The following is a 144,179-nucleotide window of genomic DNA, read 5'->3' on the forward strand; positions in this document are numbered from 1 at the left end:
CTTTATTTTTCATTTATTTTCTGTTTTGTCTTGTCTATATTTTTCTTACAACAGAGATGAAATTATTGAAATTAATTCTGTTCTTTGTTGTTATTTTATTTTTTTGTACAAGATTCTAGTAATTATATTTTGAATATATATATATATATATATATATATATATATATAATTTTATAGGCGTATACCCGCCGTGTCCGTGTCCTATTTTTTTGAAATTTGCCGTGTCGCCGTATCCGTGTCGTGTCGTGTCGTACCCGTATCCCGTATCTGTGTCCGTGCTTCATAGCTATTATGTGATTAAGTGCTTATTCAATTAAGTGTATTTTAATAACAGAATTTAAATATTACTTAAAATTGTTAAGTGTCATTTAAAATGAAATAAAATGTTAAGCAATGAAAATAATATTTATCACTAAATGTTAACAATTTTAAAAATAAAATAAAATAAAAATTAGCATTAAAAATTCAGATCTTGATTTTCAATTTTATCGTTCAGCATATGAAAAACAGAAAAGAAAAAGAGAGGAGGTGATTCAGGCGAATGAAAAGATTTACATAATCAAACTCTCCTTATGTTTGAAAAACTAATAAGAAAAAAGAAATGAAAGGATTTACCGACAAAAAAAGGGAAAAAAGAAATGAAAGATAGCATCAACCCTTTCTTCTTTTTTTTTTTCACGGGAATTTGTCACGCCTTCTTTCATTAAACAAAATTGTCTTATTTTGATAAAATTAAAATTGTGACATTTTCTTTTCTGAATATATAAAATTGTCACATGATATAAACTATTCAATGATGCATCATAGAGTACATGAGAACAAAACATGAATTTCACTTATTTTAAAAACTAGTAACGAAGGATACATAATCACTCTGTTTTTTCAAATCCTTCCAAACACTTTTAAGAATGAAAACAAAAACGCTATTGAAAGTATTACACCAGCCTATGCTTAATTCCTTCTTTCCCCTCTTTTTTTTTTTCTCTCTCACAATCCAAACTAGGGCTCTTTTTATTTGGACGTAAAATATTATTTAGAAAATACTTTTTTATTTTCTGGTATTTGGTTACTATAAAATATTTACGAAAAAAAAAAAAATTTAAAATTTAACAAAAATAACTTATTCAGTAATTTTTGGCAAATTATTTTATATGACTCGTCCGATGGACTCGATCTCAATCTCGACCTAAACCTTTGCCAAACACCGATAAAGTAAAAATGAATATTTTATTTTAAAGAAAAATGTTTTAAAAATAATATTTTACGTCGAAACAAATAGAGCCTAGATGTAAATATTTTGACTATGAGACCTAGAAAGGTAATTTCAAAAATAATTAATAATGCTCCATTAATGTTTTCAAACTTGTCAATTTATTCATGGTTTCATTTAATTTAACTGAGCAGATGTTAAAAGTGGATCGAAAAATAAAATTCATGATTACAAGCAATACTAGTTAGGGGAACGGGGATACGAAGGTCCAAACATTTGATTGCCATGGGAAATCAAATTGAGGAAGTAAGGCCAAAAACATCACCTAAGATAGTTTAATAAAATAAAAAATTTAGTACTAAATATTTTTATTGATGCTTCCATAAAGATTCGAACCCTTGACATAAGAGGCTGGTACCGCTAAGTCATTGGTCTGTAGATAATACTCAATATTTTAAAAGTTGAATTTTAAATATTGAAAATTTTAAGTTGAATTTTTTTTTTTTTTTTTTTTTTTTTTTTTTTTTTTTTTTTTTAAATTTTAGCATTCTGCATTTAGTGGCACTAACCACAACATGGTTTGTTCCTCATAAAACAGTTTTCTAATTTTCTATTTTCCTGAAAATAAATGGTGATATTCTTCCTCCATTGATCAAGAACTTTGATTTTTCATTTTTTCAAATGAACAGTAAGAAGACCTGTTGATTCTAGTAACTGATTGCAGAGTTGATTGTACCTTTCAATTCATAGGTGTAGATAACGAACATATGAATGGGGATATTTCAAAACTGACAAAGAAGAAAGGAAGTGAATTACAAAAAAAAAAAAAATTGGCTTAATGAAAGATAGCATCAACCTTTTTTTTTTAACAGGAATTTGTCACGCCTTCTTTCTTTAAACAAAAATGGCTTATTTTGATAAAATTAAAATTGTGACATTATCTTTTCTGAATATATAAAATTGTCACATGATATAAACTACTGAATGATGCATCATAGAGAGCAAAACATGAATTTCACTTATTTTAAAAACTAGTAATGAACGATACATAATTACTTTTTTTTTTCAAATCCTTCCAAACACTTCTAAGAATGAAAACAAAAACGCTATTCAAAGGTTTATAGCCTATGCTTAATTGCTTCTTTCTCCTCTTTCTTTTTTCTCTCCCTCAATTCAAACTAGATGTAAATATTTTTACTATGAGACCTAGAAAGGTAATTTCAAAAATAATTAATACCATTCCATTAATGTTTTCAAGCTTGTCAATTTATTCATGGTTTAATTTAACTGAGCAGATTTTTTTTTATTATTTTTTTTTACAAGGCAGGAAGGGTTAGAAGTTAGATTAGTAGGTGTAAAGAGTCGAAACCTGGCACTCCCAAAATCCACCGGAGGCAAAAATGAATAGAAAAATAAAATTCATAATTATGAGGAATAATAGTTAGGGGAACGGGGGTACGATGGTCCAAACATTTGATTAGAATAGAAAATCAAATTGAGGAAGGCCCGACAAAAACATCACCTGAGATAGTTTAATAAAATAAAAAATTCAGTACTAAATATTTTAAGAGTTTGAATTTTAAATATTGAAAATTTTAAGTTGTAATTTAAAAAAAAAATATTATTATTATTATTTTTTGAATTTTCAGCATTCTGCATTTAGTGGCACTTACCGAAACATGCTTGGTTTGTTCCTCATAAAACAGTTTTCTAATTTTCTGTTTTCCTGAAAATAAATGGTGATATTCCTCCTCCATTGTTCAAGAATTTTGATTTTTCATTTTTTCAAATGAACAATTTGAAGACCTATTGATTCTAATAACTGATTGCAGGGTTGATCGAACCTTTCAATTCATAGGCGTAGATCACGGACTTATGAATGAGGATATTCCCGAAACTCACAAAGAAGAAAGGAAGTGAATTAGACAAAAAAAAAAAAATGTTTGGACAAAAAAAGAAGTGACTTGGACAAAAAGAAACCAGGTGCATTACCAATTAATTTTAATTAGTAATTTATTTTATTATTTAATAAATTATTTTATTAAATAATTACTTATTTTATTTTAAAAAGTAACTTTGTTTTAGTTGTTTTAATAGTTTTATTGAAATTCTTTTATTTTAATTCATTTTATATCAATTAATAAATATTTTTCTATATTAACAAAAAATACAAAAAATGTTTATAAAAAAATATACTAAAATACTTAAACTCTTTACACTTTTAATAATAAGTATAAATATAGATATAGATTATTTTTTAATAAAATATTAGTATGATATTTTTTTATAATTTATTTTAATAAAAAAATAAAATAAATGTAATTTAATAATAAATTATTATTATCAGTTAACCAAAAATAACCTTGACATGATCATATTAAAAATAACAATAATAAAAAAGAAGTTGGAAAACTTGGTATGTTGAGTAGCAAGAAAAGAAGAGGGTGGAAGGAAAATATAAATTTTGTTAGTTTGGTAGAAAAGATATAAGGAAAGAAAGGATAATAGGAAAGATGAGTCATCCTTCCTCATTCACAATTTTTCAGAAAATACGAGAGAAATAAGTAAGCCTGTTATAAAAGTTTTAAATTACTACATCATCCTTCATAAATATTTAATAAAATTTATAATTATATAAAGTAAATAATAGGTTTAATGGTAAAAATAATTTAAAAAATTATCTTTGTTTTATTCTCTTCAATCTATCCAACCAAATAAAAAGAGGAAACACTTAATAAAGAGAGGCATCTGTATTCGTGGGTTTAGGGATAGAGAAAAGGGTTTAGGTCTTTCCAAAGATAGGGGGTTTTGAAAAACCCTAAAAAGAATTATCATTCTCTTATATATCTATGGATGATTACTAAGGATTCTAAAGGTTTTCAGAAGTCCTCAAAAGAATTCTCATTAGCTCTTTCACTTTCGAATCTCAACAATGGCGGACCTTTTACCCGAAGAATTGATTACTGAAATCCTCACAAGACTACCGGTAAAAATCCTTGTACAGATGAGGTGCGTTTGTAAATCATGGTGTTCTCTAATCACTAGCTGTTATTTCATCAATTCAAAACTCAATCAAACTATCCATTTTAACAAATTCAACAATGCTCGTACACTTGTCATCGCTCATTACATTAATGGGGAAGAAAAAGGAGAAGGTCGAGTTTCAATAAATCTGTACGATGAAAGAGTGGGTACATGTCCTATAGAAATTGATAGCCCAATCCCAAACTGTGGTTCTGATTTCCGCATATATGGTTCTTGTAATGGTTTGGTGTGTCTCACTGATAATGCCTTTGATCACGTGAATAGTTTAATTCTGTGGAATCCCAGTATTAGAAAATCTGTGAGGCTTCCAAAGCCCAGCATTGGCATTGATTCGCACACTGATACCTATAGTAAGGTTGCTAGCGCTGATTCAAGTGCCCCAAATCAGGTTGTCATTGGATACGGCTTCGATTCCAAAAGTAATGATTATAAAGTTGTTAGAATTGCTCGCTTACACAATTTTCCAGATCCTGAGGTTGGTCTTTACTCTCTTAACAAAGGATGCTGGAGAAGAATTTGTGTTGTTGGTCCCCATCACCGTATCGGTTGTAATCCACTTGCATCTCAGGCTTTTGTCAATGGGGTTGTCCATTGGGTTGGGCGCAATGTAGATTCTGCTTCTGATATTTCAATCTTGTCATTTGATATGAGCAGTGAGGTATTCTGTGAGATGAAGCTGCCGGGAAGTCCAGCAGATGATGGATGGCTGGTGACAAATATAGTTGTTTCTGTGCTTGGGGAGTCACTTTGTGTGGTCCATTTTGATTCTTTGGTTAGCGAAGTTAAAATATGGGTGATGAAAGAATACGGTGTTGTGGAATCTTGGAATAAACTAATCAGTTTTGAAGTGGATAGTTTTTTCGGGATGACACTTGCTTTCAGGTGGTATGGTGACCTTCTTTTCTTTCGAATAAATGATTACATGTTTTCAATTAACCTAGATTCTCAAGATCCTAGGAATGATGGGCTTCTTTTCTTTAATAGAAATCATCACTTGTTTTCATTTAACAAAGAGTCTGAACAAGCTAAGGATCTTGGAATACGGTTATCTGGTGATATGAACTCATTTTACATTGTTAATTACATGGAGAGCTTAGTCTTACTTTAGGAAGTGAATCAAGTCTCAAGCAAGCCTAGTTTTTGAGTGCAGCAGTGAGCTAATAATTTTCTTATCGGAAAGCTTGGAGTTGGGAGGAATCAAGAAAATTTCAAGAGCAAGCATACGAAGAATGAAACCACAATAATTGTTCTCACTTATCCTTGACCTTTTTCTTCGTCGCATAGTTTCAGTATTTTTGTCTTTAGTTCCAGACGTGTTGAGTCGCTATCATGAATCATCCCCGATGTTGTTGGCAAAAGCAATGAGAAATATTGAGATTTGCAGTTCTTTTTAGTTCAAGATCAAACTGAAGATACTCTCCGTCACAAAGACACCTCAGAATTAGGATTGCAGTATGCAACTTTTAGATGGTTTCAAAATACTTTAGATTACACCATATTAGATGAGAGTATTAAGGGCTTCTGTATTAAAATGCCAACATTTATTTATTTGTGATGTGTCTGTGTGCGTTTTGAAATGCATTCTATTACATTTGTGATTATTGGTTATTTATTACTTTTAATTTTTTTTACTAACTATGGTAATGCTCCTACACAATAATTCACAGGGGCCTCTGGTATTTTGTTTTCTTTTGTAATTTTCTGACTGCCCCACAGAAACATGAACATAAGCACCTAACACTGTTATGTATAACATGGGAACAGAAAAAAAAAAAAAAAAATGCTACTTGACAGTGCCAGTTGAGGTAGCTAATAAAGTTTATTGTGATTGTATTAAAACTCTACACAAGCCTACTACTATGTTTCAGGCAAACGAAGGAGATGATGAACTAGCCGTTGAAACAGCTATTTTTGAAACCTCACTTTGGGTTTGTGAAATTAGCTGAAGAACTTCAGCACTCGAATGTGGAGATGGGCTCATATCTAATATGGGCTTATTCTTTAGAAACCAACTTCATACTCGATGGGTCAATAAACGCCCACCAGATTTTGGGCCCAATCCCAAAGAATTTGGAAGCTCTTCTTGCTTGAGACTTTGTTTAGATAAATAGGGAAGATAAAGAAAAGAAATGATAATATTATTTGAATAAATTATGAAAGAAAAGAAAGGATAACATTTTTGTTTAGAAAAGTTAAAAGGAGAAAAATTGAAAAGAAATTATTTTAACCAATTTCTTACTCCGTATTATACTCTAATGTTGAAGTGGGACTCAAATGTTTTTTAAATTTATTTTATTAAAATATTAAGTTTATTTTCGGCATTGTGAAAGTGTAACTTAATTTGCTATACTTTCTTCCTAAATCTTTTCATTTTTAGAAGGTAAAAAAATACTTTACTTACTCTTTTTTTTTCTTTTTTCTTTTTCAAATCTAATTTTTGGCTTTTAGGCTTTGTTTGAAGAATATCAATTTTTTTTTCCCCTCTAGGTCACACACCTCTCCTCCAAGGAATTATTTACACATAATAGGAATCGATTCTGAGACCTGATACTTCATGAGGCTTCAGCGCCTTAATCTTTTCTAACTAGACCAACCCTTGAGGTTAAAGATACCAAATCTTTCCAAACCCTTTCTTTTCTCTTCTCAACAATCTAAAATCACTACCAAACTTTTCGAATTTATGTCAATAATTTAGAGGAATTGTGAAGTAAATTTTTCATATTACAATTTGATTTTAGAGTGAAATTTGGAATGTCAAATAAAAAAGAGGAGAAAAGTTACATCCCTTGTAATATTCTCTTCTTTTTTCTCTTTATATGGTTGTGGGAACATTTGTCCTATATGTACAAATAGAAATCGGGCGGATCTTTACCCAAAGTAAATTATAAACCTAAAAAGATTGAAGAGGCCCATTTAGGAACAAGAAAACGACATTGTGATTTGGATTGGATTTCGATGAAATAATGCATCAATGAGAAGTTAATTCGATAAGTTTAGTGAATTCTTTTTTATATTATAAAGAAGAGAACAAAAACCCATCTTTATCGAAAAATAAAAGAAAAAGAAGCCCTTTCGGGAGAAGTGAAAAAGAACCCGCTATGAAAAAAGAAGAAGGACCGGAATCTACACATTGATTCATTTTTTTTCGCAAATTTTTTTGAACCATATGCGTCAAAAGGTGTTGGGATTTATATGCCCTGGCATAGCAAATTCCTGTTTGGATTAAAGTGACATATGTTCCTGACGTTTCTGAAATATTTATGTTTTATACAATTGGTGAATTCAATGTATTATATTTCGATTCATTATAGAATTGATAGTGTCCATTTGATTACAAGAGATATTTATATATATGTATGTGATGGCAATCAATGCATGATATATAAATAGTAATCATAAATGGTTCATAGTCAGTAATTATGGATGGACTCATAATTAATTAAGACTTGAACTGGATCCGCGTTTGGTTGAGATATATTGCGAGAGCCGTCGTATGCAATTGTTCCCTATCATCGTCATGGCATTTGACTCTTAAGCATGAGAAAATTATAGACTCTTTTATTAATTAATAATTACTTTGATTTGTTCGGTGGATTCTTCGGGATCCTTAGACCGACACTTTGGGTAGTTATGTAATTAATAATTAGAGAGTTATATTTTCAATATTTGCATCATTGTTACTTGTATTTATTTTGTATTGATTATGGTTGATCACAAAGTAAATTCGAAGGCCTTCGTGTGTTTTTAGACAAAATGATTTATTATATATTTATTTATTTAAATTATTATATTTGTTAAACAAATGTTTTATTGTGATCGAGCCAGAAATAATCAAAGGTACCAAAATAAATATATTAATTAAGCAGTCGGATTGATGGCTTTATTTATCCGATAACTAATTATGCATAGAGGGGTCAAAGTGCAATATTGACTTAGAGGTTATTTATTATTTAATTGGAGTTCAATTAATTTCTTTTAGTGGAGTAGGAATTAATTTATGAATTAATTGAATTGGGTCCATGGACCGGGCCAGTTATTAATTCATTGTAGCCAATAAAATAATAGGCCTAATGGATTCTCACTCATAACCCAACTTGATATTGGAATCATATTAGATTTGAGACATATGAATTAGAGATTGAGAAGGATTAGTTGTTTCCTTTTCTTTACCTTTATGTTGCCTATAAATATACATGGTTTATGTATATTTTAGGGGTGATTTTTTTGGAAAGAAGGAAAAAGGAATAAATTTTCTCTCTCTAGAAAATTAGGGTTAGTATTCTCATCTAATGGAGGCTCCCACAAGCTTAGTTTTCCAAGGTCATTCATGGAGGCTTATGAGTGATTCCTAAAGGCAAGACCATTACCAAGAAGATGGAGATCCATGGAAAAGGTGTCTAGCAAAAGGGATCTACAATAAGTGAGAACATTCACTTTAGAGGAGAGATCTAAGTTTTACTCAAACCTTGATGTAAGTATTCAATCTTTTAATTGAATGGTACATCATGTTTTATTTTTACATCAAACTTGTCTCTATGTGATGAATCAAGATCTATGAATTAAAATCCCTCAAAAAGTTTTTAAAACTAGTAAGTTTCCTGACAGTAGTATCAGAGCATGGTTTGATTCATTACTAGAGATCATGTTTTTATCAAAATCATCATCATGGATCCAAATTATATATATATATTGATGTATGATTTAATATATTGATACATGATGATGTATGTATAATTGTGAATGGATGATGATGTGTGTTTGGACCATGGATGAAGCTTATAGGTTTATTGAATGTAATTTTATCTTTGGATGACTGTAATTAAGGCTTTGATTTAGCCGTTTGAAAGTTCAATGATGTAATTTAATTTTTTCCATTGTATTTCAAATTATAAATATTTTTAAAGTTATGTAATATTCATCAAAGGATGCTATGAAGCTTCAAGATGGTCCAAGAGGGTTAAATTAGGCTTTGGGAATTTTCTGGAATTTTTTAAAATTTTTCTGGGATTTTTCTGATTTTTTTTTAAGGGCCTAATTTAATTTATGGAAATTTTTATTTAATTTCTGGAATTTTATCGGCGGTTTTCCTACGGCTGGAGTCTTGCCACCGGCAAGGAATTCGCCGGATTGATGGGGTAATGATTAGGTGCGTACCAGCCTTATGTGGGTGTTTGCAAGCCGATGGATGATCTTCCCGCAATACTTAGAGTAGTTAAATGTCAAAAGCTGATTCCATTGGCCATTTTATTTGCTTTATCTGTCATTTATTTATTTATGCGATGTATGAAATGTATGGAATATATAATTGTTAATTAATTATTATTCATGCATTAGATCCATGATATTTATTTAAATGGCTTGATTTATATTAATTAAGTTATGAAAATTAATTGAATTTGATTACTAATTAATTTGAGGGCACCTATTGGGAAACGCAAAATTATTTTTGTAAATTATTTTTAAAGTGTGCTTCAAATTAAATATTAGTGAATCGTTTAAAGTTCAAATATTTTCTAAATTTAATTGGATTAAAATCAAGACGTTTTGCATGCATTATATCATGTAAATGAATAAAATGAAAACCCTAATTATGAATGATTAAAAATTGAGTGGGAGCGGGGATTTTTATACATTGCCCCATGGCCTTCGTTATTAAAACCATTGTAATTAGATCTTCAAAAATAAGGCCTCACGCATGGTTTGAAGAGTCTTAATATTACAAGAATGGTTGTCTCATGAAAATTAAAATATTTAATGTTCATTATAATTAGATCTTTAAAAATAAGGCCCTACGCATGATTTAAAGAGTCTAGATTATAATGGTAAGATATTTAATGTTTTATTTTTCATTAGAGCTTTAATAACGTTATACACTCAATCTAAAATCAATAGTGTTAGCTCTCCAACGGAGTGGTTTACACTAGGTGATTTTAGAAAGGTTAAACATAATCGGAAATCATTTCATATAGATAGACAAGGCATTGTCTTAATAGATATGGAGATGATGGGATTTGCCCACCAATAGCAATAACGAACTTCGCCAACCGAATAAGTATTTGGCGTATTGGTTATCCGATTTTTCATGCAGTGGTTAAGGGACCCACATACTGTTTTAATGGAAGTGCTCGCCTAATAGTAAATGAATCTCAACAATAGTAATAATGAACTCCTCCAACATGATAAGTTATTGACATATTGATTGATTGATTTATTATGCTAAAGAGTTGAGGGACCCGTATTAATTAAAAGCGATTGATCACCAATAATGATAATGATCTCTTATTCAATTAAGATTTATTATATTATGTGGTTAACAAACTCATTTTAATTTTAAATATGCATAATAGTATTAATAATTCACTTTGCATATCGTATGAATGCATTTATATTCAGATTAATTATGTCTAATCTAGTTTATCTGCTTGCTTACATATTCAATGTAACTAGACCTCATTTATAATGACTAGAAAAGGAATTTAGATATTTTATTCACAACATGGTGGTACAAATGTATTTACTACTCCTAAAACCTAATCCTTTTACTTTAAGATACCCAAGAGAACATCAATGCTTTGAATAAGTGAAATAAGGCAAATGAGATGAATTGGTGCAATATTCTAGAGTTTACCTCGAATACGCTCCAAAGCTAACATTTACATTATTTTATTTTCTTCAAGCATCATGTTAGATGTCAATAAGATGTTTTGGTGAGATTAGATAGAGAGTATGCCAAAGTACTATATCAGACTTGAATAGTATCAAGATAGCCTAAGGAACTCCAGTATGAAATCGAATTTTGGAAAATGATTGTTTATTATTTAAAAATTAGCTGGAGATCAAAAGGGCTGACTTGAGTGGTAAGTTTCAAGTTGACATGATTATTGCCTTGTTACCAAACTCATTCGATTCTGTTAGAGTGAACTAAATAAGGAATCAGTTTGAGTTCACACTCGCTGATATTCTTATAAGAATTGGTAACAGATGAAGGGATAATCAAGAGTATGGGCGTTCCTATCAATCTAACCTAGTCTATACCATCTTCTTCTAGGCCCAAGTGGACGGGCAAAGCAAAGAAGAAGGATGATAATAAGACTAGGCTAGAACAAAACATAGGTATTCAAAAGGTTAAAGGGAATAAGGCAGTGTATGTTGAAGGCGAAGAAAACTGTTTCTTTTGTCGCTAACTAAAACACTAAAGGACGAACTGTTTAAGCAATGACATGGCATAGGAAAATATATATTTAATCATTGAGCCATGTTATGTGGTTGCGTCTATTAATTCCTGATGGATAGATTTTGGAGCCACTAAACATGTTTGCAATTCATTGTAAGGATTTCAGGAATCCAGAAACCTTGATGATATGGATATATATTTATCTTTTGACCTGATGTCAAGGTTGTAGCTAAGTCAGTGGGAGTTTTACATCTGAAATTAGAGAGTATGAGGATATTAGTATTAGAGAACTATCTTTATGCACAGAAGTGAGACGCAATCTCATTCTTATTTCACTTTTGGTTTATAAAAACTGTGTTGTTATTTTGTAAAACTGGTTTTATAAAATTGAATAGATATGTGATTGCTTCTGGTGCATTGAAAGATGGTTAATATACTATAATCACAAACTCCTAAGATTTGCAGGATGTAGAAACTAATGTTGCATATTCTAGATTGAATGTTAAGAGAAAAATTGTTATTCCTAACTCATTATATTTTTAGTGTCTATTTTTGGGTTATAATCAGTCAAAATGAGATTCAAAGATTGGTCAAAGAAGGTTAATTACCTAGTGAGGCAGAGGAGCCTAAACCAAACTTGTGAATCCTGTTTTGAAGGATAGATAACTCTAAGAGCTTAATCAGCCAAATGAAATAGACATAAAGAACAATTGGAGTCGGTACACACTGACACGTGTGGTCTTGTGAACATCCAAGCAAGATTACTCACGTTTTGGATAAATTTACCTGTTGCGACACAAGTCTTATACTTTTGGTATATTCCGAGAGGGTCAAGACTGATGTGGAGCACAGATTAGGTAAATTTATCAAGACATTTCGATCTGATCGAGGATATGAGTATTTCTTGGGATAGTGCAAAGACTATATGGTCAATGAGGGTGTTGTGTACCAGTTTTCCGCAATTGACGCTAAATGCATTTAGGTGTCAAATAGGAATAACAGAATTCCACTTAACATGATTAGATCTATGATCAGTTATGCCACATTATTTCTTTCATTTAAGAGTTTAGCGTTAATGACATCGATGCGCATTATGAACTGCATTCCATCTTAGTCTATCTCAAGGATACCGTTGAGCTGTGTTTTTGACTAAATCTTAGTTTGAATCACATGCGTATATGGGGTAGTCTTGCACATGTGCGCTTGATATGGACAAGTAAGTTGGAAACAGATCATACGCATGATAGATTTGATAGCTACTCTAAAAGTCACTAGGACGGATTATTTTATGGTCTCAATGATAAAAGTTGATTGTTTACACTCACTGTTTATCTATAGGAGAATCATATTATGAATCACATACCTAGTAACATAGTGTTAGAGAATATGGTATGAGTACCAGATGTACCACATATGAACACACTTAGTATAGAGATTTAGAATTATAGATGAATTCCTTATTGATGCGTCAGCATCGTCTAGTACACAGATTCCTTTATCGGTACATTGATGTAGTGGGAGGATAATTATCTAATCTGACAGAATCATGTTTTTAGATGAGACCGTTATGGACATCCCTGTTAAACATCAGTTGGACCCAGTAAGCTACACGGAAGCATGAACCGATATGGATACAGATCGTTTTGACGAGTTATTATGAAATCAGAGTTGGAATCTATGTATTCTAATAAATTCTGGGATCTTGTAGAACTTTCTAGTAGGGTGATTCCTATGGAAGGCAAGTTAATCTACAAAAAGATACCAGAAGATTTCTTAGTGAATAAATTATGAGTGTACAAGGGAATGTCATTATTTTTCTGATTCTATAAATATATTGATGACATCCTACTCATATAGAATGATGTGGAATGTTTGTCATCAATAAAGAGGTAATTGTTCAATTACTTTTAAATGAAGGATTTTTGAAGATGTAAGCTATATTCCTAGGATCAAGCTTTTGCAAGATCAGGTTAAAAGGAAAATAGGCTTGTCTTAATAATCCTACATTGATAAAGTTTTGACCAGGTTTGATATGCATAACTCAAAGAATGAGTTCTTGCTTTATTGATATGGATTGCTCTCTCCAGTAAGTAGTTTTCCAAGACTAGTAGAGGAGATTGAGTAAATGAGACTGGAACTATATGCTTTGGCATATGGAAGTCTCATATATGCCATGGTCTATACCAAATAGGACATCCGCTAAATAGCAGGGATAGTCAAAAGATATCAATCCAATCCTGGACTTGATAACTGGTCTGTTGTGAAAAATATCATTAAGTATCTAAGGAGGACCAAGGATATCATACTCATTTATGGATGTGATGATGGTCCTAGTCAGGTATGCTAGTTCTGATTTTCAATCAGAAGTAGATACTATGAGGTTCATGACTTAGTGTATGTTCACTTAATGGAAGGGAAATCAGTTGGTAGATTGTTAAGCAGATTTCAACTGCTAACTCAAACCTGCAGGTGGAATATATTGCAGCCTTAAAGGCGGCAAAGGAAGCCTATTGGTTTGATCTCACTGATTTGGAGGTTGTGGAGTATACTAGCTTGCCTATTGAGCTATGTTGTGACAATAGTGCAAAAGTAATCCAAACCAATGACCCAAGGTTCTATAGAGGAACAAGATACACTGAGAGGAAGTATCATGTTCTACATGATATTGTCCAGCAAGAAAATGTACTTGTAGCTAGAACATTGCATTGGAACACAACTTTGTTGATCCATTATCAAAGGTGTCATTGATCAATAATTTTGATCATCATCTGGATAACATTGGAGTTAGGTGAAATTTGAATTGGCTATGAGGGCAAATGAGAGCTGTTGGGATTTATATGCCCTTGCATAGCAAATTCCTGTTTGGATTAAAGTGACATATGTTCCTAACGTTTCTGAAATATTTATGTTTTATACAATTGGTGAATTCAATGTATTATATTTCGATTCATTATAGAATTGATAGTGTCCATTTGATTACAAGAGATATTTATATATATGTATGTGATGGCAATCAATGCATGATATATAAATAGTAATCATAAATGGTTCATAGTCAGTAATTATGGATGGACTCATAATTAATTAAGACTTGAACTGGATCCGCGTTTGGTTGAGATATATTGCGAGAGCCGTCGTATGCAATTGTTCCCTATCATCGTCATGGCATTTGACTCTTAAGCATGAGAAAATTATAGACTCTTTTATTAATTAATAATTACTTTGATTTGTTCGACGGATTCTTCGGGATCCTTAGACCGATACTTTGGGTAGTTATGTAATTAATAATTAGAGGGTTATATTTTCAATATTTGCATCATTGTTACTTGTATTTATTTTGTATTGATTATGGTTGATCACAAAGTAAATTCGAAGGCCTTCGTGTGTTTTTAGACAAAATGATTTATTATATATTTATTTATTTAAATTATTATTTTTGTCAAACAAATGTTTTATTGTGATCGAGCCAGAAATAATCAAATGTACCAAAATAAATATATTAATTAAGTAGTCGGATTGATGACTTTATTTATTCGATAACTAATTATGCATAGAGGGGTCAAAGTGCAATATTGACTTAGAGGTTATTTATTATTTAATTGGAGTTCAATTAATTTCTTTTAGTGGAGTAGGAATTAATTTATGAATTAATTGAATTGGGTTCATGGACCGGGCCAATTATTAATTCATTGTAGCCAATAAAATAATAGGCCCAATGGATTCTCACTCATAACCCAACTTGATATTGAAATCATATTAGATTTGAGACATGTGAATTAGAGATTGAGAATGATTAGTTGTTTCCTTTTCTTTACCTTTATGTTGCCTATAAATATACATGGTCTATGTATATTTTAGGGGTGAGTTTTTTGGAAAGAAGGAAAAAGGAATAAATTTTCTCTCTCTAGAAAATTAGGGTTAGTGTTCTTATCTAATGGAGGCTCCCACAAGCCTAGTTTTCCAAGGTCATTCATGGAGGCTTATAAGTGATTCCTAAAGGCAAGACCATTACCAAAAAGATGGAGATCCATGAAAAAGGTATCTAGCAAAAGGGATCTACAATAAGTGAGAACATTCACTTTAGAGGAGAGATCTAAGGTTTACTCAAACCTTGATGTAAGTATTCAATCTTTTAATTGAATGATACATCATGTTTTATTTTTACATAAAACTTGTCTCTATGTAATGAATCAAGATCTATAAATTAAAATCCCTCGAAAAGTTTTTAAAACTAGTAAGTTTACCGAGAAAAGGTGCATGTACGGTTCCTAAGGGATACAATTTTGCCCTACTCAACCGACTTTATCGAGAAAGATTGTTTTTTTAGTCCAAAAAGTTGATAACGAGATCTCGAATCAACTTATTGGTCTTATGTCAAACTAGTTTTTAAAGAATTTTAATAGAAAAATATTGATATGCCTGCTTGATTTGTAAACTGCACAAAAAATTCTGCTTGATTCAATTTTATAAAAACTCAATTATAAAAATGTATGTTTTCAAATAACTGTTTTTTATAATTTTCTGAAAAAAGTTTTATATTTGACTTTTTTTGAAAACTGTTTTCAGTATTACAAACTAACTTAAACTCATTTATCCAACTTAAGAATTCTACCTTTTGATATAGTGGATATGACTGGCATTTGAATTTATCCATCACATCAAAAGAATAAAACTCACTTAAAATAGACAAATGTATTATTACTCATTTTAATATAACCCTAATTAATAACCCAAAAATACCTTCTAGTAAAATCTGAATAATCTATTTAGATTGGAAGATTCAAATCAAAGAGGTCAATAATGCTTGGTTTGTCACTAGTATAGCTTTATGTATTTAGAGAAGTGTAAATCAGAAACTTATATAAAAATTCAAATTGGTTGAGAAAACTGTCTAGTTATTAAAAAAAAAGTCTGTTTTTATAAATCTAACTATCATATAATTCTCAAAAAATAGTTTTCAATTTGGAGAGTTCATTGATCCAACTCCGTGTCCAGCCACTGCAATATTTTTGAAAATAGTAAAAGGTCCCAGACTTTAAAGTTATCAAAAGTGCATAACATAGAGGCAAATGTTTTTGAAAACAATGAAAGGCTCAAGTCGAGAGTTTGGGAAGGAGAACGAAAGAAAAAAAGAAAACTTTTCCACTCGACCAAGTTTTGTTTTTAGAGACAAAAATTGATCATAAATAGATGTATATTATCTGTAAACAAAATTATATATAATTTTAATATATCGTATTATTTAAATTTCCTTTTTTTTTTTTATTCTCTAATGAAATTTTGTATGAATTTTTATTTATTTCATATTTAAGACTACTATTATTCAGTAATTTAGTGAAAAATATATTTACTGAGAGCCTTTTTAATAACTTGAAGTCTAAAACCGCTTAAAATTTGTCACTACATGTATTAAATGGTTTTTAATAAATTATTAAAAATTCACGCCTCATCGATGCAAATTACAAAAATTTGCGCATTAATATATTTTGGATTATAGGTTTAAAATAAAATTAAGACTCGATAATGGACTCCATTCATCTGATTCTGTTAAAAATAAAATAAAATAAAATTTGTGAAATACAACTCTGGTTTGTGTGGGTGTGGAGAGTGAGAGGGTGTTAGAGTTGCATTAATCTTGTACTCTTGTAGGGTATTTGGGGAAAGAGGAGAGTCCTTAGGGTTGTATAGTCTGTGTGATTGGTTCGAGGGTTTTCAAGATGCCAGGGCTTGTATCTATCATTGATATCTCATAATTCTAGGGTTTACAAAAGCCCTAAAAAAAGAAATCTCAGTCTCTCTCTCACCTTCAAATCTCAACAATGGCGGTACTTTTGCCCGACGAATTGGTTAGGGAGATCCTCACAAGACTACCGGCAAAAGCCCTGCTAAAGTTCAGGTGCGTTTGTAAATCATGGTGTTCTCTAATCAGTAGCCCTGATTTCATCACTTCAAACCTCAATCAAACAATCCGTTTGAACAAAATCAACAACACTCGTACACATCTCATCGCCCATTACATCGATGAGAAAGAAACAGGAGGACGTCGTTTTTCTGTAAAGATGTATAACGAAAGACTGCATATTAGATCTCCTATAGAACTTCACGACCTAATCCCAAACTGTGGTTCTAATTTCCGCATATTTGGTTCTTGTAATGGTTTGGTTTGTCTCACCGATAATGATAATGCCTCTGGTAATGCCAATAGTTTGATTCTGTGGAATCCAAGTATTGAAAAATCTGTGAGGCTTCCAATGCCCAGCATTGGCATTGATTCGCGTGGCCTGTATAGCCCGGTTATTGGTTACGGCTTCGATGCCAAAACTAATGATTATAAGGTGGTTAGAATTACTTGCATTGAAAATATTTTTGGTCCGGATCCAGATCCTGAAGTTGAGCTTTACTCTCTTAATAGAGGATGTTGGAGAAGAATTAGTGTTGATGGTTCCCTTAATCGTATCCGTTGTACTGCACTTCGATCTCAGGCATTTGTCAATGGGGTTGTCCATTGGATTGGACGCGGTAGGGATGAGACTTATGATCATACATTCTTGACATTTGATATGAGCAGTGAGGTATTCGGTGAGATGGGTTTGCCACTAGGTCCAGTATATGGATGGGTGGTAGCACAGTGGTTTGTTTCAGTGCTTGGGGAGTCTCTATGTGTGGGCCATTTTGATGTGTTGAATAGAAATTTTTCAATGTGGGTGATGAAAGAATATGGTGTTGTAGATTCTTGGACCAAACTATGCAATTCCGATGTGGATAGAGGTTTTGGGGGAAGACTACCTAGTTTGGGGGCGAATGGACTTCTTTTATTTGGGAAAAATGATTCCATCTTTTCAATTAACCTAGAGTCTAGACAAGCTAAGAATCTTGGAATACAGGTATCTTGCCTTCCGGACTCGTGCCCTTTTCTGGCCAAATTTTACTCTGATACTTACATGGAGAGCTTAGTCTTACTTAAAGAAGTGAATCAAGTCTCAAAGGGGCAAGCCAGGTCTTCTAGTGCCGCGGTTACACTAAAGAAGGCTTATAATTTTCTTAAAGGAAAGCTTGGAGTTGGAGGAACAAGGAAATTGCAAGAGACAGTAGGAAGAAGATAGACGTTCTCACTTATCCTTGCCTCTTTTTCTGTTTTGTTTTGTTTTTTTGTTTTTTTGTTTCCCCTTCTTAGCATAGTTTCTCAGTATTTCTTTCTTTAGTTCCAATTTATTGCAAATGTTTTCTGATTTTAGCTTTTCATGAATATTGATTCCGGCATTGCATCAATAAACCTCTATTTTAAAGTTATGATGCATTTTACTCGAATGATATTGATTATATTTTACGGGTTTTGTTCATTCATGTCTGATGTTTAACTTGTTTGATGACTTGCCTTATTCTCTCTTTATCATTATTTGCTAAGGGACAGGATTTTATATGATGGAAGTAAAAATTGCCATTGCAAGAAAAGAATAACCAGCTTGTTTGTTAAATGACTTTTAGATTGTTCGAGATTTATGTTTCCTGCACTTATAGATGTGAGAAAATGATGGACATTGCTTGAGAACCTTCACTTAGTGAATTTTTCATGTACTTCTTCTATTCATTAATTTCAAGCTGTTTGGATTACTAGGAAGGAAAAGAAATGAGCGAGTGTGAGAGGATTGTCATGTTTGAGAACTCCTATCTGTGACGATTAGGAAGAGAGTCTCACATGTCCTTTCTCTGCCCCTCTATATGGCACTACATGTCTACATATAGCAAAAGTGTCTCCATCTCGTGTTCACCTTAGTTCACCATATGCAAAATGGCCTTGGCTTCCTCTGTGTATCATATTTGGAGAGGGATATTCACAAATGTACTCCAATTCGCCTTCATTATAGAATATCATTCTCAATCGAATTTTTGAGTCGATTTCATCGAAGCTCTTGACTTATTCCTGAGGAATGGAATGCATCACCAAATTGTGTTCGCCCTCCTCCTCGTCCTCCTGGTGCTCCATCAAGGAGCTAACTCTTAGCTTACCGGAGAGTTGGATAACCTGGTCAAAACAGTTGCAAACAATTTGTTTGTGTGGGCATCTTCCGAAAAATAAAATTTGTTTGTACAGGCTACCTTTGGGGAAAAAAGAAAATTTGTTTTGTATAAGGCTATTTGCTTTGAATGGTAAACCTTTGGCGCCTTTTTTTGTTTATATTTGGGCCCATTGTTTGTTTGGGTTTTTAGTCTTCTTGTCTGATCTGGCCGGGTGTTTGGGCTGGCTTTTCTCTGTTCATTACTCCCACATATGTGTATTTACTTGAATTTTCTGGGAAAAAATAAAGTAATATCTGCCTTTTAAAATAATGAATTGTATTCGAAAAGTAATGAAAAGAAAAGTCATTCCTAAAAAAGGAAAGAAAAAGTAATGGAAATGAAGAGACTATTTATTTATTCTCTAATGAAAAGTATTTTAATTTACCCAAAAAAAAATAATGAAAAGTATTTTTGTTGCTCCCAAAAATGGTTTCTAGTAAAATTTAAATCTTATCTGTTTAAATTCCGCAGGTGTGATTTGGATAGTAACACCAAAATCTGCCGGTTTCAGTCCAGTTCGTCATTTTTTTTTTTCAAATGGTAAAAGGTCCAATTAATTTGAGTTGTCAAGGGCATTTTATTAGTGAGACTCAAAATTTACACTAGTTCGGTGTAGTTTGATAAATCGAACGAGCCAAACTGTCCTACTCTCAACAAAGGCAATATTTTAAAAATGCTAAATTTCCAATTCCAATCCACCAAGTTATGTCTAATGCAATAATTAAAAGCAGTCTTTGATTTAATCAATACGAAGCCTTTCATTTGGTAGTCAATATAATAATGGGTTAAATTCATTTTGTCTTTCTGAAGTTTTGCTTAGTTGTCCAACATTTTGCAACAAACTGAATAGGTCAGGGTTATCTTTCTGATAGTTCAGATAGATTTTTTGAGAAACAAAAAATTGTTCAGGGGATTAATGGGCTTAACATTATAATAATTTATAAAGCATAATAAAATTGATCAAAGACATTAAAATATATCTAATTTAATTTATATGTAGACAAAACTATATGTTTTTTGTTATTTATTTAAATTTATTTTTTTAAAATTTTCTATTTTTAATTCCCAAATATTATAGTCTGGTATGAATTTTTATCTATTTCATGCTTAAATATATTATTTTTCATATATTTAATAAAAAAATATAATTACTAACCCTTTGTAATTTAGGTTACGAAATGTGTTGAATGTTCTTAATAGAATTTATTTTTTGCGTCTGCCATAATACTTAAAAATTTATGATTAACATACATAAAGAGTAATAATTATTTTTTATTAGAAAATCTTCGAGGCTTCCAAAGCCCAGCATTGGCATTGATTCCCACACTGATACCTAATCATAAGGTTGTTAGAGCTGATTCATTTTCTTATTACTAATTTGCTAAGGAGAATTTATACCACTTTTAATGGGTTCTTCACTCGGTCACTCAGTTAATAACTCTGGTTTAGAAAAATGGGTGCTTGAACTTGCAGATGCAAGGCCTCACTCATACGTCAAAACAAACAAAAAGCAGGATCAACATTAATTTTTATGAATTGGGTAAATATTGATTTTTGAGAGAGATGATGAGTACCAAATTTATAATGGCCGCTGAAAAATAACTATTCATGATTTGATTCGAATGATAAATCAAAACCCTCAATTTCCTGACTGTTCTCCTGATTTTTATTGATCCTTGTTGGCAATTGAATTCAATATGCTTCATAAAAAATTTCATTAATTGTGTCCTTGATCTTTATTTATTTTTTTATTTTTTTCATTTTCTTTGTGTGTTTTTAAATTTCTATTACACTTTGTTTTGGAGATAAAAAAAAGAAAAGAAAAAAAAGAACAAAACAATTTTGTTACTAGGAGATGTCCCAAAAAGATATGTTCCCTTAAAAATTGAATTTTTTATTTTTTATAATATTTTTTAAAATATTATTTTAATTAACCAAGTACACTAATTATATAACACTTTTTTATCTTTTAATAAAAGTATATTTAAAAATTCAATCTTTTCAATATAACAAAAACAAACAATTAATACATTGGATTCTCAAGCATTACATGTATTTTGGGATTAAGAGTATAAATTGAGAAATTATTAGAGGTTTTGGCATATTTGACACTTGGTGGACTAATTAAATGAGAACCCTCCGATTATGAAACTTTGTAATATATTAATACACTTTTGTGAGGCCATATTCTCAATCCTAGAATCTGTATTTAAGTGATTTACCAAGTGTTAATGGTTCATGACCATCTAATAATTTCTCGTATAAATTTGATTCTCATTTGTTAATTTACTTGGGGCCAAAGCATTTACCACCCAAACGTTACAGACAAAAAGTAACTACATTTGTCAACACTAATAATTGCAAAATAGGTTTTCCAATTTCAATTTGATTTAGAGTGATATTTGAAATCCGGTACTATGTGTGGGGAAAATTATATTTTGGTGACCAAAATTAAACATAATTGCCCTATAATAACTTTAAAGTCAAGAAAAGGTGAATAGTGACCAATGCTGAAACTTAATTGATATTAAATGACCATTTGATGATTTATTACCTAAATAATCTTTTTATAATATATTATTATGTAAGTGGACAAATTTACCCTCTACAGTAACCTAAATAAATATTTAATTAAATTGATTAACAAAAGACGACATATTATTAGCGAGAGTCTTCGAAGAGAAACCAAGATGGGAGAGAACTGAAAACAAATGTTCGACATCATTTTTTTCAAGGTTCTAAGAGGCAGGATGAGAAAATTGTAAATTTTCTTCTTATTCATTATTTTCAAGGTATAGTGATTATACTTTATAAGTTGATTTGTTTGAAAGATCTTCCTTAAGATATACGATTGTAATTTTTAGGAATTTTTAATACTACTGAGTTATAGTTTAAGAAATAATGATCATTGTTGATTAATTTCAGATTTTTACCAACTGTTTATGGGTGTTTTAAAAGTATGTGCATCAATGGTTTGCAAATATAAAGTTGTCATATGAGTTGTTATTGAGATTGTCTATAACCCTAACCACATCCCTGTACATAGGCATGAGCTTATAATCATCTAGAAAAAATAATATATTAAAACAATAAAGTGAGAAGGGACCCACCTCTATAAGTATTCTATGAAGAGCATTTTGGGATGAAACTTGTTTTCTTGATTTGCCACTGTAAATGTTTTTGCTTTCATGGTGGAGAGCCTTGAAAAGTAGATAAAGGGTGGAAAAAGATAATGTTGATAACGATGAAAACTTTAATTAATTTGTATTAGACTTTAATCACAAATAATCATAAATCCCTAGATCTTAGAACTTCAATTAATTTCACATCCTTATAATGCATAAATATATATAGTTAGATATACATACCTCTATTCATGATATCAAGCCTTGTTGAGATTAAATCTAACGTCTACATCATTTAATTACGAACTAATCTGCAACTTTGATCAACAGGCAAAGGTGGAAATTGGTTTCCCTCTCTTGGCATTTTGCACATATAAAAATTTTACGTGTTGTATCATTAATTGTACATAATTGATGGAGCATAACTTTTATAAAGGTAGAAAGAGGACCAGTTTTCCTTTTTAGTAATATAATTCCACTTTCCATCAAAGTAAGGAACAAGAAAGGAAAATACTTCTCCACTAAGTAATTACCAAAAAAGTAATTATAAGTTGACCAAAAATAAATAATATTAATTGATATCTATTTACTTAGCCACCAAGTAATATGTCACATGTCCAAATCATGTGAGCCACAATTAAATAAATAATTTTACACTCTCCCACCTGACACATATGATAACTTCTGTAGTGGTTTAGTAAAATAGTAATTAGTGTGCATCATAAATCAGATTAAGGTATTAAGTTGGTCATCATAAATATCATGGTAAACAAACTAACAATGTGAGTCATGGCAGCTATATGTCAGTAAATGGCACAGTCCCTTCCATGTACCACAACACTAGTAACCCATTTAACATAATCTATAAGTGAGAAGCATTAATAAAGGTCTAGCAATAATGTCTATTCGAAGACTATTCATGTTTTCATCATTTAAAGTAATACATGCATGTACATACATAAATTAACAGGAAATATCAGAAACACATTTTTAATGAGCTCAAAATGTCAAATATATATAAGTATTGTTAAGCAATTCACAACAAAAATAATAATTAACTTTGATTACATTCAAGACCCATTCTTCCAACATGCCCTATGAATGTCTTGGGTGGTAATCATTTTGTTAATGGATCTGCAACCAGAAGTTGTGTGCCTGTATTTTCAAAAGACACCTGTTGTCTCTGAACTTCTTCTTTAACGGTAAGATATTTCAACTCCATATGATTAACGCCATTGGAATACTTATCGTTTTTAGTAAAGAAGACAACTGCGACGTTATCACAATAAATTTTCAGCATTCTGGAAATTGAATCCATAACACAAAATCTCGAAATAAAGTTCCACAACCACAAACCATGATTTGTAGCCTCAAAGTATGTTACAAATTCAGCCTTCATAGTAGATGAAGCAATAATAGACTATTTTACGCTTTTACAATGATATTGCCCCTCCAGCTAAAAGGAACAAATAAGTAAAAGTGGATCTTCTACTATCTACACATCCAGCAAAATTTGAGTCTGAGTAACTAATAATCTCTAAATCATCGGTCCTTTTAAATATGAGCATATAATTCTTTGTCCCTTGTAAGTATTCCATGACTTTCTTTGCAGTTTTCCAGTGATACATTCTTGGATTGCTATCTGCCTAGCATTCCAACTGCAAAACTAATATCTGGACGAGTGCAAACATGTGCATACATCAAACTTCCCACAATATATGCATAAGGAATATTTTGCATTTCTTTATGTTCTAATTCATTCTTTAGGCATTGCATCAAACTAAATTTATCTCCTTTCTGTATTGGAACAATACTAGCTGAATAATGTTCCATACCAAATCTCTCTAGAATTCTCTCAATATATATTTTCTGAGACAATCCTAACAATCTACGTGACCTGTCACGGTTTATTTCTATTCCTATCATGTAGGATGTCTCACCCATATCTTTCAACTCAAAATTCTTAGATAGATAATTTTTATTTTCATGTAATAAACCAAGATCACTACTAGCAAGCAAAATATCATCAACATATAGAATCAGAAATATAAACTTACTTTCACTAACCTTCTGGTATATACATTGATCAACAGTATTTTCATTAAAACCAAAAGAAGTAATAGTATCATTAAACTTAGTATACCATTATCAGGAAGCTTGTTTAAGTCCATATATTGACTTATTAAGTTTACGAACCATGCGTTCTTGACCCTCTAATGTGAAGCCTTCAGGTTGATCCATATAGACTTCTTCTTCTAAATTCCCATTCAGGAAAGTTGTTTTCATATCCATTTGATGCAACTCTAAATCATAATGAGTTACAAACGCCATGATAATTCTAAAGGAATCTTTCTTAGATATAGGAGAGAATGTTTCTTTATAATCAATACCTCTTATCTGAGTGAAGCCCTTATGTGATACCCTTTGGATCCGAGACACGGGTTGATCTAGCCCAGGCCCAAATCCGAGGGATATTAGACAATTAATACTTCAAACGAACACAGAATACAAAACAAATTTAAGAAACAAAAGTTTAAAGTTGAATGAAAACTAAAATATAATCCTATAAATTAAATACTTAAAATCCCACATAATAAAGATTTAAATAATCCAACTCCAAAACCTCCAAGGGTACAACTCCAAAACCTCCAAGGGTACAATTCGGGAAACCATCCAGTGAACCCCTAAAAGAAAAACCAAATTGAAATAAAACTAGAAGAAATCCATAATTAAATCATGGAGAGAGATCTTACGTTGTCGGAAGAATGAGTGACCGTCTCTGCTCAGCACGAACAAGCTCAAGTCTGGAACTGGTGTACACCTGAAAAATAGGAGTGGGTCAGGCCCACGAACAAGTTTTATCCTACTACAATCCAAGCAGAGACTCGATACGCATATACATTCTAATCAACTCAACAATAACTAAATAGTTCGTATATATATATATATATATATATATATATATATATATATATATATATTCACACTACAGGATTTTCACTGGACTACAGGCCCGTCTCAACCTGACTAGTAGGCACCATGCAAAGAGCACCTGAGGTGGGCATGACTACCTAGACCTAGCAGGGTACACATCAAACTATCATAGCCAGTTATGCATCCTCATGCATATACGTTCCCTAACCAGTGACTCTGAGACTCAGGCTCATATTGTGGTACCATAAAAATATATTTAAAATCTGTTCCCATCCATCTGTAAGAAATTCAGTTTAGTCGTTCAGCGTAATCAGCCGCACAGACTAACATATAAGGAGGACTCTATTTACTAAAATCCGTACCCTTATTCCAAAATAGGTATGACTTAGCAATTTGAGCTAAACTAACCCTAGTATGTCACCGTCCCATACCGGTGCATACCATCCATCCATCCAGTAGTTGACATTACAGATAAGGACTGTAAATATCAAACTAATCCATAACTACAACAATTGATAATATAACAATGTAAATATAAATATCAATTGTTCCAAAAATACCTAGTCAATGCGTATAGCAAACTGAACCAAAAGAAGCATACATAGAAATTTAAACTAACATGCTTACTCCAGTAACTGATAAATCTAAATAATGAGATACATCAATCAATTTCATGACAAGTATAATAAAAATAGACAATCTATCATGCTCATACTATACCAACCCATTAATTGATGCTATAAATGATAAAAAGCTACACATCAATTAATCCTCACTAAACATGACAAAAATATAGAATTTGACATGCATATTTTATATCATTGATACATAATTAGAGATGTATAATCCTTGACAGAAAATTGCTAAATTAAGTCCCAGCAATTTAAACATCCATAGCCAAATTCAGTATAGGTAAGTTGTTAAGAAATTCCTGTTATTCAAATTTCTAACAATTTAGAACTGGGTACACCTTTGTGTTTTAAACCACACTTCTAAACCATCCAAAACTTACCATCACAATCTCTAACTTAAGTCTGAAAACCCAAAAATCCATTCACAGTAGCCCAACCTCGTTGGAAATAGCAGAAAAAAAAATAATAAATAAAGAAAACAAGGAAGCAGGCTAAGTTGCCAACTTAACAGACTAAATTCCCAACTTAGCAGGCTAAGTTCCCAACTTGGTAATGTCGTCTTCTTCACTTTCCTTGAGTCCGGCGTCTTCCCGATGAACTGTCCTCCTTACCTAGGGTTCCTAAGATCTAAACTAGACTCCAAGATGTTCCAGAAATAATTAAACCCTTTGTTTAATAATCGATAACAATTGCAACCCGAACTATGCAATAAGGATTTAAAACAAACAACTTACAGTTCATCAACGTTTATTGTTTAAACAAATCAACCATGAAACCCAGACTTATTTTAATGTTTACCCAATGTGTTCCAGACTTAATTCAGTTCCTTATTCAATAATTCGTTGTCAATTTAAATCATGAATTAAGCAAGAAAATTCAAAACAACCAAGTTTACACTACATGGAACACATATTGATTTAATTACCTCAAACATGCAAACCAGATTAATGTTTATATTTCTTTACCTATGAAGTTGTGTTTAGAATGTAAAGAACACGAGCAAAGGGAAAGAGTTAGGATTAGAACTTGCCTGTAAGACTTTGGTTCAAAATCTTAGCACCGTCTTCCTAAGGTTTCCGACAATCCTCACTGTAATTCTCCTCTGTTCCTTCTCTGCCTCCACAGTCGTGAGTAGGGTTCTAAAAACCCTTGGCAGAACCTTAAACGTATATTTATAGGTCAAACTAATCCTAGGTTCAATTAAATCCTAAACTGACTTACTCGGCCCATAGACCAACCCATGTTAGATATACATCGGCTACATACGTGAATTCTAAAAATACAAAAAAACCTAATTTAATAAATAACACCCTTAACCATTAAAATAAAATAAAATCTAATTTAATAAACAACTAAAATAAATAAAATCTAATTAAAAAACATGAGATTCAAATAATTAATCAAATAACATAAAAACAAAACCATTTAATTAAATACACAATTAAATAAAACAACCACATAACACAAGTAATTTAAATAATGCACAATTAATAAATTAAAATGCAATTCAACAATTAAATAAATTCCAGAACTATCCTTTTAAAATTAGGGGTATTATACCTTGGCTACAAGTCTGGCTTTATATCGTTCAATATTGTCATTAGAGTCGCGTTTGGTCTTAAAGACCCATTTACACCCGACTTGTTTAAATCCTTCAGGCAATTCAACGAGTTCCCAAACTTTATTTTTTTTCCATTGACTTCAACTTCTCATTCATGTCATTAATCAAATTAGTAGAATTATTACTATTAATGGCTTGTGAATATGTAACCGGATCCTTACATATCCCTATATCAAAATCAGATTCATGTAGATATACCACATAATCATTCGGAATAGCAGGTCTCTTTTCTCTTTAAGACCGTCTTAATGTTATTCCTTATGGTTCTTCTATAACTTCATTAGTGATAGTTTCATTATGGAGTTGTTGATCATTTAATTGTTCTTCGTTGTTATACAGTTCAACAACTGGAGAAACAATTATTTCTTTAGAAGTTGTGGGTAAAGGGATTTGTACTCTAACTTCTTAAATGATCTTTTATTTCTATCATTCCCACTGATTTCACCATCCTCAATGAATCTGGCATTACCGGTTTCAACAATTTTTGCACTATGTGTAGGATAGTAAAACCTGTACCTTTTGGATTTTTCTGGGTAATCAATAAAGTACCCACTAATTGTTCTAAAATTTAATTTATTTTCATGTGGATTATAAATCCTAGTTTCAGCTGGGCAACCCCAAACATGCAGGTGCCTTAAACTGGTTTCCTTCCTGTCCACAGTTCAAATGGAGTTTTTGAAACTGCCTTACTAGGAACCTTGTTTAATACATACATAGTAGTTCTAAGAGTATACATCCACAATGATATGGGTAACGAGGAATTATTTAACATACTCCTAACCATTTTTATAAGAGTACAATTACGCCTTTCAGCTACACCATTCTGCTGTGGCGTGTTTGGCATAGTGTATTGAGCACAAATGTCACGCTTTTCAAGGAGTTTAACAAACGGTCCAGGGCATTGACCCGTTTAATCATACTTTCCATAATATTCACTACCTGTATCTGACCTTACTATTTTCACTTTTTTATTTAGTTACCTTTCAACCTCATTTATGTATATTTCAAGAGTATTCACTGCTTAAGATTTTTCATGCAACAAATAGATATATCCATAACGTGAAAAATCATCTATAAAGGTGATAAAATATTTTTTCCACCAAAATATAGAACATCAAAGGTCCACAAATGTCTGTATGCATAATTTCAAGAAGCTCTATACTTCTTGTGGCTCATTTCTTTGTGTGTTTAGTTTGTTTACCATTAATACAATCCACATATACAATAAAATCTAGATTCCAAAGATTTCCATCTTTTACTAATCTTTTTAACCTTTCACTGGATATATGACCCAATCTTTTATGCCACAAAAAAGATGAATTTTCATTAATTGAGTTACATTTGGTTTCAACATTATGATGCAAGGTCAAAAATATTTCAGAAAATAAATCATCAAGCTTTGTCTTATATAAACTATTAACAAGAATACTAGAACCAACAAATTGTGATTTTTTGAACCAACTGAAACATCCATTACCAAATTTAAATGAAAACCCATCAACATCAAGTTTGGAAATAGAAATCAAATTACGAAAAATTGAAGGAACATAAAGAGTTTTAAACAAATCTAAATGAAATCCACTATCTAAAACTAAACGAAATATCCCAATGGCTTCAACTGGAATTTTCTCCCTATTCCATGTGAATAAGAAATTATCATTTGGATTTATGGTTTGGTTTGAAAGGAATACCTACATCGTATTGGAAATATGAACATTAGAGCCTGAATCAACCCACCAAGTATTAGAAGGAACTTCAATTAAGTTTGATTTAAAACATACAAAAGCCAAAGGCTTACCTTTCTTTTCGTACCATTCTTTACGTTTCATGCAATCTTTCTGAAAGTGTCTAGATTTATTACAAAAATGACACTTATCATTCTTGAGTTCCTTTTTTTGAGTAGCTTCATCAGAATCCTTTATTTGGGGTGTTGCTTGCTTAATGTCTTTTCCGGGCCTTTTCTCAAATTTCTTTTAGCTTCTTGAGTCATGAGATTAATATTATGATTACCTTATTGTTTAAGCCTTCCTTCTTCTTGAACTAACATACTGGTCAATTCATTCGCATTCCACTTGTCCGTAACAATGTTATAGTAAATTTGAAATATATTGAGTATGTAAGGAATTGAGAATAAATTGAATGAGAAAAGTCTCATCCACATTCATCCCTAAAGTTTTCAATTTTGCAACAAAATTAATCATGTCAAGAACATGTTCATGCCTACTACGAGTATCATCAAAACGCATAGTAGTGAGGTCAGCCATTAATTTCCCTGTAAGAGACTTATCTGTAGTACGGAAACGTTCTTCAATATTTTTTAAATATTCCTTAGCACTATTAGTTTGGGGAAGAGTTGTTTTGATATTGTTTATAATAGTCATTCGCATAAACATAATACTAAATCTGTTCAATTTCTCACAAGCTTTATGAAAAGTCTTTTCTTCTTCACTGCTTTCACCAGTAATAGCAGTAGGTTTCTCAATTTAAAATGTTAAATCAAGATCTAGCACACCTAAGTTGAACTGAACTTGCTCATTCCATTCTGAGAAGTTAGTTCAATTGAGAATTGAAACAGATGAAGCATGCGAATTCAGTGAAATACGAAGAGATACTGCAATAAAATAATCATAAAAAGGTAAATGCTCATAACATTAATACTTTTAGATAAAAACACATATAAAAATAAATAAGTACATTGTACAACTATGGTACCCCTTTGGGTGGTAACCACAAATACAAAAAAAATGATGCTTAGATGTATTTAATTATATATAGCTTTATTGGTGATGCACTAATTAATTAAATAGACAAGTTACCTTTGGATATCCTATATTTGCCCAATTAAAAATTACATACAACCCCTTAATGTTTATTTAATCACTTGAAAATTAATTCCTTTGAGGAATTATTTCTAATAATTGAATAAACCAAATATTCATGAATTTTACAAAAAAATTATAAGTATCATTATTCAAGAAATATTGCAATTATGTCTACCACTAAAATTAATATCCATTAATCATTATGGTTAGGCCACTTTGATAGCTATCAACCTTTCTATAATATGAATATTTAATTATCTAGTGATAAAATCAACATTAAGTTACTCACCACATTATGCACACAAAATATACAAAATCAATTAATTAAATTGCTAGTGAGTATCCAAAAATTTCATAGATGTACTGTAATGTATATTAAAAATCATATATTTAATCGTGTACAAAACAAAAAAAAAAAAATTACAATTTGAGAACCTCGTTTTGTGCAGCGAAATCATAAATCAAAATTTTCATTCAATAAACTGATGCACGAAAATAATAATTTATTTTGACTTGTCTCTTCATTATATGCTGATACACCAAAATAAACAATCTCTTTTTAGCTTGTTTTGTCTCATTATGATACACACACACACACAATCACCCAGATTCATTTTTCCAAAATTTAAGTTCATCGTGGTCAATATTGTAAATATCAACAGACTTAACTAATGTTATACACATATAAGTTCGGAATTCGAGGCATAGTATAACATAAAACAAAACTGATCAAGGCAAACAGATCCGCAAATCCTATACATGAATTAGAAAAATTTGATCGGATCTGTTATTAAAACAGTGTCTGAATATTTTAATTTAAACTTACATTTATTATTTATGCAAGGATAATCGGAAAAAAAAAAAAAAAGAGTTTCATAACTACAGGCTCTGATACCACATGAAAACTCTAATTAATTTGTATTAGACTTTAATCACAAATAATCATAAATCCCTAGATCTTAGAACTTCAATTAATTTCACATCCTTATAATGCATAAATATATATAGTTAGATATACATACCTCTATTCATGATATCAAACTTTGTTGAGATTAAATTCAACGTCTAGATACTTTAACCACGAACTAATCTGCAATTCTGATTAACAGGTAAAGGTGGAAACTGGTTTCTTTCTCTTGACATTTTGTATACATAAAACTTTTACGTGTTGTATCATTAATTGTACATAATTGATGGAGCATATGCACTTTTATAAAGGTAGAGAGAGGACTAGTTTTCCATTTTAGTAACATAATTTCACTTTTGATCAAAATAAAAAACAAGAAAGGAAAACACTTCTCCAATAAGTAATTACCAAAAAGGTAATTAGAAGTTGATCGAAAATAAATAATATTAATTGATATCTATTTACTTAGCCACCAAGTATTATGTCACATGTCCAAATCATGTGGGCCACAATTAAATAAATAATCTTATGAAAGAAAGCTTAATTTTTTAAATTGGTAAATTGCAAATTAAAAAGGAAAAAAAAAAACGTTGGATTAGAGAGAGAGAGAGAGAGAGTACAAGGATAAATTCAATGAGTTATTATTTATATTAGATGGCAATTTGTCATCTAAAATTTATTTTTAAAATGTTTATCAAATCTTTAAGTGTTTTTGACCAAATTATCCTCAAATGGTTACTTCAAATCAATTAAGTTTCAACATTGGTCACTATTCATCTTTTTTTAACTTTAAGGTCACTATAGAGCAATTATATTTAATTTTGGTCACAAAAATATAATTTTCACAATGATGATTCAGTTTGGTTTGGTCTTATAGTCCTCAAATGGCAACTAATTTTTTTATAAATGGTTAAAATTTTGTAAAACCGTAATCAATTCCAATCATAAAAAAATTGAACTAAACCTACTGGTTCTGTTTATCGTTTAACTAGTTTTTTGCACGCCCCTAAAATGTAACGTCAATTTAACTAAACTATTTGTCAATGTGTTTAGGTGAGGTATTGAATCTTTATTGTAATTTCACTCCAAGGATTGACTAAGTATGTAAGAATTTAGTCGTGGTGCTTTGGGATGCATTAGGTCAGGCCTAAGGCTTGACTCATTTTGGGTGGCGAACAATTTCTTGAGAGGATGATGCTTGAGACTTGAGCATCCACACAAAAAAAAAAAAGAAAATAAAAACGTTGACTGTATTTGGTTTTAATTTCCAAATGTTACATATGATATGGATTTTTATTTATTTCATTCTTAAATATATTATTATATATTAATTAAATAAATAAATACATATAATTAGTAAGGTTCTATTTGATTGGCTTTTTGTTTTTGACATTTTATTTTAGTTGGAAATAAAATAAGTGCTTTGTTATAGAGTGATTTGAATAATAATAAAAAACATGTTTGGTAGAAAAATTTTGAAACAAAAATATGAAATCGGTAAAAAAGTATTATAAATTTGAAATATATAATGATTAGTTTAAAAAATGTTACATATGATATAGTATTTTATTTATTTCATTCTTAATTCTATTATTATACATTAATTCAAGTGCTCATTTTTTCTTTTTTAATAGGGAAAGGCTGGCGAAGGTAGTTTCCCTCCGCGTAATCACTAATTATTTAATTTAGGTCACTAGAAGACTACAAGTGTTGCCATATATAAAAGGGTAAAGAAAAGGGTGAGGGTTTTCGAACTTCTTGCACTCTTATCGATCGTTGATGTCTCAGCATTGCTAGGGTTCTCGAAACCCCTAAAGAGAAAGCTCGCTCTCTCTCTCTCTCTCTCACTCGCCTACGAATCTCAACAATGGCGGACCGTTTGCCCAAAGAATTGATAGCTGAAATCCTCACAAGACTACCGGTGAAAGCCCTTCTCAAGTTCAGGTGCGTTTGTAAATCATGGGGTTCTCTAATTAGTAGCCCTAAATTCATCACTTCAAAGCTCAACCAAACAATCCATTTGAACAAAATCAACAACACTGATACACATATCATTGGGCGTTACATTAATGCCAACGAAGAAGGAGGTGGAGAAGAAGGTCGTTATTCAGTAATTATTTACGACGGCAGTTGTTTTATAGAACTTGAAAACCCAATTCTGTACTGTGCTTCTCAATTGCACATATTTGGTTCTTGTAATGGTTTGGTATGTCTCAGTGATAATATCTTTGATTATGTGTTTAAAAAGGTGAATAATTTAATTTTGTGGAATCCAAGTATTAGAAAATCTATGAGGCTTCCAATGTCCAGCATTGGCATTGATTCACATGGCCTGCGTGAGGTTGTTGATGGGTATGGCTTTGATTCCAAAACTAATGATTATAAGGTGGTTAGAATTGCTTACATTAACGATTTTCCAGATGCTGAGGTTGAGCTTTACTCGCTTAACAGAGGATGTTGGAGAAGAATTTATGTTGTTGGTCCCCATCATCGTTTCACTTTTGCTCCACTTCCATCTCAGGTTTTTGTCAATGGGATTGTCCATTGGGTCGGAGGCGATTTGGATGCTGATTATGATATTTCAATCTTGACCTTTGATATGAGCAGTGAGGTATTCTGTAAGATGATGCCACCAGCAGCTCCACCACATGGCTGGATGCCAACACGTTTGGCTGTTTCGGTGCTTGGGGAGTCACTTTGTCTTGGCCATTTTGATTCCTTGGTTAGCAAAGTTTCAATATGGGTGATGAAAGAATACGGTGTTGTACAATCTTGGTCCAAACTATTCGCTTTTGATGTGGATGAAGGTTTCGGGCGATTTCTTGGTTTCAGGAGGACCGGTGATCTTCGTTTCTTTAAAAGAAATGATCGCATGTTTTCAATTAACCTAGAGTCTCAACAAGCCAAGGATCTTGGAATATGGTTATCTGGTAATCCGGAAGCATTTTACGCTGTTCCCCATGTGGCGGAGAGCTTAGTATTACTTTAGGAAGTGAATCAAGTCTTAAGAAGCCTAGTCTTCCAGTGCAGCAGTTGCTCGACAAAGACTTTATAATTTTTTTAAAGGAAAGCTTGGAACTGGAGGAATCAAGAAAATTGCAGGAGAGAGATACCATGATAAACATTCTCAGTATTTCTGTCTTTAGTTCCGGTATATTGCAACTTTGTTCAGATTTTAGCTTTTCATGAATGTTGTACCTCTTATTTTAAAGTAATGATTCATTTACTTGAATGATATTGATTATATTTTACGGATTTGGTTCATTCATGGCTGCTGTTTCACATTTGATGACTTGCCTTATTCTTTCTTTATTCTTTGCCTGGGGACATGATTTTATATAATGGAAGTTAAAATAATGGTAGCCAATTTATATCCATCTATACGAAGAAGAAATCATGTAACGAAGGGGATTCTTATTTGTACATGGAATTGTTGAGAATGATTATGATTTAGTTCATGGCCTATATTAGAAGTAGAATGCACTCTGGTGGGATCCTCACGGACATAAAAAGATTGCAGTCAACTTCAAGAGGTTCTTTCCCTCTGTAGATTGGTCAGAGATAATGCCTTTGGACACTATCCTGTGCACTCACGAATTATTCGAACATAATGAATCTGGTAGAGGCTGTAGAGCAGTAAGAGATAACGCCTTTGGACAGTATCTGTGCACTCTCACGAATTATTCGAACATAATGAATCTGGTAGAGGCTGTAGAGCAGTGAGAGATAATGCCTTGCGACACTAGCCTGGGCACTCTCACGAATCATTCGAAGATAAACGAATTTGGTAGAGGTGATAATCCTTATTTGGATGACTCACCACCATATACTCTCCCCATAGAATCCATTTCAGTAAGTGGAGACTCCAGATACTAGTGGTATGAAACTAGTGTAATTGGCAATAGACATTCTTGGACTTTCTTTGTTTATTGGTATGCAGTATGATTTCGGATTACTTGCTCCTAAATAATGACATTTATAACAGATCCTAAAATTGATTTTGTTACAGTTCATTTGAAAAATTATCAACATGCACATCTCATGAATATGAATTAACCCTGTTGTGTAAAATACTCTGAAACTTGAATTAGTATTTGTTTTACTTGTATTTAATTTCCAATTGTTTTTTTTGAATATATTGATAGGGATCTTTATTTATTTCATTTCTAAATCTATTATTAAACATTACTTTAGTAAAAAAATATAATTACTACTGCAAGTTTTTAATTTAGGTCACTACACAAGTGTTACGTATCAGGGAAAGAGAAAAGGGTTTAGGGTTTTCAAAAGCCCTAAAGAAAAGCAGATTCACTCTCTCACCTTCGAATCTCAACAATGGCGGACAGTTTGCCCAACGAATTGATAACTGAAATCGTCACAAAACTACCAGTAAAAGCCCTTCTAAAGTTCAGGTGCGTTTGTAAATCATGTTGTTATTTGATTAGTAGCCCTAATTTCATCACTTCGATTCTCAATCAAACAATCCATTTGAACAAAATAGACAACACTGATACACTTGTCATTGCGAATTACAGAGAAAGGAGGAGGAACAGGTCGTTTTATAGTAATGATGCCATTTACTGGAATGATATCGATTATATTTTACAGATTTGGTTCGTTCATGGCTGATGTTTAACTTGTTTGATTGATGACTTGCCTTATTCTTTGCAACAGACACATTATTATTTTATATGATGGAAGTAAAAGTTTCCATGGAAAGAAAATGATGGCCTGTTTGTTTGTCAAATGTCTTCTAGGTGTAATGTTAGAAATTTCTGTTAGTTGCTATTATGAATCATCCCCAATATTTATTGGCAGAAACAATCACAACATTGAGATCTTTTTTGTTCAAGATCAAATTTAGAAGGGGTCTGCCTGGCTCACCCAATATATTCTACTTGAATAGAGAGGAGTAAAAAAAACAAGCAGTTTCAATTGAGATTTTAAGTTGTGGAAGAGATTGCCTTTTGAGACTTTCCTTCCTGCTTATGAGCTATGAGAAGGAAGCATGAAATCGATCTTCAATGAACAATTGTATGCAAGTAACTGTACTTACAATTAAACATGCTTGGCCTTTGATTTCAGTTGAGAACCCATCATTTGATCCAACTTAAAACAATCTTTACGTTTTGTTTGATGGAAATAAAATCATAGCACAGATATTTGCGCAGTATTTGAAGCAACTTTAATTGTTAAAGAAGCAGAAAAAAGATTACTTTGGGGCCTGTTTAGTAAAGCCGTGATTTTCAATTATTTTTTATTTTTAATTTTTTTACTTTCATTTGAAAATGGCTAGTTTTGTAAAGTTGTGCGGTTATTTCTGTCAAACCAAAATATGTTTGGTAACATATATATTATTGAAGTTTTAAAAAGGGGGGAAGAGAAAATATGTTTGGTATTTTTTTTTTTTTAATTAAAAAATGGACTCTTTCATTTACTATTAGTATAATTGAAAATTAATAAAATAATATTTTATTTACTATTTGAGTATAATTGGAAAACAATAAAATAATATTTTAAATTTTACTATTCTAGTATAATAAAATAATTTTTTAATTTTATATACTATCCGAGTATAATTAAAAAATATTTCTCTAAGTATAAAAATATTAAATAACATCCCTCTAATTCTTAGTTTAAAAAATAATAAAATAACAGAATTTGTAAACCAAAAGAAAAAATCAAAACTTCATTTTGAAGTAGTAGAAATTGTGAAGGAAATGACAATTAGTTTTCAAAACTTTTGAAAAGTGAAAAGTGAAAAGTGAAAAATAGAATTATGAAAAAGATTTTGCTGCAATTTTAAAAATAAAAATAAAAATAAAAAGCACAACAGCAAATCAAAACTCAACAAGTTAGCAAATAGGGCGTTAGTTGGTGATGAGGATTTTGGTTTGGAAAAAGAAGGGGGGGTGGGGGGTGGTATTGAACTCTGGGCCTCTTCCACTGGTTGGCCTTTTCCCAATTCACTTTTTAAAATTCAATGGATCATACCACAAGACCAATCCTCGAAACCCAAACTAGGACCAATGAGTAAATAACCAATTGGGCCGTTTGATACTCAGTTTTCTTCCATTTCAACTATGTTTACAAAATGGGTTCTTAATCTTGCAGACTCAATTAGGAAAAAGAAAAAAAAAAAAAAAACTTGCAGATTCAAGCCCTCAATGAATCTGATGATACCTCAAAACAAACAAAAGCAGGATCAACATTAATTTTTCTGAATTGGGTAGTGATGTCAAGTGTGAAATGTTCTTAAAAAATTAATTTTATGAGAGAGATGATGAATGGGCACTCAAAAAATGTACCAATTTTTTAATGGCCACGGAAAAATAACTATTCATGGTTTGATTCGAATGATAAATCAAAACCCTTATAATTTCCTTGACTCTTCTCCTGATTTTTATTGATCCTTATAGGTAATTGAATTCACTATGCTTCATAAAAAGTTTCATAAATTGTATCCCTTATCTTGATTTTTTTTTCATTTTCTTTGTGTGTTTTATAATTTCTATTACACTTTGCTTTGGAGATGTGGGGAAAAAAAAAAAAAAACAAAAAACAAACAAACAAACTTACTTGTTATAATATGACAGAATCGACTCGGTTGTGACAATTTTGTTATAAATTTGATTATCAGTTAATGTACCCAACACCCACGGCCCAAAGCATTTACCACCCAAAAGCATACAGACAAAAAGTAACCACATTTGTCAACAACAATAATTGCAATTTCAATTTGATTTAGTCATCTTTGAAATCCGGTACTATGTTTTGTCTATAAATTTATATTCTCTAAAAACTCATGTGTGTTTGAATCGTTTTCTGTATTCCCTCTCTACTCTGCTGGTAAGTAGATTTTCGAATTTCAATTTGATTTCATCTCTTTATACTGCAATTCTTTATATATATATATATATATAAAATGCTAAAACGTTTCGTTGACATGCAAGGATTATAGGGGTTTTCAAAAGCCCTAAAAGAAAAGCTCCTCCTCTGCCTCTCACAATGGCGGACCGTTTACCCAGCGAATTGATGACTGAAATCCTGACAAGACTACCGGTAAAAACCCTTGTACAGATCAGGTGCGTTTGTAAGGCATGGTGTTCTCTAATCAGTAGCCCTAATTTCATCAGTTCAAAAGTCAATCAAACAATTCATTTCAACAAAATCAACAACAGTGATACACTTCTCATCTCGCATTACATTAATAAGAGAAGAAAAGGGGGAGGTCGTTTTTCGGCTAATTTCTATGATGAAAGACTTGGCGGACGTCTTATACAACTTGAAAGCCCAATCCCAAACTCTGCTTCTCATTTCCACATATTTGATTCTTGTAATGGTTTGGTATGTCTCACTGATAATGCCTTTGATAAAGCCAATAATCTAATTCTGTGGAATCCGAGTATTAGAAAATCTGTGAGGCTTCCGATTCCCAGCATTGGCATTGATTCACACACTAATACTGTGGTTAGAGCTGCTGGTTCAGATGGCCCATATGGGGTTGTTATTGGATACGGCTTCGATTTCAAAACTAACGATTATAAGGTGGTTAGAATTACTTGCATCAACAATTTTCCATTTCCTGAGGTTGAGCTTTACTCTCTTAATAGAGGACATTGGAGAAGAATTTGTGTTGCTGGTCCCATTCATCATTTCTGTTTTGCTCCGCGACCTTCTCAGGCTTTTGTAAATGGGATTGTGCATTGGGTTGGATGCAATATGGTTGCTGCTTCTGATATTTCAATCTTGACATTTGATATGAGCAGTGAGGTATTCTCTCAGATGAAGCTCCCAACAAGCCCTGAAAATGGATGGGTGGTGTCTCATTTGGCTGTTTCAGTGCTTAGGGAGTCACTTTGTGTGGGACATTTTGATTCCTTGGTTCGCAAAGTTTCAATATGGGTGATGAAAGAATATGGTGTTGTAGAATCTTGGACCAAACTATTCACTTTTGATTTGGGTAGGGATTTTGGGGGAATACTTGGTTTCAGGAGGAATGGTGACCTTCTTTTCTTTAAAAGATATGATCACCTGTTTTCAATGGACCTAGAATCTCAACAAGTTAAGGATCTTAGAATACGGTTATCTCGTGATGATCTGAAATCATTGTACGTTGTTACTTATATGGAGAGCTTAGTCTTACTTTAGGAAGTGAAGCAAGACGTTAAGGGGGCAAGCATAGTCTTTACTAATAAAAAAAAGGGGCAAGCCTAGTCTTTGAGTGCAGCAGTTACTCAAGAAAGCACGGAGCCGGACGAACAAAGATAATTGCAAGAGAGTGCAAAGAAGGAAACCACGATAAACGTTCTCTCTTATCCTTGCCCCATTTTTTTTCGTTTTTGTTTTTTCTTCATAGAATAGTTTCAGTATTTATGTCTATAGTTCCTGTATATTGCAAATGTGTTCAAATTTTAACTTTCCATGAATGCTGATTCTAGCATTGCATCAATATACCTTTTATTTTAAAGTGATGATGTATTTATGAAAGGATACTTGGTACATCTCACGGATTTGGTTTATTCAATGGTTGATGTTTAACTTGTTTGATGACTTGCTTTATTCATTCTTTATTCTTTTCGAAGGGACATGATTTTATATGATAGAAGTAAAAATTGCCATAGAAAGAAAAGGATAGCCGGTTTGTTTGCCAAATGACTTCTAGATGTAATGTTTAAGTTGCTATTTATGAATCATCCCAGTACCTATTTGACCCCGGGATCCCTTGCTTTTGACTTGCTTAGGACTGTATAACTTGTCCTCGAAGCCCCCGATACCGCTTCTTGTGACCTGTAAGATTGTTGGTAGAAACAATGAGAACGTTAAGATTTGCAGTTCATTTTGGTTGAACATCAAATTGAAGATTCTCTCTGGCACAAAGAAACTTCATAATTAGGATTGCAATATGCAACTTTTAGAATATTTCAATATACTAATTTCAATTTCACAAATTAGATGAATACATAGCTGTTAATTAGAATAAATAATGTTCTAATGTTGCATTTCAGCTGAAAGCTTCAATCCTGGAAAAAGTGTTAATTATTATTAAGGGCTTTTGTATTTAAATGCCAACATTTATTTTGATGTGTGTGTGTGTTTGTGCGTATTGAAATGCATGACTCAGTTATTCTATAACATTTGGAAATTTTTTGTTCTAATATTTAACTATGGTAATGCTCCTACACAATCTGTAGAGATTAATCCATTGGACACCTTAAAACTAGGCATATGGAAGATATGTGATATACCAAACTGATATTACAGGTCTTCTGGTATTTTGCTTTTCATGTGTAATTTTCTAACTACCCCACAAAAATACGGCCATAAACATCTAACGCCAGAACATTGTCCGACAACATAAATGCCTCTAAGGCGAAAAAGAACTATAACCTAATCTGAATGTAGTTTCTGTTTTAGGGTATTTTCTGTTTACACCCTATTTTTTCACTTTCCAGTGGAAGATTGCTCTGGTCAATTCCAATGGAAAGGTACTACAATGTTCCAGTGGAAAGTCTTGGGACACATGGCAGCTAAGAAAGTAAGCAATTACAAGCGGTTATATGTAAATTCATAGGACACATGACAGTCTAGGAAGCTGGTCGATTCCAATAAAAAGGTACTACGACGTTCCAATAGAAAGTCTTGGGACACTTGACAGCCAAGGAAGTGAGCGGTTATATGCAAAGTCATGGGACACATGGCAACCTAGGAAACGAGCGGTTACATGCAAAGTCATGGGACACATGGCAGCCTAGGAAGGGAGTCAATTCCAATGGAAATGTACTACGACATTCCTGGAAAGTCTTGGGACACATGACAGCTAAAGAAGTAAGCGGTTACAAGCGGTTACATGCAAAGTCATGTGACATATGGCAGCTTAGGAAGTAAGCGGTTACATGCAAGCTACCATTACTAAATATAAATAGGGCATGATATTGTAACTTAGAAGGCCTGCTCAACGTCAAACCAAACACGCATTTACTTTTCATTGCAATGCACTTTCAATATGATTAGTCTTAGTCCTGCACTTTACTTTTCAGTAGATAGTTTTACAGTCAATTCAATTACTTTCTCAAGTAGTTCTTTCCTTCCTAACCAGTCAACTATCCCGAAGTCCTTTCTCAAAGACCAAAAGAATCCTGAGGTGTTCATTCTAGACCTCATCACAATTGTTTGGTCTCGTAATCTTCCATCTGGAATATTGTTTGGATCTCTCTTCGGAATTACTGCAGTTCCTGGCATGCCCATCCGGTTCCATCTGAACCGACCACTTTTACAGGCCAAACATAGTGGCACGCCCGGCAGGACATTCTGAACGGAGTGTTTTCATGGCGGGAGGAAAAAGACACGGCAAATCTGTTCAAGATCCTACTGAAATTGAAGGGGAACAGACTATTGAACTTCCTGAAGAAATTTCACGTGCTGTTCATGAAGAAGGAGAAAATATGGTTACAAAGTTCGTTGAAGCAATGACGAACAGACCTATCATGGTTGTTATAGAGAAGAGTGCTCGTAGTCATGAAAAAACCGTCTTTGCACAAAATGTAAAGACGGATCTCATGTTGAACCAGTTAACTTTGTTTAACCGGTCTTCTGCAAGTCTTTCCCAAAGCATGGCCAACATTCCTCAAAGCTTGGCCAGACTTTCCCAAAGCTTGGCCAATCTTTCCTAAAGCTTGGCCAACATTTCTCAAAGCTCGGTCAATAGGCCAAACAATTCAGAAGGTTCTCAGCAATCGGTCGTTTTAGTGAACAGGCCAAGTACGTTTATTGAAGGGAGTCCTTCTCATCAACCTGTGAGTACTATACCACAGGCATAGATAGTGCAGATGCCATATGCACAATTGATGTCTATTCCAGTGGAATAGCATGTGCAGAATCTTGTGGCAATTCCTCAACAGGTTTGTCATGATGTTTTTACTAACAATTGGCATCATTTTGGGTTTTGTCAGGGTACGGCTCAGGCTGGTCAATCAGGTAATCAGCCGTACTTTCCACCCAATACTACTCAACAATCAGCCGTTTCGATGAACAGGCCAAGTACGTTTGTTGAGGGGAGTCCTTCTCATCAGCCTGTGCATTCCATGCCACAGACGCAGATGCTATATGCACAATCGATGTTTATTCCAGTGGAATAGCATGTGCAGAATCCTGTGGTAATTCCCCAACAGGTTTGTCATGATGTTTTTACTAACAATTTGCATTAATTTGGGTCTTGTCAGGGTACAGCTCAAGCTAGTCAATCAGGAAGTTAGCCGTACTTTTCACCTAATACTACTCAACAATCAGCCGTTTCGGTGAACAAGCCAAGAGCGTTTGTTGAGGGTAGTCATTTCCATCAATATGTGTATCCCAAACCACAGGTGCAGATAGTGCAGATGCCACCTGCACAATCAATGCCCATTCCAATGACACAGCATGTGCAGAATCCAGCCTCGGTGGTTATACCCCAATAGGTTTGCCATGATGTTTTTACTAATAATGTGCATCAGTTTGGGTCTTATCAGGGTACTGCAGCGTCAATCAAGAAGTCAACTGTACTTTCCACCTAATATTACTCAACAGAATGTGCAGCCACCTATTGCCATTCCTCAAAGGCCGCCTTAGGTTTTTCTTATGGCAAGCGAGGGATAACTTCTTCCAAAAAAAAAATCTCCTGATCAAGGAGTAAATCCAATCCGCCAGAGTAGTATTCCTTTGGCAGACCCAAACCCAATTTGAGTGGTGTTTGGGGGGCATCCAATGGCCAACTTACCCAAAGGTTGGCCAAAAAATACGAACTCATTACCTAACATATGGTGTCGATTCCACCAGTAGTGAAGTCGATTCCGCCAGTAGTGAAGTCAATTCCACCACCACTTCCATCGCAGATGCAGGTTCTACTTAAGGTGCTTCAGTAATAGTGAAGTCGATTCCAGCAGCAGTGAAGTTGATTTCACCACCAACAGTTCAGGTTCCATTTCAGGTAGAATCTTCAGTGTTGAATCTTCAGTCATAAGTAGTTTATTCCATGAGGAAGGTCGACAAACCTTTCCATAGGAAGCCGTTATCACTTCTTCCATTGGAAGAAGATTTTCCACAGTCAAAATTTCCTTCAAAAACAGCACAAGTTTCTGAATCGTTGTATATTCATCCACATAAAGAATATAAAGGTCATAGTATTTTTCTTCCAATCTTGTAAAAAAATACTAGTACTTTATTTGTCCCAAATTCATATATTGTGATTTTTGGGGGGCAAAACTTGGCCAATCAATTATTTATTTGGCCAGAAGATGTACAAATTCTTCCTCCTCGTAAACCTCCATACTTCGGGGGGCAACGAAATTGGACGTGAGGCTTCAAATCTTTGTCTTAGTTAAATAAGCTGTTTAAAGTTTTCCCCCAGTGGTAAATTCCGACTGAAAAGTTTTAGTTGTTCAATTCTTTAACAATAGGAATATCACATGGCAAATTCTCACTCACATCTAAAATTTGATATGCCTTACAATTCTTCAAAGAATACCAGGCACATCAAATTTGGGAGGCAATGTTTACACCCTAGTTTTCCACTTTCCAGTGGAAGATTGCTCTGGTCAATTCCAATGGAAAGATACTACGATATTCCAGTAGAAAGTCTTGGGACACATGGCAGCCAAGGAAGCAAGTGGTTACAAGCGGTTATATGCAAATTCATGGGACATGTGGTAGCCTAGGAAGTTGGTCGATTCCGATGGAGAGGTACTACGACGTTCCAGTGGAAAATTTTGGGACACTTGGCAATTAAGGAAGTGAGCGGTTACAAGCGGTCACATGCAAAGTCATGGGACAGATGGCAACTTAGGAAGCGAGCGGTTACATGCAAAGTCATGGGACACATGGCAGCCTAGGAAGCGAGTTGATTCCAATGGAAAAGTATTATGACGTTCCAGTGGAAAGTTTTGGGACACATGGCAGTCAAGGAAGTAAGCGGTTATATACAAAGTCATGGGACATATGGCAGTATAGGAAACAAGCAGTTATATGCAAGTTACCATTACTAAATTGTATAAATAGGACATGATATTGTAACTTAGAAGACCTGTTCAACACCAAACCAAACACACATTTCAATACAATCTTACTTTTCATTGCAATGCACTTTTAATATGATTAGTCTTAGTCCTGTACTTTACTTTTCAGTAAATAATTTTACAGTCAATTCAATTACTTTCTCAAGTAGTTCTTTCCTTCCCAGCCAATTAACTATCCCGAAGTCCTTTTTCAAAGGCAAAAAGAATCATGAGGTGTTCATTCCAGACCTCATCAAAATTGCCTGGTTTCGCAATCTTTCATCTGGAATATTGTTTGGATCTCTCTTCAGAACTACTGCAGTTCTTGGCACGCTCATCCGGTTCCATCGGAACCGACCACTTTTATAGGCCAAACATATTCAATATCTGAAAAAGGATACTAGGGAAAAACACCATCTAGGGATCATACGTAGGTTTTGAAGAATCTATCTGTCTCAAGAATGAACTACATATTCCAGTTTTTCAGGTAAAACTTTCGGTTGCTGAATTTTATTCATTTTTATCCTACGTAATTCCTTTTAAAATATGGATGTGGCCAGGTTTATCGAACCACGTCAAGTATTGTATTCTTATTTGATTACTTCCTATTTATCTTCGCTTGCACCGCACTTTGCAATACTTCAATCAAATCATGATTGCTACCATCGTATGTGACATTTTTCTTAAGCATTTCAATGTGAGGTATGTTTTTTTTTTTCTCCTGGAGATAAGGTATCCATTTTTTGGCCAAACTAAGAGTTTAAAGTGATTAATTCAAACTGAAGATACTTCAAACCAAAACCGACGAGACAGGATAATAGGAAGAAAAAAATTTGTAATTTTGGTTTTAGGTGTCTTTTCAATATTTGTGGAAAAAACTGAAGATGAGGTATAGCTTTCAAATATTCCAAATTAAATAAAAAAAAATTGAATCACATATTCTCGCATTTCAGTGAATTTGATCCATGTGAAGCTATTTCATATTTTTTTTTTCGAAAATTAAAGCTATTTCATATTGACAGAGCTTGTGCTTTTGAGGATTCAAAGGTTTTGTTTTAATGAAAAGGGTTTAGAGTGGAGGCAAGGCATGGACGTAGGCAAGTGACATAAACAGAAAAGAGAGGAGGAAGACTTCAATGGACATAGAATAAAATCTTTGAAAAGAGAAGGTGAAAGAAAAATAAAGTAATCAATCGCAGACTGTTTTAGGGAAAGGGAAGACGAATTTAGGGTTTTTAAGACTATTGTCTGGAGAAGCCACCGTTGGTTTTTCATCGCGAACTTGTGTCGTAATATACATACATACATACATACATACATATATATATATATATATATATTCAGCTCAGGATTTTGTGAATGGTGTTTTCCAGTGGGTTCGAGCCACTGTTTGTTTTTCATCGCGATCTTGTCATCCGATATGAGCAGCGAATTTTTCTGCATGGTGAAGTGAAGCTGGAGGGGAGTGTAGAATGTGTGAAGGTGCCAAAATTGTCTTTGCAGTGCTTGGGGAGTCAGTTTCTGTGGCACATGGTGATGCTATGACTGGTGTTGGTGTTGGACCAGACTGTTAGCCTTTGATTTATTCTTTCTTATTGAAGATCATGACGTTGGAGGAATCAAGAAATGTGCAATAGAAAATAGAGGAAAGAGCTAAAGCATTTGTAAGTTCTCTCACTTGTTGTTTCAGTATTTCTATTTTTGATTTCAGCTGTATATGATGTTTTTTTTTTAAAATTTCAGTGTACTTAAAAGAAAGAACACTGGTGAGTAGGAAAATAAGAGATGCTTCGAAGGCATTGGACACTAGCAATGGACACCAGTATTACACATGATTTGGATTTTTTTTTGGTTCTTTGTAATTAATTTATGGAATGAAATAAATTATTTATGTCGTCCAAAATTTGCTGAATCATGTTAAATATTGTATTCTTTTTTGATGTTTACAGTTTTGATGGTTCATATCCATACTCCTGAGGTATGGTTAGAATTGCATTAAAAAATTCATGGTCATTTGGAAAACTAATAGCAAAAAAAGAAAAAAGAAAAATTAATATAATAATACTACGTAATAAAAATGAATATATCACGTCATTACTTTTTCAGTCCCTCAATCAAGACTTGATGTAAAGATTCTACTGTGAGACAGAAAAATATTGAAAATAATTAGAGCATGTTTGTTTTGTAATTCTGAAAATCTTAAGAATTCACTTAACAAAAAACAATTTTTACAGAACAATAAAAGACATTTATCTAAAAATAGACCTTTTTATAATTGAGTTTTCATAAAACAGTTTTATAAAATTGAATTAAGCAGAATTTTTTGCACAATTTTCTGTTTTCAATTTTTTGAAATAGAAAACTGTTTTCAGAGTTACAAACTAAACGGATCCTTAATATCTTCTATTAATGTTTTCAAAACTAAGTGCAATTCGGTGAACCAGACAAAATTGGCCTGCGCCTAGTAAAGGCAATTTTTTGAAATGGTAAAAAGGTCCACATTAAGTTTCATCCGAATCAAACATAAGATTATTATTATTATTATTATTATTTTTTTTTTTCTTTCAAGAAAGCAAGAAACTAATTCCACTCATTAGTTCCTAAACACTAGTTGGTTGATTATTTATATAATATAAAATATATAAATATATATACAATTTATTAAACGGTTTCTGTTCGGTCTGATCTTGTAAAACCTCAAATCATAACCAAACTGTTTATAAATGATTTTATATTTTAGAACCGTAACTAAAACTAACTGTAAAAAAATCGACCAAAACATATCAGTTTTGTTTATCGTTTAACCAGTTTTTATACACTCTTAAAATATAATGCCAATTTCACAAAACTATTTGCCAAGGTGAGTGAAATGCCAATTTCACTAAAGTAATTGTCAAGGCGAGGTTTTGAATCTAGATTGTAATTTCCCTCTAATAGTTGACGTTCGTAAGAATTTGGTATGGCTTTGGGATCCATTAAACGAGGTCTAAGGTTTTGACTATTTTGGGTGGAAACAATTTAATGTGTGAGTAACAAAGGAAAAATAAAAATAAAAATCTTTATATTATTTGTTTTTATTTTTGGTTTAATTTCCAAATCATATGATATGAATTTTTAGTTATTTCATATACTACCAATACTCCATTTAACGGAAAAGGGTAAGGCTTTGTTTGGTACGGTGGGTTTGGAAGGGAAGAATAACATTAGTTACGAGAGAAAGGAAAGGGAAGGGAAGGGAAAGATAATTTTAAACCTCCGTCGTATTTGGTTGATTAATGAAAAAAAAGAAAAGGAAGGATAATAATTATGTTTGGGAAAAGAAAAGAAATTATTTTAACATATTGACTATTATACCTTTTATATTTTAATATATATATATATATATATATATATAGTTTCATGTACTTGCCAAAAAACAAAATAATTAAATAAATAAAAATAAAAATTAGGGCAAATCATTTCAGCCTCCCAATCCTCCATCTCTATTATATATATATATATATATATATATATATATATATATAAAGTCTTTAACTTGAGGCCATAAGAAAAGAAAAATAAAAAAATAGGGCAAATCAATTTAGCCTCCCCAATCTCGCCCCATCTCTGCAACTCCTTCTCAACACTGAGCTTGGCCTTTCTCTCTCTCTCTCTCTCTCTCTCTGCAAGAATCAGAAATTCAAAACCCATATATTTCCAGTTTATCTATCTGTTTGCAAGAATCAAAAGTTCAAACCCGTATCGGTGTATCATTTCAGATTGTTCAGAAAATCCAAAACCCATGTCTTTCAGTTTCCATGGCCGCTGTTCCAGTTCGGGTTCGCCGTTCCAAGCTTCAATCACTGGCGGTCTCTCTCTCTGCAATCTTGAGGGTAAAATTGGCATTTGAAATCACCCACCAAGCCTCTCTTTCCCTTTCCCTTCATTTCCTTCCATTGTTGAGAAGTTAAGAAATCTACTGTTGAAGACACAAGTTAACCTTCCAAACCCTTCCCTTTCCTTCCAACAATTTTTGCCAAACACACATTTTTAATCCCCCTCCATCACCTTCCCTTCCCTTTCCTCCCATTTCTACTATACCAAACTGACCCTAAGGCTCAGTTTGGTAGAGTGGGTTTGAAGGGAAAGGGAAGGGAAGGTGATAGAGGGTTATAAAAAAATTGTGTTTGGGTAAGGTGAGTGGAGGGAAAGGGAAGGAGAGGGAAGGGTTTGGATGGGTTCTTCATAACAATGTACAGTAATTTCTTTAACCTTCCAAAAATGGGAGGATAAGGAAGGAAAGGGAAGGCAATGGCTCATATAATATTTGTCATGCCACTTTTACCCTCAAAATTGCACTTGATATTGAACATGTATTTAGCGCGGAAAGCTTGCGAACAGCGGACGGCGAACTCGAACTGGAACAGCGATGGAAACTGAAAGATGTGGGTTTTGATTTTTTGAGGCGGACGGCGAACCCGAACTAGAACAGCGATGGAAACTGAAAGATGTGGGTTTTGATTTTTGAGGTAGACGGCAAACCCGAACTGGAATAGCGATGGAAACTAAAAGATGTGGATTTTGATTTTTTGAGGCGGATGGCGACGGCGAACCCGAACTGGAACAGCGATGAAAACCAAAAGGAAAAAAAAACACACACTTGATCTTCATTCTAGTAGCTAAAATTGGTTCCCAGAACAATTTTTCTTGAAAAGAGCCGCCTCCCATTTTTGGGAGCCTGCTCTACTCATATTGGAGCCTCCTCTACTTAAAGTAAAGCCTCCTCCACTTTTACTTGAGCCGGCTCCTCTTGGAACAAAAATGTTGTTGCATATTTAAATCTCAAAATTCATCTTTTAAAATATAAAAGGGCATAATAGTAAATTTATTATTATCCTTCCCTTTCTTTTCTTTTCCCAAACATGATTGTTATTCTTCTCTTTTTTTTCTTTCATTAATCAACCAAACACGATTGAGGATTAAACTTATCATTTCCTTCTCTTTCCGTCCCTTCCCTTTTCGTCGTAACTAATATTATCCTCCCCTTTCAAACCCACCCTACCAAACATAGCCTAAAAGAATAGGGTGGGGGTTTTCGAACTTCTTGCACTCTCATATATCGTTGATGTCTCAACATTCCTAGGGTTTTCGAAACCCCTAAAGATAAAGCTCTCTCACTCTCACTCACTCACCTACGAATCTCAACAATGGCGGACCGTTTGCCCAAAGAATTGATAGCTGAAATCCTCACAAGACTACCGGTGAAAGCCCTTCTAAAGTTCAGGTGCGTTTGTAAATCATGGCGTTCTCTAATTAGTAGCCCTAAATTCATCACTTCAAAGCTCAAACAAACAGTCCATTTGAACAAAATCAACAATACTGATACACATATCATTGGGCGTTACATTAATGACTACGAAGAAGAATCTGAAGGAGAAGGTCGTTTTTCATTAATTCTCTACGACGGTAGTTGTTTTATGGAACTTGAAAACCCAATCCCGTACTGTGAATCTAATTTACACATATTTGGTTCTTGTAATGGTGTGGTATGTCTCAGTGATAACATCTTTGATTGTGTCTTTAACAAGGTGAATAATATAATTTTGTGGAATCAAGTATTAGAAAATATATGAGTCTTCCAATGTCCAGCATTGGCATTGATTCACGTGGCCTGAGTAGGGTTGTTGATGGGTACGGCTTCGATTCCAAAACTAATGATTATAAGGTGGTTAGAATTGCTTACATCTATGGTTTTCCAGATGCTGAGGTTGAGCTTTACTCCCTTAATACAGGATGTTGGAGAAGAATTTGTGTTGTTGGTCCCCATCATCGTTTCACTTTTGCTCCACTTCCATCTCAGGCTTTTGTCAATGGGATTGTCCATTGGGTTGGAGGCGATTTGGATGCTGATTCTGATATTTCAATCCTGACTTTTGATATGAGCAGTGAGGTATTCTGCAAGATGAAGCCACCAGCAGCACCACCACATGGCTGGTTGGTAACACGTTTGGCTGTTTCGGTGCATAGGGAGTCACTTTGTCTTGGTCATTTTGATTCCTTGGTTAGCAAAGTTTCAATATGGGTGATGAAAGAATATGGTGTTGTACAATCTTGGTCCAAACTATTCGTCTTTGATGTGAATGAAGCTTACGGGCAATTACTTGGTTTCAGGAGGAATGGTGATCTTCTTTTCTTTAAAAGAAATGATTACATGTTTTCAATCAACCTAGAGTCTCAACAAACTAAGTATCTTGGAATATGGTTATCTGGTGATCCGCAATCATTTTACGCTGTTCCCCATGTGGCGGAGAACTTAGTATTACTTTAGGAAGTGAATCAAGTCTTAAGAAGCCTAATCTTCCAGTGCAGCAGTTACTCTAGAAAGACCTTATAATTTTCTTAAAGGAAAGCTTGTAGTTGGTGGAATCAAGAAAATTGCAAGAGAGAAAAACCATGATAAATATTCTCATATGTCCTTGCCCTTTTTTTCTTGTTCTTCGTAGCATAGTATCAGTATTTCTGTCTTTAGTTCCAGTATATTGCAACTTTGTTCAGATTTTAGCTTTTCATGAATGTTGTACCTTGTATTTTAAAGTAATGATTCATTTACTTGAATGATATTGATTATATTTAATGGATTTGTTTTATTCATGGCTATTGTTTCATGTTTGATGACTTGCCTTGTTCTTTCTTTATTCTTTGCCTTGGGACATGATTTTATATAATGGAAGTAAAATTTACCATGGAAAGAAAATGATAGCCAATTTATATCCATCTATATGAAGAAGAAATCATGTAACAAAGGGGATTCTTATTTTGTACTTCGAACATGGAACGAACAAGAAGAAATTAACGACACTTTTTTTTTATGATTTCAATTCTCCAGATCCTGAGGTTGGGATTTACTCGATTAACAAAGGATGCTGGACAAGAATTTATGTTGTTGGTCCCCATCATTGTTTCAGTTTTGCTCCACTTCCATCTCAGTATTTGTCAATGGGATTGTCCATTGGGTTGGATTCGATAAGAATGCTGCTTTTGATATTTTCAATCCTGCTATTTGATATGAGCAGTGAGGTATTCTGTAGGATGAAGGCACCAGCAGCTCCATGACGCGGCTGGGTGGTAACATATTTGGCTGTTTCAGTGCTTAGGGAGTCAATTTGTCTGTGCCATTATGATTTGATGCTTACCAAATTTTCAATATGGGTGATGAAAGTATATGGTGTTGTAGAATCTTGGACCAAACTTTTCGCTTTTGATGTGGATGAAGCTTTCGTGCTAAGACTTGATTTCAGGAGAAATGGTGATCTTCTTTTCTTTAAAAGAAATGATTGCATGTTTTCAATTAACGTAGAGTCTCAACAAGCTAAGGATCTTGGAATACGGTTATCTGGTGATCTGGAATCATTTTATGTTGTACCTTACGTGGAGAGCTTAGTCTTACTTTAGGGAGTGAATCAAGTCTTAAGAAGCCTAGTCTTCCAGTGCAGCAGTTACTCCAGAAAGACCTTATAATTTTCTTAAAGGAAAGCTTGGAGTTGGAGGAATCAAGAAAATTGCAAGATAGAGTAGGAAGAATGAAACCACGATAAACATTCTCATTTATCCTTGCCCTTTTTTTTTTTTTTCTTTTTTTCTTTTTTTTTTTTTTCGTAGCATAGTATCAGTATTTCTGCCTTTAGTTCCCGTATATAGCAAATTTGTTCAGATTTTAGCTTTTCATGAATGCTGTACCTCTTATTTTAAAGTAATGATTCATCTACTTGGATGATTTTGACTATATTAAACGTATCCATAATATTAAAAGTATGGATACATGTCCATACTCCTCGGATACATGAATAATATCTGAAATCATTGTACATTGTTACTTACACTGAGAGCTTAGTCTTTAGGAAGTTAATCAAGTCTTAAGGTGGCAAGCCTAGTCTTTGAGTGCAGCAGTTACTCAAGAAAGAGCTTACAATTTTAATTAAAGAAAAGCTTGGAGTTGGACGAAGTGACGAACCAAGAAATTTGCAAAGGAGAGTTCGAAGAAGGAAACCACGATAAAGGTTCTCACTTTTCCTTGCCCCATTTTTTTCTTCTTCTTTTTTCTTCATAGAATAGTTTCAGTATTTCTGTCTTTAGTTACTGTATATTGCAAATGTGTTCAGATTTTACCTTTCCACGAATGCTGATTCTAGCATTGCATCAATATACCTCTTATTTAAATTGATGATGCATTTATCAAATGATACTGATAATATTTCATGGTTTGGTTTATTCATGGCTGATGTTTAAGTTGTTTGATGACTTGCTTTATTTTTTTCAAAGGGACATGATTTTATATGATGGAAGTAAAAATTGCCATTGAAAGACAAGGATAGCCAGTTTGTTTGTCACGTGACTTCTAGATGTAGTGTATGAGTTGCTATTATTAATCATCCCCAGTATTTGTTGGTAGAAACAATGAGAACTTTAAGATTTGCAGTTCATTTTTGTTCAAGATCAAATTGAAGATACTCATCATAATTAGGATTTCAATTTGCAACTTTTAGATTATTTCAAAATAGTTAATTTGATTTCACCAAATTAGATGAATACTTAGCTGGTAATTAGAATAAGTAATGTTCTAATGCTGCATTTCAGCCGAAAGCTTTAATCCTGGAAAAGTTATTAATTATTATTTAGGGCTTCTGTATTAGAATGCCAACATTTATTTTGATGTGTGTGTGTGTGTGTGTATTGAAATGCATAACCCAGTTATTCTATAACATTTGGAATTATTGGTTTTTTTGTTTTTTTAAATATTTAACTATGGTAATATTTACATTCAGTGTTTAGGGAGTCACTTTGTGCCTTTATGATTTCATGCTTACCAAAGTTTCAATATGGATGATGAAAGAATGTGGTGTTGTAGAATCTTGGACCAAACTATTCGCTTTTGATGTGGATTGAGGTTTTAGGCGCACACTTGGTTTCAGGAGGAATGGTGATCTCTCTTCTTTAAAAGAAATTATCACAGGCTTTCAATTAACCTAGAGTCTCAACAAGTTAAGGATCTTGGAATACGATTATCTCGTGATGATCTGAAATCGTTATATGTTGTTACTTACATGGAGAGCTTAGTCTTACTTTAGGAAGTGAATAGTCTTACTTTAGGAAGTGAATTAAGTCTTGAGGGGGCAAGCCTAGTCTTTGAGTGCAGCCGTTACTCAATAAACAGCTTATAATTTTAATCAAGGAAAAGCTTGGAGTTGGACGAACCAAGAAAATGGCAAAGGAGTGCGAAGTAGGAAACCACGACAAATGATCCCACTTATAATTGCCCCATTTTTTTTTCTTTCTTTTTTCTTCATGGAATAGTTTCAGTATTTCTTTCTTTAGTTCCTGTATATTGCAAATGTGTTCAGATTTTACCTTTCCATGAATGCTGATTCGGGCATTGCGTCAATATACCTCTTGTTTAAAGCGAAAATGCATTTATCGAATGATACTGAGTATACTTCACAGATTTGGTTTATTCATGGCTGATTTTTAACTTGTTTGATGACTTGCTTTATTCTTTCTTTATCCTTTTTGAAGGGGCATGATTTTATATGATGGAAATAAAAATTGCCATCGAAAGAAAAGGACAGCCAGTTTGTTTGCCAAATGACTTCTAGATGTAATGTTTGAGTTGCTATTATGAATCATCCCCAGGATTTGTTGATAGAAAGAATGAGAACATTAAGATTTGCAGTTCATTTTAGTTCGAGATCAAATTGAAGATACTCTCGGCACAAAGACACCTTATAATTAGGATTGCGATCTGCAACTTTTAGATTATTTCAAAATACTTGATTTCACCAACTTAGAAGAATACTTAGCTGGTAATTAGAATAAATAATTTTCTAGTGTTGTAGTTCAGCTGAAAGAAGGGTGTTAATTATTATTAGGGGCTTCTGTATTAAAATGACAACATTTGTTTTGATGTCTGTGTGTGCTGAAATGCATAACTCAGTTTGGAATTATTGTTATTATTATTTTTAGATATTTAACTGTGGCCATAAGCACCTAAGTTCCTAACACTGGTGTGTTGTCTGGCAACATAACTGCCTCTGTGTCTGAGGTGAAAGAGAAGTATAACCTAATCTGAGTTTATTTTCTAACTGAAAAAGGATACGAGGGCAAAACACTTACCTGGGATCATATGTAGGTTCTGAAGAATCTGAACTGTCTCAAGAATGAACATCATATTCTAGTTTTTCAGGTATTACTTTCAGTTGTGGATTTTATGCATTTTTATCATTTGTAATTCCTTTAAAAATATGGATGTAAGCAGGTTTATCAAACTATATTAAGTATCGGATTCTTATTTGACTGTTCAATATTTATGATTGGGTCTTGATGTAAGGTGCTTTCGCTTTGCAATACTTCAATCGAATCATGATTTCTATCACGATTTGTGACATTTTTCTTAAGAATTTCAATACAAGGCACCTTTTTTCCCCTGGGAGACGAGAGTTTAAAGTGATTAATTGTTCAAACTGAAGATACTTCAAACCAAAACCGATGAGACAGGATTATATAGGGGGAAAAGTGTAATTTTGGTTTTAGGTGTCTTTTCAATATTTTTGGGAAAAACTGAGGATCAGATTTAGGTTTTAAATATTCCAAATTAATTCACAAAATTGAATAACATATTCTACGTTGGAGTGATTTTGATCCATGTGACGCTATTACATGTTGAGAGTGCTTGTGCTTTTGAGATTTTAAAGGTTTTAATTAGGTAAAGTAGAATGAAAAGGGTTTAGAGTGGAGGCAAGTGACATAAGCAACATGAGATGGAAAAAAGAGGAAGATTTCAATGGAGAGAGAATAAAATACTTGTTGAACCATGTTAAATATTGTATTGCTTACAATTTTGATGGTCTAGATTGCATCGAATTGGTTAGAATTGCATCTAAAATTTTGATGGTCATTTGGAAAACTAATAACCAAAAGAAAAAAAGAAAAATAGCACTTATTAGTCTTTTTTTTCTCACTCAATCAAAACTAGATGTAAAGATTATACTATGAGACATAGAAAAATATTGAAAATAATTAATGTCCTTCCATTGATGTTTTCAAAACTAGCTGCAATTTGGTGAACCGGACAAAACTGGCCTGTGCCAAGCAAAGGCAATTTTTTGAAATGGTTAAAAGGTCCAAATTAAGATTGAATCAAACATCAGATTTTATTTATTTATTTATTTATATCAAGAAAGCTAGAAACTACTCCGACTCAACCAACTATTGTCTAATGCAATAATTAAAACTAGTCTTATACTCCATATTTAATATAGTGGTCATAAGAGATTGAATGAAGGTGTTTGTTAGAAATAGAGGTGTCATTATTGAAGATATCAAATTTTTAACTTTTGAGTGCCACGATTGATATTTCAGCAATCCAATTTATTCCTAAAGTCGGCACCCGATTGATTCATTATCTTGGCAGTTCGCTCTTAGAACAAAATGTAATCGGATTGCACGTGATTTGGATTGGATTGGAATTGCATCAAATCAAATCGTAAAAAAAATAATAATTCGATTCGGTTTAATTTCACAATTCTAAATTTTTCATTTTTTATAATTCAATCGAATATATATACATATAATTAATTAAAAATATATATTTTATAAATGCGACTTTCTATTATAATATAATTTATTATTATATGTTATGATATATGGTTGAGTGGTTATTATTTTGGTTTTTATATAATACAAAGTATATAAATATATATATATATATATATATATATATATATATATATATATAATTTATAAAATCGTACATTTTGATTTGTTCTTGTAAAATTTCAAATCGCAACCGAACAATTTATAAATGGTTCCATATTTTTAGAATCGTAATTGAACCAAACCATAAAAAAATCGAATCAAACATATCCGTTTTGTTTATCATTTAACTAGTTTTTTGCAGGGGCGGAGCCAATTAAGGACTAGAGGGGCATGTGCCTTCCCTCACTTTGCTTCAACCTACTATACATATGTACATATTTTTGGTATATACATATACTTACATGGTAATTTTAAATAGTGCCCCCTCAAATTTTCAAATTCTTTTCATTTCCTTTTGAAATAAAAAAGAGTTACATATATCCCTTCTTCAAGTATACAATATATTTTTCCTTTTTTAATTTTTGTTTCCTTTTTCAAAAAAATTTTGTTCTCACTTATGTATAATTATGTATTTTTCTATTTTTTTAAACTTATTTCTTTTTATCGATGACATTTGTGAATGTATTTAATTAAAATATTTTTAATTAATATTTTGATTTTTATATTTGTAACTATAAATATTTTTTTTACAGTATTTATTTAGCATAATATTTTACAACTATTTTTTTCTTATTTGTCTTTTTTATTTAAAAATAATTATATTAATAAAAAAAAAAAATTTAACCCCTACCCTCCCCCTGCGGGCAGGCGGGAAATAAAATTCTGGCTCCGTCCTAGTTTTTTGTGCACCCTAAAATGTAATGCTAATTTCACTAAGCCATTTGCCAATGTGGTTAGATTAGGTGTTGAATCTTGATTGTAATTTCATTCGAAGGGTTAACTCTAGGTCTTTACTAATTTGGTCGTGGTGCTGATGCATCAGGTTAGATCTAAAGTTTGACTCATTTTGGGTGCAAATAGTAGTAATTTCGGGAGGTGATGAAGTGTGAGTATCTACAAAGGAAATAAATAAATTCTTGATTGTATTTATTTTTATTTCTGTTTTTAATTTCCAAATGTTACGTATGATATGATTTTTTTATTTATTTCATTCTTAAATCTATTATTATACATTAATTCAGTGCTCATTTTTTTATTTTTTAAGGTAAAGTACAGTCACACTCCTTGAGATTTGACAAAAGGATATTCAGAGGAAACTTACTTATTTTTTGAACAAAAACACTCCCTTAAGGTTCAAAAATGGACAAAGACATCCCTTTATATGAAAAATTAACCAAATTACCTTTTGACCGTTTAGAAGACTTTTTTAACTTTATAATTTAATAAATTAGACCAATATACCCTCATGAACAATTTATGTATTAAAAAAAAAAACTATATATTGGTCACATTTTTTTTTTTTTTTTTTTTGTACTTTATAAATGTTCCAACTTCTTAAAAATGTAGACATCTAAAATGATTTTTTGATCCAATACATATATTTCAAGTAAATTATATTTTATTATTACTTCTTTTCTTTTTCTATTTCTTTTTCTTTTTTATTTTTAAATTAAGATACTTAATTCTTTCATCTAAAAAAATTAAACCAATCTTTTTTATTTAAAAATAAAAACAATGGTACCAGTATAACTTTATGCATCTTAAATTATATATCAAATATTATGCATTTTGCAACATAAAAAGAAAAAAAATTAATAATAAAACAAATGGAAAAAAAGAATAAAACAAATAGAAAAAATAATAATAAAACAAAGGGGAAAAAAAAAGGCATGCATAAAGTTAAGATGCAGAAAGTTATACTGGTACCTATTTTCTTTTATGTTGAGAAATGCATAATATTTTATATATAATTTAAGATGCATAAAGTTATATTGGTACTATATTTTTTATTTTTAAAGAAAAGAAATTGATTTAAATTTTTAGATGAAAGAATTAAGCATCTTAATTAAAAAAAAAAAAAAAAGAAGTAATAACAAAATATAATTTATTTAAAATATATGTATTAAATCAAAAAAATCATTTTAGACGTCTATATTTTTTAGAAAGAAATTGGGACATTTATAAAGTAAACAACCAAAAAAATAAAATAAAATAAGTAAACAATATAAAGTTTTTTTTTTTTTTCTTCCTAAACTATCGTAGGGTAATTTGATCAAATTTTTATGTAAAAGAAACTTTACCCACCCAATTTTTTTAATAAGGGAAAGGCTGGCGAAGGTTGGTCACGAGAAGACTACAAGTGTTGCACTCTTATCCATCGTTGATTATCTCAGCATTTCTAGGGTTTTCGAAACCCCTAAAGGGACAGCACACACTCTCTCGCTCACCTACGAATCTCAACAATGGCGGACCGTTTACCCAAAGAATTGATTGCTGAAATCCTCACAAGACTACCGGTGAGAGCACTTCTCAAGTTCAGGTGCGTTTGTAAATCGTGGTGTTCTCTAATTAGTAGCCCTAAATTCATCACTTCAAAGCTCAACCAAACAATCCATTTGAACAAAATCAACAACACTGATACACATATCATTGGGCGTTACATTAATGACTACGAAGAAGGAGCAGGAGGAGAAGGTCGTTTTTCAGTAATTCTCTATGACGGTAGTTGTTTTATAGAACTTGAAAACCCAATACCGTACTGTCATTCTGAATTCCACATATTTGGTTCTTGTAATGGTTTGGTATGTCTCTCTGATAACGTCTTTGATAGTGTCTTTAATAAGTTGAATAATTTAATTTTGTGGAATCCAAGTATTAGAAAATCTATGAGGCTTCCAATGTCCAGCATTGGCATTGATTCACATGGCCTGCGTAGGGTTGTTGATGGGTATGGCTTCGATTACAAAACTAATGATTATAAGGTGGTTAGAATTAGTTACATCAATGATCTTCCAGATGCTGAGGTTGAGCTCTTCTCTCTTAATAGAGGATGTTGGAGAAGAATTTGTGGTGTTGGTCCCCATCATCGTTTCACTTTTTATCCACTTCCATGTCAGGCTTTTGTCAACGGGATTGTCCATTGGGCCGGAGCCAATTTGGACGCTGCTTCTGATATTTCAATCTTGACATTTGATATGAGCAGTGAGGTATTCTGTAAGATGAAGCCACCACCAGCTCCACCAAATGGCTGGGTCGGAGCACGTATGGCTGTTTCGGTGCTTAGGGAGTCACTTTGTCTTGGGCATTTTGATTTCTTGGTTAGCAAAGTTTCTATATGGGTGATGAAAGAATATGGTGTTGTAGAATCTTGGACCAAATCATTCTCTTTTGACGTGGATGAAGGTTTTGGGCTATTACTTGGTTTCAGGAGGAATGGTGATCTTCTTTTCTTTAAAAGAAATGATCACATGTTTTCAATTAACCGAGATTCTCAACAAGCTGAGGATGTTGGAATACGGTTATATGGTGATCCGGAAACATTTTACGCTGTTCCTCATGTAGCGGAGAGCTTAGTCTTACTTTAGGAAGTGAATCAGGTCTTAAGAAGCCTAGTTTTCTAGTGCAGCTGTCACTAATAATTTTCTTAAAAGGAAAGCTTGGAGTTGGAGGAATCAAGAAAATTGCAAGAGAGAGAATGAAGAATGAACCACCAGAAACATTCTCATTTATCCTTGCCCTTTTTTCTTTTTTCTTCGTAGCATAGTATCAGTATTTCTGTCTTTAGTTCCAGTATATTGCAAATTTGTTCAGATTTTAGCTTTTCATGAATGTTGCATGTCTTATTTTAAAGTGATGATTCTTTACTCGAACGATATTGACTATATTTTATGGATTTCGTTCATTCATCATTCACGTGTTTGATAACTTGCCTTATTCTTTATTTATTCTTTGCCATGGGACATGATTTTATATGATGGAAGTAAAAATTACTATCGAAAGAAATGATAGCCAATTTGTTTGTGAAATGACTTCTAGATGTAATGTTAGAGATTAATGTTTGATTTGCTATTATGGTTTATCCTCAATATTTGTTGGTAGAAACAATGGGAACTAATCTGAGTGGGAGGTTATATCTCTGTTGTTTTGTACTGTATTTCCTTTGCTTTTGTGGGTTTCTTCTTGCTTTGTTTCCTGGTAGCCAACTTTTGAATTGTGCTGTTTCTGGGAGATCTTACTTTGTTTGTGTTTTGTTTAGTTGTTTGTTAATAAAAGTTTACTTGGGGAAAAAAAAAAGTGTTCTCAAATTTTAGCTTTTCATGAATTTTAATTACAGCATTGCATCAATATACCTGTTATTTAAAAGTAGTCATTCATTTACCAAATGATATTGATTATATTTCATGGATTTGGTTCATTCATGGCTGATGTTTAACTTGTTTGATGACTTGCCTTATTCTATCTTTATTCTTTGCAAAGAGACATGATTTTATGTGATGGAAGTAAAAGTTTCCAAAAGAAAATGATAGCCAGTTTGTTTGTTGAAATGACTTCTAGGTGTAACGTTAATGTTAGAGATTTCTGTTGAGGATAGACAAACTTGGGATTTGCAATACCAGCTAAGATCGGTTCAGGATTATGGATCCTTTCCTATCATATAGGAATGGCTGTTGCACAAAATGTACTTGTAAGTTATTGTCTCATAGATCCTATATCTATCTATATGAAGAAGAAATCATGTAACGAAGGGGATTCTTATTTGTTGTACAAACAGTACTTTGAATAAATTATTGAACCATGTTAAATATTGTATTATTATCTGATCGTTTACAGATTTAGTGGTCCAGATCCTGAGGTATAGTTAGAATTGCATCGAAAATTTTGATGGTCCAGTTCCTGCAGGGGATGCTGGAGAAGAATTAGTGTTGTTGGTCCCCATCATCGCATCCGTTGTACTCCACTTCTATCTCAGGCTGTTGTCAATGGGGTTATCCGTTGGGTGGGATGCGTTATGGATGCTTCTTATGATGATACATTCTTGACATTTGATATGAGCAGAGTGAGGTATTCAGTGAGATGATGTTGCCAGCAGGTCCAATATATGGTTTGGTGGTGCACAGTTGTTTGTTGCAGTGGTTAGGGAGTCACTTTGTATGGTCCATTTTGATGTCTTGTATAGCAAATTTTCAATATGGCTGATGAAAGAATATGGTGTTGTAGAAGGTTGGACCAAACTATTCACTTTTGATTTGAATAGAGGTTTTGGGGGAAAACTACCTTGTTTGGGGACAAATGGACTTATTTTATTTAGAAGAAATTATTACATATTTTCAATTACGCTCGAGTCTATACAAGTTAGGAATCATGGAAAATCGCTATCTTGTCTTCCGGAATCATTGTATGTTGATACTTACATGGAGAGCTTAGTCTTACTGTAGGAAGTGAATCAAGTCAATTACTCTCTCTCCCTCAATCTAAATTAGATGTTAAGATTTTAGTGTGAGACCTAGAAATTTGAAAATAATTAAGGCTCTTAAGTTCCAGTATATTGCAAATTTGTTCAGATTTTAGCTTTTTATGAATGTTGCACCTCGTATTTTAAAGTGATGATTCATTTACTTGAATGATATTGATTATATTTTGGATTTGGTTCATTCATGGCTGATGTTTCACCTGTTTGATGACATGCCTTATTCTTTCTTTATACTTTGCCATGGGACATGATTTTGCATGACGGAAGAAAAACTACCATCGAACGAAAATGATTGCCACCTTGCTTTAAATTAGGACAGATCTAGAAATTTCAAGCAGATAGAGAGCAGATCTCCTCAAAGACTTGTGTGACGCAAGGCCTTTCATTTAGCGAAAGGACACACCTTAGTGATACTGCAAGCAATTTGCTTTAAATTAGGATTGCAATCTGCAACATTTAGATTGTGTCAAAAGTACTTGATTAGATTTCATCAAATTAGCTGAATACTTAGAGGGTACTTAAAATTAATAATGTTCTAATGTTTAATTTCAGCTAAAAGATTCAATCCTGTAAAATGCACAACTCAATTACTCTTATCATATTTGGAGTTACTGGTCTGGTTCAGTATTTAATGCTCCTACAGAATTTGTAGAGATTAATCCATTGGACACCTTAAAACTTGCATATGGGAGATTTGTGCTATATCAAACTGAGATGTTGAAATTCACGGGTGCTTCTATAATTTTTGCTTTTCTTTTGTAATTTTCCGACTGCCCCACACAAACATGGCCATAAGCACTTGACATTACTGTCACTGAGTTTCTTCCTAGTTGTTCTTTTTCGTCTTCACTGTGAACTCCTAGCTCTGGCAATAGAGTTGCCCACGCTATTAGTAGAGCTCGTATTTCCTCTAGCACCTCTGATCTCTTCTGGGAGGTGTGCCCCCTCATGCCTTTTGTCCGCCATCGAGCTCTGTCCTCCCAGTTTTAGTTTTTGTGCTCTGTTGTTTCTTCTCTTCATAAAAAGGTCGAAGGGCGAGGAAGAAAGTCCTCGTAGAGGCAAATATTGGGTGTGCCAGTTTTTATATATATTTTCCTTGACAAGAAGCTGGCACACCCAATATTATATATACTTTGCAAGTGAGCTGAGAGAAGAGTAAAACCTAATCTGAGCCTACTTTCTGTTATAGGGTACTCTCATATCTGAAAAAGGAATTAAGGGGCAAAACAGGTGCTTCCTAGCCACTTCATACTTATATAAAAGAAAAGAGTTAGGACAGGAACCGTATCACCGAATTAGTATCGAATTTGATGTGGTTGGTTATTCTTATCACGTGTTAAATAATTATTTTTGGAAATTGCTTAAGTAGATGAGGTGGACAAAAATACGTCAGATTCGATACTTATTCGGGATTAATTCATCGCTCTCCCTATCATTCTTCAAAAGAAAATAGATGTAAAAGTGTTTCAAAATTGTGACTTGTTTTGAACCATTCGACAATGCATCACACAGGTACACACAGGTACACGAGAGGTCAAAGTCAGACATGAGTTTAACACGTATATTTTAATAAAATGACAAAATGGATAATTATAACTTATTCTTTTCTTCCAATTTTTTTTTTTTCCTGCACTATTCAAAGGGTTTGTGCTTCCTTCTCTATCCTTATTCCCTTTCTTCCACATTTTCAGAACAAATACCTAGTACAAGGTAAGTTATCCCCTGTTCACTTTTTCTTTCTTGTTTTTCCCTCCATCCAAACAAGATGTAAAGATTTTACTATCAGACATATAAAGGCAGTTTCACTTGAAATTAAATACCATCCCATCAATTTTTTCAAGCGTTTTAATTTATGTGTGATTTTGACTATGTATATTGTGTTGACAAGCTCCCCATTCTCGAAATTAACTTGCATTTTATTTCGCTGGGTAAACATTGTCCAATTTGCTTACTTTTCGTATTAGCAATTTTCAAAAATGATTTACATCACATGGTTACGAGGCATCCAAACAAGCGCTACATCACAACTACTGCCGACAATGTGAGATCACATATATAATATTGAATAGAGGCTAGCGCAAATGAAAAAAAAAAAAATTAAGATTGATTTATGTATCATCCAAATTAGTTGTTAAATATATTTGATTGAATTGAGTTAAAATATGGAGCAATAAATACGGACAAACGTATTTTGTGAAATCACCTGAAAATTTAATGGTATTTCCTCCTTTGAAAATGAGTCATTGTTGGAGTCCAAACCTTTTGGATTACTGTAAGAGATCGAATTTTGTAAATAAAGTAAATCCTATAACAGTATAACAACACCAAAGGCCTAATTGATTTTAACTCTTATTGAAATATAAAATGATGTAACTCTAATCAAGAACAAAAAAATGTTTATTTATTTAGTAAATAGGAAACACTAAAACATAATAATTAAAAATTGTGCTAAATTTATGTCTAAAAACATTAAAATTTATGAAATGTTCAAATAAATGAGTTCAAGTGTTCCAAAGTCCAATTGGTCCGATTAATTTACCTGCCTGAAATATTCGGTCACATTCGTCTGACTAATATCCTTTTTCTTCAAAAATATCTTGTTTGGTTAAAATAAATAATTAAAATTAAAATAAATAAAACTTTGTAGGAGGGTGTGAGAGGTTGATAAGGATCCTCTTCCGTGCAGGAGAGTTCCTACACAAAATCTAATGATAGGTCCTATTCAATCTCAACTTTTGAATTTTGTGCGCCGGAGAGGATCCTTGTCCTACACGGACAGGGAGGAGTCGCATACCGAAGTGTGTTTTAGGGAAAGAAAAGGGGTTTCAGGTGCGTTTGTAAATCATGGTGTTCTCTAATCAGTAGCCCTGACACTTCAAAGCTCAATCAAACAATCCATATGAACAAAATCAACAACACTGATACACACCTCATCGCGTATTACGTTAATGAGAAACATAAAGAAAGAAGTCGTTTTTCAGTAAATTTGTATGATGAAAGACAGGGTAGATGTGCTATAGAACTTGAAGGCCCAATCCCAAACTGTTGTTCTGAATTCCACATACTAGGTTCTTGTAATGGTTTGGTATGTCTTTATGATAATGTCTTTGATGATGTAAAGACTTTAATTCTGTGGAATCCGAGTATTAGAGAATCTGCGCGGCTTACAATGCCCACCATTGCCATTGATTTTGCACACTGATTTTCGGTATCGGGTTGTCGACGGATACGGCTTCGATTCCAAAACTAACGATTATAAGGTGGTCAGAATTAGTTTCTTCACAAATTCTCCAAATCCTGAGGTTGAGCTTTACTCTCTTAATAGAGAATGTTGGAGAAGAATTTGTGTTGTTGGTCCTCATAATCGTTTCTGTTTTCCTCCAATTCCATTTCAGCCTGCTCAGGCTTTTGTCAATGGGATTGTCCATTGGGTTGGATGCAATTTGGATGCTGCTAAAGATATTTCAATCTTGACATTTGATATGAGCAGTGAGGTATTCTGTACGATTAAGCCGCCGGCAGCTCCAGGACATGGATGGGTGAGGACACATTTTGCTGTTTCAGTGCTTAGGGAGTCACTTTGTCTGGGCCATTTTGATTCCTCGGTTAGCCAAGGTTCAATATGGTTGATGAAAGAACATGGTGTTGTAGAATCTTGGACCAAAGTATTTTCTTTTGATGTTGACAGAGTTTTTGCGGGGCACACGCTTGGTTACAGGAGGAATGGTGATCTTCTTTTCTATACAAGAAATGATCACATGTTTACAATTAACCTCGAGTCTCAACAAGTTAAGGATCTTGGAATTCGGTTGTCTGGTGTTTTGAAATCACTCTACGTCGTTCCTTACATGGAGAGCTTAGTCTTACCTTGGCAAGTGAATCAAGTCTTAAGGGGGCAAGCCTAGTCTTGAAGTTTCAGTATTTGTCTTTAGTTCCGGTATATTGCAAATGCGTTCAGAACTTCAGATTATAGCTTTTCATGAATGCTGTACCTCTTCTTTTAAAATGATGATGCTTTATTATATATTTTACGGATTTGGTTCATTCATGGCTGATGTTTAACTTGCATGATGACTTGCCCTATTCTTTTTCTTTGCAAACAGATGGAAGTAAAAATTGCCAATAGAAAGAAAAGGTTGGGCAGTTTGTTTGTCAAATGACTTTAAGATGTAGTGTGAGAGATTTATGTTTGATTTACTATTATGAATCATCCCCGATATGTGTTGGAAGAAACAATGAGAACATTAAGATTTTCCGTTCTTTTTAGTTCAAGATCAAACTGAAGATACTCTCTCAATCAGTTGATCAACAGATTGAGCTTCCCTTTACACAATTTTTTAGAAAAATAACACGTAGTTATGTAACAAAAAAATAATTTGATGCAGATATAGAACAGAGATCCTCAAAGACTTGTGTCCTTAACACGAAGGATACACCTTAGTGATGCTGCAAGCAATTTGCTTTTCTCCTCGTCCTTGACACAAAGCCCTCTAAAAATGAGGATTGCACCGTGCAACTTTTAGATTGTTTGAAAGTACTTGATTAGATTTCCTCAAATTAGCTTAGTACTTGGCGGGTAATTAGAATTAATAATGCTGTAATGTTTCATTTCAGCTAATAAGCTTCAATCCTGGAAAATGCATAATTTATTTACTCTTATCGTAATTGGAGTTATTGGTTTTGTATAATATTTATGTATGGTAAGGCTCCTTCACAATTTGTAGAGATTAACCCATCCATTGGATTTGGAAACCTTCAAACTTGGCATAGAGATTTCTGTATGAATTGCTATCATGAATCATCCCAAATATTTGTTGGCAGAAACATTATGATTTGCACTTGTTAATCATCCCCAATATTTGTTGACAGAAACATTATGATTTGCAGTTGTTGGTAGCATAGTTTCAGTATTTCTTCCTTTAGTTCCAGTATGTTGGAAATGTGTTCAGATTTTAGGTTTTTGTTAGAGATTTCCGTTTGAGTTGCTATCATGAATCATCCCAAATATTTGTTGGCAGAAACATTATGATTTGCACTTGTTAATCATCCCCAATAATTGTTGACAGAAACATTATGATTTGCAGTTGTTGGTAGCATAGTTTCAGTATTTCTTCCTTTAGTTCCAGTATGTTGCAAATGTGTTCAGATTTTAGGTTTTTGTTAGAGATTTCTGTTTGAGTTGCTATCATGAATCATCCCAAATATTTGTTGGCAGAAACATTATGATTTGCTCTTGTTAATCATCCCCAATATTTGTTCACAGAAACATTATGATTTGCAGTTTTTTTTTTGAAAGAGGAGTAGATATTAGGTGCACAGGGCATACCACCTAATGAAAATCTACCATGGTGGGATCACTTCCATTGTGTGGTGGGATTTTTATTGGGTGGGCAATACCAATACCAATCACATGGTATTTGGATTAGTTGAGGGGCTAGTGGAATAACAGTGATTGTGGGGTATGCTGATGGTGGGGGTAGGTCGATCGCAGTGGTGGTGGTGGTTCATCAAGAGAGCATATGACCAGAAGAGGATTTTGGTGCAGGAAAAGGTAGATGGCAGCCAATTTGTTTGTCAAATGACTTGCAGATGTAATGTTAAGATTAATGTTTGATTTGCTATTATGGATTTATCCTCAATACTAGTGTTGGCAGAAACAATGGGAACATTAAGATTTGCACTTCTTTTTAGTTGAAGATCAAACTGAAGATACTCTCTATCAGTAACTAATCTGATTGTCTGATTACGGAGAAATATTTAGAAAAATAACGTGATAATTAACGCAGGTTAGTAGGGTCGGAAAGCAATTTTGGAGAAGATAAAAAATGAGAATCAACACAGGAACAAAATTTCCAGCAGATAGAGAACAGAGCTCCTCATAGACTTATGTAATGTAAGACCTTTCATTTAGAGAAAGGACACCCCTCAGTGACACTGCAACCAATTTATGTTTTTAGGGTTCCTCCTCTCCTGCAATGTCTCTGTCTCCTCGTCCTTAACACACAGACAGACGACCCCTCAAAATTCGGATTGCAATCTGCAACTTTTAGATTGTTTCAAATTACTTGATTAGATTTCATCAAATTAGCTGAATACTTGGCAGTTAAATTAGAATTCATAATGTTGTAATGTTTCATTTCAGCTAAAAGCTTCGATCCTGGAAAATGCATATCTCAGTTATTCTATCATATTTGGGGAGTTGTTGGTTTTGTTTTAAAATTTAAAATATGGTAATGTTTCTGCACAATTTGTAGAGATCAATCCATTGGACAGCTTAAAACTTGGCATATGGGAGATATGTGATGCATCAAAGTGAGATGTTAGAATTCACCACTGGTTTTTTGTGCTTTTCTTTTGTAAATTTCTAATTAAATATAACATGTTATCTCATTCTTAGTAATTTTATAAGTAGGTGGATTAATTTGTTTTTTTTTAAAAAAAAAAAATGGTGCTTTGACGGACTGTGCAAGTGGACTCTGGGGCTTCCATCCTCTGACATTGACATTCATAGGGTTGTTCTTGGATACCGTTTCAAATGTTGATATGATGGGCCAAACCTTTTGATTATCAAAAAAATAAAAAATAAAAAATAAATGTCAAATTGAGGTTGCAAAATAAAAAATATCACCCAAAGGTAATAAGTACTCCTATATTCTAATAGGAAAGGGTTGTATAAAACGAAAAAAAAAAAAAACAATAGCAATGAAAATTAATGAAAATGAAGACACGATTTGTTCCTTGATTCCTTTTAAAAATTGCAAGTTAATAAATCTCAGCGCCAAGCAGCAATAATTTTATTTATTTATTTATTTTAAGCGGTAAAAGGCACAAGTTGAGATTCACTTAAGCAAGGAATTAAGAAACTATTTCACTCGAAGTAAATATTGTACAGAAGCATAATAAAAGTGATCATAAATACAGTGATTTTATATGTTGAAAAATTATATATTTGTACTGATTTATTTTCTGTTTTCAATTTCCAAATGTTATGTGATATCAAAATTTATTTATTTCATGTTTGATTCTTTATTATTACCCATTAATTTATTAAAAATGATTATTCTCCCTTTTTAATTTAGGTCATTACATGTATTAAATATTATTTAATAATTAATTAAAAGATTAAAATTTATTTTTATTGAATTATATAATAAAAATTTTAAAAAGATGTGTTCAACATATTTTGGACTTATATAAAATTTAAAAATAATTCGTAAATAAATATCAACTTGGTTGGGTTACCGTTATAGTAAAGTACTGCTATTTCTGGTATATACCACTCTGAAAAGAGATAGAGACAAAGAAAGTTAGTGAAGATGGTGTGAATCTGGATGGAGCGTTTTCAAGATTCTAGGGCTCACTCTTATTATCGTCGATATCTCAAGATTCTTAGGGTTTTCAAGATTCCTAGGTTTTCAAAAGCCCTAAAAAGAAAGTTCGTTCTCTCTCTCACCTTCGAATCTCAACAATGGCCGACCTTTTGCGAAACCCGACAAAGAAAGCTCGTTCTTCTCGCACTCACCTTCGAATCTGAACAATGGCGGACCTTCTGCCGACGAATTGGTAACTGAAATCCTCACAAGACTACCGGTAAAAATTTGTAAATCATGGTGTTCTGTAATCGCTAGCCCTAATTTCATCACTTCAAAGCTCAATCAAACAATTCTTTTGAACAAAATCGACAACTCTTGATACACTTATCCTCGTGCGTTACATTAATAAGAGACAACTCTGCAAGAACTTCAAGGCCCAATCCCAGACTGTGGTTCTCATTTCCGCATATTTGGTGCTTGTAATGGTATGGTATTTCTCAGTGTTAATGTCTTTCGTAATCCGAATAGTTTAATTCTTTGGAATCCCAGTCTTAGAAAATCTATAAGGCTCCCAATGCCTAGCATTGGCATTGATTCGCACACTGGTACTGATCATAAGGTGTTTCTTGGATACGGCTTTGATTCCAAAACTAATGATTACAAGGTGGTTAGAAGGTGTTTCTTGCATAGACAATTTTCCAGATCCTGAGGTTGAGCTTTACTTTCTTAATAGAGGATGTTGGAGAAGGATTTGCGGTGTTGGTCCCCATCATCATATCCGTTGTACTCTACTGTCTCAGGCTTTTGTCAATGGGGCTGTCCATTGGTTTGGATGTGATAAGGTTGCTGCTTCTGATATTTCAATCTTGACATTTGATATGAGCAGTGAGGTATTCTGTGAGATGAAGCTCCCAACTGGTCTAGAAAATGAATGGGTTGTGGCACATTTGGCTGTTTCAGTGCTTAGGGAGTCACTTTGTCCGTGCCATTTTGATTCCTTGGTTAGCAAAGTTTCAATATGGGTGATGAAAGAATATGGTGTTGTACAATCTCGGACCAAACTGTTCACTTTTGATTTGGGTAGTGATTTTGGGGGAATACTTGGTTTCAGGAGGAATGGTGACCTTCTTTTCCTTAGAAAAAATCGCATGTTTTCAATTAACCTAGAGTCTCAACAAGTTAAGGATCTTCGGATACGGAAATCTGGTAAGCTGAAATCATTGTACGTTGATACTTACATGGAGAGCTTAGTCTTTCTTTAGGAAGTGAATCAAGTCTTAAGGGGGCAAGCCTAGTCTTCGAATGCAGCAGTTACTCAAGAAAAAGCTTATAATTTTCTTAAAGGAAAGCTTGGAGTTGGAGGAACCAAGAAAACTGCAAGAGAGAGTACGAAGAATGAAACCACGTTAAATGTTCTCACTTATCCTTGCCCTTTATTTTTTTTCTTTTCTCTTCCTAGAATAGTTTCAGTATTTCTGTCTTTAGTTCCTGTATATTGCAAATGTGTTTGGATTTTAGCTTTTCATGGATGTTGATTCTAGCATTGCATCAATATACCTTTTATTTTGAAGTGATGATGAATTTATCGAAGGATGCTGAGTATATTTCACAGATTTGGTTTGTTCATGGCTGATGTTTAAGTTGTTCTTTCTTTGTTCTTTGCAAAGGGGCATGATTTTGTATGATGGAAATGGATAGCCAGTTTGTTTGTCAAATAACTTCTAGATGTATTGCTATAGATTTATGTTTGAGTTGCTATTATGAATCATCCCTGATATTTGTTGGCAGAAACAATGAAAACACATTGAGATTTGCAGTTCTTTTTAGTTCAACATTAGAACATTAGAATAACTGATGTTCTAATGCTGCATTTGCTTCAATCCTGGAAAAGGTGTTAGTTATTATTAAGGGCTTTTGTATTAAAATGCCAACATTTATTTTTTATGTGTGTGTTTGTGTATTGAAATTTGAAATGCAAAACTTTTTTTTTCCTAGTTGATACTCAACCCTCCCCCCTCAAGCTAAACTTAGTTTATACTATCACATTTGGAATTATTGTTTTTTTGTTTTTGTGTTTTTAAGATAATATTTAACTATGGTAATGCTTCTACACAATTTGTAGAGATTAATGCATTGGACACCTAAAACTTGGCATATGGAAGATATGTGGTATACTAAGCTGAGATGTTAGAATTCACAGGGGATTCTGTTATATTGCTTTTCTTTTGTAATTTTCTAACTGCCCCACACAAACATGGCCATTAGCACATAACACTGGAACATTGTCTGGCAACATAAATGCCTCTAAAGGTGAAAGAGAACCATAACCTAATCTGAATGTAGTTTCTGTTTTAGGGTATTTTCAATATCTGAAAAAGGATACGAGGGCAAAGCACTTACCTAGGATCATATGTAGGTTTTGAAGAATCTGAACTGTCTCGAGAATGAATAACAAATTCTAGTTTTTCAGGTATTACTTTACTTTCGGTTGTGGATTTTATGCATTTTTATCCTTCGTAATTCCTTTAACAATATGGATGTAGGCAGGTTTGTCAAACCAATTTGTATCCTTTGTAATCAAGAAATTTGCAATAGAAAATAGAGGAGGAGCAAAAGCAGATATAAGTTCTCACTTCTTGTTTCAGTTTTAACTTTTTGATATCAGTATTATAACAAATGTTTCGGATTTCAGCTGCATACGGTGCTTTTTATTTTTTAAGCTGCACCTGAATTCGAATTCCAGCCTTATGTTAAAGTACATTGTATTTACTTTGTATGAAACAAAAGGACACCACTGGTAAGGAAAATATGAGATGCTTCCCCAGCTCGGGACACTAGCAATGGGTGAAGAAGAAACAAGGAATGCCTCATGACTCGAGTATTGTTGTTACTCGTGATTTTTGAGATATTCTTTGAGATATTCTTATTCTTTGTAATTAATCTACCAAACCAAATAAATTATTCATGTCAGTCGAAGATTTGTTGAACCTGATTAAAGCAACCAATTTTCTATCCAAACGACTGACTTCAAATTTAACAAATATAGGTTTCAAATAATATGGTTGTATTTAACGCATTTGGTAACTTACCGTGTTCTTTGTTCTCTTTTATAATAAAAATGTTTTGAATGATTATTATATAAGTGATTACCATCGAAATAAAAGACACTCTTAAGTCATTTTGTTTGTCAAATGATTTCTAGATGCAATATCCGAGAGCAGAAGAAGCAATGACAACAAAAGGAACTGCAATTCTTTCCAGTTCAAGATCAAATCGAAACACTGTCAATCAATCAACGGATCAATCATCCCTTTACACAAAAATTTAAGAAAAATAATGTGATAATCAGCCCAGATTAGAGGCTAGGAAACCAATTAAGAAGAAAATGAAAATAAACAATGAAGTCATGGAACAAAAAAATTAATTCCAAGACGCATGTACAAAAATTTCAAACAGAGAGAGAACCGAGATCCTCGAAGACTTGTCTGATGTTAGGCCTTTCATTTACAGGGAGAATACACCTCAGTGATATTGCAAGCATGTCATCCATTGCTTTCGAGGGTTCCTCCCCTCCTGCAATGTCTCTGTCTACACAGTCCATTCGGCGTCCTTCTTGATCACACAGCCGAACCCAATCCGTAAGATCCACAGCACCAGATTGACCTGATATAATATCACCAGCACTTCTTCTGGTCAATATTTCCATCAGAATAACTCCAAATGCATACACATCAGCCTTGAATGATGGGATTGGTTTTGCTGCAGTAGCAAGTTCTGGAGCACGGTATCCAAGTGCTCCCAGATTCAATATCTGCTCTGCAATGCCTGTTGGCGTCATCAAGCGGTGGAGCCCACAATCAGTAAGGCAACCTTGTAGATCAGAACCTCCCAGGAGTATATTTGTTGGCTTTAGGTTACCATGAGGCAGGCTTCGATCGTGAAGGTACACCAGACACCGAGCAACATCAACAGCAACTTTCAATCTTTGGCTGAACGACAGTGGAGAGTACCTCCGAGGCGTTGTCTCTGCATAAGATACACATTGAAGAGAGACTCAAAACTAGGATAAATCCTCATTGCATAAAATGCCATCATTGACATCCAAAATACGAGTACTGCTAAAACCATCCATGGTGTTAGCCTAGTCAGTCACACACAAACCTCAAAAGGCTTTTCCCCGGTAAATTATGCTAGTGTGCAAGTTAGGTGGTGTGGGACCAATAAATGTGGCTGCACAAGTGTGCATGTGAATACAGGTATGATATCTCGGTGGACACTGTAATTTATGTGAACAGCTTGAGTTGATATATGTGTAGTGTGTGTGTGTGTATTTGTGGGTGCCTCATCTAGCAGTGAAAGAATTAATATAAAAGTAAATAACTAAAGTAAAGTAAAATGAATTAGAGAAAATAGAAAAATGGGTTAAAAGTCTATAAACCTCAAAAGTTGAGAGTTGCAGTCATGCATCATATAGATTTTGTTCAAATACTAGGATTAGATTCCATCAATTTACTAGGACACTTGTGCTTAACTTGTATATTCAAAGTGATGTATTAATATAAATGTCAGCATTTCAGCTAAAAGCTTCAATCCAAGAAAGGGCTACTTTAATTAAATGCTCACTTACAACAGCTTATAGAGGTTCATAACACAGTTATTATAACATATTTAGAATTAATGATTTTGTTTAACATTTATGCACGGTAATGCTCTGTCACAATTTATAGCAATAATCTATTGGACATACGTACTGTACCAAACAGAGCTGTAAAAATCTCATGGGCTTCTGTTATTTTAGTTTTCTCCGTTTTTTCCAGTTTTTTATAAGTTGACCCACGATAGGCATGGAAATAACAAGCCTAACCATTGTAACATTGTTTGACAACATAACTGCATGTGAGGTGAAAGCGAACCACACATAATCTGGCTGACTTGCATAATTGGAACAACACCTAGTTACCAAAACATAAAGCTAGCAATAAGATAACCACTCTCCCAGTAGGAAAGTTCATCAAGATATTTCCAAGATCAATTCAGATTTCATGTCTCCTTGGCACAAGATTCACTTATATGATTGCAAAGAGTGGACCTAACTTTGAGTAAATCTTGCATGACCTCTGCATTCTCTGCAATTACTAAATGCTTATGGAAGATCAGCAGGATAAGTGTTTTCTGCAATGAAGTAACTAAAAACAATTCTGAAATCCAAGTCCACCGCATTTCTATTTAAGGAGATACTCATCAAATCCTTTTCATAACTATTTGAATCAGCCACATGAATCATCTTTGATCATTCTACTCTATTTAAGGCCAATAAGCTCAATGAAACCAGTAACCACAACCTATTATATCTTTTGTTACCATATCAACCCATGCTAGTTTTGGTCTTCCCCTTTTCTAGGATCATGCTCAATGCGGACCACATCTCTCTTCCTTCAGACCTTCACTGGTTCACTTATTGGTCTTCACAACAAATGGCAGCCAAGCCATTTTAATCAATTCAATGTCATTACCATCTTATGAATGCATTTGTTTCAAAAAATTTACATTCTAGTATTGCCTTACATCCCACTCAACATTTGCATTTCAGTCACGTTTATTTTATGAATATATTGTTCCTTAGCCTCCCAACAATTTGTCCCTTAAGCGTTACCAGTCTACAAGGCTAGCCCAGTGCACTAGATTCCCACCACTGCAGGGTCTGGGGAGGGTTTGGTGTACGCAGCCTTACCTGCTCGTTGGGAGAGGCTGTATCCTATTTCGAACCCATGACTTTTCAGGTCACAATGGAGTAACCTTACTGTTGCACCAATGCCCGTCCTCTATAAAATTATAGAAGTATTACCAGTCTATAGATGCTTTATAAAGTTTTTTACATTTTAGATATTTGTTAATCACTTAATATGTCACCATCACTCCTCCATTTAACTCATCCTTCTACAATTTTATGATTAACATAATCTCCAATTTCTCACACTTTGTGAATAATCGAGCCTCGGAAATGAAAATATCAGTTTTTGGTATCTTTTACCCTCGCTTCAATACGTTCCTCTTCTATTTCTAGTCTTGCAAAAATTCCATTCTATATTTCGTCTTAGTCCTACTTATCTCCTCTCTCAAAAACATCTAATTAGCATTCATCTGTGCTCTTAACTTCATCAATTTAAACATATGATAAGCAAATAGCATTCACTATGGAATCTCATTCTCAATGTGTTTCAGTTCATAAAAAATAATGCAAAATAAATTGGGCATTCATGCTAGTCTTTATGTAATTCGACACTTAAATATTCAAACGAGACATAAAAGTAGAAGTAAAAAAACATAATCCCAGGCAAAAATTTAATATAGCCAGAATGGCTTTACAAGATACCACACATGGGGTTTGCTACGATACAATCAACAAGGCAATTTTGTAAATTCTGCGACAAAGCCTAGATTATTGAAGACTATGATATCATAAGACAGGATCTCTTCCTTCAGTATCAATTGAATTCAATAACTGCTATGTTTGGTGGCACCGAATTCGTGCCTTGGATTTGGGATTGGAGAAACTTTAGTACAAATTTTCAACTAAACTTCCTCCAATCCCAAATCCAAAGCACCAATTCGGTGGTACCAAACATAACAAACCTGAAAATGGATTTTTAATTTTCTGAATGTCACAGGTCCTCTTGAAAAAATTGATGTGAGAAAAAGATTTTAACAAGTAATCACACAATGTTTCTGTTGAGCCAAAAGTATAAATAGGGGGTATAATTACAATGCATAGTATTAACAGACAGAATCAAATTAAAATTTGGAGTAAATCAAACAGACTGCTCAAAACCCCATATCATGTATCTGGAAAAATTAAAAAAGCGGAAATGAAAACATGAGAAAAATATGAAGAACAAAAAAATAGTTCATATATCAATTCTTGAAGCTCTTACCATAAAGATGTTGAGCCAAGCTCTCTCCCTGGACATAGTCTGCTATAATAAGCCTCTCCTGTTCTCTTGGTCCACAATAATAGGCTCGTAATGGAACAATGTTTGGATGTCTCATTGAGCCAATTTTTTTAACTTCCTTGGCAAATTCTTTTTTTTGTTTGACCAACCCTACCCGCAACCACTTCACAGTCAACATATGCCCACTATCCAGAGTAGCTTTGTATAAAGTGCCGTGGCTGCTTCTACCAAGAACTTCTGCTGGAGCTCGAGATAATTCCTCAACTGTGAATGCTAGGGAAGAATCCAGGAAGAAAAGTTCTCCAGCCAACCGATCAGGAGAATATGCATCCAACGTCACAGGTTGTTCAATCGCCTCAATGAATCGGGGCGAGGAAGATACTGGGGAATCAGGAGAGGACTTCCTTCCATGTATTGCTGGATGATTTTCTGGCACATTGGGATTCGTGGGTGCCGAACTAGCAGCCACTGACTCAGGCAGAATGTTCTCAACAATTTCAGTACCAAATTCCCTCTGTCCCGACAATGACCTTGAATTTGAAGTTAGCAAATGATCATTGGAAAAACTTAGTGAATTTGGTGGGGGCTCAACATTTGTATGAAAATTGAAGAGCGAAGACCTAGGAAATCTTCCTAATTTAGCATCTCTACTGGTAGCTTGACCACTAAATCCACTTCTTAAATGGAAATTCTGAAGTTGTGCACGATAATAAGCCAGTAGAACAACGGCAATCATCATAGCTGCCCCAACTGAAGCAACAATAATTGCTACTCGAATATTAGATTTTGAACTGTGATGTTTCCCTTCATCTGAAATTCCAACAGGATTACTACTCTCGGATGGCTTGCCATTGGGGAAGATCAGCAATGAATTTCCAGGTTGAAATGAAGTTAGAGGGAAGTTCCTCAAGTTTTCTGGAACAGGTCCTGATAGACCATTATAGGATACATTGAATACCTTTAGAGTTGATGGAAGCTTATCAGGGATCTTATCCCTAAAATTGTTATTGGATAAATCAAGGTATTCCAAGCTGCTAAGTTTGCTCAATTCATTTGGCATGCGTCCTGACAAGTCATTCCTTGCAAGATTCAGCAATTTGAGCCTGCCCAAGTTACCTATGTCTGAAGGCAAGGTACCTGATAAGGAATTATTAGAGAGATCGAGAGACTCCATCTGTGGATAAGAAGGTAAAACTAATAATTCACTTGTATGTGAGCCTTGAAGAGGAATTGGTCCTGTAAAATGATTTCCTGAAAGATTCAGCCTTGTCAAGATCATTGAAGTGAAAAAACTCCGTGGAATAGGCCCATCAAGTTTATTAAAGCTAAGGTCAACTGCAGATAGCCTCAGAAAGGTCCCCAATTCAGGAGGCAGGGTACCTACTAAAGAATTATTTCGAATGTTAAGAGTAGTCAATTTCTGAAACTGAGAAGTCAAGTTAGGAATGCTTCCATTTAACTGATTAGAGCTTAAATCAAGACCCTCCAAATTTGCTTCCCAACTTTGCATAACAGAGATGTCACCAAAGAGCATATTTCTGCTAAGATCCACATTTAGACAATTTCCCATAGAAGAAGGCAAAGAACCTGACAGCGCATTTGCCGAAAGATTCAACATACTCAAAGTTGTAGAATTAATTCCATGGATTGAGCCTGCCCACAAACAAAAAATATATTAGATATTTAAGACAAGACGTTAACAAAATATTGTGCCTAGAGAAAGAGACCACAAACAATAAAATAAAAATACATCATGCAAGTTTTCTATAAAGGCAAAAAGGAAAGGGATAATCAACCCATGCTACAATGCAAAAATTACTGTAAATGAACAAAATATAATATTCAGTTGCAACCGATGAAGGTGGTCAGTAGGGAGCTTACAAGGAGATTTAGCTACATTCCTACAACCCCAATATTACAACCACAAGTTCATGAACATGCTATCATCCCACACACCAAAATATAGTTAAATCCAAAAATAAAATCTAAAACATCCAGAAGAAACCATACCCATAATGTCAAATTGTGAATACAGAACTGAAACCTGCAGTGTCTCGCTCCAGAACCAACTCTAGTGCTCCTTATATACCCAACATTATAATAGAATACCCTCTTGGCAGAAAACTCAGCAGGACTCTAGGAGCAGCCAGCAGCAGAAAGTTATAGATTGCGGACTTGGAAAAGCAACCTTCAGACTAGGGGGCTCACTAATGCAATGTTTGGTTGGAAGGAAGGATGGAAGGGAGGAGGGATAAAAGAAACTTCCCTTGTTTGGTTGGAAGGAAGGGAATAGAGGAAGGAACACCATTTCACTTGTACATTTAGCATTCAGTGAATTCAAACCCTTTTCAGAACTTTCTTTTTAAGAGATAACTAATTGTGGGTTATTAAACGCTTTTAGTAGAGTAAGTTCTGAAAATTTCAGACTTAAGCACTTGATTAGGTGATCAAGCTGTGCTTCAAAGTAAATAGAGAAAGAAATAAAAGTTAACAATGTGATTCAGTGAATAAAAACACAAGCAATAATTTGGCCCATAAATATAATATTTGTGACCCACTCAAAGGTGGTGCAATCTCCAAAGATCTTTCTACATCTCATCGCAACCAACTGATGGGTCTGACTAACTATTCGCCATCTTAAGTAAACAATGAACCTTCCCATGATACGATGACAACATAAGGTGTAACAAATAAGCGACAACCCCCCACTAATACGCTGCTTTGATATTAAAGTTCATCTGAAGAAGAAGAAGCTCGAATAGGAACATTTAAATACAAGAGAATTCTTAGAAACAGGTCGAATTCCAAAATGGGACCACTTGGGAATTTTTTCTTTTTTGGATAAGTAGGGACCACTAGGGACTTTAATAATCGATCTTGCTTTTAATCAAGCTTTCTTCTGTTTTTTCTTTAAGTTAGTTTGGAACTGATTCAGTTCATATATATTCTCTTTTATTTAGGAGCAGGGTGGGTGTATTTTAGCACTTTGGACTTTCCAAACACGGGCTAATCCATAATTTTCATTTTTCAGCCAGATGGGTCAATCATTTATGGGTCTTTTATGTTTCTATTTTTACTAGGTTTGTGTGAGTTTTACTAGTCAAGATTTCTAAGTTTCTAAAATCGTGTCCAGTTCATATTAGATTCAGAATTCCCCATGTCATAAATACACACATGTGTCTATGTACTCTTTCAAATTCAATAAAGATTAGTTCAAGAGATCTTTTAGAAGCTTTCAAAGGTCTTTGGGATCCTCTGATACAACCCTTGAGTATGATCCCAAGGGATCTATCCCAGAATTCTACTTAATCAATTCCCAACCGATCCTCAACCACTTTACATTGAACCAACCGATCCTCAACCACTTTACATTGAACTTTAACAGTAGTAGTTATTCTTTTGTAGTGCTAAATTCTAATGATCCGGCCTCAATTTGGTAACAGAACTTGTAGAGGTGTTTTTCGTACTTTTCTTACATCTATCTTTCAAACCTAAGGTGTTAGACAACCAATCTCCCCTAGGCAGTCATGCATACATCCTCTATGATTCCGTTCTCGATGCTCTAATCATTGAATAACAGGGTAATGTCATCAAAATTCTACATATAAGCCAAAAAGGGCCAGTTTGCAAATCAACAATATAAATATGTAAAATTAGATGTGTGATGTATCAAAGTTCAAAAGCATGCAACGGTGTAAAATCAAATATTATGATTAGAAATTCTAGAATTCCTCCTACTATTTCATTAAATGCAAAAGACAACCAAGTTACAGCGGACACTAAAGCATAAAGAAAAGGGTGTCCTTTAAGGACTTGGCCAAACAAATTACTGATCTACTGACCAGATAATTTTACACTAGAGGTTTATTTGTTACCTGAAAATCCATTGTCACTGAGATCTAGTTCTTCCAAAGGAATTGCACTCTCGAACAGCTCTTCGGGGATTGACCCATGGAATTCATTACTTCCCAGACGCAGAACTCGAAGATTGTGAAGTGAACCAAATGAAGGAAGCTCCCCAGTTAGGTGATTATCGCCCAAGTCCAGGAATTGTAAATTCCGAAACAATGAGATAGCGTCATCACTGAAGAATTCACCATCTAACTTATTGTGCCTTAAATTCAAATATTGAGCCGTATTTGCTAAGCTGGAAATGTTCTGCAAATCCATTGAAAGCGACCCTTGAAAGAAATTATAGCTCAAATCAACGTGCTGGACATTTCGAAGCTCTGAAAATAAGTCGTGAATGTCACCCGAAAGCTGATTTGAATGCAAATCCAATACCCTCAGTTGCTGAAGTTTACGGATTCCACTCGGAAACCAACCAGTAAAATTATTCAACGATAAATTGAGAAAATTCAATCCCCAAAGATCGTTGAGTCGAGCAGGGATCGGACCGTAAAACTGATTGCCGGACAGATCCAAATGCTGCAAAGTAGTCATTAACCCCAATGCCGGAACGAGTCGACCAGTGAGAAAATTACCAGACAGACTCAAATTTTGCAACCTTTTGAGTCCGTTTAGTGTGAAGAACTTCAAGTCTCCAACCAAGTCTAGACTGTCGAGTACAATGGCGGAGACATAGCCTTCGTCGTCGCATAAGACGCCGTAGAAGGACTGAGGGCAAGTGCTCAGATCTGCAGACGACTGATTCCATGAATCCAAGACTTTTCCAAGTGGATCTTCTCGGATCCCTTTCTTGAACTCGAGGAGTGATCGGACTTCGTCTGCGGAGGAAGAGACGAAGACGACGGAGAAGAGAAGAGGGAAAAGGAGTAGAGAGAGGAAGTGGTTTAGAGTGAGAGTGAGATTCATTGGCGTCAATGTGAGCGGAAACCCCCTAATAATCATTCATTGATGGAGATTGATTCTCCAAACCCTAGACTCAAAAATCCGTAAGTTAGAGAGAGAGGGTAGAGTGGAGAAAGTTTAGAAAGAAAGTTTCAAGAGAGAGAGAAAGAGAAAGGTCCAGCTGATAAAAAAGAATAAGTAAAAGAGAAAAATTAGGGCATTAAATGGATTTGAGTTTCTTATGAGAGAGACAGAGACAGGCAGAGAGAGAGAGAGAGAGAGGGTGAGGCGAAAAATATTAGGGTTTTTTTTTATATATAATGCATATATATATATATATATCCATGTATATTTACATAGGTGTAGAGAGAGAAAGAGAGAGATGAATAAGGGAAAATCGTTAAAAATGGCGGTTTAGGTCAGGTGGAGAGTGTTGGTTGGTGGTGTGAGTTAACTACAGTCTGTAAAGTACGACCCATTCATCTTCTGTGTCACTTATGACCCTACTCGGACTCTCACATGCTTTCTAACGGAATTTAACGCCGTTAACTCGTTTTGCTTCTCCGCTTTCGGATGACGAAGTGCAGCTGCAAAGCAACCTGCTGCCAGCCCTACCTAATCACCGTACAAGTGTTCGTGATTCACCATCCTACGATTCATAACTCGGATATCGTCTAGTGTTGTGTTGTATTATATTGAACGAATTTAAACACCGTAAACACATTTTGTAACTTAGAGAATTCCAATTCATAACATTGTCATTTTTTATTTCGGCTCTGTTTAATTGAATGTTTTTTATTTTTTAGTGTTTGATTCTCGTAAAATATTTACAGAAAAAAATATATTAAAATTTTACAAAATTAATTTATTCTTCAATTTTTGGTAATTAATTTTATACATAAATTTATTTTGTCAATTTTGGGTAATTAATTTTATAAGTCCCGCCGCCCGAAGTACTCTATCTCAACCTGAACCTCGACCTCAATCTAAACTTTTGTCAAACATTGAAAAGTATATATATATATATATATATATATATATAATACCTAAAAAAAATAATATTTTATGTACAAATAAACAGAGGTTTTTTTTTTTTTTCTTTTTTATTATTATTTTTTTTTATAAAGGTCATTACGTGGTCATTGCATACATCTGATGATTCGAAATTCATAATTTTTTTTTTTTTTAAAGTGAATATTTAGATCTTTATTAAGAATCCTTGATGTGAAGATATAATGAGCAATTTATGCTACCTAATTGTCATAAATTGGTGGAAATGATAAATGTCCATTAATAGGTTTGAAAGTGTCACAAAATACAAAAGAATAAAAAAGGTAAGTAGACATTTTGATCGCACCGTATGATTAATTTGAAATTTTTTAGACTAATTTTACGTTAGTTTTTGTTCCTCTACAAACTCATCTTTATAGTAAACTTACATAAATTTATTTTTAAAAGCGTGACACCACTGTATAGTAAAACAATTTTAAAAGTGTGACACTACTGCATAGTAATTTTTTTTTTTACGTTGGTAAAATTTTCAAAATTTTACAGACTTGAATTTAAGTTTACGAACTCACGCAAACCTACACGAATCTGCATAGATATTCATGTTAACAAACAAACACGGATCTAAAATGGATCCGATTATAAACTATTCAGTTGAGTTACAACACCATATAACAAATTTTCATTTCCTTTTTATCTCTTTACATTTTTCTATGTGAAACTTTATTGAATGATGTATTTATTTGGAAAAAAAGAAAAAATAAATAAATAAAAAGCATATACTTCACATCTGAAAATGGTATTTGTCTTACAGCTTTCTTATAATTTTTTCATCCTAACATTAGTAATTTTCTTTTCATCCCCTTTAAAATATTCACTTTTCTAAATTACTTTTATTTTCACCCAAAATGACGAAGCATATAAAACTAATCCTTTTTTTGGTACCAAAATTGTTTTTCCTTCTAAAGAACAAACCATTTTCATTCTACCTTTTTTTATCAAAACAATTTAATTTATTGTTTCCCTTCTTTTATAATTTTTTTTGTCCTTTTTTATCGAGATAAATAATCCTAACAAACCATTCTCTATTTTTGGATCATAATCTTTGCTTCTATATTGATTACGTACTCACGCAAAAGGGAAAACCACAGCTGGAATTTAAATGAAATGGATCTAATTAAAGGAATGTTGGAGACGAATTTATTTTTGTGAAGTAACGTTTAGCACTTTCCAAAACAGTAGCGTTGTGGACAATGTTGAGATATTCTTTTTTTACTAAAATAGACATGCGACAAAATTATATTGATTAATATTACTTTTATTCAATGCATTTATCATTTATGATTGTTGGTTTGGCTTTTGGTTTACCCTTAAAAACTCTCCTACGGTCCTACCAACTATATATATAAAATTCACACGGAACATCTGTAATGAATTACCTAATCGAATAATTTTTAATTAATTATTTATACCAAATACAACTAAGTAAAGGCTCCACTTCCTTATTTGTTACATAATTGATCAGTTAAAATAGTAAGTTTAGTAATTCACCGCAACTATTTTGTACAAAAATCATTTCCCTATATATTACCTCTCTTTTTGTGCACCCGTACTCTTGTAGAATTGTGCACTCGTAATTTGTGTCTCACACTTGTTCATGCACACCAAGGCTGGTCCTGGGCAAGGCAATCGCCTAAGGCCTCAAATTTAAGATCATAGTGCAAATATAAAAATTTATGTCTAACATTTAGGACATAATTTCTATAATTAAAAGACAATACATACTTATATCATGTAAAGTTACGGTAATAACTTTCAAAAAAAAATTTCTAACAATAAACAAATGTACTTATAATATCAATTTATATATGTTATACAATAATCTGTAGTAACAATTATTTGTTTCTATCCTCTCTCTTCAAACAACCAAAAAATTGACTCATGGTGCAATCAACGACATTTAAAAAAAAAAACCTTGTAACATCTCTTAAAATATGACATTTTTCTTATATTAATATGACATAATAATTTTCAAATGTAAAAGTCTTAAAAGAAAATTTATCAAGAGGTACTAAAAAGGCAATTGAATTATTTGATTATATAAAAAGATTAAGTCATTATTTTTCAAATGCTTGAATTGCATATAGAGTATTATTGACTATCTCAATTACAATCTTACCCAGACGTTGTCATAAGAAAATTTGAAAGGATTGTCTATAATATCAATTGAAAAATATATGTTAGAGAAACTTGAATGGGTCGTCCCTGTCCACACTAGGTCGTCACTCAATAAGTACGGATACGTGGTGCAGATACGATACGAACAAGGCGATACAATAAATCTAAAAAAAAATGATACGACGGGAACTAATAATAATAATAATAAATACATTTTTTATATAAAAAATTACATTTTAAAATCAATTTCTTGTAATATTATGAATCTAAATGCAATCATTAATATAATAAAATAGTTCATTTCACAACACATAAAACAAGTATCCCTAATCAACACCTAAGAAATTTTGAACTTTTTTGAACAATTACTATACAATATTATTATTGTAAGAAAAGTTACATTTTAATGTTTAAATCTTGTTAAAAAAAATGTGTTATCAAGTACACAAAAAGTATTGAATATGCAGTCAAAGTATCATACACGTGTTAAAAATTAAAAATGTATATTTTAAAATTATGAATACGTTTAAGAAATGATATTTTAAAATTATAAATACGTTTAAAAAGTATCGGATATGTATCTATGGTATTTGACACGTAACCAATATGGGTATGTTGTTCCTCCCAGGTCACCACAATCACCTCCTTAGGGTGCCAACTTCTTGAATTTATAAATAATTATTTTATGCAAAATAATATCAAATATTAAGGTAGTCTGTAATCTCGCCCTTTCATGTGATGAACAAAGAACGGAGGAAAGTAAAACATAATGAAAAAAAAAAAAAAAAAAAAAAAAAAAAAAGAGGGAGAAAAGTAAAACAAAGGAAATAAAATAAATAATAAAACAATTTCAAAGAAATATAATAATACATTCAAATTCAATATATACCTCTAAGTTAGTCAAAAATCAAAATTTTAAGTAGGTCCTCAACAGGGTCCCCCATCTATCATCCTCTAAAGTGGGGCCGCAAGAGATGTCATTCTCTTGATAGTCCTGGTGAGCTAACATGGTGGGGTCAAAACTTGTAGCGATTGGGGGTTAAGTCCTTATTGTTGAGAACTTAGGATAAAATAAAAGCGATCATATAATATAATGTAGAAGATATGCGTGTAATGTCATGCTCTTATCAATCTTTTTCTGGGGACAAAGATTGTTCCCCTAATTGATATTTGTAAATGTTGGTTCGGATTTGTTGTTTTCTGATATTTGACAGACGAGAAAGAAGGTCAGTGAAAGCTTGTTAGGTGTCAAAATGGGGATATATTGGAATTGGTGGCCCAAGTCAGATGATATTGGTGAAGTACTGTATTGTGTGTTTTGTGTGTTGTGTTTTGGTTTCGAGTCAATTACACAAACTGAAAAGCTCATGTGATTTTTTGTACACATTTAATACAAGCTCTTTATTGCTATATGGTGTTAATGCCACCTTTTAAGTCACGCAATTATTTTTGTAAGACAGGTATAAATTTGAATTAAAGAACTGAACAGTGATGATGCCTGATAAAACTGAATAGGAGATTTGTTATTTTGTACAAAAATAATGTGAAAGTTATTTATGAGAGTCAAAACTTATTTTACGAATAAAACTGAGTATTTAAAAGGCTGTGATCCAATAATATACTCTATACTTTCATAACAGATGAGTGAATATTTGGCTCCATAAAAAAATAAAATAAAAGGAGGAGGAGAAGAAGAAGAAGAAGACGAAAGGGAAATAAGAGAAAAAAGATGGGAATTTTTATAAGGGATATGATTCCGGCTGCGTAGAGTTGGAGTTTTGAAATTGGAATTAGTGTGGAATTTAAAAACAAATTAATTCAATTTTCTTAATTGTTTTTTTTTTTTTCAAATTCCACCAATTTTAAATTCAACACTCCAATTTCATGCGGCCAAACACATCCTTAAGATTTTAATTGGTCTAAAAAATAGGTCCAAATATCATTACTCATTCTACCATTTACTTGAAGTCCCTTTTCACTACATAAAGTGGCTAAAATTTAGGAAAACAAGAAAGAAAATTTCATTACTCTTTCTACCATTTACTGAAGTCCCTTTTCACTACATTAAGTGGGTAAAATTTAGGAAAACAAGAAACAAAATTTCATTGTGGGTTATAGGAAAATCTCATTTCCTGTAAAATGATCTTTATTGAAAAACAGGTCTGCTTGGTTTATTACTCAGAAAATTATACAAAAATTCGGTTTGGTTCAATTTTTTTTAAAATTATTTCCTAAAAACTCATCCTGTTTTTAGGAAACCATAAAAGAGTTTTATAAAAGAGTTTTCTGAATACATTTTCTTATTTTCTGAGTTCTAAATAACTGCATCTAAGTGACGAACCAAGCACGCCAAATATTCCCTTCGTTTTCATGTTTCCTACACAATCCATTGAACCAAATTGTACAGAGAAGGGTCATATTTTGGTTGTACATTCAAGATTGCATAGATAGAAATCATTGACTTTGAACTAAAAAGAGAATTGTGCTCGAACATATATCCTTGGTTAACACTACTCTAACCCTTTCTTTTCTTCACTAATCAATCAAATCGAAACTAAGTTGTTGTGTCAGATTATTTATTTAATTAGTTGGACGGTCTTGTTTGCTTTCACTCAAATTATAAAGAGCTAAGATGAAGGAATCTTTGTAAATTAACAAACAAGAAATAACTCTCTCTCTCATATTTTAATGGAGCACCACAGAAGCCAACCCATCCTCTTGATGCTCGAGCTTGGTGCTATGGAATCAGGAGACAGGTCAAATGTAAGCTAAAACTCATAAAGCCCATATAAGATTATAATATATATATATATATATATATATATATATATATATACACGCACACAAAATAGTACAGCAGATTGCAATCAATTAAGATGCTTGATTTGAGGACTGATCAATATCAATATATCTTTCTTTAAATTTTCTGCTAGCATATATAAACAGTCGAAGGACACTTTCCTTTCTTGCTCATCCTTTGCTACAGAGCAGCTGGTATATGTTCAACTAATTACATACAATGAGATCATTCAACTCTTTCTCTCTCTTCCTCTCTCTTTTTCTCTTCTTCTACCTCATTTTTGTTGTTCAAGGAAATGTAGTCAATGCAAATCAACAGACAGTAGTAACTATTGAAAAGTCAGTAGCCCTGGTGAGTTGTTCTCTCTCTATATATAATATAATATAAACTTGAAAATGCTTATCAAAATATTCTCATAATTAACACAAAATTCGTATGTATATTTGTATATATATAGATTTACATGTATTTGAAAGTTCAAGCAAACGCATTCTATTGGTAACTCGTATGGATATTTGATGTGTTCTATAACTTATATACATGGATGTGTGTGTGTGTGTGTGTGGTTTATACATGTGTATTATTAATTGCAGGGACCAGCTGATGAGTGTGGGAAGGAGAGTACTGTTGAGTGCAGAGAGAGGAATGGGGGATCAGAAGAGATGAGTACTGTTTTTGAGAATGAGGACTATATCTACACCCAGTCCCTCCCTTGAAGATATTTTTCTTCTAGTGTAAATTTACTTCTCAGAAGAGATGTCATTCTGTTTTTTTTTTTTTTTTTTTTTTTTAATTACATTCCAAAGAAAAAAGTACCTTTCTGGGTATTCTCCTACTTTATTTGATGTCTAAAGCTAATATGATTTATGTGAGTGAAAACCATTAAACTGTGATTATTAGACTATAGTTTAAGCCGATCAAGTCTAAGCACATTTGGCCTATATATATATATATATATATTATTTTTACATGAAAAAAAAAAAAAAAAACATTTAAATTCTTCAAAACTGAAAGTATATAACATTGGGAAAATTAACAATAGCAACAACACCAACAATAACAAGAAACATCTTTCGTGTGTGTGTGTGAACAGACACACACTGCAACTATAGATTGTAACTGTTTTAAGCTTAAGATTGCAAGGGGAAGAAATGGGGCATTTTTGGAAGCATGAATGGGAAGAAAGATAGTAAGAGGACTTAACAGAGAGTATAGATGCTTCAATAATAGGACTCGACAGAAGTTTTTTATTTCAACAAATGGAACCTTACTAACTAAAATCTAATTAGCTTTTAACATCAAAATTTATGTAACTTTACATGAAATTACACCCTAAAAATAATAATAAATAAACCTTGAGTGAAAATTGTAAGCATATACAACTTTGATTCAAAAAACAAAAAGAAAAAACAAAACCAAACCGTTAGCAGGTGTTGTTTCGGGTTATACAACTTTGTTTTATTGTGAGAAATAGAAACAGCTACAATGTAGCATTTCTAGACTTCTCAGTGGCTGGTTGTTTACACAAAGTACAACCCATTTGCACATTACACAAAAGAAGAAATACAAATTATGGGCATTTGAAACCTTTGGACCACATGTTAAAGGTATAACAACACTCCAACATTCACAACTGGTTTTCCAGAAAGTCATTGAAGATTAGATAAACCAGAACATGTGGTACTCTGTTTGGAAAAACAATTTTGTCTGTAAAATGAAATTAAAAACTATGGGTATCTAATCACTCTTCCAACATACTTCTTGGATGGTGTGAATAGGAGATTAATAATGTGACACTTGCCCTCTCTCATGTAGGTTTGGCCAACATGGCTTCAAGCACTAGGAAGATGAGTTGATCAAATGGGTTGAGACACGGACACAGTTCGCAACTCGCATTCTTGATGAGGAAGAACATGGAAACACAATCTGAAAATATTTGGTCATTCTTTCACTACATGTTCAAGAACTAGTACGAGCATTTCTACGTCTTCTTTTGAAGGATAAGAACATCATCATTTTCCAAGACATTAAGCAAACATGGCTTCAATTTCAACCTTTTTTTATGGAAAGTCAAAACAATATTTCTTTTTCTTTTTTGCCTAGTAATTTCATAGTTTTAAATTCCCATATATTCAATGTATTTGGGAATGTTTCAAACAGCCAGTTGGCACAAAGTTGTTTTAATTACATTCAAAAGAAAGTGACAAGCTAGTCACATGAAGATTACAAGTAGCATTTTTGTTTCTCAGTTGACATTCATCTCTCATTAAATACTTTAGGCTTTTAATTCCAAAACAGTGCCCTAAACTGGTTGTGCTGTATTAACGCTGTTTAAGTTTGGAAATTATATTTATTATCTGTCTATATATCACAGTATACAACAAGACTAGGTTTTGTCAGACTCAATTAACTAAAAAGAAATTCACTTTAGCCTCTAAAACATATATCAGGACAAAGATCACATGCAAACCGTCCTCTATTAAAATTATACCAAAAAACAAAAGCTAAACTGTAATCTAATCATCATGACAGAGCAGTGTGGAGGAGACTGTATATATGCATGATTATTCTTGACATCTAATCAAACTAGCGAGTGAAAAAAAGAAAGAAAAGAAAGAGTGCATAAAATAATACTTACAGTTCTCACTTTTCGTACGGGGGGTACATAACAATGTCAACTTAAGATTTTTAAATTCATTAGCACATGGACTTCCACAATACAGCTCACCACCTGTTTAATTTTAATTTGGTTAGCAAACAGGATAAAAAGCACTAAGACATTATAATATGTAGTTGAAAGACAAAGGATAAGCAGACAATTTCTTTGAAAAAAGAAGAGAAATGTTGGTACATATATATATATATATATAGAGAGAGAGAGAGAGAGAGAGAGTTAAAAAAATGTCTAGAGCACAAGATTGTTGACCCGGTATTAGAGATGAAGCTGCACGTTCAGCTTTTGATTGCATGTGGACTAATAATGAAGGACAAAAAAGCTCATGTACTATCTGTTCAGTTTATTTGTTTAAATGGAACTGTAGTTCATTAGCAAGACACTTTAGTGCAAAAATATAACTCAATTGTGCAAAGCCACAATCAGGTTTTGAATATATGATAAAAGGAGAATACTCGAACACAATTTTCATTTTAAAAATAAAATACATATTCCCAAAATTTTATTTGGGAACAAATTACAATTTCTCCTATACTATTATGCAGAGTATCTTTACATTCTTTTTTTGATTATCCTAATCACAAGGTGATTTTGACTAATCTAATTACAAATCTAACTTATAAAGCAAATCACCATTATAAGATATGCAACACAAATTTTCAAGTACCTAAGGCATAAATATGGCTCCTGAAAAATGCCTCACAATCCCCAGTGAATATCACAAGAATGTTAATGGCATAAAATGGTGCACATGCAAGCAAAGCTATATTAACACATGCCATTTACAAAAACCATTTCCAAATAACTTGAACTTCAACATTGTTTATTATAAGTTTCATTCACTCTCTTCTTCAATATAGAATTTGTGGTTCTATTAACTTCGATGGTAGAGAAGGCAGGTGATTGAAGGCTGTTTAATGGCCGCAGATAGAGCAATTGTGTGACAGGGATATTCAATTGAACTGCGAATTTCACGAAAAGATCTTCATGCTATGAGGTTGCTAAGGAGGGTAAGACTGTCATTTCTTTCCAGGTGTAATTTCAACCCGCTTCCTTTTTATTTAGCTACGTGCTGAGGACTACTAAGGTTAATAGGTGTAACCGAAAGCCATAAATGACTAGTTTGTTCTCAGGGACATCATCCATTGGTCCCCAGGGAATATTTAAATAGTTGTTTCCTCTCAACTACATTTTGGAAGGAAAATTATATTTGTTGCGACAAGCAACTGTCACAACACTCACAGCCCCTTGTGGGGCCGACCATGAGTGATGATGTGTCACAGCCTGCTTGTGAGCGTTAAGATAGTCACCGGTCACAACAAATAGCAGTGTTCTTTTTGGAAAAGCAAAGAGAAGAAAACATGCATAGTGCCATTGATGAAGATACTCACTGCTGATAGAAGACATTTCCTAACTATTTTGACGTATTCTCGAACTAAACATATTCGTTGAACTATAAATTATCATCATTGTTGGCTTGGAAGTTGGAACCTTGTGTAATATATTGATGCTATTTTCTACAATCTTTTACAATATGAAAAAGGATATGTATGGCTAAGCTTTCAAAGAAGCAGAAGCATCAGTAGATGTAACAGGAGCATATGGTGAATTTAGTGGAAGGTACTCCTGTGTTGGGGTCCATGAGCCATAACTATACAGACTTGGCCACCGTCCATACCATACAATGACGTCTTCCGTATAATTTTTCCCCAATTCACTTTCCATTAACCATTGCTATGCCTATGATAAGCTACTTTTATAATTTATTTTTCCTACATGAAGAGGTAAGCAAATAAAATCATCAGATATATAAACTAAAATATAACAAGATTCACTCACCTTTAATTCAAGCAGTTCATGGTATCAATCTCCCCTGTTGATGTAATTTCTCAACCTCAAGAATGAGAAAGAGACATGTTACCAAAGCGGGCACCTCATGAAGAAACGATTTGAGTGCAGCAGTAACTAAAATCCAAGAGGAAATGAGAACAAATTGCTTCAAAAAATGAACCAGAAATGGACAGCTTACTCAGATGAATTGAGATATTAGCTACTTCGTGTTTGATTACTCAGACAAATTCAATAATAGGGAAAAGGATCATGCCTTGTTAAACAATTTGAATTCTTGTAACAATAAATTCAATTACGTAAATAGTTAGTAACAATGTTTGTTATTATTTTGCATCTGAACTAATCATCCCTACTCATTAACCTATTTACCGAGCCCATTGAGTAAATAGTTAGAAACAATGTTTGTTTTGCATACTACTCTACAATGTGCAAAAAAAAAAATGTCAAGCATTTGGATTCAAAGAGAAACACACAAGCGCACACACTTGAACACCTGATTTACCAAGTCCTTGTCATGATATGTGCAGAATTTGTAGATGATAAAAGTTTTAAGTAAATTATCAATGAAACCTTATTTTTGCATCTAGCAAACTGTTAAGTAAGTTGACCAACAATACAATTGAACAGCAGTACAATGAATGATTTGAATTTTCTTATCTCTCATGCTATCCAATATATTCCAGAAGTGTTAGACGCTCACCTGCACTGGTGAACTTGAACATTATACGAAATTGATCCTTTCTAGTAAAAACAAATTAAAAATTAGCTTCCTGCACATCCACTTCTGATATCTTTTAGCCTCAAGTCTTACAATAAATTTTATTTTTTTCCCAAAAGGTTGAGCAAAGTATATACATGAGAAAAATATTTACAAAGGGCCGAGGTGTGCCGAAACAGGCCTAAGCAAGGCATTGAGATCAAACAGAAACAACAAAGACCAGAGGCCCAACTTATGAAGCCTGGCAATGTCCATACAAGGGACCCTGTTGAAAATCCATTAGTGTGACGAGTGATAACTTTTAGCCTCTGGGTATTTAACAATGTCAAGGATCACAAATGATATACACTAACTTTGAGTTTTTTGACAACGGATCAACAGATTCTTAAGCAAGAATGCCCACCTTGTACAGTGCTGGCTAACATTTGATGACTTCAGAATCTGATCTCAAAATGCTTTCTGCCAACCATTTGACAAGAAGACACGGAGAACCCTTCACCGAATCAGTGTCTTGGTCCCTTGGAATTAGAATTGGAGAAAATTTAGTTCTAATGCACAAATTTGGTGCTCAAGACGCAACATTATTGTTATTATTGCTGCTATAATATAATTATTGCCATTTGTATTGTTATTAACAATATAATCAAAGTTTTTCTCCTCCTTTAAAATTATTATCATCATCATCAATTGGTTGTTATTGTAACATTATAGTAACTCCCAAAATATAGAACTTAAAAAGAATCTGAAAGATATGCCACAATTGTAATAAATATAACAAACCTAATCTCTGATTCCCTTTTACCACATGACAACCACCAACTAGAATTCATCAGAGTCCAAGTTCCAATTCCACAATACAATTAATGGCTTCATAATTATCCCACTGCATATTTATTCATATATCTGTTCATTTATTTTTTCTGCAAACCAACACAATTTCTTATAGACAAATTTTGGAAAACAGAACACAAGCAAAAGGAAAACTCAGATACATAAACGTATACCTCAAGCTGTCGTCGTCCACTTGGCTTGAACCAGCCATTTTGTTGACCAAACTCATCCATTGTCCTCTTCATCCAAACCTCTTCGAAACTGGTAATTTTGAAACTCCATTCAATGCAATGTCATTTCCATTATTCTACTTCTTCACTAAGCTTCTTCCATTTTCTCACTCTCCATCTTTATCGCAATATTTTCTTCTCCAAACTTCTTGATTTCGAGCCCCAAGAGAAGGGATTGGGTTTATGGTGAGAGTTCAGTCGTGGACTCTCTCTATAAGGCCACGTTGCCTTAGTTTTTTTTTTTTTTTTGAAATTTTAAGCAAATGCCTTAGTTTTGTTAGGTGGAAATAGCCGATACCAATTTTGTTCTTATGTTTATAAAAGACAAAAAAAGAGAATACCAAGTCATTGTCACTTTGGAGGTGGCAATTCGTGTTAGTGTCCTGTCTTGTCTGTATTTTATATAAGGTATTTTTAAAAATAAGTAAATTTAAATTTAATTTATTTAAAAATTAATAATATATTATAAACTTCCAATACTAATTTAATTTGTTTATCTAAAGGGTTGACGTATTAATTCACTGAACTGCTTAACGATTCGAGACATTTAATATTCAATTAAATAATAAATACTAAATTTTTTTGTCACAATTAACTCAAAATTTCAAAAAATAAAAATAAAAATCATAAGTGTGTTGAAGATTTATGTTGAAATAACTTAATTATCAATTTTAATTGAGTTTAGACAAGTAACATATTTCATAGATCATATTCACGATTATGACATATTGTGTTAAATATGTATAAACGGGTTACATGGGTTGAACTCATCAACTTTAACCCGACACGATTAAGTAAACGGGTTAATCGTGTCAACTAGTTTATGACCCGAACCCGTTTAAGGTTAATTCAAATTTTCGTGTCGTGTTCGAATCATATTGACAGGTTGTATCATAATTTGTTACCTCTAGGGAGTGTTTAAATAACGTTAATCGAAGTGTTATTTTAATTTTTTTTAAGCAATGGACATCGCATGAATTTAACTTAAATGTTAAAGTGAAATGATAAGAATGCCAGATTCTGGTACCTTTAAATTTAACTTTTTTTTGACATAAACATGATTAATCATTTGACTCACATTAACGTTAAACATTACGGATTAATCTTTTATAAAGTAGTAGCCCTTATGAGATTTTTTAGTCAACTAGTGAGGCTGTGTGTTTTTATTGATCGATTAGCCTGCTTAGGTTCTACTTTCCTTTGTTTTTTCTTTTTTTATCCGAATGTTTCCACTAGGCTACAAGGTAACATTAATCACATAAAAATTAAATTTTACTAATTATAGTTAAACTATAGAACATGAAACTAAATAAATCCATTATTTTGCACAAATTACGCCTCACAGGCCACAACATTAATCACATCAAGTATTTAATTTTATGAAATTATAATTTAATTACATGCACTCTGAAGTGTGGCACATGGGCCAAATAGTAACAAGAGAAAAGAGGTGAAATAAGAAAATTTGAGACGATCAATTCCTTGACTAGGATGGAGTTGTCATAGAGCCACTAAATGCTTTTCACTATAAAATTATGTTAATCATATCTTATTATGACTACAAATTTGGGTTTCGTGTTTTAAAAATATTGTATTATTTTATATAGTAATATTTCAAAATTAAATTAGAATCTCATTCTAAAGATATTACAAACAGCATTAATCTAGTGGTAAAATATGAATAGTTCCTGGAGGGAGTATTTTTTTAATAGATTATTGAGATGGGATGTTATTGCTATCATTGTGTCCATGCTCTCCAAATTGTAATAGTGACATTTTATTTAGGGATGCAAAACTAGGTTGATGCTGTTGCTCTCATGTCTCACATTCTCCAAAAGCTCTAAGTCTTTCTCTTTCCCTTAAAGCACTAGCCAGATAATAAATTATTGAATATTTCAAAAGTAAATATAAAATAAATAAAAATGATAAATAGTTACAAAGTTGAATGCATTTGACTTCTCTATGTGAGTGGAGATGATTGTTAGGGATATTAACTTCTTTTAATCAGTTCTTGATTAGTCGTCGTCGTTAAAAATTAAATCTCTTTTTCATCATACACGTCATAAACATCATCATCACAAAAACACATATTAGTAGAAGAATCATACATAGACAAAACACAACACATTATTTTACATAATTCACTCAATTTTAGAAATGTGTCAAAAAAATATACAATCACAAATATCAAAACCCGCACATTTGCTCATTAAATGTTTTCCTAGAACATGAGGACCCACTCCCATCCCCCCTATTTTTTACCAGGCTATATCTCCAGGAATTATATATAATCTTCCCCTTCCTCACAACATTTATATAGTTATGTACCCTTATAACCCCTTGCACATTTCCTTCTCTCTTAACCACATCGCTCTTTACCGGGTCTTGAAACATAATTCTTAATAAAACAAAAATTTCATTACTTATCCACTAAAGCTTTCAAAATGGAATATAAATCTGTTTCCTGTACATATCTTGGACCAGTACACAAAAATTAAATCAATCTAATTCTTTCATAACTACATTTGCACACAAATTTCAAACTACAAATTCAACAATGACATCATTTCCCATTCCTATAAATATCTTCTGATAGAAATGCTATAGCCCACTCATATAAACATATTCAAAGGTATCCAAACTCTATATCCACAGCTAGTAATATAATATTCTCATATAATAACAAGTTATCATCCTCCATAAATAATATAAAAAATAAATATTCAATTGGACAGTGTAACTATATTATTGGGTACCCCGTGTCACCCAATAACTTTTTCCACGAGTGGGCTTTAGGCCAACTTCATCAATAATAGAAAGTTCTACATAGATTTACTCATGTATCACGCTTACAAATTCGAGAAGTTAACAAGTATAATATAAAATAATTTACACCTCCTAAGCCTATAAAGTCGATAAGCATGAACTATTTGTTTCTTTAATTTTTGGGGCCCGGACACAGCGCACGCTTGGGGCATATGTATGTCTCCACCACCATAAAATGAAAAGGTTGCAACCTTTTTAGACAAGGGCCCGTTACACGTTCAAATGTTGCGACAATTAGGGTTGACTGATACACATGATTTATTAACACCAAATAAAAATATCAAAAACAAGTTTTTTAATTTTTAAAAATGTTATCGAAAAATAAAAATCATCATATGGTTTGAAAAAAACAGGGATAAAAATGACTTCACCAAGTGTATTGGATTGTCCATTTTAAACAAAAGTAAGAGGTCCCGCCAATCACTACCACCACTGTCATTATTCACTTAAAAGACCAACGGTGTACACATTAAGTGCGACCAATGCTCTGTCACTGTCATGATGTGATAAATTTTGGCACCATTCCCATCACCTGCCACTCTGAAGTGTGACTAAATTAGACTCAATCCATTTGTTTTTTTAGTAAATACTATTTGAATATAAAAGATGGATCTATACTTCTATGATCTATCCTATCCCATTTAGAATTTGATATTAAGAAAAATACTTTTGGGAGAATAAAATTATAATTAATTCATCCAAATATGTTAATGTCAATCATGTCATATACTGTAAAACTCAAACTCAATTTAAATCAAGTAACTTAAATTAAATATGATTTCTCTCCAAAAAAAAAAAAAAAAATGAATTCAAAAATAATAATAATAAAGGTAAATTTTAATTACCGCTCTAGAGATTTATCAATATTTCATATAGACTTTCTCTATATTTTATAATTTCATTTACTTCTCGTGTGCTAGTGATTTTTTTAACTTTTTTTTCATAAAATATTTATTGTCGTTTTAAGTATTAAGAGGATAAAATTGACAAACATAAAAAAAATTTGTTACATGTACCAAAAAGTCAAGGTATAAATGGAATTATAAAATATAGAGATGGTGTGTATAAATTATTGACAAAGTATGTACAAAGATGGTCTATACAAAGTATTGACAAATCTCTAATTTACCCTAATAAAAAATATTATTTTATTTTGACAGACAAAATACAGCTCATTAACTACTTTTGGTTCAATTTGAAATTTAAAGTCTTCACATTGTTTGAGTGCATTTGAGAATATGTAAACAAATTGGTTGATTCTCGAATTATTTAAAAAAAATTTCCCCTTAAAGTGTTTATGATGACGTGGCAACACCAAAACGGTGATGTAGTGAAATAAACACGTTCCGTTGTGTTGTGTCGGAATATTTGATTAAGACTTTGACTGCATCCTAGTTGGCATATGTGGACCCCGCTGTCCTGTCTTTGACTAAAACGGTGTAAGTGCGCGACCTTTATTACAGTGTGCTTGCACTCAGCCCGGGCAGCGGGCACCTCCTTCGGGCACCTTAAACACTGCACGCAGAGAGAGAAACAAGAGAGAGAAAGAGAGACAACAACAGGATAATCGAAACGCTGCACACACAGAGAGTGTTGTGAGAGTGTTCAGAGAGAGAGAGTGGGCATAAAAAAAGTCGAAGAGAAAAAAAACGAAGCAAAACTCGAATATGGTGTCGAATCTATTGATAATCTTTCCCTTTTTGTGATAGGATGAGATCGGCGCTCGATTTGTATTCGTTTGATGCAATCTTTGCTGAAAATGGTATAGATTTTGGCCACATTCGCTTTGGACTGTGGTTTTGGGAGGGTTTAGGGTTTATGTGATGTGAGTTTGGATCGGTGGAGGAGATTGATGAAGAAGTAGATGAAAGGTAGAGAGAGAAAACAAAGTAGTGATGGAGCGAGAGATCGCTGTTTCGGTTCTGATATGGTTGGTCATGGTGGTTCATCCTCTCTCAATGATTTCTGCTAATACAGAAGGTGTGTACTGATTTGTGTTTGTTTGTGCCCCTTTTTATTGTATTGATTTGTTGAAATGTGTATATATTTGAAATTTGTAGGTTATATATATTTAACGTGAATAAAACTATGATGTCTAAGTGTTTGTTTTGTTTTCAGATTATAGTATTTTCCTTTCCAAAATTCATCGTGTAGTTAATTTCTTATAATAGTGTACTGAGTGAAAGGGATATGGCAGTTCTATTCATTGTTGTAGAAGTACTACTATATCGTTTTATGGTTGAAAAAAATTATAATAAATGGATTGATATAGAATTGGGCGGTTTCTATTATTTAATGCCTTCAGCCTTTTCTGTTCTTTCAAACCTCATTAATTTATCGAGGGAAAATAAATTACTTGGAAAAACATGATTAGTTGGCTTGTGGGGTAGCTAGCTTCCCAAAATGTTGAAGGAACTTTCACCTAATGTGGAAAGATTATAAAATAAGAGGGCAAATTGGGGATCAGTAGTCTATGTGTTAGTGTATTTCAATCGAATTCCATATTTGAGCTATGAGGTGCCTGCATGTGTGACCAATGTTACACGGACTTGGGAATGTTAGTCGGCTGCATGTGTGTCCTGGTGAAATGTGCCATATGACCTCCAAACTTCAAATGTTAGTGCAAGAGGGCATGTTGGGTTATAAAATAAGAGGGCAAATTGGAGTTCAGTCGTCTGTGTGTTAGTGTATTTCAATCTAATTACATATTTTGAGCTATGAGGTGCCTGTATGGGTTATGATTTCTCTCATTTTAGACCGTCTCTGAGGAAAACTGTGTCTTTTGAACCTATTACACTCAACATGGGCACTTTTAAAATACACTTGGTAGACAAGAATTAGCTGAGAAGGCTTGGTGGGCACCTTTTGAAAAACAATGAATTTGTTCTCCCCTTTTTCTGATGATTTGCTTGTTGGGTACATTTCCGATTTGAGACTCGTTGGGGCGCTTAATCATAACCCATTGCCATAACCCTGTCAGTTGTGTCCAGCTAAGGCAGTTCAGCTATTTCAAAGTACATGCATGCTCGCTTGGCATAGAGGGTTACATGATACTTACTCTGTTAGAAATTTTAATTTAGTTTTCCCAAAGATCTCGAAAATCTTTTGTCCAGTTGTCCTGGTCTAATAAAAACTTTCAGGAGCTAGTCATATTTTAATATTACCACAACCCATATTTAAATATATAAATATATAATTTTCCCTTTTTATGTACTATATCTACGTGTCTATGTTGAATGACACTGTTGGTTCTCCCTTCTTCTATTATCTTTATCTTCGTGCTATAAAATTTTGCCATGCCAAATGCTTGAGATTTTTTGTTTTTCATTAAAAAATTTCTCGAGTTTATATTATCTTTGTTTCGATCATCAGCTGATGCTTGCCTTTGTAAACAGGTGACGCTTTGCATAGCCTACGAACCAACTTACAAGATCCTTACAATGTTCTGCAGAGTTGGGATCCTACCCTTGTAAACCCTTGTACATGGTTTCATGTTACATGTAACAATGAAAATAGTGTTATAAGAGTGTATGTAACTTCATCCATTGATGGCTTTTGTGATATATGTGCACTTGTTGTCCTCTTCCATGAAGTCTTGAAAAGTTCTTTTGCTTTCTAACTTTTGCATTATTTGAATTCTTTATGCCTTCTCTCAGTGATCTTGGAAATGCAGCATTATCTGGTCAATTGGTCCCTCAGCTTGGCCAGCTTAAAAATTTACAGTACCTGTAAGTCATGATTAAATACAATGAAGTGTGGTTGCTCTGATCTTCTTTCCTTTTCCATCGCTGAAGGCTTCACCTTTCCCCCATTTTCAATTAGGCATGATATACTTAAACATGCACATTAGATTGTTACTTTCAAGATGGTTAGTATCTAAACCATGTTAAATTAGATGTCCTAAAATTAATAAAGTGAAGTAAAATTTAGCCCAAGACATCTGGTAGTGTCTTGATTTGTATTTTGGAAAGATTGGAACCGAAAATATTTTGAGATTTGATCTATCATTTTGTTAACTCAAAGAAAAGAGAAATATGTTTAAGACATTAGTGCCATCTTGTTGTTTGCCTTAGTTAAAAGATTGGAACAAAGTTATACTAGACTACCTTACATCTTGGCCATTTTGGAAGCACAAAGTCTAGGCATTGAGCACATACAAGTGTTTTAGATGATTTTTACCACTTGTTAGAGCAGAACTGAAGCACACATTCCTTGATTCTAGACTTCCGCTAATTATGGAAATTCAGAAATAAGTCATGCAACACATAAATGTTGATTTTTTTTAATTTATTAAGCCACTCTGTGCTTGGGATAGATTATCAAATAGATCAGGAAAGAGAAACACATTTCAGTGTCTTTTTATTCTCAATTCTTCCAAGAATGTGAAAATCATTGTAGACTTAGTCTTATATTTTGAGTGTTGAAATATTGGAAGAGTGAACATAAAAACATAGAAATGTGAAAGTCAGAATACAGTCATGGGACCGCAAAACTTCACTTTGAGTGGTTTTTTTTACAACATAAATGTAAGTGTTCTCACCCATTGAATTATTTTTAAAGTATTCTCAAACCCGATTATAAAAAAAATAAATTGTAAGCATGCTTTACAAAATAGGTAAAACGAGCCCCAGGAGCACTTTTAGTGTTACTTAGATTTTTCTTTTATTATTATTATTATTATTGTTATTGTTATTGTTTTTTTTTTTTACCATGTCATATTCACACAACTGTTTTTGACCCTAATGCGACTTGAACCTGTGACGTTCAACTGTAGAAGGTAGAGGAGATACCACTAGGCTACAACCCTTGGTGGTACTAGGAATAATTTTAATTTGTGACTTAGATGCTTCTACAACTTTATAAGTGGGAAATTGCTAGGTCAACTTTTGGACCTGTGAATGACTAAAGGCCATATCCTAGGATATGGTGAAGTGCACTCTGGAAAACCTTCGTTTAACATGCCAACTGTTCAAATAGGCACTAAAAGTTGGCAGTGAAAGTTTGATTATAGACAGTCAAGTGCTGCGCTAATTGTTAGTCTTTATGCCATTTCAAAGGGAATGACATGACAAGTTTGAAACTATGCTTGCTTTTTTTTTTTTTTTAACTTTCTGAATACCATTCCAAAAAGGAGGGTAAGACCAATTCAAGAGAGCTTCCAATTTAAATTGTTTTCAAATAGGCGGCCAAACCCCATTTTCAAAATGTCAGACTAGTCAACTAAGGTAGAAATCTTCTGGTTCTGATCGTGAGATTCAAAGTATCAAGTGTGATGTTTTAATGGGAAAAGGGCAAAATGGGGTGTCTAGATTCCTCCCCGCCAGCGTATTGCCTTGCTTGAAACCTATTTAATATTATATAATCTAGGTTAAAGAGGAAGCATATAGTTTTTATGTAATCCTTGGAATAATTGAATAACCTTCTTTTTTTTTTCCCCTCTTTTTTAAATAGAGTTTCTATAAACCTAGCTCATGTTATTAATCCAACTCTTGCATTGAAGAACCAAGCAAGACAAGTAGGAGGCTTATGGTTCTTTTGAGTAAATGGCATGGTTTACACATCTTAAGCCTTAAAACTATTGCCTTGAGGCAAAAGACCCATCATGTCAGGCCTAAATCACCTAGTTTGTATTTATTGAGAGAAATGAAGAAAACTGCATTAAAAACAACAGATAATACAACTAGGGTGCACCATTCTTCTTACATTTTCCACCATGAAGAGGTAAGTGGCTTGCTTGGGAATGTCTTGGTACCATATACAGTAACTTACATCCATTATCCTGCCATGATTTGCTGAAAAATATGCTTATGCCTAACATCTCTAGCCTTGTGCATTTTAGATGAGTTTATTATTGTTCATCTTTCATCCCAGAACATGAAATGTTGACATTGTTAAATATATGGTATGCTTTTCACTTTCTCTCTCTCTTGACAACAATAAGAATCCAGCTCCATTCCTGACCCCTTTCTTTTAAATGTCATGCTAGCAATTTGCTACAATGTTACGATGGTTATGGCTGTTATCATTTGCTCTTGAATTTTTAAAATCCATAATTACATCTTCACGTGCTATTATTATTATTATTATTATTATTTAGTACATTCAATTTCTTATGCATTTTGTTCTTTTCTTATTGTGTATTTCATTATATTTTTTTACTAAAAATGTTAAAATTAATTTCTATGTGACAGGGAGCTTTATAGTAACAACATAAGTGGAATCATTCCTAGTGATCTAGGGAATCTGACTAACTTGGTGAGCTTGGATCTGTACATGAACGGTTTCACTGGTCCCATACCAGACACATTGGGCAAGCTGACAAAACTGCGGTTCCTGTATGGAAACCCATCCTTATCATTTTTATTTTATTTTTACTTTTTTGTTCTTTCTGGTTTGATATTTTACTTTATCTTTGTCGGAAGGTTATTTGCTTATCATGAAATAGGTAATTTGTTTTGGCTATGTCATGCATTATGTGTTTAGATGTAGCATTTTGAAAATTTTAATCTTGTTTTTTTGACGTATTTATCATCATTTGAAGTGTATGCGAATGTAATGTTTTCTTCTTTTGGCATGGCTGCATAAGGATAGCCGGCTTAACAACAACAGCCTCTCCGGTCCAATTCCTCTGTCCTTGACTAATATTAGTGCACTTCAAGTCTTGTAAGTGCCTAGATAATATCATTTCTTGCAGATTTTTTTTGTGGTTCTCCTTTTCCCTTCACAGGTTTTACACCCATTTGCAACTTTTTTGATGCAATGATGTGACTTAAATCATTTGCATTGTGGAACCCAGGGATTTATCAAACAATCGCTTATCGGGACCTGTTCCAGACAATGGCTCGTTTTCATTATTCACTCCCATCAGGTTTCTTGCCTTTGAATGTTGTTTGCTGTAGCAGTCTTGAATGACTCGTAACAAAATGCTATGCTAATATTTTATTTACATTATGCAGTTTTGCTAACAACTTAAATCTATGTGGACCGGTGACTGGGAGACCCTGTCCTGGATCTCCACCATTTGCTCCACCTCCTCCATTTGTCCCACCAGCAACAATTTCTTCTCCAGGTGCTGTTATTATAGTTATTGTTGTGCTCCTTTTGGTATGAGGGTTAAAGAAGTGGAAGAAAAAGGAAGGTGGGAAGGAAGGGACCTTTCTTTTATTGTTTGGTTAAGAAAGAATGAAAGGAGGAAGGAAGAGAAGGAAAGGGTATATCATGGTTTTAACCATTACACACTTATATAAGGAAAGGGTGTCTTTTGAAGGGTAAAACCATCAAAAGTAGGGAGAGCCTTCCCCTCCTTTCCCCCACTTTTTGGAGGAAGGAATATGGTGGGCCAGGAGGGAAAAACCTCGCATCCTCTCTTCCTTTCCTTTCCCCCCTTTTCTTTTTCCAAACAATGACAATCCTTCCCTTCTTCTTTTCCTGCACCCTTTTTTCTTCCTTACACTCTTCCCTCCTACCCAAAAGACTATTAATTTTACTGTAGTTGATGTTATGTTTGTCCAGATTTACCCAGATAAATTTCTGATTACTTTCCTTCCTTGTCATTCCTTACTGATAAAAGCATTGTGTACTGCTACTCTCTTCAAGCAGCATATGACTAAAACATGCATGTGCATTTAAGAATGTTGTTACCAATTTTGCCCCTACATTCGTTGAGGTTGCAAAATTTTCCCATTTTGATATCTGTGTTGCACTGTTTCTGTTACTAGCTTTGTACCATTCAAGGTACACCCACAAGTCAAGAACAGTGGCACTTTCTGGTTCAACCGTGTTTCTATAAGAGCAGTAATTGAATAATTTTTTCTATTGGAGTGTAAAACAATTTCTTAAAATGCTCAATATGCTCGAACCATTACAGAGACAGTTTCTTGTTGATATATATACGATACTGAATGTTTCAATTTTTATCTGCAAATGAGTGTTGAACTATTTTATCTGTTCTAAATGTAATTGCAGGAGGAAATAGTGCCACTGGAGCAATTGCTGGAGGAGTAGCTGCTGGTGCTGCCTTACTGTTTGCTGCCCCAGCAATTGGTTTTGCGTGGTGGCGCCGGAGGAAACCACAAGAACTTTTCTTTGATGTACCTGGTTTGTGCTTTAAGGCTTCTACTTAAAAATGATTCAATTGAACATTTCGATATAAAATGTATTACTACTTTTTTACATCTTGTATCTCTCCTCAGCCGAAGAGGATCCAGAAGTCCACTTGGGGCAGCTCAAAAGGTTTTCTTTGCGAGAACTACAAGTTGCAACTGATAGTTTTAGCAACAAAAACATACTTGGAAGAGGTGGATTTGGTAAGGTGTACAAGGGACGTCTAGCTGACGGTTCACTGGTTGCAGTGAAAAGGCTCAAAGAAGAACGCACCCCAGGTGGAGAGTTACAGTTTCAAACAGAAGTAGAAATGATTAGTATGGCTGTGCATCGAAATCTTTTGCGACTACGCGGTTTTTGCATGACACCAACTGAGCGGCTACTTGTTTATCCATATATGGCCAATGGAAGTGTTGCTTCGTGCTTAAGAGGTATTGCTTGTTGCTTTTGATGAAGCTCCTCCTAAGTTTAATATTACAGAAATTGTTTACAAAATAGCTCAAGATCATACACATAATTCTAACTGGGGACACATACTAACTATTCTTGGAGCTTAAGAGGTATTGCTTGTTGCTTTTGATGAAGCTCCTCCTAAGTTTAATATTACAGAAATTGTTTACAAAATAGCTCAAGATCATACACATAATTCTAATTGGGGACACATACTAACTATTCTTGGAGCATTTAAAAAGCAATTTAAGAGGCATTGCTTGTTGCCTTTTACCATGCTTCTGAGCTAAATTTGATACTACAGAAATACTTCAAATTATATCTATGATTCTAATTGGGGACACACAATGCCTATTTTTGAACCATTTGGAAAAAAAATTCTTCTTCTTCCTACAAAATGAATATTCATTGTCCTGAAAATTGTGTAGTACTTCAATTATGTATTATGCACTGTTTTAATCCATACTCGGATTAGTCTTGATGCATGGAGTTTCTTATATTATTTATCTGGGGTTAACTAGACTCACCTCTAACGGGTTGGATGCAGTGGAGCTTTAATAATATCTAAATTGTTTCATGTGCTCTTTACTCTCTATCCTCTATTGATTGATTCAGCTGTTGTATTTTTGGTTGAGTATATTAATTTCCAATATCTAACTCTGATATGCGCAACTAATGACATGCGCCTGATGTCACATATTCATTTTGATAAATTCTTGTAGAGCGCCCACCTTCAGAACCACCACTTGATTGGCCAACTAGGAAGAGAATTGCATTGGGATCTGCTAGAGGGCTCTCTTATTTGCATGATCATTGTGACCCAAAGATTATTCATCGTGATGTAAAGGCCGCAAATATTTTGTTGGATGAAGAGTTTGAGGCTGTGGTAGGTGACTTTGGGTTGGCTAAACTAATGGACTACAAGGATACCCATGTTACAACTGCTGTACGTGGCACCATTGGGCACATAGCCCCTGAGTATCTCTCTACAGGGAAGTCATCAGAGAAGACTGATGTTTTTGGTTATGGGATTATGCTTTTAGAGCTAATAACTGGACAGAGGGCATTTGATCTTGCTCGGCTTGCAAATGACGACGATGTTATGCTGCTAGATTGGGTATGAATTCATTATTTTCCTGTCTTATTCATGTCTAAGAAGCTGCTTAGATTTACATCACGAAGCAACATAATCTTTGGAAGCTATGAAATCATAGCCTGTTTTGTACAGTAGTATTCTCTCCTTTTTCTAGGTTTACAGAAATTCTGGGGTACCTTGCAATATCTTATATATGTTGGATTGCATATTACCTTATGGTAGATGTTTTTAGCAGCAAGCATTTGGGGCTCATTGCTCGTATTCATGTTTAGCTAGTTTGCAAATTGAAAAAGTCCATCAGTTCTGTCGGAACATATCTGCTCTAATACTATTTATTTGACTAATGTCTTTGCAATATCTGCTCTAATAGTATTTATTTGACCAATGGCTTCGCAATATGCCAGGTTAAAAGCCTTCTGAAAGAGAAGAAGTTGGACATGCTAGTTGATCCTGATCTGCAGACCAATTATGTGGAAGCTGAAGTAGAGCAGCTGATACAAGTGGCACTACTCTGCACACAAGGCTATCCAATGGAACGGCCTAAGATGTCGGAGGTTGTCAGAATGTTGGAAGGTGATGGTTTGGCAGAAAGATGGGAGGAATGGCAGAAGGTGGATGTCCCAAATGATATTGAACTCGCCCCACATCGGAATTCTGAATGGATTCTCGACTCCACTGAAAATCTTCATGCTGTCGAATTGTCTGGTCCAAGATGACCTAAAGAATAAGCAAAGAATGAAATTATTTTCCTTTACTTCTTTTTTTTTTTCCTCCCTTTTTCTTGTTTTATTACCTTTTTTTACCCCCCTTTTGTTAGCCCATCATGTATTTTATAGCATTCGTCACAATATGTGCATATGAATTGTAGTCCAGATTAAGCACTGTAGCATTCTTGATGATGCTGTAATTTTCAAAAGTTTGTGCAGTGTGCCATGGGCATCAAGAGACTCAAACATGGAAAAGTTTGTGTCTAACACACCCCTTTAATCTGTAACCTTAACTTTGATGTTTTATGGTATGTGTGAGATATGACTAATGTATTTGTATTTTACAGAAAATTCTCAAGTTCTCTTTAACCTCTTTGTTACTGTATCATTTAGACCATTTTCCTCCTGACCTCATTGTTATCAGAATGTTCTTGTGCTGCAATATGTTAAATGCTGGACTGATGTATCTTTTCTGGTAAAGAAAATGGAAACCATTTTGATATGGTATCAATCTGGAAACAGATAGGTGAATGGTACTGCTTTGAACATGTTACCTGTGTTTTCACATGAAATGAATACAAGTAGAGAGCACATGGATATAGCATGTGACTATTGGAGTATGGGTGTATATGTGTGCTTGCAAGTTCTGTCTCACTTTTTAAATCTAATATTGTGGTGTCAGATAAGGTAAAAAAGAAAGAGAAAAAAATTATGTATGTGACATAAAAATAAATCATAGTCCAAAAAATATGTATTTGACTATATTGACTGATTGAAGTAGATCAAAATCTGTTGCAAAGTTGTAGTAAGCTTGGGGAAGTCGGTAATTTTCAAATTGATAAAGCAGGCTCGTGGAATCATTGATACTGACAAGCACTACCGAGTGTAACTATGTCGAATTAAAAAAAAAAAAAAAAAGATGAACATGGAAATAGTACTCACATATATGAAGAACCTTTATTCAAGTTTGACCTCGTAATGTTTATGATATGCCACAAAAGATATAAATTTTTTTGCACCAAATGCATCCCACTTAGAAAGCACCAAATGCATCCCACTTAGAAAGCACATATCATTGTCAATTTTTTTATATGGTATGTGCGCCTTTCTTCATCATTTTGGAATTGAAACACATTTAATTACTTTCTTTTTAAGCAGAACAACTGGCATGTTCAGTGTGCCTGAAGTACATGATTAATGAAAAGGGTTTTTTTGCCTTTTTCCAACCCTAAAACAAACACTCCTATATTTTACTTCCATGGAGTTTCGAATACTCAATCCTTTTTTTTTTGGAGACCTTGCTCACCCAATATATTCTCCTTCAAGGAGGGAAAGCTCATAGCCTATTATTGGTAAGTAGCATAACATATTATTAAGATGGATGGATAAAAATAATATAATCAGAAATCCCATCATAGCATTCAAGCCAATTATATATATAGGCAAGATTGCTTGAATAACTAATTGTTCCATTCCAAGTGAGACATCAACATACAATCACGGAGAAAATATATATATATATTTCAAAATTAAGATCTCCAGTTACTGTTATATATATAATATGTAGGTATGCTTAGATATATAGTAAAAGGTCAAAAAAAAAAAAAAAAAAAAAAAAAAAAAAAAAAAAAAAAAAAAAATCAACAAAATTAAAATGACATGAAATTAAAATCTTAATTGTCGATCTACCACTCAACTCCATGATGAAGATGAGTTGCAATTAGTACCAGTCATGCACCAAATTCTCTCCATGGCCAATGACCCTTCCACCATCTCCAAAGCTCTTTGGAGTACTCATCACTTGTGCTCCAACTGAATTGTACCCACGGTTGATACTCTGATTAAAATCTGGCCTAGTCAACATAGAAGAACTTGTGACTTTGCCAATTTCATCATTAACACCATTGTTAATAACAATATTGGTGCTATAAATTGTACCGCTGTTTGTAGGTGAAAGCTCTTCTTGTCTAGCCATGGAGTTCTTCTCTCCCTCACTCTCCCTGTACTTGTTGAGGTACACCTTCAAGTGTCCAACATAATTCTCGAACCCAAGTGTTGTCATAGCCCACAGGAGGTCATCACCGTTCACCGTCTTCCTCTTTTCTCTCTGACACTTATCGGAAGCTTCTCCAGTGACGAAGCTTATGAACTCGGACGCGCATTCTTGGACGGTTTCTTTGGCTTCTTTCGATATTTTTGCGTTGGGCGGGAGGGATTTTTTCATGATCCGGCTCACGTTGGCGATGGGGAGGAGACGTTCTTGGTCTTTGGAGGAGCTGCCGTCGGAGAAGTTCCCGGAGGAGGGGCTTCCAAACGGGCTGGTTCGGGCTCTTTTTCCTGTCATGGGGAATGGAAGGGTAGTTGTAGGGGAGAGAGGAATAGGAGTGGAAAGAAATGTGAGGAGTTACTTTGGAGAGGTGTGTTTGTGGAATGTAAATGAGATAGAGAATTGGGGTTTTTAAGCCGATGGAAGAGGAAAAAAAGAAGGGATATAAAAAGGGTGGGAAGGCGGTTTGATGTGGACAGAAAAAGAAAGAAAATAACACTTGCTTAATATGACAATTATTGCAATTTTTTAAAAACATTAGTTTAATTTGAAAGTGTGGAAGGTAGGGGTTAATTTTCAGAGTAACTGTATAATCGTACAGTTTTATAAATGGAACTAATTTTATATAAATAGGAACTAATATTACTGTAATGAATAACATCATAATAACTTTACTTCTAACTCATACATATCAATTCAATAATTTTAACTATCCAAGTCCAAATCATTACCCTAAGTTTTTAACCGCATTGACTCGAATACTACAAAGTACAAATATTATGGCTAGAACTTCTATATATCCAATACACTTCTTATCTTTTCACATAAATGTGTTGGGTAATTAATTATTTTACAAAGTTAAGTTGTTCACTTAGTCAACTTTAGTAATATGACTCTTTTTAAAAAATTGTTGACCATATTTGGATCCGACGATCATTCGCATATGTCTTAGTTCGGCATGTTTGGCCTATATATGCATTACTTGTTGAGGAGGCCCGAGATGACATGGGCCGGATATGACTTGCAAACGCGACATTCAGTCCGTACAGATGGGTCAAGCCCATAGAAAGACACTGCCATATGGGCCGAACGCGCATAAGCCTATCAAAGGTGACCAGGACTCATGGAGGAACGGGCCTAGATCCAGCAGTCCATCAACATTTGTAAATATCTATAAATAGGAGAAGTAATGGAAAGAAAGGGAGGATATTTTTGGTTGAAATACAGGAATTCTAGAGAGAGAAAGAGGGAAGGAATTTCTTGTATCTTCAATTGGCGCCGTCTGTGGGAAGGCATGGAAGATTGGTTGATCAATGAGTAATATCGCGTGGATTCAGACCAATTCGGGTGATCGAGACTCGATCTTTGGGAGTTGGATCCAGATCTGAGCGATTGTGACCTACTCTGGAGGAATTTTAGTTCCTGAAGCTTTGGCAGGAGTGGCTTCAGATCTACGCAACAACGAGTTGTTCGATTGTGGCAGGATCTGACGGATTTAGAATTCGGACAACTCAGATCTCGTCAACCGTGAGCATAATTCGGAGAATTCGAAACCAGATCTAAAAAATTCCCACTCACGAAGCTCGGATCTACTCGCGAACTTGAGATTAATGCCTTTACTCCGTTCAGGAATAATGATAGGTGAAAGCTCCAATCCGATGGAGGCTGTCCAGCAAACAAAGCTTGAGGAGTTGATGAACTTGATCGAGGCTCTCAAAAAAGAGAATGCAGAATTGAAAGCTGGAATGCAACATCAGCAAATGCCCGCGGTTTCGCGTCCACCTCCGACCGGAGAAGGAGGTGTTCAATCTAATATTGCGCATCAAGGCGAGCAAGACGAGAACAGTCAGTCAGCTCTCCACCGTGATTTGCCGCCAAATGCTCGTCGAGTTGAGGATCACGAAGGATCGATTTACGTTGATCCGCGACATGAGCAGATCAGACAGAATGAAGCCATGACCTTAGATCCGCATCGGGAAAGGTTCAACCGAGAGGAGGTGATAGAGATTGATCGCCGCCAAGTTGCGTCGCCTTGGCAAAGAGAGCTCATAGAGGAACGGTCGTTCGATCCGTCCTACCGGCCCTCCATGGCTACAATCACTCATTGCGGTTCGGAGAGCAGAACCGTAGCACACAGAGCTACCACTGGGCGCCAAAGAGAGAATGAAGCGCTTCGATCCGCAGCTCGAACGGTTGATTCACCATTCACTGACGAGATCCTGAATGCCCCTCATCCAAGGAAGTTTGCTATGCCAGTATTTATTCTGTTTGACGGAACAACCGATCCGATCGATCATGTGTACCATATCCAGTTGAAGATGGCCCTGAATACGGAAAACGATGCTTTAATGTGCAAATGTTTCCCTACAAGCCTAGCTGGACCGGCGCTCAGCTGGTTCAAGAACTTACCTAAGAGCTCCATTGGTAGCTTCCGAGATCTGTGCGATCGGTTCATAAGTCAGTACTATGGGAACAAGCGTCCGCCAAAGGACATCTCAAGCCTATTCACAATGAGACAGCACAAAGATGAACGTCTCCAGGCTTTTCTCACCAGGTTTAATTCACTAAGAGTATGGTGATCGAATGCCACCCTTCTACAGCGGTTCAAGCCTTCAAGTTAGCCATGACACGTGGCACTCCGTTCCATACCAGTCTGGTAGTGAACACGCCGACGACTATGGATGAACTCAATGAAAGAGCCGACGGCTTTGTGCGCCTAGAAGAAGAGGAGGCAGCCAATGCTCGGACAGCGTCGCTCGTGTCGACCGAGGAGAAGTCCAAGGCAAAGATCAGGCAGAAGCAGGCTCAGCCGCAGCGTCAGACCTCCTGGAAGGCAGAAAAGAGGTCCAGGGAGGAAGAGCTGATCACTCCGCTGAAGGTCACTCTGGCGAGGCTATATCAGGAGAACAAAGATAAGTTTCATCCACCACTGCCAATTAGGCAACCCCTCGAACAGAGGGATCAGACTAAACATTGTGCTTTCCATTCCGATTTCGGTCATCAGACTAATGAATGCAGGAATTTGAGAAGGCAAGTGGAGATGTTGATAGCTAGAGGGGAGTTCGCGAGTTATGTTCAAGGCTCGGCGACAGAGCAGAATCGACCGATGGAACAAGTAAAAAGGAGTCATAAACAAAGCTCCCACAATTCACAACCAGTCCGTATAATCAATGCTATCCACGGTCGACCCGAGCCCAGCGAAGATTCAGATGAGCTGCTCCGAGCGCGCCTACGGCAGGCGCAGATGAAGAAAAGGGTCAGCAGTGTGAATACTCTACACCAGCAGATCACATCGATACAGATAAAGTTCGACAGGATAGACCTGCAGCGTGTTCAAATCCCCCATGAAGACCCGTTGGTAGTCAGTTTGACAGTGGCGGACTGCTTGGTGCGCAGAGTTCTGATCGATCCCGGGAGCAGTGCGAATGTCATGCCGAGGGACACATTTGATCGGCTCGAGATTAAACCAGAGAGGCTCAAGCCCACTGGAAATCCCTTGTTAGGATTCTATGGCAAGAGGGTGGAGCCCGTTGGAATGGTGGAAGTAGAAGTTCAAGCTGCAGAACGAACTCTCATGGAAACTTTTGTGGTTGTAGAGATTCACCCCTCGTACAATCTCCTGATGGGAAGAGGATGGATTCACAGAGTCCAAGGAGTACCCTCAACTTTGCATCAGGTTATGAGGTGCCTCGGACCCGATGGAAATAAGGTAATAGACATTCGTGGGGATCAGGTTGCAGCCAAAGAGTGCTATTCCGTCACACTAAAGTATGCTGGGAAAGGGAAGGCGCCCATCCAACCGGCAAGCCCCAGATAGCAATTACAGGAACCTCCGCCCAAGCAGAACAGGGTGGAGGGGTCAGTTGACTTGACCGAAGAGCCCCTTCTGGATGTGCAGATCGATCAGTCCAGGCCAGAATGAACTACCAGAGTAGGAATAAGACTGACCAGGGAAGAGCGGCAAGAGCTAGCTGACTTCTTGTCTCACAATGCCGATGTATTTGCATGGAGTCACCTAGACATGCCTGGAATTAATCCCTCTGTATCCTGTCATTCTTTGAATGTCAATCCCAATTTCAAACCAGTAAAACAGAAGCAACGAAGATTTGCTCCAGAACGCAACCAAATCATAGCCGAGGAAGTTGATAGGCTGCTTGATGCGGGATTTATCAGAGAAGTACACTACCCTGATTGGTTGTCCAACGTCGTTGTCGTGCAGAAGAAGAATGGGAAATGGCGAGTATACATTGATTTCACCAATTTGAACAAAGCCTGTCCGAAGGATAGCTTCCCGCTACCAAAGATTGATCAAATGGTGGATGCTACCACCGGGTATGAACGCTTAACCTTTCTGGACGCTTATTCAGGTTATAATCAGATCCCTATGGACCCGGCAGATGAAGAAAAAACTTCTTTTGTAACCGAGCGAGGGACATACTGCTACAAAGTTATGCCTTTCGGACTAAAGAACGCGGGAGCAACTTATCAAAGACTTGTTAGCAAAATTTTCAAGGATCAAATAGGAAAGATTGTGGAAACCTATATTGATGATATGGTGGTAAAGAGTAGGAAGAAGAATGATCATCTGAAACATTTGCAAGATATATTTGATGTGCTGAGGCGATATGGGATGAGGCTCAATCCAACCAAATGCTCGTTCAGTGTGAGTTCCGGTCAGTTTTTGGGACACGTGGTCAACCGCAGAGGCATCGAAATTAGCCCCGCTCAAGCAGAGGCTTTGATTAAGAATGTCGAACCAAAGACGATCAGAGAGGTGCAAGCCCTCACAGGACGAATAGCTGCATTAAGTCGATTCATTTCAAAATTGTCAGACCGCTGCAAGCCGTTCTTTGACAAGATTCGGAGTCATGGAAGACAGGTCTGGGGAGATGAGCAACGACAAGCATTGACCCATCTGAAGGAATATATGCAGAACCCACCAGTCCTGTCAGCCCCGGATCCAGAAGAAAAGTTATTTTTGTATCTTGGAGTATCTAGTGTTGCGACAAGTGCCGTTCTGATTCGTTGCAAGGAAGGCGTGCAACACCCGGTATTTTATGTCAGTAAAACAATGACCGAGGCAGAACGAAAATACTCGAAGGCCGAACGGGTGATACTTGCACTGGTAAACGCAAAAAGAAAGTTGAGGCATTATTTCGAATCCTACCCTATAGCTGTTCTAACAACTTTTCCAATCAGAGTGCTTATGCACAAACCAGAACTCTCGGGCAGAATGACAAAGTGGGCCATAGAGTTAAGTTCATTTGACATAACATATGAGCCGAGAACAGTTGTCAAAGGACAAGCGGTAGCCGATTTCCTGCTAGAATGTGACTCTGAAGATACGGAAGAAGACCTCAGGTGCGGCTCTTGGAAACTTTATGTGGATGGCTCCTCTAACCAGATGGGGGCTGGAATTGGGGTTAAGCTGCAAACCCCAGAGGGTACTTCTTTGAGTCAAGCACTCAGACTTGAGTTCCGAGCCACCAATAATGAAGCAGAATACGAGGCGTTGCTGAATGGGTTAAAGTTGGCCAGAGTGCTACAGGTCAGAAGTTTGACTGTTTATAGTGACTCATAGTTGATTGTTCGGCAGGTAAATGGTGAGTACGCGACCAAGGATGACATGATGGAGGCATATCGTTCTGCCGTTCTGCATAAAGCCAAGGACTTTGCAAAGATTGAATTCATACAGTTACCGAGGGAACAGAATGCAGATGCGGACCGGTTAGCATGTAGTGCTTCGAGTTCCGGTGAAACATTGGCGAGGGTGATTCCAGTAGGAATATTGACCCAGCCATCTATTTTCGAAGAACCTTTGGACTCTGACCCTTGGCAAGTCAACGTCATACCGTATGAACCGAGTTGGATTGACCCCATCATTACTTATATTCGAGATGGCGTTTTGCCTATGCAAAGGGATGAAGCTAGGAAACTCAAAAAGAATGCCGCAAAATACGCCATCGTGCATAACCAGCTGTACAGAAGATCCTACTCTGGCCCATACTTGAAGTGTGTCACCCCCGCAGAGTCGCAGCAGGTATTGCGAGCTATTCATGAAGGTGTGTGTGGCAATCATTCTGGGGGCAGATCGTTAGCGCATAAAGCAATGACACAAGGGTATTTCTGGCCGAACATGTCAAGAGATGCGGAGGAGTTCTCTCGAAGGTGTGATAAATGCCAACGATATGGACCATTGATCCACCAACCACCTGAGGAATTGCACGTAATGGCCTCGCCATGGCCTTTCGCGCAATGGGAGATGGATGTGGTCGGTCCTCTGCCAACGGCAAGAGCTCAGAACAAGTATGTGTTACTGGCCACGGATTACTTCACTAAGTGGGTGGAAGCAGAACCATATCCTAGCGTGACTCAGACTCATGTGAGACGATTTATTTGGAACAATATTATCTGCCGTTTCGGCGTTCCAAGATCAATAGTCATGGATAATGGCACGAACCTCGACAGCAAGCAAGTAAGAGAGCTGCTGGAGGAGTATGGAATTAACCAGAAGTTGGCTGCAGTAAGTCATCCTCAGGCCAATGGACAAGCAGAAATTACAAACAGAACCATTTTCGCCTGCATTAAGAAGAAGCTGGAGGACCATAAAGGGAAGTGGTTGGATGAGCTCCCGAACGTCCTATGGGCTTACAGAACCACCCCAAGGCGGCCGACTGGGGAGAGCCCGTTTGCAATGGCATATGGTACCGAGGCGGTTATACCGGTTGAGCACTTGGTCCCAACTATCAGAAGCTTAGCATGGAGTCGAGATCAGAACGACAAGATGTTAAGATTGAACCTCGATATGATAGACGAAAGGAGGGATGCTGCAGCAATAAGGTTAGCATCATACCAGCAAGTATTGGCGAATAGTCACAACAAAAGAGTGAAACACAGAGATTTTGCCCCTGGCGATCTGGTTCTGAAAAGAAAGGTGGGGATAGTCAAAAAAATGATGCCACCCTGGGAAGGCCCATACAGAATTGCAGAAGTCATAGGCAAGGGAGCATATACGTTAGAAACCATGGCGGGAAGGTTGGTCAGCAAGCCCTGGAATGCCACGTCTCTGAAGAGGTACTACCAATAAAAGCTAAGTTTCGGCTTTATTGGGTGTTGTTTGTTGTCAATTAAGTACGTATGAATGTACAAATTCCCAAAATTTATAAAAATAACTTTCCTCTTCAATGGGTTGCTAAAAATAAAAAAAAAAATGAAAAGCCAAGTGCCAAGTGGCATTATAGCTGAGCGCCAGGCACTTAAGCAAGATAAGTGGCAGCTGGCACCATAAGCCGAAAGCCAGACACTTGCTAAAAAATGAAAAGCCAAGTGGCAAGTGGCATTCTAGCCGAGCGCCAGGCACTTAAGTAAGATAAGTGGCAGCTGGCACCATAAGCCGAACGCCAGGCACTTGCTAAAAAATGAAAAGCCAAGTGGCAAGTGGCATTCTAGCCGAGCGCCAGGCACTTAAGCAAGATAAGTGGCAGCTGGCACCATAAGCCGAACGCCAGACACTTGCTAAAAAATGAAAAGCCAAGTGGCAAGTGGCATTCTAGCCGAGCGCCAGGCACTTAAGCAAGATAAGTGGCAGCTGACACCATAAGCCGAACGCCAGACACTTGCTAAAAAAATGAAAAAAGCCAAGTGGCAAGTGGCATTCTAGCCGAGCGCCAGGCACTTGAGCAAGATAAGTGGCAGCTGGCACCGCAAGCCGAACGCCAAACACTTGCCATAAACAAGCACACGACAAAGTTAATATAAAAGAAAAGAAAGAAAAGGTATATATATATTGAAAATGGGTTTGAACAGAGCGCAACACAAAGGAAAAAGAGAAAAAAGAGTTCTGTCATCTCATTCATAATAAGCATTGGATTTACAAAAAATGAAATATTCAAGTCACATTGTTACAAAAAGTATGGAATCGAAGAGTCCGGAGGAGTCCTAGCTAGCTGCCTCAGTACCGACAGCCTCCTGGTTGTGCCGACCCGCCTCCTTGGTCCCATCAGCCATCTCACCCTCACGAGGTGGGGAATCAAGATGAATAACAGAGTCATTCTGCTGGGGGCCAACGTCAGCAGTGGCTATGGGAGGTACCACAGTTGACGATTGAGGAGCGGTTAGAGGCAGAGCGGTAAGAGGAGCTGTAGTGATCCTAGAGGAAGCAATGTCCTGGCACTCATCAAATATGTGCTCCGCTTCGGTGGGTTCTGGGTCAACATAGACCCCCAGAGGGTCAATCCCTAAATCCTTATCGACCTCATATGGAGTTGAGCTGGTCTGTCCCTCATCCGGAACTCGGTTGGAGAAACCTTCTCGGAATCCTTGAGCATATCTAAGAGCGCCGACCCTTGAGAACCGAGCATGAAGAGCCAACATCCCACCGTTCACTCTGCTGATGGTATCAATCAGAGTAGTACGCTCGTCCAGAGCTCTCTTCTCAAAAGCCATCTAAGCAGACTGTTCATCAGCCAGAAGGCGCTGGAGCTCTGCCTTTTCGTCTCTGATTGAATCACGCTCAGTCTGCCAGACGCTCTTTTCAAGCTGGAGGGCATCCTTCTCATCCTGAAGAGAGTCGTTCTCCTTCTTCAAGACATCTCTTTCTTGTTCGGTTTTTTCAAGCCGAGCCAATACCTCGGTATTCTTGCTGGCGAGAAGGTCGTTTTCCTTATTGGCCACCTCCAGGCTATCAGAAAACTTACGAGCCCTGGCGTTCCTCATTTCAACCTGCTTCTGCATAGCTATCATTCCGAACAAAGTCTGCATAGATATACATTAATAATGGTTAAACCGATAGTCTGGTCGGACGAAGGCAAGACCAAATAATATGAGAGGATTTATGAGTTGGAAAATAAAAGTCACCTCCATGGCAAATTGGGGAAAGCGGCTGAACACATCCTTCTGGGATAGACCTTTTGTCGCCTCAAGGTCTTTCGGAGTCCACATGCTCCTATAATACGCTATGGCGGTCTGGCCATCCTTTAGCATGGTCTCGTTCGGCTTCACGAACGCCCCATCTGTTCGGGTGTACCGAGGAGCCCATGGTGGTAAAGTGGGAAGAGAAGGGGAGCCTGAAGCAGAAGCAGAGGCACCAGCTGCAATAGACCCGGAGGGGGCAGGAGCTCTGATCGGGCGATGCAAGAGAGCACCCGGCCTAGAGACCCGGGTCCTTCTTATGAGAGGTTCCTCTTCCGGGTCGACTCTACTGTCAGGATGAGGCCTTTTGCCTCGTTCTTTGTCCCGAGCGCCCCCAGCGGCGGCAGGGGCTGTAGTGATTTGTGGAGACGCGCTCGGGTTGGTAGCAGGGGTGCTGACAACAGAGTCAATAGCCACCGTGCTCGGGATGGTGCCAGAAATGGTGGCTGAGGAAGAGGCTGATGCAGGAGAGGAGGTTGCCCCAGCAGCAGAAGTGGCTGGGGGAGTATTTTTCTTCCTGCCAAAGGAGGGAATCTGAAGCCTGCTCATGGTATAGCCGAGGGATGAGAGCACTAGGAGGTTGTCTGAAGTGAGGAGGTCTGAGCAGGAAGGAATATCGTTCAAAACGTATTTCTTCAAGTAATTACTCATATCCCTGCAAACACTGTAGCTCAAGTCATCACAAGGTATTCCTAAGGAGCGGCATAAGAAAGTACAAAAGCGAGGAACACATGTTTCGCAGGGGCAATCGTTTTTGTGAGATTTGAATTTCTTATATGAGGAAACAGAACAGACGCCAAAGGCGCTCGGGATTGGGTAATCCTCTGCAGCCGGCGAAAACCAAGCCCCACTAATACCCACGATGTTATCCCTCCAACCCTTTTCAGATTTGATTGTGTCCGTACATATGGACATCTTCTCGATCGGGTAGAGGTGGTAGAAGAGCTCATTAGTTCGGATCTTACTGACCTTATAACACAGAAGAAGATCTATGAGGTCAAGGTCCAGACTTCTGCCACGAATCAACAGTAGCATAACGGATATGATTCTAAAGAAATTGGGGTTTACCTGCAGGGGGGATATCCCCAGTCTATTGAAGACATAATTAAAGAAGGGGTGCAGAGGGAACCTAACGACATTCAGTTGAAGGTTTGAAAATAAAACTTCGCCGGGAAGGAGGCCGGCACCGGTCATAATATTAACATCCTTAGGGCAAACCCTAACTTGGATGTTGTCAGAAAGTCTAAGTTTCATACGAAGAACATCTAGATCTACAACCATGGTGGAAGTGTTTGAAGGATCTAAAAGGGTAAAAAGAAGCCTGCCGAAAGTAGAAAGGAACAAAACTAACCTCTGAGGTAGAAAGCAACAAAGAGCACTGCAAGACCGCTGGAAGAATGACTCTTGAAGGATTTCACCGGAAAAAGCTTAACACTGTTCTAAAAAGAGAGAGATTTGACTGATGATGGAGACAGTAAAAAGGCATGAAGTGGTATTCTAGAGCCTTATAAAGGCGAGGGGGACCCGAGGGCCGAAGCGTCAGGAAGGCGAGAAATTCATCGAGCCCCGGAACATTGATTCTGGATCTGACCGTCCGTTCCCCCATGTGGGTTTCTCGAGCCGTCAATGTCATGATGAGACGCCTGCAATAATTACCCCCTTATTAAACAAGGGGTAATTATGGGGGCAGTTGAGGAGGCCCGAGATGACATGGGCCGGATATGACTTGCAAACGCGACATTCAATCCGTACAGATGGGTTAGGCCCATAGAAAGACACTGCCATATGGGCCGAACGCGCATAAGCCCATCAAAGATGACCAGGACTCATGGAGGAACGGGCCTAGATCCAGCAGTCCATCAACATTTGTAAATATCTATAAATAGAAGAAGTAATGGAAAGAAAGGGAGGATATTTTTGGTTGAAATACAGGAATTCTAGAGAGAGAGAGAGGGAAGAAATTTCTTGTATCTTCACTTATCCATTGATTACATCTCTGAAAATTCACATTACAAAACCATGTAAACCTTGTTGCATTTTACATTTTTGATACATTTATTTTGCGCTTAATTAAATCTAAACGAATTTTCAGCGTTTAAATGACAAGTTCAAATTTCGATTCACGATTAAATTCTAAGTGAACCATGATATATATGTACATTATGTATAAAGATGCAGGTCACATGCCAATCTGCATATAGTTGAGCCAATCCCTTAATGTTGTTTGCACGATGCTCATGGAAGTCCGCAATCTTCACCCATCGAGTTGGCATGAGAAAAATAAATAAAAAAGAAAAAATAATGAGATAATTTTGATTAAAAAATATAAGGTTTGATTGAAGAAAAAGAATGCAAAATATTTGAAAGGATATAAAAAAAAATCTCCAGATGTAGAATTTTAGGAATACATTTTGTAAAATTTTTCGTAAAAATTGATAATGAAAGAAGCGGAACAAGTCTCTCCTTTAGAAAAAAATTTAAAAGAGATTTGATATCACATTTAGGCTCTACTGTCTTGTAGTTATTTCACTAAATTTGGAGTGCAAATCTCATTCAATTATTAATTACATCTACTGAATCCTACACTAAATTTGAAGTGCAAATCTCATTCAATTATTAATTACATCTACTGAATCCTACACTTGTACGTTAAAGATTATTTTTTAAACATTAATTTAATAATTCAATGCATGTGGTTCGATTTTAGGTAAATCACCTAGCTAATTCAACTATTAACACTGTACATGTTATTTATTTATTATTTTAATTTTTATACAGATACTTCAAACCCTAAATGATGATATAGTCAACCCCTAGCTAGCTAACTATACCCTTTGAACAGGATTGTGCCAAATGGCCTCTTAAACAATTTCCATGGCCTCACCTATACACAATATATAGCATATTTTAAAACACTCAACGGTTGCTACCTTGCTGTACACTTAAATACAATATAGATTTAGATTGTATAGATTAATTTATATACAAATATGTTTTGTTTATGGGTTTTCTCCAATTACTCACGAAACAACTATATATTTAATGAACTTTCCAAAAACAAAAAAAAAACTATACATTTAATAATCAAAATAGTCAGACATTAGGGTATGACGTATCTGAAAATTTCTAGGTCAAACTTAGAGTTAGATTAATTAATAATTTTTCTTGGATGATCCTACTTGAGGAGACATGTTTATGAACTTAAATTATGTTGTTGGAAAAAGATAATAAATGTGTAATATTGATGAAGGAAAGCTTCCAAACAAAAGAAACTGATCACCTAAGACAAGGCCTGAGTAATTTGAAATTGCTAAAAGAATTTGGACTTAGTCAGTTTCTTAAGAAATCATAACTATTAAAAAGATAATTACATGTGTTAAATTTCTTAATTTGTGTTTTCTATTTTTTTTCATCATTTTATTAGATTCAAATCTCATTAACATTTTATCCTTAAAAAATATGATTTATTGTTCCAATTGGTAGGATGACAAACATAATTAATAGTATCAATATTTCGAAGCCCAAAAACTGAATTGTAGAAGACATGGAAAGAATTGAAAAATAACCGTTTAAGTTATAGTGATTATGTAAGAAACATTGGTGGGTGCCTCGTGTATTGGGCTAGTCCTTTTTAATCTTTATGCAACACACATTGATTGAATTTCTGGAGGGTAAAAAAAAAAAAAAAAAGTTGTGCAAAACACAAATATACATATAATTTAGTGCTTTTAAGTATTCAATATATAATTTTTTTTTTCACTATTTTCTTTTTTCAATCTTTAATATAATATATGTTTAAATTGTTTATTTTATTTACTTATGATTTCCCTTCTTCTTCTTCTTCTTCTTCTTCATTATTAGTATTATTATTATTATTATTAAATTTATTATTATTTTTTTATTATTTTTTAACTTTCCTATGACAATATCATAGAAGAAAATAATTGTATTTTCATATTGTCACGATCATCTAATTTGTTGCAAATGTAAATTTATTAAATATTAAAAAATTATTGACATAATGTTTTTTTTGGTTGACGAGGATAAATAATTTGAAGTTGACCAACTAACATAACCGGAGTCTATTTTTCAAATCCTAGAATACAAGAGATAAATATGACGACGATTCTGTCATTCATTTGGTAAAGGAAGATCATGATCTATCTAATTCGATCAAATATTCCTGATCGATAACCAACCTAATCTCGAGAATAACAATAAATACATTGTGTAATAATTAATGAGGGACGGGAAAAAACTCTCAAACATTTAATACAAATTTACTTTTCTGTTATACGATTTCAAGTATAGATTTGATCGTCGGAGAGTTCTCAGCTAACACTCACCGGTGTCATCCGATGTGACATAATTTTCATTATTTTGTAGGTAAACGCCATCGTTTTGGGTTGCGAGAATTTTCACATCAACACTAGTAATATTTAAAAATGGTATGCTTGCATATAAACACTATTTTAATTTTAAAAAATGCTATTATTTGCCTCACACTATCCAACTAATATTTACATAAATATTATTACAAACATCCTTATATATATTAATTAAATTCTAGTTAGAGCTAAAATTATTATATATATTTCAAATTCAATAATTTACTTTGATTCGAATATTTTTATCGTCTAAATATATAAGAGAGGTATGTGAAGAATACCTTCTTTTTTTTCTTTTTTTTTTTTCAAAAAAAACAAAACAAAAAAACTTGAAAATTTTATGTTCCCTTCTAGTGTTTGTGAAATTTTTGTTATTAATTTATCTTTATTTATAAAGTATGTCTAGAAGTCAAATAACAAAATGTCTATAATGCATTACTAACTGATAAAATTGCCTTTTGTTTGTGTTACCATATATATGTCGTTAAATTGACTAACTGCTACATCAAACTTTAAATCATATTAAAATCAACAGGCTTTTTCTTCATTAATATATCACATAATTCATTTTCTTGCTATTAATTTTTTTTTTTTTATATCGCGGGTTTTGAAGTTAACAATTTTTATATAATTAATTCCTCTAACCATGCTAGGTCAGCTACCTAGCTATATCTAGGGCAGGGTGATGATATAATTGAAGCATGCTTGCCGGCTAACTAAAAGTATCGACTGCCATTGCAATTTTGGAAGGGGGCATAGATCTCAAATCATTGAGCTGCCCTATTTATATTAAAATATTTGAACCTTCAAAAATAAAAAATTACACCTCAACAAGCATCACAAAGGGTTATACTCTCTTTATTGTAAATTGGAATTCAAATTATTTCCGTGCATTGATACTTCTCAACAAAATAGAAAAATTGGGAATAAATAGAATTTTTTAGATGTTTCCAGACGAATTGTGATCATTTGTATGTTGTATTGCAAAGATTTTCAATTCATCCAAAATTACGTGATTCTAACCAATCACAAGTTGCCAAATAGTCAAATATTTAATTTTTTGATTGCTAGGTGGGATGCATTGTTCCACGCTATATAAATTTTCTTTTGTTAATAAAATTCTTTTTATCCCACCCCTTTCATTTTGAATGGTGTAAAAAGGATTTTTGAATAGCAGGAGCTAGTGCCGGACCCATGATTTTTTTTAGGGGGTGCTGTTGAAGAATAAATAAAATTGAAGATAATTTTTTAAAAATAAAATAATACATATAAGATTTTTTTTTTTGTGGTTTGTCCGACTCAGATTTTTTGATCTTTTAGTCATATTTGTGCTTCCTAAATTACCATGTATGTGGGACAGTACAAACTAAAGAGTGAAGAAACAAGAAAGTCGATTTATTTTATTTTTTGATCTAAAAATATAAGTGAATGTAAAGATATATATATAGTGAGTATTTTTTAAAATTGAGTTGGAATATCAAAATATGCGAGAGAGAATCATGAATGTGACTGGGTGGTAGAGAGTCCTTAACCAGGTCGGTCCTGACAGGAGCTATCGATTAGTTTTTTTATTTAAATTTATTTTACAGATAAATTACACCGACCTTTCCTAAAGTAAGTGACTTTCCATGTGAAAAGTTAGGAATTTACATTAACCTCTCATAAGCCTATCTAAGCAAATGTGTAGATTGATAATTTGCATAAAAGATTGCCTTGTTGCATTGATAATTTGGCTCCGAATTTTGTAGTCTGCAAATAAAAAACAAAATAGAGAGCAAATTATAATTAATTAATTTATGAAACTTCGAGTTCAATCCTCTGAGATATTCCTTACAAAAGAAAGAACTTGTCTTTTAATTCGATCTCCTTTGTTGGTTGGATCCAAGAACTATTGAATCTTGATCTTGAATTGGGCTGTTGATAATCTTCTTCAACTATTTATAATTGAGAAAGACCGCCAATGATTTATGATCGAGGGTTGACGAAACTTGATCTCGAACAGTGTTGTGTAGTGATTTGTCAAATTTGTTGAATCACGGAGAAATAATGACACGATTGTAGTAATGAATAATAAAAAAAAAATGTTTTTAGTAAAAATTATTTTATTTTGTACAGTGTCAAAACCTTTTGTGAATAAAGGCCAAAAGTAGAAACACCAATTTGATGCATTTACATATTTCTGCACGATGTCAACTAACAGTACACAAAAAAAATAATAATAAAATAAAAAACTCATAAATGACTCTTTTAAATTAGTCATTATATTTTTTAAACTTGCAATATTTTTTTACTAAACATGTTTGTTTTTTTTTTTTTAGATGCTTCCGGTTACTATTCCAAATACCATACAAAAAAAATACTTATTTTATTTCGGTTAAAAATATATATTTATCCATAAAGATGCTTCCGATTACTATTCCAAATACCATACAAAAAAACACTTATTTTATTTCGGTTAAAAAAATATATATATCCATTTGATGTTTCATTTTATATCCTTGGAACTATTATTATTCGAATGACCTGTTTTAGTGGGGATCGCTATCAAACCCAAAATCAGTTTCAACCATGCTCCGGCCCAGCCCAAAAACAGTTCCAACCACGTTCAGCTCAAAAGCTTTGCAGCACACGCGTGTCCAGTATGCCAGTTGGAGATTGACATACTGGACCAAATTACCCTTCTCTTATCTAAGATTGACAGGAACCTGTTCCAGGTCGGAGATTGCGAGGAAGAGAGCGCTTTACCTTTACGGTGTGTGTGTGTGTGTGCGAGAGAGAGAGAGAGGAGAGATGTTCGGTAGTTTGAAGAAGTTACAGGTTTCGAACCCTGCGATCACAGCCAGCTGTGACCGGAACTTCGCCAGAAACTTCGACTCTTGTTGCCGGTTAAATCTCCGGCTACCGCCTCGCAGGTTCGCTTCTGTGTCTCTGCAATCCGACAATGCTTCATCTGAGCCGTCGATTTCCTCTTTCACTGCCACCGTCGGATCTTCTTCACCCTCCTCGCTTCAGCTCTCACAGTGGACCCTCACTCACCGCCACATTCAAATGCTAAACGTCATCGCTTGCGCGGTACTCTCTCTCCCTCCCTCTCTCTAGGGTTTCTCTTTTTTTTTTTTTGTTCTCTTTTTCACTATGTAACTTCTATATATGTGTTTAATTGCTCTCTCTATATATAAATTAATGTGTGAGAAATATAAGAACTTGATATTTTCATGAGGATTAGGAGATGAGGAAATAATCATTCTCATTATGCTTCAATTTTGGTTGTTTTAACTTGAGATATTCACTTATCAAGGAGAAAAATCCAACGGAAAATGTTTGGCCTAGTATTTATTAATTTTCCCTCTGTTTCTCAGCTACCAAATAGAGGGTTCAGTACTTGATGGTGTTGAACTAAAGAGACATTTCTGATTTTATTTGTCATCTTGAAGTCCCTCTATTGTTAGAATATTGTCCGTTATGTGTGTGTATATAATGGTTGTAGGTAGAAAATTTGGAGTATCTTGTTTGAACTTTGTTAATGGAGTTGAATATGAGAGGGCATATCTTCATCTTAATTTCTTCTGGTTGATTATAGGTTTTGACTGTGGTGTATTTCCATTATCTTTGCAGGCAGCTGTTTCCGCGACTTGGCTTTTTTGCTCTGCGATCCCGACTCTTCTGGTTCGTAAACTAAATATCTGCATTGCCATAGGATTTTAGTCTTTGAAACATGTTCTTCATTTTTATAATTATCTTACTTGTAACTAGTCAGCTGGCTATGGTGCCTGAATCAAATTGAGAGAGAAAGCCGACGTAATTCAGAATTTGGCTGAAAATTAAAAAACATATTATTGGAAAAGATTTGGACACCTCTTGTCCAAAGTCACCCGTAACTTTTCTAATGAAAAAGATGAATTTTCCCAGAGAGAGAAATGAAAAAAAGAACAAAATTCATGAAATAATAACCGCTTTATAACTAAGTTATACAGAGTATAATTTTTAATGTCATATGGGGTATGCTGAAGGCTTTCAAGAGAGCAGCGGAGTCAATGGAGAAGCTATGGGATGTCACAAGGGAAGAGCTTCCTGACACGATGGCTGCTGTTCGATTGTCTGGGATGGAGATCAGCGACTTGACAATGGAGCTCAGTGATCTGGGGTTAGCTTGAAAGATTAAGCACTTCTCTGGTAGTTGAGTAGCCATTTTGAAATTCTAGGTGTAACCTGTTTGTTTTTTTTGTTGTGCAGGCAGGAGATAACTCAAGGTGTTAAAAGCTCCACTCGAGCTGTCCGCTTAGCTGAGGAAAGATTGCGACGCTTGACGAACATGGCTCCATCAGGTGGTTAATATTTTCTGTAACTTTTGGTGTTTCATCATGAGTTGTCTAAATAATTTGGAAGGTAGAATTTTACTTGATTTTTACTTGGTTAGCTTTGATGCAGGACGTAACCATGGTGAAAACTGAAATACCAGGACCGGTGTTAGCCAGAACTGCAAGGGGCATACGGGAAGGGATTGTGAAGGGTCGTGGATTCTTGCAAATGTTTTTCACATTTACCCAATTCTCAAGGATGGCCTTTAACTACTTCACTTCTCGAGCTAAGCGATAGATTGAAAAACACAAGCTTCCTGGTAAAAGCCTTCTGTACATATTTTGTATTGAATGTTGATTAGTGGACCTACATTAAAAAGTCAAGGAGACTGGAGAAGTGAATTGCTTCCTGTCATTTCTTGTTGGATTTTCACGTTCAGTTTTACTTGTAGAGTTGCCACTACAAGTTCTGTGGTATTGATGATTTTCAAATTTTCCTTTTTTTCCCCCTTATTTATTTATTTATCTATCGAGAGAATTGTGTTACGCTTTCTTGCGAGCTAGGTGAAATCCAACACCTTCTGCTGAATGAACCTTTTAGTGCTTATATATAACATTTGACGTATTAGTGTTGCGAACACTTTTATTTTGATTAGATTTCTCACTTGTACGAGGCATCTGTTAGTTATGGCCTTATGGGCGTTATGGATGTCAATAGAGTAGGATCATAAGTTGATTTTGGTTTAGAACTTCTAATCTAACTGATTTGATAAGATTGCAATATGACTCTATCTTCATCTTGTAAGCTCCCAAACTTAAAGACCCTCAATCTTATGTTTTATCCAATAAGAGAGTTTGTATTGGTAATGCAGGAAGTAGGGTTGGGGCACTACATGAATGCACATTGGATGACAAGGTCTTAGGTGGATTAGATTAGGGTGAAAATTAGGATGGTCTTATCTTATGTGAGACAGAGAGAGAGCACTACATGCATACAAATAGGATGGTGACATTTCAGGAGGATTAGATTAGGGTGAAAGTTAGGATGGTCTTATGAGTGAGATTCAGATGGTCATTATAGAGAGAGAGAGAGAGAGAGATTGGGATAAGACCAAAGAATCATGAGGTTCTATACCCTTCTAAAACTTGTTTTCGTCAAAGAAAAAGTACGATTTTGTTTTCCTTTTTTTGTAAACGTTGAGGTCCAGTGGTTTTTCTTCCATTGGAGTTTTCCAGGTAAATCTGTTTTGCCTCTTTATCTTATACTGATTTGCTTTAATTTAATTTCTCAGTTATTATTGACACTGGTAATGCTTAATTAATTTTAAAAATTCGATCATAAGCAAGCTATCAAAGTTAAAAAAGAGATTTTTTTCACCCCCCAGGTTTGTGATCACATCTGTGAATTTTATGGGTTCTTTGATGTGTATCCTCACTTGGTATTGGAGTCTCGGGTAAAAAACATATTTTCCATTCAGTGGTTTTAATTTATTTCTATGTCTAACAATCATCCGAATGGATGGCCAATCAATAGTGCTTAGATGTATAACTCTTCAACAAACATGTTCTCTTGCGTTGACTGTATTAATGGTAAATAAACATTAATACAGGAAGGTACCTGAATGGCTGAATAACTTCCCAAAATGTGAAAATAAGAAAGGTACCTGAATGGCTGTCTACATGAATATATCAGCTTCCAGCTTCACACATTTGTCAGCCTCCTGTTCTTCCATCTCCTTGAACTCTTCCAAAATATTATGCTGTTGGACAGGAAGAAGCTGTTTACATATTTTGTTGTGGCTCCTTCTAGGATTTGCTGTTGCTGGTAGAAATTGAATCAGAGTACTCACAGATGAGGTCAGCAAATGTTTCAGCCCTTTATTACTGAGGTTGAATCTTCATTCTTTTGCTACCTGTATCCACTGTTCTTTTGTTGATGGATAAAAGTGTCGATGGAAATCTTTGAGGACCGAATTATTGCATAGAAAGGACCTATTATACCCAAATCAAAATCATCTTTCATAATTTCATAATCTTTTGAGAAGATACCAAATTTGGATGGAAGCTAGGTATTGGTGCCGATGATGATGGATACGACAAATTAAGGTGCAAGAAGGTAGGTCTTTTGCTATTATATTAAACTTATGCAGGACAACTTTAGGAAACTTGGAATGATGTTACAAGTGATGTTGTGTGTGTTTTGGCTATTAGATACTTGTAGGTTTAGGGGATTAAAAGGTTGAAGAAACTTTATAAGATTTGGGGATGGAAAGGGTAAGCATTTGTCTTAGTTTTAAGGTTTCTGGTTGCAGGAAGGAAATACTGAAGAATTGGTTGCTCGATATTCTGGACATAGACTAATTTAGGATTTTAGATGATATAATATAGGCCAAAAGGTAAGGGAAAAAGATGAGGGTTGTTGACTTGGGCTTGGTGTGCTAGGCTTTTGGGATAATTTAGGGGCCTGGGGTTTTGAACAGTTTTCGAGAGGAAAGTGAAAAATGTAAGAGCCTCACCTGAAATTCCTTACTATTCACCCCCAAAGAGAAAAATGTAAGAATTTCACCTGAAATTCCTTACTATTCACACCCTAGATCAGGTTATAGGCATTATAGCACAACTCAAATAGCCTTCTACTCTCTAGACACAGACTAATTTGGAGTTTAGATGATAAAGTAAAGAACAAAAAGACAAGGGAAAGAACTAGCTTGGGATTGACTTGGGCTTGTTATGGTATGGTTTTGTAATAATATAGGTGTGTTATAGAAAGTTGAGGAAAAAAAGAAAGAAAAATCTAAAAGCCCCCTCACCTAAAATTCGTTAAAATTCACCCCCTAAGATCAGGTTATGTCACACTATCGGATAATCTTCTACGCTCTAGAGTTCACTGCACTAGTAGGAAGTCCAACTTTCATTGGCCTGATCCTGTTGAGGATATTGGTATTGGTATTGCTTCTCCAAGACAAAACCTAAATTTAGTCTTTAGTAAAATTGCTTAATAATCTATAATCCTGCTTTTTTTTTCTTTGACAATGATTGTTGATGGCAGATCGTTGGATTACTGCATCAGTGGTGCGGGAAGCAGGTCGATACTTCTCTGGGACATGCCTGCCTATGTTTTGCTGAAAATATAATTTTGTGATTTATGCTTAATCCACTTGTTAACTGAGGTATAATAAGTGCAACGTAAAATGCGGTATTGGAAGGACGATTATATTTAATATTTCATTCAATAAGGGATCAATACCACATGTTGCATTTAGGCATATCTTCGACAGATTTAGTACCAGGGTTTGTGATTTGTTACTAGGGCTTTTGTGGACTTGGAAGATTATTATTAATAAAACTGATTGCAGTAGTAATGTTGGCTGCTTCTTTTTTATGCTTATTTTAATTACATCTTCACTTCCCTGATAGATAACACTTGGAATTCATGTTGTTAGCAAATAATGGAGTGCATGCATCCTATGTTACATGGGCACGGGTACAGTATTCGGTATTCATTTTAGTTAGTATATTTATTTTATTTTCTAGAGTAAAGCAATATTATTATCTAATATAGTAGTGTTTACTATGGATTTTTCACTCATTTTAAAGTAATACGGAGTAATATAATATAACTGAATGATTGGATATTTTTTTTTAAGTACATGTACCATCTTCCACTATTTATCAGAGATTCATTATCAGGAAGGCAATGAATTGTTGAAGTTTTACAATCTATTTATGACAGTTTCTCAACCATATATGTAACTTGATTCCATTTATCATGACAGTATTGAACAAAGAATTCATGTTTTAGTGCCACCAAGTACCTGGAAAATTTTAAAATTAATTCATAATCCATGCAGCTACAATTGTCACATTATTAATATAACAACAATTAAAGAATGACTTTCCGAAAAACAAAAAAACAATTAAAGTGAGCTAATTAACGTACACATTTGAATATACTAGATAACAACAACATATGCCTAACCCAAAGTATACCATGTACCAACACCAGAAAGTGACCAACTTTAGTATTCCATGTCTGGACCAACATAGTAGCACATTGGAGGCATAGGATCGTCCATAATCACATTCTCCACCATATCAAACATTCGATCATCAAATGCAGGATCAGTAGCAGTATTGTATGTGACATCAAATCCAATCCAATCTTCATCATTCATCATCATCGTCAAATTTGGATCATCATTCATCATCATCATCAAATTTGGATCATAAAAAGTTGGAGTAGTGTTTGTGACATTGCTACCAGAAGAAGAAGAAGCCATTGAATTTGCAGGCATTGAGAGATCCAACGGAACAGGCACGTCAAGATCATTGAAGAAAGAAATTGGGTTGTCAATAATATGATCCGATGATGGCATGAAATAACCGGAATAGTTTTCGTTTTGGTGATTAGACTTCAATTCTTGAAGTCTAGTTTTGAAGGCTTCAAGATTTTCCTCCAATTTAGTACCCAAGTTTCTCAATTGTTCCTTGGATAGATTGTTAAACCGATAATCCCAAGTAGGGTACTTGATATTCTTGGTGGTCTCTTCATCACGAAGGTTATTATTTTTCTTCTCCTCCACTTTTACAAGTACTGAAGAAGCACTAGTACCTTGATGATCATCACTTTCCTCCTTCATGTTGTTGGGATTGTCTTCTTCCAAGAAGTGAGACAAATCAAGTGTCCACTTCTTCCGATTTTCATTAGATTGTTGTTCGTATGATGTGAACATGTGCCGGATTGTATTAAGATCTTTAGGCCACATGTAAGGTTGTTGATCGTCAATCGGACTGTGATCCTTCGGTTTGGGGCCGTAAACAACTATACAAACATCAACATCACATAGCGTGGATAATTCAAAGGCCTTTTTTTCCAAACAATTTCTTCTCTTCCGAAAACTAATATATCGATCTTTTTGGTTTCTCATCAGTTCCTTCTTTATAAGTTCCTTTTTTGGTTTAGGAGCCATCTGAAAATTATACCATCTCAGTAAGATTAAATAAATCTTTAATGGCTAAACAAATATATATGAAACTCAATCATTAAATTCTGGGCCACAGACACCGCCGCGTACCTTTCAATATTGGCTTCTCTCTGCGCCTTTGCACCGCCTCTCTCTCTCGGTCTGGAAGATGCTCTTATGGATGATGGTCTACAGAGGTTAAGCCAATCTCTTTGTTTACAGAGGTTTGCTCGCCGCCACCAGCAGAGTCCTCGTACGCCGATATAGCAAAGCAAAGTTTTGAGTGAATTCCGTCGATCAACACCACCGTGCCGTCTCTGCGTAAGAGGAAATCTTGAATTTCTCTTCCGCGTTGCTCTTTTCTCTCTCTACACCGCCTCTATTTCTCTCTCTCTCTAAAAATATCTCAGAATGCAATGGGTGAAGAACTAATTTATAGTGAGAGGGGTTGGGTCTCAACTCTGATCTCTCTCTCTATTTTCAAGAATGCTTACTGGGTATGGAGTGAGATATATATATACATATATATATCTTCCGCGTTGCTCCGATCTTTGTCTCACACCACCTCTCTTTCTCTCTCTCTCTCTAAAAATATCTCTCTGTTTGCAATAATGCAATGGGTGAAGAACTAATTTATAATGAGAGGGGTTGGGTCTCAACTCTGCGATCTCTCTCTCTCTCTCTTCAAGAATGCTTACCGGGAATGAAGTGATGTATATATACACACACCCACACACATAGACACCTTTACTTGGGCACTAATTAATAGTAGATTTCTTTACGGCATACTTATAAAAAATAATACAAAATCTAAAAGATTGTGTTTAAGATACTCCTATTTTAGGACAGTTAGTCCCAATTACTAAATTTACATTATTAACCTCCTTCTTTGCTTTACTTTACACATGAAATTAATCTACTTAAAATTTTAGAACTAAAATTTCAAACACAACACTAAACTCAACCTCCAATTCCTATATATATATATATATATATATATATATATATATATATATTACGGGTAAGTAATATAATTTTAATATTTTTTTGGGGGTAATTAATATATTTTTAAATAAAGAATAAAAAATCTAAAAGATATAACTCGTATAAAGGAACTTTAATTAAGCTCAACATCAAGGTCAAATATGTTCTGATTAGTTTTAATTATATATTATCAATAATTAATTTGAAGTTTTCTATACACACATATGTCTGTATCCTTTTTCTTCTTTTTTTTATCCCGACCAACTAGGGGAAGAGAGGACTAGAACATGTATCCTTATTCTTTTTCTCTTCTTTTTTTTTTTATTTTTTATTCCGACAAATTAAGAGAAAAGAGGACTCAAACATGATTACACCCCGCACGCTCTACCATCTAGGTCAAGGTAATGCCCAGTTTGCATCTTATTCAATGCTAAGAAAATTGAGGATTTTTTTTTATTTTATTATTATTTTGAAATTAACAATGGTATAGATGTGGGTTTAATATGTACATAGTAGGGAAGGGAGCCAACCATAGACCCGCAACCCTAACAAAATAAAAATAAAAAAACTTTAATTTTATGAGGTTTTGGATTCAAATCGATCTCAATCTTACAATTTATTTCTCTAGATTTTGTGTATGGAGATAAGTTCCTTAGTTTCCATACTTTCTCAAATTTTTACGATTGAATCAAGCAATGAAATCTTGATTACGTGCGTCCTCAAATTTTTTCAATTCCACCAAACAAAGATCACTATAGCCTATAGATAGTATTTGACATAAAAAATTATTTTCTTTCAGTTGACATAATGACAAATGACATCGAAAAGATATTTTTTTTTAAGTACATGTCCAACCAAAATATCGGACACATATCTCATACCCATATATGAATAATATATATCTTAACTCAAGTATTTTGTTACTTTTAAAGAGTCCATGTAACATAACCTATATCCCTATCACTTTGCTCAAAGTCATTTTAGACTATTTATTGTGATGTATAAGAAAAATGTTGACCTAACATGTGCTACTATATCATTTTTTTGTAACTACTAATATTTCTTGAAGAGCAATGATAATATCATTTTTTTATAACTATTAATATTTTTTTGAAGAGTAATGGTATAGAACAACTAGTGGACTGTCGAGTGACAATCTCACAAGAGTGACCGCTACACCAATTAAGTTTTTTATTTTGCTTTGATGTGGGACTCCGAGTAAAGCGCCGATTACCCGATCCCGTCCGTTGAACTTGTAATTATCAAGTAAAGTTCCGACTTTGCCCATTGAATTTGTAATTATCAAGTAAAACTCGATTATCCAATCCCGTTCATTAAACTTGTAATTACCGTGTAAAATCCCGACCCGCTCATTGAATTTGTAGTTAGCAAGTAAACTCCGCTCACTGCACCAAAGTTGGTAAGTTTGATTCAAGGCGAAGTCAAAGTGGGACTCGACTGTGAAGTAAAAACAGTGCAACTGTAAATGAGATTGTAAAATCCTAAAATTTCGTACATTATTTTTTTTATTATTTAGTATTTAGTATTTTAACGTGATAGTTGAGATAATAGAGTTTTTTTTTTAAAATTTAAAACTTTAAATAAGAGTCCTAGGTTATCTCGAATACAGTTATATTTATCCTTTATATTTTACATCGTATCAGTACGAGGATATTATTTTTCATAAAAAAAAAAAGAAGAAAGAAATTACCGAGAGAGAAAGAGAGGAAGCGGGTTACTGATTTTTCGTTGGCAATCTGCAGTAGCCGGAAAAAGAGACGGTGACCAAAGGATCGGCTAGAGAGAAAGGTTTAACGATATTTAACAGGCAAGTTAATCTTGCATTGTACTCTTATATATATTTGTAACTTGCTTTGATAATCTGGAAAATCTAATTCATATGATTTTAATAAATGGTAGAAAAAGAAACTATTTTTAATGATTGTTAAGATTAGAATAGTATAAGTTGTGTAGGTTGTTATTTTGAATTTAATTGGGTATGATTAGGAGAATGATTTATTATTAAAGATTAAATAAAATTTATTTACAAAAATTTTGATTATCATTTCTGTTAAATTGTACAGATTGGTTATATTGTTGTTATATTAATTAATAAATTAATTTAAAGTTACATGTTGCTTTATATTATTCTCGTTGAAAATATTGGGATGATTATCATATATGAGTTGGTATTAAGTGCCATAAGTGGTACAGGAAAATAATTGAATGATTAGATTAGATAACTTATAGGTGTAATATACATACATATATATAAGTTTTTTTTTACATATGTGTAAAGCTCAGGTGTAATGGCTTATATCAGTGAGAGTAGAGAATGGGTACGGAACATGTTTGATGGCACTGTAGTAAATTTATGATTAGTTTGATCAGTGGTTTAGTTTGATGTGGAAACTAGATAATTATGATTATATTTATATATATATATAATGGATCAAAACTTTAGCTAAAACGTGATTGATGAGATGTGGAAGACCCATTTTTGGTGTCTACTGTGCAATTTAAATCTTATTTCTTTATTTAATTATTATTCTTTTAAAATTGATTTAAGTTAAAGGAAATTATGAAAAATAGTATTGTTATTTCAAAAATTGGGAAAAATTCCAGAATATTAGTTTTAAGTATAATGAACTTATTTGTGCTGAAATCCAGATTATTAAATGACTGTTTGATGGTTTTACGAAATTAAAACATGAAAAGTATTATTTTTTTAGCACTAAAAGGGAGAGTACAGAAAAACTAATAAGAGCTAGATTCTGAAATTTTGCAAGGCATCATATATAATATTAGGCTATGTCCAGAATTTTTGTACTCTCAGTGTTGGGTCATTAAAGTTCTGTTTTTGAATTAAATATGTATTTTGGTGCTTTAATAATTAATTTGAATTATTAATTAATAATGCCTTTCATAATTCACCATATTTAATAATTAATGGATGAGTTTGGATTAATCGGAAGGGTAGTCAGGGACTGACCCTATGATGACTTTTGGATATGGTCAGGGACCTGCCTATTTGGGAGTGCACTACCCTTTTATTATGGCCATGGGTCTAATGAGCCCTTATTGTGTGGACGTGATCAGGGATCATCTGGGAAGTAGACGTACAATCCAGCCATACGTGTGTTTTCGGTAGTCAGGGACTATATGAATCACACCACTTTATTGGATGGGAGCCCGGGGCTCAGATGAGATATGCAAATTTACTTAAAATAAATGATGGTTATTTATTGAGTTTATAATTAACTAGAATATACCTTTAATTAATGAATTTATTGAGTTGCTTATATATATGGGAATACAAGGTAAGGTTAGCTTGCTGAACGATGATTATGTTTAGCATTTCTTGTTGAGCTTGTGAGCTCACCCCATTATCACATTTCAGGTGCTCGTAGAGTAGGAACGTGATGGTGACACGTGACGGGAACGGATTTTAGCTCGTTACGCATTGATTTATTTTAGTTCGGTTTTCCTTTATTCTGATTATTGTAATAAAGTTAACGTTTTATGAAACTTTATTGAGTTGATTCAGTGGTCATAGATGTTTTGTTTTACTAGAGGGAATTGCACCTCTATTTATGGATTTGTATAAAATTTGTCAGACTCTCATGTTTATTAAATTGAATGACGGGATTCATTGTAGTTCTATTATGGAGGATGTATGTTGAGAATTGATGGAAGTTATACCTTAGTTTTTTTATGCAGGATAAGTAGTTCTTGTATTAAAATTTGGGGTGTGACAGAGATTGTCTGAAGTTGGTCAAACAGAGGCAATTAATAATAGTAAATGACATAGTGCAATTGTGGTGACCTTGGTGTGCCTCCATCTGTAAATTTGCATGCATACGTGTCTGTGTATATAATTATTAATTACTCTATACGAGAACAGTGTGTATTAAATGTTGCTCTCGCGTAAAGATGCAGATGAGATTAGAGAGAGATATATATATATATATATATATATATGTATATTAGGACAGAAATTAAAAGACAAAAGGAGAATATAACAAGTGAAAGAAGACAAATAGGCACCTCTTCTCTGCCACACCCACCGCCGCCCCCAGTAACACAAACAAGAGTTGCTAGTGCTTAATTCCGATGCTTGCGGTGTCATTCTCATGTGCCTGGTTTTGTATCTTAATACTTCACCAAAATACATGCACAAACATCATAATACATTGATAAAAGTAAAAACCTTGTGATAAACTTTTGAACTTAAAAAGAACTAATTAATCTCTAGAACAATTAACTAATTAATATTGCAACAGCTGAGATCTTCTTCGTAATTAAAAACATAATTGTTTCAATTTTTCTTAGAACAAAAAGCAAGTCTTTAGTATTACATATAACTGCAAGTCAGCACTACATGTACACAAAAACAAACTCATTTCTACAGGAATTAAGAAGAACCCGGCCAGGCCATGTCATTTTAGGAGTGAGGTTTTTGAAAGACACAGATCCATCTGTGAAATTACTGGTTAAATTCAGATGAAACAAAGTTGGTTTGTACACCTCCCCCAGAGCTTATTGGTGGCATTGGTGGTGGTCTTTTGGGAGTTGCTGCCCTTTTCGTAGCTCTTGACCTTGTGCTTGTGGGCATGCCTGCATGCTCTTCCTGCATCACAGATACATACATACATAACCAGTTTAGATATATATATATATATAGAGAGAGAGAGAGAGAGACAAACAGACAGACAGACTTTACTCACAGTGGCTTTCATTTGTCTTTCTGTTTGAGGAGAAGGATGTGGTGGTTGTGTGTGTGAAGGATGCGGTGGTGGTGGTAGCGTGTGTTGAGTGTTTGGTGATCTGTTGCAACAAAGGCACCTTAGAAGAGTTTTCATGACTTTTTCAAGGTAAAAGGAGGGAGGTTTAAGAATAACACGTCGCTATTCACTTTCTCGGCATCTCTAACCAACTCTCCATTTCTTTCTTCTTCTTTAGGATGGGTTTTAAGAGCAATATATGGAAAGTACGTGCAACCATGGAAGTCACGTGTTGACCAAAGATGAATGAGATTAAAAAAAGGATCGAGACACGTGCACTTGTAGAATAAAATATACTCCGTAGTTTAGAGTTTACAGATGTTTGGAATTCTAATGCAATAGTGCTAATTTTATTCTCTCTCTCTCTCTCTCTCTCTCTATATATATATATATATTTTTTTTTTTTGAAAGTTCAAATACTAACAAGACAATATGGTTGCTCAACTTCACTATATATATATATATATATATATAAAGATCTGAGTTAATATTTCATTCTATTATTATTATTATTATTATATATATATATATTTTTATATTCCGATGTTCCGAGTTTTGGCATGATTAATTTATAGGATAATAAGGTGCACTCGGTACGGATCGAGTAAAACTAAAACTATATTTATAGACGTAGTTTCGTTCTTGATACCTGATACTTAATGAGATACTCTCATTTTTAATAATTCAAAACCAAAAAAATTCTATGTTAATTAAATACAAAGTTTTATTGATACATGTATAATGTCACTAAATTTCATAAATATGTTTTGTTAGTCATTGCAAATTGCAACAGTGAAGTCAATGAGCCATGTCAAGGCTGTGGCTCTCCTTTTTGGTCAATGTTTAATGGTGGCAATATTAGACTGTTAATCTTTTACCCCGAAAAAAAAAAAAAAAAAAAAAAAAAAAAAAAAATCAAGTTGTGCGAAAAATAAATAAATCAATACTAAGATATATATATATATGTTATTAATGAGGACTTTTATGATATGGTCCGGCTAATCACCATTTAATAAAAAATTTGTTTCAGGATCAATAAGATTCCTGTAATTTTTTGTTATTGAGATAATGGCAAGTACAAAAGAATTGTCTGACTAGACAACTCGTGGACATTAACGTTTGACATACCTAAATTAATTTCTTTAAGATTATAATAATAATTATTATTAAAATTTGTATGGGCAAGCCGCCTATACATCACTCATAGCTACGTGTTTTTTTTGCTCCAAACAATCAATCAAAATCGATTAAACTCATAATGTAGCTAGGTGTACAGGTTGGCCAGTGTGAACTAAAATTTGTAACATTTTGGGTAGTTTTGATATTACAATCTACTAGTCTCTAGGGCTCTAATTAGTTGCCCTCTAGGGCTACTTTTAGATTGCAAATTCACGAGGGAAAGAAAAAAGAGATGTGATCTTCTTTTTACATATTTTTTTCTTATGCATTTAGCTAGCAAGATTAAAAAGTAAAAATTTCTTAAAAAAAAAAAAAAAAGTTGAGTAATAAGAAAAAAAAACAAAACAATTGAATCTAAAATTAAAATTTTCTCCCTAGAATATTCTTTTAGATTTCTTTTATGCGCTATTATTTATGCTCGGACTTGCCTAAGAATGCTACTATCTCTATGTTTATTAGTAACAATGTCAGCTCATGGCCTTGAATGGAAAAGAAAAAATAAAACCTACCATTTGTGTGGGGATACATATCTAAAAAATCACTGTAATAAAATCCCACTGTTGCAAAAAAAAAAAATTTTTAAAAAAGTAAGAAAAAATATATCAAAACAAAACCAGAGTTACGTCCAAGAGTTACAAAAATATCAATATGATGGAAAAATAAATGACACCAATATAAAGGAGTAAATGCTTATATATCAATATGATGGAAAAATAAATGACACCAATATAAAGGAGTAAAATAATTTACAACCACGTAAATAAATTCACGTCTACATATATATTAAAGATGTGATAGTATCCCATAAATTCTCCCTCTAAAACACAAAAATAATTAATATAAGATCTTAAAATTAATGCCCTTTTTTTTTTTTTTTTTTTTTGAAACACATTCATCCATTTCACCCTACAAAGATTTGAACCCTACTATCCACTTTAACACCACCATTTACCTCTACTAACATGATTTATGAGTTAAGGTTTGACCGCCACCTCCCTAGAAATTTACCGATGGCCATTATTAGTTGGTTTTACCACCTCTCCCAAGGTTTATGGGAGGCGTTGCTTTGGGAGCCGAGTTAGTCTGACCACCTCCCCCGGGATTTATGGGTGGCGTTGGAGGTTTTTCTATGAGAGTTGATGAGTTGGTTTGACCACCTCCACCGGAGTTTATTGGTGGCTTTGGAGGTGTTGCTGTGAGAGCCGATGTGTCACTTTGGCCACTTTCTTCAGAGTTTATTAGTGGCTCTGGAGGCGTTCCTGTTAGAGTCAATGAGTTAGCTATCTGACCACCTCTCCCGAAGTTTATTGGTGACCTTGAACGCTTTGCTAGCTGTGACACCCAACTTAGTGCTTTGCATTGAAACATCTTCCTGTCTAGCGCCACACCCATTGAAGTATTAATTAATATCCCATGCATGCATAGTGAGTAATCAGCAACTATGTGTGTGTGTGTCACTGTGTGTGTGTGTGGAGAGAGAGACTTACAGTGGCTATCAAGTTCAACCAGACACCGGGTTATGCTGAATTAGCGAATTCTAGTTTGAGAAAGTTTCAATTTTTGTATTTTGATTTTTTAAAAGAACATTTATTATGAAACAACCCAATAGAAATGAACATTTATTTTGTCAAAGAGGGACTCCAATTTTTCTTGCGAAATAGATGGTGCTTTCACTTTAACCATCAAAGCGTCTTCTCAACCGTAGGATATTGAAAATCAAATACTCGATCAGGCCAGGAAGAGAGAAGGCAATTTCACCATGACACCATTTTGTCACTTCACTTTCTTACATATAAATAAATAAAATATTGACATCATCTATTATTATTATTATTATTATTTTTTTTAACACTCTCAACTCCTAAAAATTGATTTAAATAATAATATAGGATTATTACATATAAATGGTGCTAATAACTCGTATTTATTATTTGATGGAGTTAAAGTCTTATAGTTTCGAAAAAATGAAAACATGAATAAATATTATTTATCCTCACTGAGGTACTACCACTTTTAGACATATACGTACCACTTTTTGTATTACATAAAAAAGTGGTACCTGATGCACAAAAAGTGATACCTATGTGATAACAGTGGTGCCTCCATGCCCAAAATAACAGTGGTACCTCCATGCACAAATAATGGTACCTCAGTGAGGGTAAATAGTACTTTTTTATGTCTACGTCAGCATTTTATTCACTTTATTTTTTAAAAATTATGAGACTTTGACTCCATTAAAAAATAAGTATGAGTCATTAGCACCAAACCCTCGTAGTATTATCCTTACGGGTCAACGAAATTGTAATACCCCTAGTTTTCAAAAGGATAAAATGGGAATATTTTGGTTTGTTTTTCATTTTTATTTACATTATTGGACTTATTTGTTATTTGGTTAAATTAGTTGATTTATTATTATTTGTGTGTATTTAATTTAATTGTTATATAGTGGATTGGTTTGTTTAATTGATTAAGTGTGAATTATTTGTTTTAGATTAATTAATTTATTTTACTTGTTTATTGGTTTTAAATTAATTGTTTAATTGAATTGGTATTTTAAATTAATTAATTATTTATTTTCCTAAATTAAGGGTTTTTAGGGTGTTATGATTAAGTAATTAGGTAGCCGACTTGTAGTTGGGCTGGACTTAGGGTTAGGATTACTGGATTTGGGATTAGGGTTTCAGAGGAGTCTATATATATATAACAATATATGCTGCAAGGGTTTTGGGAGAAAACCCTATTCACGTAATGGTTTATGAGAGGAAAAACAGAGAGGTTCCTTGAGAAGGAAAAACAGAGGGAAATTGAGAGAATCAATTAGGATTGCAGCCATGGATTGAAGGTGGGATCAAGGAAGAAAGAGTCGCTGGCTTGTGGAATAAAGCTGGAACAGTGGGAGAGTTGCAGGTAGTCTACAGTTCGTTGCAGAATTTAGCAACGGCGATGAAAGTTTCAAACCAGAATCTTAAGGCAAGTTTCATTCTCTCCTTCCTGTAAACTTGTGTTCTGTGCATTCTAAATAGACTCCAGGAATTTAATTAAAACTTTTAAAACAAATTTTATGCATATTAGTTTAGTCTGAAATTTGGTTAACCGTATACTAACTGAAGATGGCTTCCCTTGCATAAATTGTTAGATTATGTATTAAACCTCTGTAAATTAATTCATAATGCGATGTGGGGTGTTGTTAGGATGGTTAGGAAGTTAGTTAACCATTATAATGGAATTTTGACACTGGTGATCAGACTTTAGATTGTTCATACGTTCGGTTAACTGTGAATGGCGTTTTTGGATACGGTTTTGTTTTGTTTTAGATTTTTGTCAATTAATGCATGCTGGATGGTGAGAAGTTTCTAGGGCTTTAAGAATTTAAATTGAACCCTAGGAATGTTAAAATACTTGGGACAGGAACGTCGGACTTCGCCGGAAACGCAGAAAAATCATCGGACGAAGTAGAGACGATGCAGAGGGGCTCTCAGGGGTGAGAGCCGGCTCCTAAATGGTGGGAGCCGGCTCCCATGAAGAGAGAGCCGGCTCTCCATGAGGGGGAGCCGGCTCTAGAAGCCTAGGAGCCGGCTCCAATAAAGGGGAGCCGGCTCCCATGGAAAAAAAACCCCTACGGGGTGTTTTCTGCAATTTTTTCGGAGTTCTGGGGTTAAACGTAAATACTAAAAATTAAAGGGGGTTTCAAATATGTTAAAATTAACCTATTAAGACCCTTAAATAGTTGGTTATGCTAGGGTGCTAATCTTAAGGGGCATCAGGAAACAGAAACGTGGAATAGGCATGCTGTCAAGGAAGGATGAATGTTTAAGTTAATAAATTTGTTTTAATAACTTAAACTGACTGGTATCGAATTACTTTTGGGATATTATATAAATTATTTATATACTTTAATGGAGGCCAGAAAGTTCGGTGTGGGATATGGGCATAGACAATATTAACTTAAATATTAAATGGTATGCTGTCAGGAGTGGTAGGAATTTTAGTTGATAGTTTTGGTTTAGCGAACTAAATGGACTAGTGTGGGAATACTGTTGGGGTTTCATATAATGAGCAGTTTGGAATTCAGAGTGTCATATTATATCAGGCACAGGTTTTGGAGTGGAGGATCAAAGGGACGTCATGTGGTGTAAATGCTAACTTTTATGCTGTTAAGGATTTATGGAGGATTTCATTACTTGTCTTTGTTTTGGCAATTTAAATAATATGGTATGAGAGGATGGTTTGGGATATCTAGTATAATGTATTTAGTTCATATTTCTAACTGATCATTATAACAGGTTATGGATGTTAATTGATGAACTGTTTAACTTCTGTTTTATCAATTGTATGGATGTGGATAATATAAATTGTTTATCAATACTTTAACAATTTGTTTGGAGGATTAATGATTATAATCATATACTGGATGCATAGTAGGATCTTAATAATATCTGTTTTCTATTGTGCTGGTTTCTGGATTTATTTGATGTTCTAATGAATGTGCATCGTTTATGGATCATTTGCATTATATGTACCGGTATGGGACGGTGACATATCAGGGATGGATTAGATCAAAAAGCTAAGTCCTACCCCTTCTTACATACGGAATGGATTAACTAAAATAGTTAACTCCTACATGGATACATGTCTTGTCAACTAAAACAGTTGAACGACATAATGGATGCTTGTTTTATCTTTCGGCATTAGGAAGGAATTTATATATTTATTTATGGTACTGTGATACGAGCTTGAGTCTCCTGATCACGGTTAGGGTGCGTATATTGCAAAGGTTGAGTAGCTAGATATAGCTAATGTTCCCTGGTGGGTCTAGGTACTTGGCCGCTGAAAAGCGTGTTTTATATGTCACCTTCTACCCAGGCTGAACTATGTTATAGGCTAGTGAGCATCCTATAGTGTGTATATATATATCTATGGACTATTGTAGATATTGTCGAGCTATCTAGGATGTATCTGCGTATCGGGTTTATGTACGGATTGTAGTAGGATGGAACTTGCATGTGGGCCTGACCCACCTTTATTTTTCAGGTGTTCGTGAGTACCAGGCTTAGGGTTTGATCGTGGTGATGCAGATACAGTCACTCACTCTTCCGACTACATAGGATTTTCTTTCTTATTTTGGTTTTGGATTTTAATTCTGTAAATGTTTTACCAGTTGGAAATATTAGGGGTCCACTAGATGGATTCCCGAGTTGTACGGATTGGAAAGTTTATTTATATTAAAACTTTTATTTTGGAGGTTTTACAATTAGAATTCTTTTCAGCGTATCATTATTTTATTATTAATTCAGTTTTATTCTTGCTTGTTTATATATTAATTGTCTGATATCCCTCGGATCTGTGCTCGGACTTGATCACCCGTGGCTCTAGAATCGAGGGGTATCACAGTTGGTATCAGAGCACTCCAGGTTCTAGTGTCCTTAGGAGTGTCTTTCATTAGAAGTCTTCCGCGTTGCGTCTCTTAAAAACTTAGAGCCATATTAGGATTCGTTGTACTCTTTTACGGTTCATTAGGAGGAGCTCCTGGTATCAATTATATTCCATAATTATGGAATGGTTGACACTAGAAGGAGGGTGGGGTCTGCGGCGACAGCAAATCAGACCGAAGGAGTAGAGGAGTACGTTATCGAGTTCTCTATCAGAAGCAGAACTTGGGATTTAAGGTTTAGTTCTGGTTGGCATTACTTTTGGAAGTATAAGCCAATGAGGGATATAGGAGTGTGTTTTAGGTCCCCGTATAAAGGGACTAACACGATTTTAGTTATTCTCCTAAAAGAGACAACCGAGGAATGGGAGTCCAAAGAGGATTCTAGTGGAGGAGATTTCAACAAACTCAAGAAAGAGGATATTAAATGTTGAAAATCAGGGATCATGTGAAAGTGATCTTGTTCGCTAATAGGATAGTGAACGATACTCATAGAGTTGAGGTGGATAGTTAACTTTGTGTATTACCTTTACACGAGGTAGATAAAGGGAACTCTTCAGGGGTTTGGGAATCGGATGAAGTTCTTCTCAGAACGAAGCAAAGATTATATAGCACGTTCCGCGGAGTATGAGGATTAGGTTTTGATGATCTAAGTTGCTTTATACAGCTACATTAGACGGTTTGTAACCTGTGTATAAGGAGGATGAAGGTTAAGCCTTTGGCATTTATTGAGGCAAATGGAGTTGGTTTTGAGCTATGTTTTGAGGTCGGGTGATTACCTCCGAAACAGTAGGAAGGAGATTATGAACCAATCAGGCACAGTTGATCTCTAAAAGAGATTTTCTTTGCAAGGAGGAACGATGTTTTACGTAGATTTTATTGTGTTCTATTGTGTGTGCATTATATGTTTCCTTTTTGTTAAATGTTCAGGAGGGGGAATGTGGTTTAGTTGGGGACACGAGTATGTGATCAACCAACTATCATTTTGGAGGAGTAGCGATAACTACGCTAGGATTGTAGGCATGTGATCATAGGATTTGGTTAGTATATCTAAACTTTAGTCAATCAAATGAACCT

The 144,179-nt window shown here is 34.3% G+C and overlaps 12 protein-coding genes and 1 long non-coding RNA gene across 17 annotated transcripts; 10 read left to right on the plus strand and 3 right to left on the minus strand.

Moving 5' to 3' along the window:
• The first annotated feature begins 4,142 nt into the window (after window positions 1-4,142).
• On the plus strand, window positions 4,143-5,363 carry LOC132281993 (F-box/kelch-repeat protein At3g23880-like). Its single transcript, XM_059783637.1, has one exon. The coding sequence runs from the start codon at window positions 4,143-4,145 to the stop codon at window positions 5,361-5,363; it is 1,221 nt and encodes a 406-aa protein (XP_059639620.1).
• An 11,695-nt stretch (window positions 5,364-17,058) lies between these two features.
• LOC132284918 (F-box/kelch-repeat protein At3g06240-like) lies at window positions 17,059-18,852 on the plus strand. The gene has a single exon (XM_059787061.1). It carries the CDS (start codon window positions 17,249-17,251, stop codon window positions 18,530-18,532), a length of 1,284 nt encoding a protein of 427 aa, XP_059643044.1. The 5' UTR covers window positions 17,059-17,248; the 3' UTR covers window positions 18,533-18,852.
• Window positions 18,853-33,395: 14,543 nt separating this feature from the next.
• Window positions 33,396-34,517, plus strand: LOC132281994 (F-box/kelch-repeat protein At3g23880-like). Its single transcript, XM_059783638.1, has one exon. It carries the CDS (start codon window positions 33,396-33,398, stop codon window positions 34,515-34,517), a length of 1,122 nt encoding a protein of 373 aa, XP_059639621.1.
• Window positions 34,518-38,283: 3,766 nt separating this feature from the next.
• Window positions 38,284-40,081, plus strand: LOC132285956 (F-box protein CPR1-like). Of its 2 annotated transcripts, none has more exons than XM_059788195.1 (2): window positions 38,284-38,377; window positions 38,482-40,081. In XM_059788195.1, the coding sequence occupies exon 2, from the start codon at window positions 38,537-38,539 to the stop codon at window positions 39,677-39,679; it is 1,143 nt and encodes a 380-aa protein (XP_059644178.1). In that variant the 5' UTR covers window positions 38,284-38,377; window positions 38,482-38,536; the 3' UTR covers window positions 39,680-40,081. The 2 variants fall into 2 exon arrangements, with proteins under 2 accessions (XP_059644178.1, XP_059644179.1); XM_059788196.1 differs by having other exon boundaries at window positions 38,490-40,081.
• A 9,661-nt stretch (window positions 40,082-49,742) lies between these two features.
• On the plus strand, window positions 49,743-51,186 carry LOC132281995 (F-box/kelch-repeat protein At3g06240-like). Its single transcript, XM_059783639.1, has 2 exons — window positions 49,743-49,819; window positions 50,152-51,186. Exons 1-2 carry the CDS (start codon window positions 49,743-49,745, stop codon window positions 50,861-50,863), a joined length of 789 nt encoding a protein of 262 aa, XP_059639622.1. The 3' UTR covers window positions 50,864-51,186.
• A 7,270-nt stretch (window positions 51,187-58,456) lies between these two features.
• Window positions 58,457-60,672, plus strand: LOC132284518 (F-box protein CPR1-like). Its single transcript, XM_059786628.1, has one exon. The coding sequence runs from the start codon at window positions 58,587-58,589 to the stop codon at window positions 59,706-59,708; it is 1,122 nt and encodes a 373-aa protein (XP_059642611.1). The 5' UTR covers window positions 58,457-58,586; the 3' UTR covers window positions 59,709-60,672.
• Window positions 60,673-64,493: 3,821 nt separating this feature from the next.
• LOC132281996 (F-box protein CPR1-like) lies at window positions 64,494-65,499 on the plus strand. Its single transcript, XM_059783640.1, has 2 exons — window positions 64,494-64,662; window positions 64,745-65,499. Exons 1-2 carry the CDS (start codon window positions 64,494-64,496, stop codon window positions 65,497-65,499), a joined length of 924 nt encoding a protein of 307 aa, XP_059639623.1.
• A 3,377-nt stretch (window positions 65,500-68,876) lies between these two features.
• LOC132283619 (uncharacterized) lies at window positions 68,877-70,606 on the plus strand. The gene has a single exon (XM_059785604.1). The coding sequence runs from the start codon at window positions 69,561-69,563 to the stop codon at window positions 70,167-70,169; it is 609 nt and encodes a 202-aa protein (XP_059641587.1). The 5' UTR covers window positions 68,877-69,560; the 3' UTR covers window positions 70,170-70,606.
• A 1,531-nt stretch (window positions 70,607-72,137) lies between these two features.
• Window positions 72,138-81,078, minus strand: LOC132283136 (probable inactive receptor kinase At5g10020). Its single transcript, XM_059785043.1, has 3 exons — window positions 79,733-81,078; window positions 75,840-77,510; window positions 72,138-72,933 (listed from the first exon to the last, which is right to left on the minus strand). The coding sequence occupies exons 1-3, from the start codon at window positions 80,706-80,708 to the stop codon at window positions 72,356-72,358; spliced, it is 3,225 nt and encodes a 1,074-aa protein (XP_059641026.1). The 5' UTR covers window positions 80,709-81,078; the 3' UTR covers window positions 72,138-72,355.
• A 6,318-nt stretch (window positions 81,079-87,396) lies between these two features.
• Window positions 87,397-93,340, minus strand: LOC132285519 (uncharacterized). 2 transcript variants are annotated; one of them, XR_009472566.1, is made up of 4 exons: window positions 92,882-93,340; window positions 92,281-92,395; window positions 91,148-91,273; window positions 87,397-89,365 (listed from the first exon to the last, which is right to left on the minus strand). It is a non-coding gene; the product is annotated as an uncharacterized LOC132285519 (long non-coding RNA). The 2 variants fall into 2 exon arrangements; XR_009472567.1 differs by having other exon boundaries at window positions 91,148-91,202; window positions 92,882-93,339.
• Window positions 93,341-97,250: 3,910 nt separating this feature from the next.
• On the plus strand, window positions 97,251-106,473 carry LOC132283025 (somatic embryogenesis receptor kinase 2-like). Its single transcript, XM_059784892.1, has 11 exons — window positions 97,251-97,744; window positions 99,160-99,292; window positions 99,421-99,492; window positions 101,956-102,099; window positions 102,356-102,427; window positions 102,561-102,632; window positions 102,721-102,833; window positions 103,730-103,861; window positions 103,957-104,298; window positions 105,040-105,434; window positions 105,818-106,473. Exons 1-11 carry the CDS (start codon window positions 97,660-97,662, stop codon window positions 106,127-106,129), a joined length of 1,872 nt encoding a protein of 623 aa, XP_059640875.1. The 5' UTR covers window positions 97,251-97,659; the 3' UTR covers window positions 106,130-106,473.
• A 964-nt stretch (window positions 106,474-107,437) lies between these two features.
• LOC132283026 (nuclear transcription factor Y subunit B-3-like) lies at window positions 107,438-108,605 on the minus strand. Its single transcript, XM_059784893.1, has one exon. It carries the CDS (start codon window positions 108,462-108,464, stop codon window positions 107,841-107,843), a length of 624 nt encoding a protein of 207 aa, XP_059640876.1. The 5' UTR covers window positions 108,465-108,605; the 3' UTR covers window positions 107,438-107,840.
• A 15,418-nt stretch (window positions 108,606-124,023) lies between these two features.
• LOC132284501 (uncharacterized) lies at window positions 124,024-129,143 on the plus strand. Of its 3 annotated transcripts, XM_059786612.1 has the most exons (6): window positions 124,024-124,537; window positions 125,081-125,131; window positions 125,476-125,609; window positions 125,699-125,790; window positions 125,883-126,083; window positions 128,813-129,143. In XM_059786612.1, the coding sequence occupies exons 1-5, from the start codon at window positions 124,034-124,036 to the stop codon at window positions 126,059-126,061; spliced, it is 960 nt and encodes a 319-aa protein (XP_059642595.1). In that variant the 5' UTR covers window positions 124,024-124,033; the 3' UTR covers window positions 126,062-126,083; window positions 128,813-129,143. The 3 variants fall into 3 exon arrangements, with proteins under 3 accessions (XP_059642595.1, XP_059642594.1, XP_059642596.1); XM_059786611.1 differs by lacking the exon at window positions 128,813-129,143 and having other exon boundaries at window positions 125,883-126,309; XM_059786613.1 differs by lacking the exon at window positions 128,813-129,143 and having other exon boundaries at window positions 125,894-126,054.
• Window positions 129,144-144,179: the final 15,036 nt, after the last annotated feature.

The sequence above is a fragment of the Cornus florida genome, unplaced genomic scaffold (assembly GCF_030987335.1).
Source record: "Cornus florida cultivar Cherokee Brave unplaced genomic scaffold, ASM3098733v1 CherokeeBrave_3.0.0_Hap2_Chr11, whole genome shotgun sequence".
In the NCBI taxonomy this organism is placed as follows: domain Eukaryota; kingdom Viridiplantae; phylum Streptophyta; class Magnoliopsida; order Cornales; family Cornaceae; genus Cornus; species Cornus florida.

Bases quoted from the DNA above. Each gene is read 5' to 3' on its own strand.
- LOC132283619 (XM_059785604.1), top strand. From the start codon at position 69,561: ATGATTACAAGGTGGTTAGAAGGTGTTTCTTGCATAGACAATTTTCCA.
- LOC132283136 (XM_059785043.1), bottom strand. From the start codon at position 80,708: ATGATTATTAGGGGGTTTCCGCTCACATTGACGCCAATGAATCTCACT. The intron at 77,511-79,732 runs GTAACAAATAAA...GTTTGTGGGCAG, and splicing joins CAGTGACAATGGATTTTCAG to GCTCAATCCATGGAATTAAT. The intron at 72,934-75,839 runs GTAAGAGCTTCA...TATCTTATGCAG, and splicing joins CTTGGCTCAACATCTTTATG to AGACAACGCCTCGGAGGTAC.
- LOC132284918 (XM_059787061.1), top strand. From the start codon at position 17,249: ATGGCGGTACTTTTGCCCGACGAATTGGTTAGGGAGATCCTCACAAGA.
- LOC132281994 (XM_059783638.1), top strand. From the start codon at position 33,396: ATGGCGGACCGTTTGCCCAAAGAATTGATAGCTGAAATCCTCACAAGA.
- LOC132283025 (XM_059784892.1), top strand. From the start codon at position 97,660: ATGGAGCGAGAGATCGCTGTTTCGGTTCTGATATGGTTGGTCATGGTG. The intron at 102,633-102,720 runs GTTTCTTGCCTT...TACATTATGCAG, and splicing joins TCATTATTCACTCCCATCAG to TTTTGCTAACAACTTAAATC. The intron at 104,299-105,039 runs GTATTGCTTGTT...AAATTCTTGTAG, and splicing joins TGTTGCTTCGTGCTTAAGAG to AGCGCCCACCTTCAGAACCA.
- LOC132281996 (XM_059783640.1), top strand. From the start codon at position 64,494: ATGAACAAAATCAACAACACTGATACACACCTCATCGCGTATTACGTT. The intron at 64,663-64,744 runs GTTCTTGTAATG...TCCGAGTATTAG, and splicing joins TTCTGAATTCCACATACTAG to AGAATCTGCGCGGCTTACAA.
- LOC132283026 (XM_059784893.1), bottom strand. From the start codon at position 108,464: ATGACAGGAAAAAGAGCCCGAACCAGCCCGTTTGGAAGCCCCTCCTCC.
- LOC132281995 (XM_059783639.1), top strand. From the start codon at position 49,743: ATGGCGGACCGTTTGCCCAAAGAATTGATAGCTGAAATCCTCACAAGA. The intron at 49,820-50,151 runs GTGCGTTTGTAA...TGTGGAATCAAG, and splicing joins AAAGCCCTTCTAAAGTTCAG to TATTAGAAAATATATGAGTC.
- LOC132284518 (XM_059786628.1), top strand. From the start codon at position 58,587: ATGGCGGACCGTTTACCCAAAGAATTGATTGCTGAAATCCTCACAAGA.
- LOC132285956 (XM_059788195.1), top strand. From the start codon at position 38,537: ATGGCGGACCGTTTACCCAGCGAATTGATGACTGAAATCCTGACAAGA.
- LOC132281993 (XM_059783637.1), top strand. From the start codon at position 4,143: ATGGCGGACCTTTTACCCGAAGAATTGATTACTGAAATCCTCACAAGA.
- LOC132284501 (XM_059786612.1), top strand. From the start codon at position 124,034: ATGCTCCGGCCCAGCCCAAAAACAGTTCCAACCACGTTCAGCTCAAAA. The intron at 124,538-125,080 runs GTACTCTCTCTC...TTATCTTTGCAG, and splicing joins TAAACGTCATCGCTTGCGCG to GCAGCTGTTTCCGCGACTTG. The intron at 125,610-125,698 runs GTTAGCTTGAAA...TTTGTTGTGCAG, and splicing joins ATGGAGCTCAGTGATCTGGG to GCAGGAGATAACTCAAGGTG.